This window comes from Loxodonta africana, chromosome X (genome assembly GCF_030014295.1).
Source record: "Loxodonta africana isolate mLoxAfr1 chromosome X, mLoxAfr1.hap2, whole genome shotgun sequence".
In the NCBI taxonomy this organism is placed as follows: domain Eukaryota; kingdom Metazoa; phylum Chordata; class Mammalia; order Proboscidea; family Elephantidae; genus Loxodonta; species Loxodonta africana.
Genome location: NC_087369.1, coordinates 156,775,456 through 156,896,192, shown reverse-complemented (window position 1 = coordinate 156,896,192; position 120,737 = coordinate 156,775,456). Strand labels below are relative to the sequence as shown.

The window sequence follows — 120,737 nt, the reverse complement described above, 5'->3', positions numbered from 1 at the left end:
TGGATTCCCATTCCTCATATCCTTGTCATCTATCCATCTTAGGTTTATTTCTTAGTTCCGTCAGTTGCATATCCACACAACCCCTGTAGAATATAATCCAGATACTGGATCTAAGATTCTACACATATAACCATTTGGAGTGTCTTAGTTATCCAGTGCTGCTATAACAGGAATACCACAAGTGGGTGGCTTTTAACAAACAGAAATTTATTTTCTCATATTTTAGGAGGGTAGAAGTCTGAATTCAGGGTGCTGGATCTAGGGGAATGCTCTCTTTCCCTTTGTTGGCTCTGTGGGAAGGTCCTTGTCTCTTTTCAGCTTCTGTTCCTTGGCTCCTTGGTGATCTTCATGTGGCTTGGCATCTGTATTCCCCCATCTCTGCTTGGTTCTCTATGCCTAATCTGCTCTTTTTATATCTCAAAGGTGACTGGCTTAAAACAAAGGCTACCATAAGGCCTCTTAACATAACAAAGAAAACCATTCCCAAATGGAATTATAACCACAGGTATAGGGGTTAGGGTTTACAACACATATTTTGGGGCAACACAACTCAATCCATAACAAGGCCCATTCCAGCTTATGTTAATGCAAATATTTTATTTTGCACTATTATGCTATTATAAAATGAAAACTCTGGGACAGTGCTAAATTGGTCAGAATGTGTACTAGTCCATGGCCGCACGAGGGCGCCTCACCAAAATCAAAACCAAACCTTTTGCCGTTGAGTTGATTCCGATTCATAGCGACCCTATGTGACAGAGTAGAACTGGCCCATAGGGTTTTTTAGGCTGTAATCTTTACGAAAGCAGATTGCCAGGCATTTCTTCTATGGTGCCACTGGGTGGGTTGGAACCACCAACCTTGAGGTTAGTAGTCAAGTGCAAAGCGTTTGCACTACCCAGAGTGGGTTCGAACCACCAACCTTTCAGTTAGCAGGTGAGTGCTTAACCTTTGCACCACCAGGGTTCCTTATAACATTTAAATCATGATGGTAAAAATCAATGCTGTAAGAACAGTGGCTCGTAATAAGCTTTTTAAGAGCAATTATATTTTAAAAACTAAGGTTTAAAGCTTGTTGTTGTTGTTAGATGCTATTGAGTTCGTTCTGACTCATAGTGACCCTGTGTACAACAGAATGAAACTCCGCCCGGGTCCTTCGCCATCCTCACAATCGTTGCTATGCTTGAGCCCATTGTTGCAGCTACTGTTTCGATCCATCCTGTTGAGAGTCTTCCTCTTTTTCACTGACCTTCTACCTTACCACTGGAAACCTTGGTGGTATAGTGGCTAAGAGCTACAGCTGTTAACCAAAAGGTTGGTAGTTCGAGTCCATCAGCTGAGCTCCTTGGAAATCCTATGGGGCAGTTCTACTCCGTCCTATAAAGTTGCTGTAAGTCAGAATCGACTCGACAGCAGTGGGTTTGGTTTTTTTTTGGTTTGGCTGCCTTACCAAGCATGATGTCCTTCTCCTGGGACTGGTCCCTCCTGATCACATGTCCAAAATATATGGGACGAAGTCTTGCCATCCTTGCTTCCAAGGAGCATTCTGGCTGTACTTCAGCTTAAATAATGCCATGTATGATTATTTCGTTTATGTGAATTTATGCTTAAATTAGTATATTTAAATATGTACATATACTAAACCAAAAATTAAATTAATTCTTTTTTGAAAAGAGAACCTTATTTTTGCCTCACCCAACTTACATGTATGCTCTCAAAAAAGCCTGCTAACTTCCAGGCTTCTGTGCTGCATTTGAGTGCTCCTGCTGTAGATGATTGTAGAAAGATAAGCAAACAAAACAGCAAGAATAATAAGGGTTCTGGCTTCTAAAGAAGCTAAAATCCCTAATGTTATGTCACTTTCTGTGGTGGTTGTCAGAAAGCAGTTACTCTGGTTACCAGTGCAGCCAAGGCTGTGGCTACTTTCTGTTCTGTATTTTGATCTGACATCTCTCTCTCTCTCTTTTTATTTTTCCATTTTTAATATCTAATATGTGCAACAAAACACTTCAACCACTTTTACATGTACAATTCAGTGACGTTAACAACAGTCACCATGTTGTGCAACCATCACCACTTTTCGTTTCCCAAGTTTTTCATCGCCCTTGACAAGAATTCTGTGCGGCTTAAGCAGTACGCAGCCCCGCACCCCCATTTCCCCTTCCCACCTGCCTGAGGTAACTTCTAATGAACTTTGGTCTCTATGCATTTTCCTATTCTGGATAGTTCATATAAGTGGGGTCATACAATATTTGTCCTTTTGTGTCTGACTTACTGACATCTCTCTTTTTAAAGTTACTCTTCCAGGATTAGGCCCCAAATTCAGAATAATACAATTGTGGAGGTATCTCGCACCCAAACCATCTTTGGTGAGCTCCTAGATGGCCACTAGCACCAAAGGCTTGCTTCCTCACTTCCTGACACACAATGTGGCAACACAAGCAAGGAAGTTAGAAATAATTAGGTATGAGAGGCATGCTTTATATGTTTGTTTTCTTCTTTGATGTAAAAATTTACATAATACATTTGTGTTGCATATTCTTAATTAGCTCAACAGTAAACTCTAGTATAGACTCACCATATGTGGGAAGCTGTCAAGTCAAAGAAAGAAGCTCAATTTCCTTTATTTTTAAAAATATTTTATTGAGTTTTTGGTACAAGTTTACACAGCAAATTAGGTTCCCGTTTGACAATTTCTATACAAATTGTTCAGTGACATTAGTTACATTTTTCACAATGTGTCAACACTCTCTTTAATTGTGTTTTGGTTGTTCCATTTCTTGTTATCTAGTTTCCCTGCTCCCTTATCTTCTCATCCTTGCTTGTAAACATTGACCTCTTGGTCTCATATAGATGGTTTTTTAGTACAGCACCATACTTATGGGTAATATCCTTTATTTTGTGTGCCACTCTGTTATTTCAGTAAACAGTGATCTCAGGGGATAGTTTCGGTTCAAGGTTTAGAGTATCTCAGGGACGATAGTCTTAGGGAGTCCTCTGGTCTCAACTGGTCCAGTAAGTCTGGCCTTGTTTAAGAATTTGACTTTTGTTCTACATTTTTCTCCCATTCTATCCAGGACCATCTATTGTAATCAACTGGTCAGAACAGCTGATAGTGGTACCCGGGCACCATCTAGTTCTTCAATTTACTTTAATGTTGTATAGGTAAAGTGATATGCTATGAAACTGTATAGCTTTTTAAACAGGGTAATAACATGTTCATGTTCATGTGTAAGGACTAATAAGGTCACCGTTAACAAACTGACTTCTAAAGATTTAATTGCTAACTTTACAATACTGCTGTTGTTTGGTAGTGATTATAGCACACTTTACAGGACAGATTTAAATACGCTGTAGACTTATCAAGGCCTCCTCTGTTCATCAGGAGCCCTGGTGGGGCATTGGTTAAGTGCTCGTCTGCTAACCGAAAGGTCGGTGGTTCAAATCCACCAGCCGCTCCTTGGGAGAAAGTTGTGGCAGTCTGCTTCTGTAAAGATTACAGCCTTGGAAACCCTATGGGGCAGTTCTACTCTGTCCTATAGGGCCACTATGGGTTGAAATCAACTCGACGGCAATGGGTGGTTTCTCTGTTCATAATACTTTCTTGTCCTCAGGGTAATCACAGACTAAATATATAGTTACAGGTAGGCCCACTCACTTATGTACTATTCCCTAATAGCATATTCCACTTTCCTCCATTCTGATACTTCTGATTACTATAATAAATAAACCAGAAAGACACTTATTGTCTTTCAATAGGTGGTTTCTGCTATAAATTACAGATAGAGCCCTGCCGTCCCATATAGTAGCTACTAGCCACATGTGGCTACTTAAACTTAAGTTTAAATTAATTAAAATTAAATAAAGTTTTAAATTTGGCTCCTCAGTCATCCTGGTCACATTTCAAGTGCTCAATGGCCACTCATGGCTAGTGGCTACAGTATTAGCCAGCGCAGACATGAAACATGTCCATCATTGCAGAAAAGTTCTGTTGGACAGTGCTGAGCTAGAGGGTGAGTCTTCTGGAAGGAACACCAAAGACAAAGAACAGTCTCAGGACCTCAGTCCGAAGGCAGGCTTCTCAGGGTAAGCTGATATGGTGCATAAAACTGACGGACTATTCCAGTGCACCTAAGACTCAGGATTTCCAGGGCTATTTTAGCCCACAGGCAGATGATGTCATGAATGGAGATAACTAAGTGGAAAACAAAATAGGACTGAGTAAAATTGGTAAGAGAAAATTAGTTGTGGCTACTTGTCTTAGAATTTTAGTGGAATTGTTTTTAATTTTCTATTTTTCGGACAGGCATATGACAAAGTTCTCTTTCTTTTTTGCTCCATTTCTAAACCTCAGTTGAGCAGGCTTTATCAGTGTTATCCGGATGAGCACATCGCTCAAAAAATTCATTATCAGTGGACCTCCAAACTAAACCTAAACTTTTAAACCAAAAGCATGATTTTTTTCTTGATTGGTATGCTATTTCAATTATCTTTTCTAAACTCATGGAAATAATAATATTGACTACTTCAGTTCATCCTATTTTAAATGAGCAGGAAACCAAATTCTTCAGAACACTCACCCACATGAACATACATCATTACTATGCAGAAATGCCTACAGTTTTCTGAATGCTACCATTGCGAGTGAAAACCAAAAAAACCAAACCCGTTGCAGTCCAGTCGAGTCCGACTCATAGCGACCCTATAGAACAGAGTAGAACTGCCCCAAAGGGTTTCCAAGGAGTGGCTGGAGGATTCTAACTGCCAACCTTTTGGTTAGCAGCCCAGCTCTTAACCACTGCTCCACTGGGGCTCCAAAAGTGTTCCACAGGAAGTTTTAATAAGGGAAATGAGTACAAACTAATGAATTCTCTGGAGAACTTAAGAACTGAACCTACAAGAAATGGAATTTAGGAGTGCTTTCTAAATGCAGGAAGCTAAAAAAAACTCTGCATTTTGTAAAGAACAGTGCATTATATTTTATTGACTCTAACTATAATGCATCTGTAAAACATCTATAAATGAAAAATAAGTTTCCATAAGAATCAATAATTCTTCCTTACAGGATATAAACGGATAAACCAAATTTGTCACCACAACCAATATCACATTTAAACACAAGTTTCACTTCATTGGTATGTCCAGTCTAACATTAAAGTGTAAAATAAGAGTGTACTTCGTATGTGGACACTGCCTACGAAGTCCTCCTACGAAACTGGTCTGGTATCTGTGAAGCAGGCAGTCATGAGAGGGTTATTGGCCATCCCATAATAGTTGTTTTTCAGAAAAGTCTACTCTTGCTACATTTTTGTTACAACTTTTACAACACTTCACCATGATTGGTTGATTCCCCAGGTTTCCTCTCTTCCCCTGGCAGGAGGTGGAGGCCTAGGTGCACTGACTCAGGAACTATCCCCTATATGACCTTTCTGGGATGGCAGTATTGAGCCATTGCCATTTTTTAGGGCTGAGTGCAATATTTTTAGAGCAGACTACGCAGGCATCACAAGACTAGCCTCTCCTCATTGATCATGTGTATGTATGTCACTCCTTATACAAGGAGCAAATCTGCCATAGTTCAGAGAGCTGGCAGCCTTAGGTTACAAGGCCTTGCCTGCCTCCCAGTTTGCAAACTGTGACTAAGCCTTTCTGTTCTTCCAACCCTGTGTCTGGCTGACTTCAATTTTCTAGTTTGCTGGACAAGAACCTATCAGTTGATGCCTTTATCTGCTCTATGGCTCTACGATAGTAAAGAATGTTACTTCCTAGCAGGCCAAGAACATTGACAAACTTTGGTAATTTTGATAAAAGTGGGATAGCCCTACAGATAAATACCACAGATGAAAACAGGTAAAGGCAAATTAGATGATCTGGTATCAGAGTGGAAACCCTGGTGCTGTAGTGGTTAAGAGCTAAAGCTGCTAACCAAAAGGTTGGCAGATCAAATCCCCCAGGCACTCCTTGGAAACTCTATGGGGCAGTTCTACTCTGTCCTATAGGGTTGCTATGAGTTGGAATGGACTCGAAGGCAATTTTTTTTTATATCAGAGTAGACATGCTGATTGGGCAGTAAAAAAAATTTTTTTTAGCATCCTAGAAGCAATAGAAAAAAATAAGGGCTGTATGAAGTCTTCCAACAGAAGTTAACTCTGGCACCAGTGCTTACTTAATATCTTATGGAACTGAATTTGCTGACCATACAGCAAGGAGGCTTCTGTGTGTTAATCGGTGACTCTGAATGTACCCAGCTAGGTAAGTCAAATAGGCCAAATTAAAACCAGCATGCGAAATATAGAAGCCCAGTGCTTTAGGTGTGGTGCCCTAGAAAGGGCTTTGAGTGCACTTGATTTGTGGAGGGATTGCAGCAGGACAGGGAAGGAGAGACAGCTGAACAAGGATACTGTCTCAGGTAATATCTAGAGTTGCTCTGATCCATAGGGGGAAAACCTGCAGTAGTCCTGCTTTGAAGCAGGGGACTCGGATTTTGTATCCTAGTATCAATGGCTGCCCTGAAGAGGGGAACAGGGGGAGGGCTTCCCAGGCTCCCATCAGGCAAGGATAAGTCACCAGGGAAGGTCACAGGTATAAGGGGCACTGGAAGTGAGACAGGACTAGGCTAGAGCAGGGCTGGTTGCACCCTTAGGCCCCCCTTCGCAAAGAGGCGGGCGGGTGGGGGAAGACAAGCAGGACAAAGAGTGGAGTAAACAACCTGGCCCATCCCCTGAAGATCAGAACAGAACACACAGGCCCCTGTGAGCATAGTGTACCAGCTAAGGGATGGTACGAGCTGAAATGTTGCAAATGAACTGTTATTGTAGCTATTGCAGGACTACACGGGAGCAGAGGGTGTGCAAAAGAAGTCAGAGAAACCACTATTTGTCCTTCCCGTCCCAGCTGAAGGGGGCCATGTGACAAAGAGACCCAGTGCCCCTGCGTCACATCCCATAATGAGTTATGTCAAGGGGAACCCAAGGACTTCCATCTTGAAGAAATCCTGCAAGCTCACCTGTATTTGCATAATCCAACCCCTTCTCAGGAATCTCTCCCTCCAAGAACCTCATGAATAAACATCAAAACCCCGCTTCCCCTCCTTCTTGAAACCCTTAAATACTTGGCTCACAGTCTCTCTGAAGGTTCTAGCCCTTACTGTCTCCTTCTGCTAGCTGCTGGCAGAATAAATTTGCTTGTGTGACTCCAGGCTGCCTCAATAGTCTTGGGTGGCACGAATCCAGTTGGGTTCAACCAAGGAAGGGGCCCTCGGTAACAGAAGCTATTACACCCAGGTTCATCGGATACATGAAATAGTTACCACTGAAAATGGGTTATCATGGGGTGTTGTTTGAAAATGCTCTCCCAATATAGGAAGCCAGTTTAAGGGAATAATAGCAGCATTAATATATAATGCTAGCAATGATTGTGTGTGTACTGTATAAATTAAGACTATGTTTAACTTCCACCATCAATTAGAAATTTTAAAAGCAATCGAGTAGGCAACAAATTCAATTAATGATTTTAGCACATAAATGCTATGAGATTGACTTTCTTTCAACCAAGACAGATCTTTAAAGGTTATCTAAATCAAAAGAAGAAAACAGTAAAGCAACCATTGTTCCAAATCTGATTGGGGACTCATTTTTTTATAATTCACAGACTCCTTCTGATAAAAAATGAACATTTCTGATAAAATGCTTAAGTCATTTTCTGATGAACTTTAATGAGATTAAACATGTTTTCTGGGAAACAAGTTACCCCCTGCCGTGCTGACTTTTAACCAGATTTTTTTTTCTTTTTGTACTCTAGTCTTACAATGATTATCTAACCCCTTCTCTTTTCCTATAAACTGCCCCTACCAGGAGTGAACTGGCTTGCAGAGGTCTTTTTCCTTGTATGCAAGACTGTAGTGTAACTGACAATACAACTATATTGTTTAAAAAGCTTTCTCAGCAATATTAAATGCCTATTTAAAAACCTTTTTTGCCTATTCAAAAGGTATATTGTACAATGAAACGGAGTGAGAAAACACAAAGGAATAGATGATCAAACCCGATTTACATGAATCAGAGATTTTAGCCAGTATCATGTTTTACTAACAATTTCAAGGACACAGGTAATTGTGAGACACAGGGGAAGCAGAAAGAGGTTTGGAACTGTCACTGCAGCCTCCCCTGCCCCCAGATCCTTTTTGGCTGCATTGGTTGCACTCAGGGCCCAGATTAACATAAGAGGTCTCTAAGAGGTGTGTAATCACATCCTTTATTCAGAAGGAGCTGTCTCAGTCATGAGACATTTTCATTTTCTACTCACATAGTTTACGTGACATTTTCCAGGGATCCATGCCCCACAAATCCATGCATTTCAGGCTTATCATAAGCAATGCTAGACCAGGTATATCCTGCTAGCCGCATTCCATAGATAAGGGCTCTTACTGGCAAATACCATTACTCTGTTTACCAGGTCTGCCATAAAGGATTCAACAAGGTCATCTGTCTACTTTCCTGTGCGGCTTCTCCTCTCCAAGTAACTGAGAAAATGGATTGCAAACCAGGGCTTCAAACCCCTGCTGAGAATTTGCATTTCCATCCCAGATATACTGAATCAGAATTTACATTTTAACAAGATGTGATTCTTACGTATTGTAAAATTTGAGAGCCACTGCTCTACTAGTGGTTCCCAGAATTGGTTCCTAACCAGCAGGATTTAGTAGTGCCTGGGAGCTTGTTACCAGTCAGTGAAGGCAACTGGTTACAGGAACTTGTTAGAAATGCAAATTCTCAGCAGGGTTCAAACCTTTCGTTCCAGTTGGAACCCCGGTCCCCTGTTGCAAACCTGATGCTTAATCCTTTTCTTCCCAGCTGGAAAATTACATATAATCTTAACTTTAAAGGGCATAATTTTGATTCCAAGCAAGCAGCTCGATTTCTATACTAAAAATTAAAGTTAAATTTGTGTACCTTTAAGATAATCTTGGGGTTGCAGTTGAAGCGTATCACAATTGAAGTGTGCTTCAATTACAGAAACTGGTATTAGTATTTATAATTTTTAAAGGTAAATCTAGATAACATTCTAAGTTACATGAATATATAGAAATGTTCCTACTTCCTTCTTAGTTCAGTGAAAGATACAAGACCAAATGGGCAATTCCTGCCCAAAAGCAAGACGAGAAGGCAGGAAGGGACAGGAAAACTGGACGAATAGACATGGGGAACCCAGGGTGGAAATGGGGAGAGCGCTGTCACATTGCGGGGATTGGAACCAATGTCACAAAACAATTTGTGCATAAATTTCTGAATGAGAAACTAATTTGCACTGTAAACTTTCATCTAAAGCACAGTGAAATTGAAAAAAATGTTTCTGCATCAACTGTGTGTGGATTTTTAAAGATGTAACATCTGACACATTTTTCTACGATTTAGCAATTGTATTTTATCTTTATTGATTTTTTCTTCTAATATTCTTAAATGTCTCTGAGAAGCTTATATTAGTATAAAACCTGATTAATGAGCATTTGCTTTTACAGAATCTATACTAGAATTGCCTGTAACATATGCCTGTATCTCATATATGAACAGTGATGATATATAAAGTGAATTCTACATTTTGACCCCAAGATGATTTCAAACAAAACCTCAAGATTTTGAATTTGCTCTCTGCCCTCCCCTTCTCCCCGTCCGAATCTGTGGAAATTTGGATAAGTATGTTGTTGTTGTTGTTGTTAGGTGCCGTCAAGTTGATTTAGACTCACAGTGACGCCATGTGACAACGCAGAACTGTCCCACACAGTTTTCTTGGCTGTAATCTTTACAAGAGCAGATCGCCAGGTCTTTTCTCCTGTGGAGCCACAGGTGGTTTCAGCAAACCCTTCAATAGCACCTACCACTGGGAAAATTTCAACACTGTGTTTTTAAAGACAATAAGGAATTATTGTTAAAAATTGGGAGGTTGATAATTATTGAAGCTGGGTAATGTGTTTATGGTAAAAATTTTCTGAATCAATTTTTTTAATTTTAAACAAATGTAAACAAAACTTTGGCTTAGAAATTTATCTTAAGGAAATAATCAGATAAGGCCAGAAAGCTGTATGTACAAGAATGTTCATCTCAGCATTGTTTGTTTTTTTTTTTTTAGGCATTTATTACCCATGCATCCTAAACAAAAAAATGTTACTTCAACAAGATAAAAAAGGAATCCAAGAGAGATGAGAACATGAGATACAAACAAAACAAAACAGCAGCAGCTCACAAGTGAAACAGCTGACAAGTTCAACTTCTTCTATGTTGAATGTACTTCAGTGAAAAAGGTTGGGAATCACCCTGAGTCCTGGGCAGGAAGATAGGTCTCTCTGGCCCAATTGATCCAAATTTCTACAGTTAAATACCCTGATGACTTCCCTGAGGCTGACTCCTGTTCTCAGTTTGCCAACCATGGATTTGGACCTTCTCCAGGCTCCCTTGGGAAGAGCTGCTCTTTCTGCTTGTTATTTTAAAAAATAACTATTTCTAAATTATAGAAAAGTTGCAAGAGCTCCTTTATAGCCTTCACCAAGATTCATCAACATTCAACAACATTCTGCCCCGTTTTTCTCTTTTTACACACACACACACACACACACACATTTTTCCTGAACCAGTTAAATTGCAGACATGATGCCCCTTTATGACTAAGTACTTCAGTATGTATTTTCTAAGAGCAAGGATATTCTCTTATTTAACTACAGTACAATGACTGAAATCAGGAAATAAATGACATAATACTATTACCTAATACTCCATCCTTATTTACATTTAGCCAATAGCAAGATGTCCTTCATGGCAAGAATTCTTTCTTCTTAACTAGGATCTAATTCAGGATCCATCACGCATTATGGTTAAGAGTTTATGGAAGATTTAAATTTTTTTATTTTTATGTAGCTGTATTTTCTATTTTCTGTATAATGAGCATCAATTCATCTGTGAATAGTGAAAAACAATTTTTCTAAACAGACAAGATAACCTCTCTTTTATACCTGAAGGATCACCATGTGGAAAAAAAAAAGGAATAGCAATTACTCTTCTGTTTAAAAAGAAAAAAAAAAGTACTGCTATCTACCATTAACCAGCTACTTTAAGTGATAATCACTTACTTTATCTTATTTAATCCTTAAGACAATGCAGTGATTTCGGGGCTATTACCCCCATTTTGACAGATGGGGCGGGGATAGGGTAGGGCTGAGGCTGATGAAGGAGGAGGGTACCTTGCTCGGTTACTAGTTAACTACTGGCAAAACCAGGATTCAAACCCAGGCCTCTCAGATCATAATCAAAAACCAAACCCATTGCAGTCGATTCTGACTCATAGTGACCCTAGAGGACAGGGCTGAACTGTCCAATAGGGTTTCCAAGGCTATAAATCTTTACGGAAGCAGACTGCCACATCTTTCTCCCATGGAGCGGTTGGTGGGTTTGAACCACCCACCTTTAGGTTGGCGGCAGAGCGCTTAACTACTGTGCCACCACTGCTCCTTTGTGGCTTTCCTAGAGGGCAGAACTAGGACCACCAGGTGGTTGTTTTGAGGCAGCAATTTTTCAAACATCAGAACTGAACCACTGAGATGGGCTGCCCTCTCTATCTCATGTCTGAGTAGAAGGTAGATATTGATCCAGGAGTGGTGGAAGGGGCTCCTGGAGAAGAAAGACCCTTTTGGTCTCAGCACCGTACCTCTGGTGACTTTCATGGGTTTTACATGTAGGTGTATGTTTTAACTTCTATCTTTTCTACTTGACAAGAATTGTATGTGTATGTCTACGTACATAAAGGCATCTCTTCTTTCTAATGTGCTTCAATCTTTGAGTTGTCTTTACCTTCTGCTATTTTTCACAAGCAAGTTGGCTAATCACCTCTTTTACCTCTTGACACCACTGTCCTCAACTTCCCACATCTCTGAACTCTTTTGGGGCCTACAGTTCACCCTCACCCTTACATCTGGGGGTCTTTCTTTTGCCAAGGCAATACCAGATTTTATGTTGATTCCTATCAAATCCCTGCTAATTGGGAAGGGGGCAGGTAGTCCACGTAGAGTCTCAGCTGACTGAAGAACTTTACAGTCCTGGCCCTGTCATTTTAATGTTTTACTCCTATCCTGCAAAAGCAGATTAGCAAAGGACCATGTGACAGTGCTTGGTCAGGGACATCAAATACAGTCAAGAAGTCAAGTAAGATAAGAACTGAAAAACATCCATGGGCTTTAGCAAGTCATTGGTGAATCTTGCTGGGGCAGTTCTAGTGTAGTCAAGAGAAGTGGAATGGTGTGGACAGAACAAGTGCAGTGGATTGAGGAATGAGTAATACAAAATGGACGCAGAGACAAGTGAAGATTCGGCTTTGAAAATTACACAAGGTGAGAAACAGTAAAAGCTAGCAGGGAACACAGGTTCAAAGGACAGTACCGGGGGAAGGGAGAGTCTTGAATATAGTTGTATGATGACGGGGAAGACTAAGTAAAGCAAGAGGGGCTGAAGAGAGAAATGAGAGGGAATTCTGGAGGCAAAAAGATTCAGGGGACAGAGGTCTTGAACAAGCAGAGACTGGAAGTTAAGTGTGCAGATATATGGGGGGCAGGGGCCAAAAACAGAAGCAATTCACATCTGCAGCCTCATTTTCTCTATAAAGCAGCAAGTTCATTATCATATTAACCTTAATCAACTGATTGCTTACTGTATACTAGGCACTGTGCCTTACCTGTGTTCTCCTTTAATCCTCACAAAGTCTATAAATGAAGTACTATTTTTACCTTCATTTTAAAGATAATGTCTGGGACAGAGCGAGAAATAGAAATGTAGAACCAAATTCAAATTCACAAAAAAAGACCAGATTTACTGGTCTGACAGAGACTGGAGGAACCTCGAGACTATGGCCCCCAGACACCCTGCTACCTCAGAACCGAAGCCCACTTTTCAGTCAAAAGATTAGGCAGACTTAGAAAACATACAATAACACAGGTAAGGAATGTGCTTCTTAGTTCAATCAAGTATATGAGACCAAACGGGCAACTCCTACCCGAAGGCAAGATGAGAAGGCAGGAAGTTACAGGAAAACAGGACAAAGGGATACTGGATACGGTGCACCCGAGGTAGAAAGGGAAAGGGGGAGAGTGCTGACACATTGCGGGGATTGCAACAGATGTCGCAAAATAATCTGTGTATAAATTCTTGGATGAGAAACTAATCTGTGCTGTAAACTTTCACCTAACGCACAATTAAAAAAAAAAGGTAATGGAAATGGAGAGAGGTTCAGTAACTTACCCAAGGTTCCATAGGTAATAAATAGTAAAGCTAGAATTTGAACCCAGGACACCAAAACCTGGAGTTCATATGCTTATGTATGGAATAGTTTCTAAGTATAATGGGAAAGGTAAGTAAAAGAACTGAAAAATGATGTGGAGAACCTGAGACTAAACAGAACTCTGTGGTGGCATCAGTCTACAGTGCTGTGATTTCTTGTAGCAGGTCACCTTTCCCAGATGTAAGGGTAGGATGAACTCTTGGCAGAGGGAAGGGAAAAGGGTGGGCGAAAGAGAAGTGGAAAGCTGAGGCCAGTGATGTCAAGAGGTAATGGTGTTGATTATCCATCTTATCCAGATTGAGCAAAAGGTTAAAAACAAACAAACAAGAAGCCAAACTAGTTTCCCAGTAGTAAAAATGGAGAGGGCCGATTCAAAAGACAGTGACAGACTCCAAGGGACTTTGCAAGTGACTGGATGTAAAGAACGAATGAAGTAGACCAACTGTAACCCTACTGACAGTGTCATTAACAAATATCAGGTCATGCAGGCAGTGATGGTTCAGTGGGAGAATTCTTGCCTTTCATGTGAGAGACCTGGGTTCGATTCCTGGTGAATGCACCTCACGTGCAGTCCATCACCCATGTCAGTGAAGACTTGCATGTTGCTATGATGCTGAACAGGTTTTGGGGGAGCTTTCAGACTAAAATGGACTGGAAAGAAAGGTCTGAATATCTAGTTTTGAAACTCAGGCAATGAAAACCCTATGAATCACTACGGTCCGATCCACAATTGATCATGGGGATGGCGCAGGATTGGGCAGCGTTTTGTTCCATTGTGCATGGGGTCACCATGAGTCAGGGGCCTGACTCGACAGCAGCTAACAACAAAAAATCAGGTCAGGACAATTTAGTTTTGGACTTGTGTTTGAGTAGCCAGCAGATCGGGGAGAAACGTCCAGGGGAAAAGCTGAGGCAGCATGAGCTTTAGTGAGTGAAGCAGACTGCAGATTAGTATTGGAATTCATCAGCAGAATACAGAGATGACAGCTAGAGCAGTAGATCATGGTGAGAAGTGAGAATAATACATGTTAAAAACCACAGCATGGTGTGCAACACTTCATGTTAAAGTTCGGGAGAAGAGTCAGAATAGGAGTGGTCTTAGAGGGTTGGTACAGATATGGCAATTAAGCTAATAGAGTTTTGAGGAGGGCATCACAGGAAAAAAAAAAAAAAAACCTTTTCAAGTTTTGCATCATTTTAAGAAGTGTCCTACAAACTGTTTCATGGAATGGAGTGACCCCAGTCATTAAATGTTCCAAAGACCACAGTTAAGGCTGCCTGAGGCCTTGTCTCTCCTGCCCTGCTTCTTCCCTAGGGGAGGAGGAAAATCTGTCAAGCCTTTTTCTTAAGCAACAAGTGTTTTCTTTAACCCTCTCTCCCTACATCCCTCTAGCTGCCAATCCCCAGCATACTGGCAAGTTGCCCTAAGCTGTTTGGGCACATGGGATAGGTTGAAATGCTTAAGAGCAAGTCTTCTAAGTGGTGTCCAGAAAGAATGTTGTATCTGACGGAGGATAATGCCAAAATTCCAGCTCTCTGATCTGCAAACTTTCAGAAACTGCTTATCTTTTTTTTGTGCTTGCTCTCTAACCAAGAACATATGAGATCAGGGTGCAAAGAATTATTGCTTCCTGGTAATACTAAATCAATACCAAATATAGAACATAAGCCTATTGGGCTTAAGGATCAGGAACGTTGTGTTAAACTGTTTGGCTAACCCTTGAAATTAAAGTAACAGCAGTCTCCAGGACCACTGCAGTTCTAAGTTATCAAAAGAGTTCTCTAATGTAATCATCCTATTTTGTTTTTGTTGCCCCTCCTTAAAGACTTCATTATTTAATACGTGTATGAAAAAGAGTGGAAGGGAACACAAAAGTTGGCTTGCTGGTAAAATATTATCGTAACATTTTACAGTGAAACTGTGAGAGCTGGAACTTGACAGGACTGCCTTTTTCTGGGTCTCGCAAGCTGTCCACCTTTGACAGGGTACAGTCACCACTTTTCTATCACTGTCTTATTTAACGGAAAATATTTGCGTTTTCCTTCTCTGACAGGTTTCTTCCTTACACAGGTTCTGGCTTTCGCAGGTTTTACAGTAAATCTGATTTAAATTTTTTAAGTAGTTGCTTGGTTAATGTTATAAATACCTAAAACACTCAAAATATGACACTGAGAATTGGGAAAAACCGAATTTTCATGTGACAGCAATTCATATTGACTACATTCAATTTATTCTGTATTTAGAAACTTCCACACTGACTGACAGCATAACTGAGTATCTGTGTTATTTTTCCCAACAATTTATTTTCAGGCACGCAGGTAAATGTTGCTTGAAATTGCTAAATGAAAACAATCATCTTTTTTTTTTTTGCAGCAAATGAGCAAAAAGCATGATATGTAAATCAAGTCCATTTTTCTGGTTAGTCCTAGGTTTTATCCATACAAGGACAAAACAGCTAGTTGAAAAGGTAAAAGTTCAAATGGTTTTATTTTGTTTTGACATAACTGACCAGTTGTTAGACCCAGTCATAATTTGGGGAACAAGAACCATCACATGACAGATAAAGTTCATAAGAACTCTTCAGCAAAACAGTACACGACTCCATCAAGTGGACTGACCCGAGCCACATATGACCCTGCACACAGAGAAGCAGGTCCATCTGGCAACAATGGGCAGCTATGAGCAATCTGTTACTTTTCAGAAAGCGGGAGGAAGGAAAATGCCTTGCCAATTACTACTGTTCATAATACACAGAAAACAAAACTTTGACTTTGTAGTCTATATGGCCCTGACAACAAAACCAAAACCACTCTTCTAGAGTGGAGGGGGCAGGCACAATCACCGTAGATGGACTTAAATTGGTACATATTTTTGGATGTCAATTTTTAACAAAAGTTTAAGTGTACATACCCTTTACTTAGCAATTCCACTTCTGGAAATTGAGCCTAAAAAATTATTTGCACAAGAACAAGAAGATGGGGCTGAAGAGAAAAATTCCACCTCATCCATACACTGAAATATCATGAAGTTGCTAAAAACGGGAGAAAAATATACTGATACCTTGCAACAGTGTTTAAGAGAAAAAAAGGTTGCAGAACTGTAGTACAGCATAATCCTATTTGTATTAAAAATAGACCTATTATATATGTGCAAAAGCATTTAAGAGGCCTTTAGGATGGTTGAGATGGGGGGATTTTCACATTTTCCTTTATATGTCTTTGGGTATTTTAATTTAGTACAATGACCATATATAGTGAAACCCAAGAAAGCTGGAAACTGTAAGGCGGAAACCCGTCAGAGAAGGAAAACTAAAATATTTTCCACTAAAATGAGAATAGTGGTTAAGACTGCACCCTGTCAAAGGTGGAAAACTTGCAAGGCCTGGAAACACAAGGCAGTGTCGTCAAGTTCAGGCTCTCACAGGTTTCACTGTCTCACCGTTTGAAACTGAGGTAAAATTTACATAAAATCTACGTGTATGATTCAGGTGTTTAGTATATTCACAAGGTTATGCAACCATCACAACTATCTAATCCCAGAGCATATTATCACCCTAAAGAAACCGTATGCCCTTTCGCAGTTACTCCCCATTCCTCCCTTCCCCCAGCCTCTGGCAATCACTAATCTGCTTTCTGTCTCTATTAATTTGCCTACACCGGCTATTCCATGTAAATGGATTCATTCGATTATGTGACCTTTCGTGTCTGGCTACCTAGCATAATGTTTTTGAAGTTTATCCCCACTGTAGCGTGTATCAGTACTTCACTCCTTTTTGTGGCTATATATTACTTTTATTCTAATTTAAAAAAATACTCAATTCACTTTATGAAAACTCAACAATGTGCCTGAATCTGTTGTCCATATTGTTTCCCTGCTCCTGACACTCCCTCGGATATCTGTTCCTCTTGAGTCCCCATTTCAAAAACTACTCCCTCCAACAGTATGTTTTCATATGTGCCTCTTTACACAGCATTTTTTCATTTACGTAACAGACCTAGTGAACTCCTGGCACAGCAGCAGTGTCCCTATCTCTCTGCCACTGCCCCTAACCCACAACATAAAAACATGTGTAGCCAGTGAGAGGTACAGGGAAAGGTATGATCTGGGTATTTGTGGATCTGCTGTCTTTTGACAAGAACCCAGGTCTGGTTGACTTCATTACACTGACCATATGCAGGCTGTGTCTGCTACTGTGTAACACTTTAAAACGCCATCAGTACCTTTCCTAGTAACTAGTATTCTAGAATTTTCATCTTCTGAATAAAAATCAGAAAAAATCTTTTGCCTTACATCCTTAATGTCCAGTTATTTCATTACCTGAACAAGGCAAAAATCTGTAACCCTGATTGATAAAGCAGCCCTTGGCCTCCACAACTGAGGACTCTAATGTATAAACATAATGGGGGGATTGGGTTTTTCCATGAAAAAGATGTGCTGGCTACAGAATTTTCCTAGGAAATTCTACCACGTTTATGAAACCCTGGTGGCATAGTGGTTAAGTGCTACAGCTGCTAACCAAAGGGTCGGCAGTTCGAATCCACCAGGCACTCCTTGGAAACTCTACGGGGCAGTTCTACTCTGCCCTAGGGTTGCTATGAGTCAGAATCAACTCGACGGCACTGTTTTTTTTTTTTTGGTTTTATGCTTTGGGATGACCTTGGCAATAGCTGATGACTACAGCTGAGGAAAAGTAGCTGTCGGTCGTACCAATTAGCTAAAGAAAACCACATTCACTCCCCATCTCTGTATTTTTGCTGTGGTAATTACAATGAGAAGAATAAATTTAACCACACACATGCGCACAGGCACACGCCAGGCACTGCTGGGTAACATCTGCAGAAAAGCACGTCATCCACTAGTTCCACCATTAATCGGAACCTGTTACTTGCTTTTTCCCCTCTTTGAAGCAGAATGCAGGTTAGGAATTGTGGGCATGGAATGATCATATTCTACTAATTAAAACTTTGATTTCTGCCCTGGATACGAACACCTGAATATATGAAGCTGTACTTGAAGTTGCCCATGGTAATGGGGGTAAATTTAAATCTGTAAGGCAGAAGCCATTTATGAAAGGGTTATTAGTCTTGTCCCCCTACTCCCAATCTGATAAATTGTACTAGGCGTTTTGGTTTATTTTCAAAATCACCCTTTAACTAGGCTCCAGGGGATCTGATTTAGGCCATAGGTATTTGGACCATGTAATAAAAGAACCAAGATGTAATACAGTTTATTGCACTTAAAAGATTGCCGTTTCTCTCCATGATAAAACTTTTATTGTGAAACCTTGAACTGAGCTCAAATTCGTATTATATAATAGCTTTCACAAAAAAGACATACAAATATGAAAGTCATAACTCATTTATTGAATGAATAGTATATGCAAGAATACCAATGAAAGGAAACTAATACTACAAACTACAATTTTGAAAATAAAGCCAATATAACAGGAACAAAATATACATAACTTGAGAGGAATGTTTGATTTTGACCCATGATGCATTCCTTATCTTTACAATTAACCTAAATGTCTGGTAGAACAAAACTGTATACCTCAGTCTAACTTTACTGCTTTATAAAAAAGCAACCACACTCCAGGATACTTTTCATTTTGCTTTGAGATATGTAAGATTCACACATTTGTTCAAGTACATAGATTCTGGTTCAACAGTAGATCTACATAGCTTGTTATTGTCTTAATATCTTGTGTAGCATGTACTCCTGAGGAAGCACAATCTGAAATTCTAACTGCTGATCTGTGAAATAAATTTTATTTCAGTCATGGGTTTTTAGTAAATTGAGATGAAAGTAAAATTCGCTCCCCCTCCCACCCTCCCGCCCCAGGAACAAAGAGCTCTTATTAAAGTATAGAAACTCAAGTCTATCTTTCTACTCTAAAGAACATTTCTTACTAACATTTCTGGTAAGGCAATAAATGCTCCAGAATAATCTTCAATATACGCTTGCAAAGATTACACTGTTTAATATCAATAACAAAAACAAAACAAAAAGGAAAGAAGGAAAGACGCTTTAAAATTTCAAGCTAAAATATGCATAAAAGACAGTAATGGCAGTATTTTTTGAAATGATGTAAATGCTATATACTTATCAAATAATGTCATGCTTATTAAAACTACAGTTAAGGACTTAAGAGATGTACAGTAAATACACTGCTGAGGTACAGTTTTCTAAGTATTAACACCACAATGTAACTGCTATCCAGAAGATGATGGTGCTACCTGGCAACAGAAGTACTGTACAAGTTTTACACTGTAAGGCACTTTTACTCAGCATGTGACAAAACGTGACTATAGAATCAAAATATCGGAAGCTTACAACCAAAGACTTCATGTGACTTCAATTTTTTAACAAAAGATTATTAGCCAATCACACCACAGTGAGAGAAATAGGTAGCCAGCCACTTATCTAGCCAACCAAAAGGTAAAGTGCTATTCTGGTTGCTAGTGGCAGAGAAAGGGTTGAAGAAACCCATACGAAGTCATATATTTTACTACATAACAAATTCATTAACTGACAGCTATAGTATTTGAAGTCTGTTATATAATTATTGACTGGCCATTATTACCCCTGACACCTTCCATTTTTCCTCAAAAAAAAAAAAAATCGTTACAGTAGTTGTCCAAAAATGAAGGTGCTTTGTTATTCCATGGGTAAGTCTATGGCACACAATGTAAAAAAGACCTAGACACAGTGATAGAAGATTTAAAATAATGGTTTTCAAGCTGTTATAAGGAAATAAAGTACAGATCCTTTGGGAAAAGTCACATAGCTTGGTAAACAAACATCTAGATCTGTCCTTGCACTTCAAGTCATGGTGAATTTTGAAAATTAATCACATACACGCGCACACAAAAAAACCCGATGGCATATTTAGAGCAAAAAGAGAAAACATACAGGGCAATCCACTACTAAAGCTAGTTTCCTTCTAAAAATAACAATAAAAGATGGTTAAAATAGAGCGATCATTGAGTCCCTTGATAGAAGTAAATGTGTGAATATACACTTGACAAACACAACTTTAAGGGACTAGCAGTTTTAAAAAAACTCAGTCATTAAGCACAGTGTAATTTTCCACCTGTTTCATTTTGAAAATGCTTTCCTATCAGCTGCAGAATATCTTGTTGTATAGTCAAGTTAACACATTGGTTTCTGTGTGCTAATTTACTTTAATGTGGCAGGTTACGTGGTAATTCAGAAATCAAAATCTCTATCCTTGATAGATATTGAGGTGCTATGGTAATATTAGGCAGAGCACAACTAAAGTTTTTGGTTTTGCCATAAAGAAATATATAAATGTGCTTCAGCAGGTAAGTGGAAGAAAATATCACTAGCTAGAAATGCCAGCGCGAAAATCATTTCTAAAAAGCTGGGTTCTTAGGCTTTGATAAACAATTGCGATTATCTATCGGTAAAACAATACCGAGTTCTATCGGAAGAAAAAAGCAGGGCAGAAAAGCCTATTTAGTAGATAATGAAAGCAATGAATGAAAACATTAAAAATATTAAATAAAGTTTCTAAAATAGTGGTCACAAAATTAAAAATAAATACTGTTTTATGCAAAGACTGTTGTTTCTCCTCCCATAACACGAGACCTCCTTACATACTTTGGGCCAATATGTGAAGTGTTTCACACGACAGGGTACTTGAGAGGAACGGGTATCAGACAGGGTGGCTAGAGTTCTTAGTGAGTGGTAACCCTTTAAATCTTAAAGAGGTTTAATTTGCTGCTGCCAAATGTTAAACTTGAAAAGATTCGATCATTTCACCGGAAGCTCTTTGTATGATATGGAAAGAAGTGGTGTATTGTCAAGCGGATTTTGGCATAAGCACTGGGGCTGATAGTTTAGAGCTGCCCAAGTCCATGCTGGTCAGTGAGAACTTTAACAGGAACCAAACCAAAAGCTTTAGCACACTTCTTGGATGAAAATTTTTAGCCTGTGCTGTCAAAGCCAAGAGAAAAAAGAAGGTTCTCTTCATTTCTAGTCATCATTACTGAATGTGAAAAGGTAATTCACAAATTGCTGTGTTGCCACCAGAGGCATGTTTGCATTGTAAAGTAAAATTTGCTTATGCTTTCCCTTGAGTATGAACCCACTAAACAAACTTGAACATTCTAATCAGAAGAACTTTGTTCAGTCCAAATATATAGCTTACTTCGTTTCAATGTCTGCTTGAACTGTTGACACTGTACACAGGGTTAATAGTGTTTCGACTGCTTCCCAGAAACTGCAAACTACAGCTACGTAATATCCACACGTCAAACTCTGCCATCTAGTGAAGGCTCATAGAACAAACAGGACATTTTTAGGCAGTTCAGTAAAGGATCTAAGAGTTGGGCAGTAAAAAGTTACAAACCCTTTTTGATTTTAGAAAACAGTGAAAAAAGAATAGTAGTTATGGATGTCTTATTCATTCCCAGTTTTCTAACTCTGTCCCATGAACCTGTTCAAAAGATAAAAAAGTGTAAAATATGATGCTTGAGGGGAAAAAAACAATAAACATGTTATTGAGGAGTGAGTATATCTTACTAATTTTACTTAAAACTATATTGATAAAGTAGATAGTTTCTTTTTACTGTTATAAAATCAGCTGGTTAAAAAAAAACTATATACGCCTACACAAACCTCTGCATTCTAATAACATGCTCTTAACTAAACATATTAGTATTACAGTTTTAACTGCATACCACTACATCAACATTTATTGATGTATACTGTATCCTGACAACAGGATTTGGTACAATGAACTTCCATACCTAGTTTCCATTAAGTTGCTGCTGAGTCAGTTGTTGCTGGTCAGTTTCTACTTTTCCACGACTTTTACTCTCTCGCTCCTCGTCTTCTTCATCCCTTTCGTCATTTCCACTGTGATTTTTACAGTATAGTCTAAGATGAGGAAAGACAAAAATCTCAAAATGTCATTGTTACTGCTGATGAGAACACATGTATGCCATCATTAGCGGATGATGTGGGTGCCCCTTTCAAATATGGATTTTCTCATCCACACTTAAAACCACTCCACAACTAGTTACCGGTCTACGGTTACGGAAAAGACAGGAAAGAGCCTTATTATTGAGAAAATACAAGTCCATCTGAAATAAAACCTATGGTTTAAGATGACAGTTAAAATGATCACATATGCCCAAATACAAGGCAATTCATTTTGCCCAACAAGACTGAAAGCAAAGTTTTTGGCTAACTTGAAAACATCAACTTCCATGTATACAGACAAAAAATAAGATACACAAATTTTTAAAAAATCACATTTCAGGAAATGATATATAGTCTATATATACTGCTTCTTTCCACTCACATTTCATGAAACAATTTTATTCAAAATCTTCAAATGCCTTTTCATCACCAGTGCCCTAGCAACTCTATTCCTCATCTAACAGTTTTCTAGGCATTCTTTCTTAATCAAGACTGGTCCCTTCAACTTCTCCTTTTCTCCTGACAGTGACTTTTATGCAAAAGATCAGACCCGTTATCTCATCAACTATACTACATTCCGGATTTCTCTGATTGTTTCCTCTTGGGACTGTTTTCTCTTCTCCATGTACTTCCTATAAACTGGAAGCTAGGTCTAAGGGATTGGTTAGCTTCAGGTTCAATTTTCTTTTTTCAGTCAAGGATAGTTGTAGGTGATTCTGCACACTTAAGGACTGTTCCACTATTAGTGAAGCTGTGTTTGATCATTTGGTTAAGGCGGTGATAACTGCACGATTTCTCCGTTGTAATACATTATAGGAAACCCTGGTGGCGTAGTGGTTAAGTGCTATAACTGCTAACCAAAAGGTGAGCGGTTTGAATCCACAGGCGCTCCTTGAAAACGCTATGAAGCACTTCTACTCTGACTTATAGGGCTGCTTGGAGTTGGAATTGGCTCGATGGCACCAGACTAATCAAGCAAACCAATGTGTTGTAGGTTTTCCCCTTTGCAATTAGCAAGTAATCTCTGGAGTGATGCTTTGGCATCATGCTGCTCCAACCACCTTATATTTAGGAACATACTCTGTATATATGAAACTCATTCAGTTCTTAAATGAAAATGATGTAGAGGATTCTGAACAAGGGTTAAGCCACTTAATGTATGCACACCAAGTTTCTATAGTTAAACATTCCCCAGCCCAATCAAAGGAGGATGGGCTGATTAGAGCTCAGTTTTAGGTCATTTACATACAAGATGACAAGGAGAAACAATGCTTAGAAAATGTTCACTGGATGCCCTCTTGTGGTCAGTACTGGATAAAAAAATGATCAAATAGGAATTCACAGAGGCATGTAACAGATGATCTAAAACGGGTTTATTATGAGAAATTTCTAACATTTGAATAGAATAAAAGGCAGGGGAAATCCAGGGGGGTGGTGGCAACAGTAACAAGTGACTAACAAGTGAACCCAGTTCGGTCATCTTTCTTCTTTTTATTATTAAAACATTTTCAGTAACTTTCACAGAACTATGGAGAATTTGTACTTTCAGATGCTGCACATTGGGAGGCACATCTTTTCTTAAAATCATGAGTTGAAATGCTAAGAAGTGAGATTCCACAAATCACCACCTATGAAGCACTCGTCCCAAAAGTATAACCTGAATCTTGCCTTTGAGCCAACTTACAGTTTATAGGAAATGTGTGGAGTAGTGAAACAAGTTAAATGTCACCATCAAAAAACAGACAAATCTTGAATGTGGGACTTCTACAGAACAATTTATTGGGTTCTTCAATGAATAGGGGGAAAAGCCAGGGGACAAGTGGGACTTGTTCCATATTAACAGGGGCTTAAAAGTAAAAGGAGTCTGAGTATGAGATGATACTAAGAAATTATTGTTCATTTTGAAGTGTGATAATTGCACAGTGATTCTGCAAGAAACACCCATTATTTTTAGGAGGTGTATGCTGAAACACATAGGTGAAAAAATGATAAAGAGGTCTAGGATTTTGCTTTAACATACTTCAGGAGTAAAAACAGACGGCTAGAACAGCTGGCAATAACTTGGTAACTCCTGACGTAAGGATTTGTTATACAATTCTATTTTTGTATATATTCAAAAATTTTTATAATAAAAAGTTTTATTTAAAAAGATGAGTCCTTTGTTGGCAGAACAAATTTGAATCTTTTAATGAAATTACTTTTCATTCAAGGAAATGTTTATCACAGGCCCATTATGTGACATTCATCAGTCTAGCCACCAACGTCACAGGTGTCCAGCAAACAAGATCTCTGCTTTCGGAGAACTTAAAAATTTTTACAGTGGTGACAATTAAAATAATACATATTTAAATAGTTTTAAAATACAGTAAAACAGAGTCACTAATCCTCCCTCTCCTTTTTAATATGAAAAAGATCCGGGAGGGCAATTAAGGAAAAAAAGCCCCATTTAGGAAGATAGAGAAACCACTTCATTCAGAAATATTCCTCCTATCCGTCCATTCTTCTCTCCCCAAACTACTTACATATGGATTCTCATTTGACCTCAATGCATTCTATGAGATAGAATCTGGAATCCACATCATAAGCAGATTTTAGAAACAAATGTAAAACATAAAAAGAGCTATTCAAATCATCATGGGTCCTAGTGTAAATATTTTTGTTCAGGGGTTGTTACTGCAACATGGTTTTATAATTGCTAAAAACTTAAAATCTAAATGTCTAAAAAGGGAACTGATTAAATAAGTTGATACACCCGTACAATGGAATGCTGGGTAACCGTTAAAATGGTGATGCAGAACAGTTTACTGTCACAGAAAAATGGTTCAGATATAGTTAAGTGGGGAAAAAAAAGATTACGAAATGGTGGGTGTAAGAGAATTTTGTTTTCATAAATATGCACATATACGCAGTCACACAAAAGTCTAGATGAAAATATCCCAAAAGATTTAAAACTGCTATCTCTAGGTAGCAGAATTAAAGTTGACCTTAAGTTTTTTTCCCTTATTTATATTTTCCTTTTTCCAAAATGAAAATGGGTAACTATTATAGTAAAAATATTTAGAGAGTTAAAATTTAAATAATTCCCCACACAATCTGATGTTAGGTGTTTAAAATGGGCCAGTTACTTTAAAATGCAATTGGCTATTTTAAATAATATTGCTTGTGGAAATATTCAAACAGCATAGAATCATATAAAGGAGAATATAAAATTGGCTTTCCTCCTCCTCTTCCATCCCTATGCCAACTAATGAGCGGTAACCACTGTTGTTTGGTCAATGTACTTCTAGAAAGTTTTCTATATACACAAGAATATATATATACGTGTGTATGCATGTATATATGTACATTTATTTGCTAAAGTAAACTATGCATACTGTACTACAACTTTTTTCTCTTAATATATCATAGAAAGACCCCTCCCCAACTCTACACATGGGTCTACTTCATTCTTTAACTGATACACAGTATTCCACTATATGCATGTATTGAAGTTTATTTATCAAGGCTTAATTTTTTTTTTCTGATGAATATTCAGGCTATTTTTCTTTTTTTGTTATTGTGGGTAAAAAGTTAGCAAAAAACTCTTTTCCCATTCTGCATGAGAATGTTATCTTTGCTGTAGTTCCATTCCCCTGGCAACTTACTAAAAATTGGTACGTCGACTACCTTACTAAGCTATATACCTCTGCTTGGAAAATGATATGGACTGGGAGAATTAAATATATTTTGATAGGAAGCCTTATCTTTGGGTCTCTTACAGTGCAGTGTGACTAACATGTCTCTTGTGGAGAATGTGAAAACTGTCCATGCCTATATAATTATGTTACAAGAGGGACTGACTTCTATGGGGGGTCAGGCTTATAAGCCAGGCTGGATCCCACATTTTATTAGGCCTGAGCTCTGCTACTGCTATACTTGCTGCTGAAAGGACTTCCACAGAAGAGAAGGATCTGATACTCCCCTACCGGCAAGCTGTAGCTCCTGTCCTATATCCTTCTTGGGTGGACTAAGCAGCCTAGAAGGCTTGTAAATCCAAAGTATACCTGAGTCTAAGATGCCCAAGTGGGTATTTATAGTAATGATACTCTAAAGGGTAATAATAGCAGCTATCATTAACAATAATACAATGAAACTTTTTGCATATACATTTTTGTACTGTTTTCTGCTTACTTCCCCTAGATAAATCCCTAGAAGTGGGCCAGTAGCAAAAGATATACACTATTTTAAGGTTTTGATCTCCAATTATAAACTGCTCTCCAAAAAAGCTATACCAATTTACATTCAACATTAACACCGAATAAGAATGTCCGTGTCCCCACAGCCTAGCTAATATTACATAATATGCACCCTATTAATCTTTGTCCATCTAACGGGCAAAAATTGATAGCATTTCCTTCAGTACCAGTAAGGTTAAACATCTCATATGCTTATTATCCACGGCTATTTCTTCCATAAATTGCCTGCTCATATCCTTTGCCAATTTTTTAAATGGGCTGTGTTTTCCTTAATGATTTGGAGTTCTCTTTAGGTAGTCAAATAAAAACTCCAGGTTTCCTATTATGCTTAGAAAGGCCTTTAAGAATATAGGACTATCTCCTCTATTTCCTTATCACACTTATAGTCTTATTTTTTATGTTCAGATTTTTAACTCATGTACAATTTATTTTTCGGTACAGTCTGAGCTAAGGACTCAAGTTATATTTTCTAAATGGGTAGTCAACCATATGTTGTTGTTGTTGTGTGTCGTCGAGTCAATTCTAACTCATAACAACCCCAGAGGATGGAGCAGAATTGCCCCCATAGGGTTTCCAAGGCTGTAATATTTATGGAAGCAGACCGCCACATTTTTCTCCTGCGGAGCTGGTAGGTTCAAGCCACCGACCTTTCAATTAGCAGCCTAGTGCTTAACCACCGCGCTACCAGGGCTTCTTTGTACTTAGTATATCAAAAAGCAAACCAAACCCATGCCGTTGAGTCGATTCCAATTCATAGTGACCCTACAGGACAGAGAAAAACTGCCCCGTAAGGTTTCCAAGGAGTGGCTCGTGAATTTGAACTGTCAAGAGCTGTAGCTCTTAACCACTGCGCCTCCAGAGTTTCTCTACTTAGTATAAAATCCACTGCCGGAGTTTATTCCAACTCACAGTGACCCTATAGGACAGAGTGGAGCTGCCCCATAGAGCTTCCAAGGAGCACCTGGTGGATCTGAACTGCCAACCTTTTGGTTAGCAGCCGTACTACTTAGTACAACCAAAAACCAAACCCGTTGCCGGCAAGTCGATTCTGACTCATAGCGACCCTGCAGGACAATAGGACAGAGTAGAACTGCCTCACAGAGTTTCTAAGGAGCGCCTGGTGGATCTGAGGCACACACCTGGTTAAGAACCCTTGCTCCTTAACATTACATAAGCTATTTGCTGTTTTCTCCTAAATCCTCTGTTAAGATGTTAAGGTAGTGATCAATTCCTAGCTTACCAAAAGCACCCATTATATTCTTCTTTAAAAAAATAAAAAATGGATGTTGAATGTTATCAAATGTCCTTTCACCGTCTATCAGGAAGGTGATAAGATTTTTCCTCTTTGCTCTATTAATTATAACAGATCCCACTATAAAACTCCCTAATTTTGAGCAGTTTTTAAATTCCTAGAATAGAGCTAAATTTGATTTGCTATTATTTTATTTAGGATGTTTGTATATATATTTATAAATGTGAGACTGCTCTATAGTTTTTTTTAAGGCTCTATTTGTCAGGTTTGTCATCATGGTTATACAAACTTTACAGAACAAGCCAAGAAGCTCTTTATCTTTTGCTATGTGCTTGACCTCTTTAAATAACATTGGAATTATCTGTTCTTTAAAGGTTTGATAGCGCTCATCTGAAAAACCTGTGTGTTTATTATTAAACAAAGTCTGGCAATTTTATAACACAGAATCAGCACATTATGCAGTTACAGTGACTTGGTGACCGTATATATAAACAGGGGACTACACAGGACAGCAGACCCTGAAATCACTGGTCTGTGCTAGGCATGTGACAGTAAAAAAGTGCTCTACAACTCTCAGAGGCAAACCAGGAAACCCTATCAATATATTCCATTCGGTTAAACATATGGAACCATTACAGACATACACCAACACCACTAGCCCAAAGCAGCACAGATGAGTAAAAAACCCATAGAAGAAAGGATAACATGTAATTCTCAATCTCCAAACCTAACTTCATCATTCTTCCAAAGTCTTTAGACTTCCATCTTCACAATTACCTCCTATTCTAAGCTACCAACACTTGTCATCTGCACTATCTACAACAGGCTCCTAACTCATCTCCCCATTTCACTCTTGCTTCTGTCCCACCATAGGGTCTTACACATGCTGTTCCCTCTGCCTAGAATTCTTTCCTCCACCCACATTCATCTTCCTCATCCCTTATACCTCAGCTCAAGCACTATTTCCTTAAGGGACTCCCCTAAACACTCCCCCATAACAGACTAGGCCAGCTTCCTCTTATTATATATATACATATATATACACACATCATTGTGTGCCTTCCCATTCATGGTACTTGTATCATTTGTAATTATTATCTCTCTCACTATATGATATATATAAGCTCCATGAGGACAGTCTGGTCCCATTTGTTTTAAATTATTTATTTATTGTTGTTGTTGTTGTTGAGAATATACACAGAATATACACCAATTAAACAGTTTCTACACGGACAATTTAGTGACACTGATTACACACTTTGAGTTGTGCAACAATTCTCACCCTTGCTTTCTGAGTTGTTCTTCCCTCATTAACAAAACTTACTGGACCCCTAAGGTTCCCATCTAATCTTTTGAGTTGCTGTTGTCAATTTTATCCTATATAGATAGATCTTAAAAGAGGACAATGCTCAAAGCAGACATTCTTTACTAATTAAGCTAAAATATTGTTTTAAGAAGACTTCAGGGGATATTTTTGGTTTAAGGTTTAAAGATTATCTCAGGGCAATAGTTTTAGGGGTTCGCCCAGCCTCCATGGCTCCGGAAAGTCTGCAGTCTGTAAGAATTTACAACTCTGCTCTGAATTTTCCCCCTTTTGATCAAAGATTCTTCTATAGAATCTTCGATCAAAATGTTCAGTAATGGTAGCTGGGCACCATCCTGTTCTTCTGGTCTCATGGCAAAGGAGGCAGTTCTTTATGGAAGCAATTAGCCACTTACTCCATTTCCTCTTCCTATTCCCGACTCTCCTTCTTCCTCTGTTGCTTCAGGAAAAGAGAGACCAGTTGTGCCTTAGGTGGCCACTTTCAAACTTTTAAGACCCCCAAAACTATGCAACAAACTAGGAGGTAAAACTGAAGTGTTAAACACGTTATTAGGCCAATTAGCTGGGATGTCCCACAAAACCAGGACCCTAAACCTCCAAACCAAGGAACCAAATCCTATGCGGTGTTTGGCTGTAGATAAGCAGCCTCAGCAGCTTTTTTTTTTTGTCATTGTTATAAATACATCCTATCACACAACTTTTGCAAATCCAACTTTTTACAGGTATCTGTGTTTGTTTTGATCACTATTATATGCCCAACTCCTAGCACAATACCTGACACATAGTAAGCACAATAAATTCTAGTTGAATGAATGCTAATACAGGGGTATGTAATCAGAGGAAAATGCCAATTGCAGAACTCATTCCTTATATAATGTCCACAATCTTGTATACCAACTAAACACCACCTAAGGATAGTGGTCATGTAACCTAATCTCATCTATTTAAGGATGGTTACTTACAGACATATTTAGGAAAACAGACAATTGTTTCTTACTTGTAAATTCCTCGTGACATATTTTCAATGTATTTAGCTTTGTCTTGTACTCCACAGTGGTAATGGTAAGTCTTAACACAGGCTTTTATTTCACATCCAATAGTAGCACCGGGCTGACTGCAAAGTGTACACTTCTGTTTAAGGAGACAGAAAGGAATAATGAGTAGTTTCTCAAAGTTTATGCAATCTTAATTATTCTATTTAGGCATAGTTCAGCCAAACATTCTAGTTAAAAAAAAAAAGCTGTATTTTCTACTGAAAAAAAAAGGGATGCATTGAACTTATATGTAGCATACATATCAAATACTGCAATTTAAATCATACTTTGATAAAATTTCTAATATTAAATCATCCCCTGGCATTTCCACTATTTAACATTTGCTAAACTGCCAGCTTGTCAGAAAAACTGTACTAACCATTAGCGATCTGGCACCTAAACATAGATAAGATACTCACCAATACTGCCAAACACACAAAAAAGAATTACATTCTATATTATAGTGGATGACTGCCCGCTCCCCTGATTAGAGCCTTTCTTATTATGACCATGGCAAAGAATTAGACAGAAGAAAAGCAATCTCCCCGAGAGGAATTGTTACCAAGTAGGCAGAAGTGCAAAGACACTAAAGGGGCTGACATATCTTCTCAAGACTCAATTTGGCCTAGAACCACCTTGCCTTAAATAATGTTGTGTGATTTAAAGGTGCTTGGTGAAAAAAGGAGTTAAGAGTCAAGTGAAATGCTTGATAAAGCAGACTGCTTTATTGCAGAGCTTCTCACGGCCTTTTCTCCAGAAGGGGGTATATTAAGTAGTTCCCAAGATACCTTTTCATTTTGGTGCGGTTGGGGTAGCATCTTGATGGGCTAATTTCCTTTGGAGCATGCTTAAGAAATGCTAGTTAGTGTTTACCTTACCCTTCAACAGTGCCAGAGATAAATAATAACTCAATCAAGAGAAATGAATCAGTATGCTAATCACCTATTTGGACTTTGGCTGTATAATACAACATTGCTCTGCATAATATGATAGAGCAATTTTTCTTTTTTAATACTATAGGGCTGTTATACCAGTATGTGGTTTCATTTCTAAAGAGTAATCAGAAGTATCAATACACTGAACTGTATATGAACATCAACAATTTTCACCCTGCTAGCCTCCCATGTATCTTATTCAAATTCCTACTTTGAACATTATATGCATTTATATTGTTGTAAAGTTATATATAACACATTTGCTAATTCAACATTTTTCATATGTACAATTTAGTGCATTATTTCAATGTTTTTCTTCACCTTCAAAAACGCAGTTCTGCAAAAGGTTACTTCTAATGGATTCAGACAAAGGTCATCAATGTCTGAAACCATTAGATGAAAGACTGAAGGGGAACTTCACAATGGAGGGATGAGATTCATCACCAAATCCAACCATCAGACATTCTGCCTCTGCTGTGACAAATGTGGACATACAGTCCCACCTGTGAAGTACTCTAGCCCCCTCAAAAGTTGCAACTGAATCTAACCAAGCCTTTAGATCTTCACTTCCACTTTAAAAGAAAACACACAAACCAAAATTGTGGGACATTCTATAGAACAATTAACCTATTTTCTTCAATAAATCAATGGCATACAAAAAAACCCAAAACAAAACAAAAAAGGAGACTTCCCTAGATTACTTAAGAGGTATATAACAACCAAATGTAATGTGTGATCCTTGTCCGGATTCTGATTCACACAAGGCATCCTTAAAAAGACAGTTTTGAGACAACTGGGGAAACATGAATATGAACTGGGTATCAAATGACATGAGGAATTATTCTTAATTTATAAGGTGTGATGGCACTGGGGTTAGGTAAGAAATTATCCAAGTTCTTAGAGAAGGGTATTGAAATATGTAGAGGTGAAATGAAGTCTGAAATCTGTTTTAAAGCACACGTCAAGCAACAACGATAAAAGGCATAGATGATCCAAATGCTGCAAAATCTTGAAAACTAATGAATCAAGGTAATGGATATATGAGTGTTACTATGCTCTGAATTTTGATGTTTGAAAACCTTCACAATGAAAAAAAACTGCATTCCACTGACATAACATTCATGAACTATAAAAGAATAAGTGATCAATACACACCGATATTTTTAAAAGTTACTTATTAATAGGAGCCCCGGTCGTGCAGTGGTTAAAGGCTCAGGTGCTAACCAAAAGGTCAGCAGTCGGAACCCACCAGCCGCTCCTTGGAAACCCCATGGGGCAGTTCTACTCTGTCCTCTAGGGTCGCTATGAGTCAGAATAGACTTGATGGCAATGGTATGGGTACTTATTAGTACTTCAGTACTTTTAAAATTTTGGGATTAAGATACATTTTATAAAGGAAACGTTTAAGCTATGATAAACACTTTAAGAGACATAATTATTTATATGTACTTTAACTGAACAGAAACCTCTGGGAAAAAAGAAAAAAAAAATCCTTCCCCTTTATTTAATAACATGGGGAGGTTCTCATTGGTCTATTAGAGTTATGTGTCATATTCACATCTTCATTGATTTTATTAGAAAATGTTCAAATACCTTAAAATATAAATCTTCTCAGTACAATAACTCTCTTAATAAAGTTACATAGAGGAATAAGGGAGTAATATCGTCGTTTTATTATATTTCAAAAAAGTAAAAAATATACTTTGCTTTAACATGAGCTACTTTATATGAAATTTTTAGATGGATAGATTTGAGATGTGTTCTAAATTTAAAGCAGAAAGTGAAAAGTAACATTGCATAACCTAAATATAAAACCACAGACCATTCTTTTTCCTCGCTTAATCTCCTGAAGTACAGTTTTAATATCAAAGTCTCCAAATTCTGCTCTTGATGTTGTTGTGAGCTGGACTGTGCCAGAAGAAAACAGCTAGAGAAGAAAAATGCAGGAACGTTAACATTCAGAATCCTTGCGAGAAAAAGATTAGACAGCATAGTAACGAATGTGTCATATTACTTTAATTTCCTGAGGAAAAGGATTTTTTTTCCTTAACAATTGTGTACCAATTCAAATATTTTTTTTAAAAATTCACATGTATGATTAAAATATAAACCAAAATAAGAAAGAAAGAAAACGAAGACTGGCAATGTGCAACTCAGATTAAATATCTTCTTGCCTCAAACAATGAGGATTTGTAATCCTGTTGTCTCTCAACTGTTGTACATTTCCAAGTTTTTTTTAAAGAGGGTTTTAAATCAGGATATTTCAACCACAGACACAGATCAGAATCATCCGGGTTTTTTTTTTTTTTTTCTCAAAATAGACATGTCCACAGGGAGCCTGGATACATATTTTGGATAAAGTCCCCAAGTAAATGTGATATGAATCTCCGGTTAAGAATCTCTGATAGACATAATTTTTAAAACCTAATCATTCAGGAGACAAGTACTTCAATACAATCTAACTCCAAAACATTTATGCGTGCCTACTATATGTCAGGCCTGGGTCTAAGGATGCAAAGATAAGATATACTTCTTGTTCTTCAGGAATCTAAGGGTCTATTAGAAGAATAGGCTCCTAAGTGAGTAAGTGCAACACAGTGTGTTAACAACAGCGACATTTGCAACAGGTTTATAAAGCTGAAAATCTTACACTTAGGAAAACAGTTACAGATTATCTGCAATATAGTAACTCTAGAATTAGAATTGGGTATCTTGGTGGTATAAATGTTTAATGCACTTGGCTGCTAACTGAAATGTTGGCAGTGCGAGTTTACCTGGAGGCACCTTGGAAGAAAGGCCTGGTACTCTATTTCCAAAAGATCAGCCACTGAAAACCCTGTGGAGCACAGGTCTACTCTGATAGAGGGTTGCCATGAGTTGGAATCAACTCGACAACAACTGGTTATAATTAGGATTCTTCAAATCCTACTAAAGCATACAAAAAAAAAAAAAGGAAAGGAAAAAAACCAAACTCGTTGCTGTTAAGTCGATTCTGATTCATGGCAATCCCACATGTTTCAGAGTAGAACTGCGCTCCACAGGGTTTTCAATGGCTATAATCTTAAGGACATAGATCACCAGGCCCTTCTTCCACGGTGCTGCTGGGTGGGCCAATTGTTTAGTTAGTTGAATGCAAACCATTTGTGCTACCCAGGGATCCCTATGAAAGCATAAAGGCTATATTTTTAAACATCTAAAGTTTCTTTTTAAAGTTTATTAGATTTAGATCATAGGATATGCTATTCATAATTCTTAAACATGGATGCTGAGAGAAGTGTTGTGTTTGGTTACTAGCCCAATGATTTTCAAAATAACAGGGGTTTAGAGAAGCACTTTTCATAAAAAGAACCATACTTACCATGCACTTATAATGTGCAGCTGCCTTTTTGGCATTAAATATATGCAGTTTTCCTCTAGCTTCATTTTCTTCCTCACCTACATGACAAAATCCACATTTAGGCCTGGTGTCACTAGGGCTGCTTCTGTGTGGAGATCTATCTCTCTGCAAATGCAAAAGAAAAAAAAACTCTTAAAAAGATCCGTGAAAATATGTCATCAGTATCTCACGCTTATTTAACATTTCAGATGACAAATATAAACTATAAATAGCTTAAATTAAATACTCGTGATGCTACAAAAAGCATTTTTCTACTTACATAGGAACTACTTTCCATTTCATCTGTTCCATGGGAGGATGTAGACCTGGTATCTTCCGACAGCCCTTTCAAATGAGTTTTTCGTGGCCTTCCTTTGCGACTTTTCTTTTTATTTTTAGGTGATGAGGGCTCCAGTTCATGTTCATTAAAACTTTCTTCTAAATCAGCTGTTTACAAATTAACAAAAGCTTTATATGGACCAATCTTAAAATGTGCAGTAGTTCATGGGTTCTTAGAACTTACAAGTCTCATTCCTCCAGAAATGAGAATACTCTCCAGGAGTGGTCTATAATATTCAACATAGCAACTTAATGTTTCATACAAATTTCACAAAAATCAAACATCAAAAAATATTATATATTATAATTTTAATTATTTTCTTTGAACTCGTAATTCTATCAAATTGAGTTTTGTGGTTTTGCCTATGTATATAATTCAGTCGACATTTTCGAACTCTAAAAATTAATTTTTACAATGAGCTCTTGTATTTCTTTCTTACCATAAGTTTCAAAGAGTTTTACCTAGCGAATAAACTTGCTATATAACTTGGAAAACCAATATTAAAATAAGGTAGGTCATTTGCACTGTCCAATATGGTAGCCACTAGCCACCATGTGGCTTTTAAAATTTTAAGTCAATTATGATTAAATAAAATTAAAACCTCCGTTTTTTAGTTGCACTAACCACATTTCAAGTACATATTAGCCACATGTGGCTAGTGGCGACTGTACTGGACCGCATAGAATGTTCCCATCACTACAGAAAGTTCTATCGGACAGCGCTGGTATAGACAGCTCTTCAAACTATAATGAAAAATGAATGGCCAAATTCAACAAGGAAGTCATCCACACATAAACTACCAACTGATCAAGCAATTAAACAAATATTAAGTACAAAAGGAATTTCCAACCTAAGCAGTACAAAAGCTATATTGTAACTTAGTTGTGAATACTTGAATGGATTAAATAAAATTTGTGTATAAAAACTTTAGAACTGCATTTCTCAACAATTTGAAGAAAATCTCTACCATTAATGGAGGAGGTGTTATCCACTTACCAATATTGCATTTACTGAGGGCCTACTGTGGACAAGACAATGTATTTAGTGTTCAAAAAGGTATAAAAACAAAATAAATGTTCACTTAGCTTAGAGCAAAACTATAAAAATTTTAGGCACGCTGTAATATCTTCATTTTTCCTCCTTTACCAGAAGTTATTGATTACAATTCCAGGAATTAATGAGAAAGCGTATCAATTCCTTATTATCAGATGTTAATATCTTTCCTAATAAAAATTTTAAAGGATTCTTTTTGAAGAAATAAAAGCATATTCATTATGGTAAGAAAATGGTAATTCAATTGGTGTGCTTTAATATATAAACTCAGGCAACTGTAAGCATTAGCTTGTCTGCAAAACAGCTAACAATTCATATGAATGCAAACTTGTATATCTATGATAGGATCTGAGAGATGAAAAATGGGGAAAAGGTGAAAGTTTTTGGAGAGTGTTTTAGAGGCAAAAAGACAAATGCATGTGAATAACTCTTCCTGAGAAGAATAAGTCAATTAAAGATGTTTTCTTCCGATCTTAAATTAACACCATGGGAAATTTTATATCAGAAAACAGTATCTACTTTTAACATTCAAAATGGCAATCACTGCATCATTAAAACATCTATAAATTACTTACAAACTGATTCCACTATTGGGACAACACGCTAATTTTCCACATGACACATTTGTGTATTCTAAATATGCAATCGTTCAGTATAAAATTATAATGGACTTTAACAGCAACAGTAAAAATCACAAAGGGTTCCTAGGCTTTCAAACTTATAAAAATAAGAAAAACGTAATAATTAAAAGGCAAACACTAAATGGAAAAATATCTGCTGTACCTGTGACAAAGGATTAATATCTTTACAATACAATAAACTCATATAAGATTAAGACTCCAACAGAAAAATGGGTCAAGGATATGATCAGACAATTCAGACTATAAACCAAAAAACTAAACCTGTTGCTGTTGAGTCAATTCTGACTCAGAGTGACCCTACAGGACAGAGCAGAAGTGCCCCATAAATCTTTATGGAAGCAGACTGCCACATCTTTCTCCCACAGAGCTGCTGGTGGGTTTGAACCACCAACCTTTTGGTTTGCGGCCAAGCGCTCACACTATGCCACCAGGACTCCTTTCACAGACTTTAAGTGGTTAATAAACATAATTTTAAAAAAAACTTTAACTTCTCTAGAATCAAGGAAGTGTAAATTCAGTGATGTATCATTTTCACTATTAAAAGAGCAGAATTTAAATAGGTATAAAAAGCCACAATAAGCCTCTGATGACGGACAAGCAGTGACTGTGCATGAGGTACACTGGCCAGGAATCAAGCCCACTTCTCTTCATGGAAGAGAACTCTGCCACTGAACCACCACTGCCCTCACTGAGGACTCTGATATCACATAAAAGTGTCTCTAAACGGCTATTTAAAGTACAGAAAATGAACAATTATAGCTATTCTAGCAAAAAAACAAGGGAAAGAAAATACCAAATGAATATTAAAGCAGGCAAAGTCTTTAAATTATAACTTACTTTCAACAAACTTCTATTCTAATACAACTATGGTAATTCTTCCGAGACATAAATTGAGTTATAAGATCTGACGAGCAGTCTATATACATTAGGTCTCAGAACTGCCCACTGGGGAATCCATCAGGTCCCTGAATAAAATCAAAACGAGAGCCTCCGAGGTTAGATACAAAGGATTCCTTCACACTGTCTCGCCAAACTTGAGGCTTTATGGTCACTGTAATTCTAGCACTTATCACTAGTGTTTATTTTTAAGTAATTTCAGACTTACAAAAAAAAGTTGTAAAAACAGTACAGAATTCCTCTACAGTATACTCTTCACCCAGATTCCACAAATGTCAATATTTGACCACACTGGCTAGATCATTCGTTCTCTGTATCCACATATATACACGCACACAATTTTTTTTTCTGAAAAGTTTAAGAGTTACACAATGCTTTAAGAAATAGATATTTTATCTCTAAATACCTCCACTGTATTTTAATCAGTCGGTCACATATCTCTCACTAAATCGTGCCCTCCTCCACCCCCCAAAAGCTGAGATTGTGTTTTATTAATTCATCTTGCTCTACTAACACCTCGCACAAGAGAAACTATGGGTAACTGAAGTAAAACGTAAGTCACAGGTTTGGTTCCTTACAATTTCAAGAACCTAATCTGAGCTGAAATTATGTTTGTGGTCATGACTTATATTTTATAGATCCTTGTTGTAGATAGTTATCACCCAGCGTCTATTCCAGATAACTTTTTTAATCTATCAGATTATTTTGCTCAACATAAATTATTACATACAAAGGCCTTAACGCCTTAATAAAAATGATTTTAAAAGAACCAATATTCGTACTTATTCACAGTCCCTCTCGGATACTCAGATGTTTAACGACAAGCGGTCCTAGCCAATCACTACGACAAAATGGAGACTTCGTCAGTTATGAACTAGAGCTTTTTGCTTTGCCAAGGTTTGCAATTTTTGAAATACTGCTCACAAAAAAAAAAGGAAAGAATATAGCCATTACCCAGATACATAAGCGAAAGGGGAAAAAAACACATAATAAGATGTAGGACTTAATTCTGGCTATTTCCGACTGTAGAAATTCCTTTTAAGAACAGGAAAGTATTACACATCATGGCAATTTTGCTTAATGTTATTCAAAAACTTTTCTCTCATAGGAACTGCTTGAGAGCCCTGTAAAAATTCAGCTTTCACACAGGCCCAGCAACGAAGGCAGTGTGGTACTGTGGAAAGGGGTAAGAATATCTGGGACTGGGTTTAGGGCTTGCCTTTGGGGCTTAGTAGCTGTATGACTTTGAGCAAGTTCCTTAATCACCCTGAACCTCAGTTGTTTTTACCCATTTTTTGCGAAGATAATACAGATAGGTTATAAAGTATACACATACGATTATTATTTCTGGTGGTACTCCAGGCTGTGGGTTATGTAGGCATTTGTCTCAGAAAGGCCTATCAATTATTACTTGTTATACTTGTTATCATACTTGTTATTCAGATCAGTACACTGCAGGGGCTCAATAAATAAGAGCTGTTACTATTATTCACTTTAAATATTTTTTTTTACTTCCAAAATGTTTGTTCAAAATTACATGATTATGTAGGATCACAATATTTTGAAATTCTCTTCTGTATTTGGACCATCTTTTCTAAGCCACTATTTTATTCTTGGGAAGTGGTAAGGCCCCAAATCCTTTTTAAACTCATGGCTCACCTCAGTGTACCAGGAATGGTGAGGATGTGGAGAAATCACAACCGTTACATACTGCTGGTGGGAATCTAAATGGTGCAGCAGCCACTTGGGAAAACAGTCTGGCTACTACTCCAAAAGTGAAAACATAGAATTAACCACGTGATTCAGCAATTCCACTGCTAGGTACATACCCAAGAGAATCAAAAAAGTACATTCACATAGAAACTTGTACACAAATGTTCATAGCAGCATATTCGTAATAGCCAAAAAGTGAAAACAACTCAAATGTCCATTAACTAATAAAAGGATAAACAAAATGTGGTATATACATAAAATGGACTATTGGGGGGCAATAAAAAGGAATGAGATACTAATACACGCCACGACATGGATGAACCTTGAAAACATTATGCTAAGTTGAAGGAAGACAGTAACAAAAGGACAAATATTGTAAGATTCCATTTACATGAAATGTCCAGAACAGGCAAATCCATAGACATGAAATAGATTAGAGATGGGGCGAGTGGAAGGTGAGGGGAAGTTGTGGGAGTAACTGTTAATGGGTATAGGGTTTCTTTTTGGGGTGATGAATTAGATAGCACTGAGTTGTATACTTAAAAAAAATCAGACTAGAAAAAAGAGCAAACAACCTACATAATTGACGATATTTAAATAAATCAGGATACATCCAGTCCATGGAATGCTATGCACAGTGAAAAATGATGCTATAATTAGAATTTTGAACACTTTCTAGATAGTTGGTATTAAGAAATTATTATTTTAGGTATGATAGTGGGTAGGTTTAAAAAGGAATCACTGCCAGAGGTATACACTGAAGTACAGTATTTACAGTACAATGATGTAACATCTGAGATTTGCTTCAAAATAATAGATGGAATTAGATGGTGTATAGACAAAATAACACTGGCTACACGCTGGCAACTGTTGAAATTAGATGACATGTACATGGAGGTTCATTATACTACTCTATTTGTGTATACCTATGAAATTCTCCATAACAGAAAGTTAAAAGAAAAATATATAAGGCTCACCTTCAGGCTTAAGCAAAATTATAATGTTGGCAGTATCTGATCTTGGCATCCTCAAACCTCTTCTGAACACTATTCCATTCCCAGATTCTCTCAGTGGGTCATCATGACCCGGCCTATACTTCCCTACAGAATCGAACATACTTGTTTAAATCCCAACTCTACTCCAGTACTACCAATTGTGTGACTGCCTCTGAACAAGTTATTTAACTTTCTGGGCTTTGGTTTCCTTCTCTATAAAACAGGCACAATGCCCACCTTGCAGATGAAATGAGAATACGTCTCTAGTGCACAATAGGTTCAGCTCTTAACCTCCCCATTCCTCAGCCATTAAATAAAGCTTACAACTGACTGCTCAAATTCCCTTATATCCTCAACTCCCCTCTGAACATTCCCTCCACCTCTTGCCTTAATTGAAACCTGGCAGCTAATTTTGGAGCTTCTACTGTCAGCTTCTCAAGTAGAGACTGCTTATTCCCTCTTACCAAATACAAATGCATGTGTGTGATGCGGTGGTGAGGTGTCACTGTCCTTCCTACTCAGTGCTTCTTTTTTCTGGACCTCAAATATCCAATACAGTAGCCACACGTGGCTATTTAAATTAATTATAATCAAGTAAAATTTTAAATTAAGTTCCTTAGTCACACTAGCCACATTTCAAGTGCTCAATAACCCCACGTGGCTAGTAGCTATCATAGTGGGCAGTGTAAATATAGAACATTTCCATCATCACAACGGAGCACTGCTGAGCCTTGCTTGTAAAAAGTCTGCACCTTTGAGGTCCATTCAATGTGAAATCCCTACCAAAACTTGAATGTGAATGCAAATCACTGGGAGATCTTGTTAAAATGCAGATTCCTGTTTAGTAAGCTCCCAGTTGCGGCCAATTCTCTGGTCCACAGACTACTTTGAATATAAAGGAGCTATGCCACCTTCTTCCCCCTCAATGCTAACAATTAACCAAATTCCAATTATTCTACCTTATGTATCAGACTTTCTTTGGCACGAGCTCACAGTCCTTTTCTCCAACTCCTGCCATCACCCTGGGTGAGTTCAACTGTCCACATGGACAATCGAAGCAATACCTAGCTAATCAGTTCCCTGATCTTCAATGATGCCCTCCATCAACTACCTAATCCCGATAATGACACCCAGATGCCTTACTGAACTCTCTTCCTAGGGATTTTGCTCCAATCACAGAGATTCAATTTTCTATACTTACATAGGACAAACTTATTTCTAGGCAAAGTGTATATTCTAAGAACAAGAACCACATAATCTAGTGTATATTTTAATATATATTTTCATCACAAAAAATGGGGGGGGGACTACATAATCCATTTACTTATCTGTTACCACCACTTGGATAGTTCAGAGTGCACAGGTATCTCAAAATCAACCTTTCAAAACTTCACACACCAGTCTTCCCCCATAAGCACACTCCAATTCTAATATTCTTTAAATAAACGTCACCATCACTTACCCATTTGTTTATGCCAGAAACCTTGGAGTCCCATCCAATACCTCTCTCTCCTTCATCCCTAGGTCATATGAATTCTACCCCCAAAACTCTCAAATCCATCTACTTCTGTTCATCCCCATAGATACAACTCTAGTCCACGCCTTGTATCATCGTCACTCACCAAGACTCCTGCAACAGGCCATTCTTCCTGCTTCAAACTCTCAACCACCTCCTGTCGTTCTCAGAATAATGTTAAAATGCCTTACCGTGATCTGGCCCATGCATTCGTCCTCCACTCTCATCATATGCCATTCTACCCTTTCCTTTCAGAGTTCTCTAACAATTCCTTGGAAGTGTCAACTTCCTTTTTGTCTGTCTTCAAAGATCCTGTTCTTTCTGCACAGAACGCTTCTCCAACCATCTTTAGTCTTTTAAGACGTAATTTAAATGAAACTTCCTTGTGGAAGCCTTCCCTTGTGCCCCGCCAACAGGTAGGTCCCCCAAATGCGCTGTCATAGTACTACCTGCGTTTCTTATCTGTGCCTGTCATCGGAAGTATAACTGATTAACTGTTCAATCATCTGTTCAATGTACATCTTTCAAAATCAAGCTCTTTGGGAGAAAAGATCCATCTAGTTTATCCCTGTATCTCCAGTTACCTAACAGGCCTGGCACAGAGTGGGTAAAGTGGATTTACCAACCTGTGCATAACTCCAGAAGGGACCTATCTTCAGTCAGCTATCACCATCAATAGGGTCGTTGTTTTTATCAGAAGTGCTTTCCTACCCGTTTGGAATCATTTTTATAGGCAGCCTGTAAGGCCATCACCATTAACAAGTGAATACATACAGTTCCTGGGACAGGCAGTCTAATAATCTAGTAACATGGCGACTGCTCAAAATTGCTTCCAGATAGCTAAATACTTTGGGCTATAGAGTAAAAGAAAAAAAAAATTGCTCCTACGAACTCACAGTTCATTCTTTCCTTTCTGAAAGAAAATCTATGGGTTGGACTTTAGGTATTTAGTATACGATAATATTTTACGAAGATGGGAAAATGAAGTTGTTATGTAATTATTCTCAAATTTAATATTTCAAAACACAGTTCACATTGTATCAAACTAACACGACAGGCTGAATTCTACACTATCATTTCAATTTTAGCAAAGTAGGCACTGAGCCACAGGTGGCTAATTATCAAGAAATTGCCACAAGTATCAATTCCTCTTTGCTCTAGGGACTAGTGCAGTGCAACTCTCCAACACATACAGGTCCTGAAATACAATCCTATTGACCCCAATCATAAAACATGATCATAAAGTAGAACATGTATTTCCCATTAGAACAATGAAATAATTGAAAGTCTTCTTTCTAACAAAGAACTCAGCGTCAAATAAATTCAATTCAGATAAATGTGATAATACCCCAAATTCAATAAATATAAACTCTGTAATACTTCTAAATTGTAAAATTATGCTTGAAGGTCTACAGTAAGACTATAAACACATTAGATATACCCATAATGCAAGGGAGCCCTAATGTGCTACAAATTTCAAATCAATTGTATCATAAAATTTAATTGTAATAATCCTGACAGCTACACTAAAAGTCATCTTGAAAAGTATGAATTTAACTCTCTCATGAATAGGAAAAAAAATTTTTTTTTTTTCATGAATAAGTTTCTCAGAGCAAAAAGGTGGTGGAAATTATTCTGATGTTGGCTGCAGTGACTTTTCTTTGCCACTAGATGGTACTATACCTTCAGAAATCTAGGGAATAAAAGAAAGCGTTTGTTTATATTAGGGCTTCAAACTGGTTCGTTCCGGTTTGAACCTCTGTTGAGAACTTGCGTTTCCAAGACAGATATACTGAATCAGAATCTACAGATTAACAAGATCGCCAAGTGATTCTTATGTACAATAAATTTCGAAAACCAGTGCTCTACTAGTGGTTCTCAGAATTGTTCCCAAACCCACAGCATTAGCATCACCTGGGAATTTACTGGAACTGCAACTGGTTCAAAGCCCTGGTTTATTACTAATCAGTGCTGCCATCTTTCTCAAATGATATGGGACAATCAGACATCTCAAATATCCTGCCCTAGTATGCTCATATACTTGTATTTGTCAGATAACAAATGTCAATCTTTGGCTTAACATGTATGGTGGTCACTACAATTTAAAGAGTGTTGAATATACTGTCACAATCTGAAGAAATGCAAGGCGGGGAAAGCCTACTCTTGCCCTTCACAGAAGATTTTTCAATTCAAGAAATAGGGAGAAAAAGTGAAGGAAAGCACTATAAAGGTTAATCAGTTGCACTTCACTTACTGTCTCAAAAACATTGTTATTTTTTATCCAGTCTGTTTACAATACAGACTAGTGTTTGCTGAAGATTGTATTTTTAACCAGCACTTTAAAGTATTAAGACTATCCTGAAGTCCAGAAGTAGAAACAATACTATTTTGTATTATAAAAGCTAAGACCTAGATCAAAAAAATGGCCACAAATTTTAATACGCTATCGCTGACAATTAGGTAAATCATTATAAATGGAACAACTTCCTAAAATGACAGTGATCAAACCATTCTAATTCTAAATGATGTGTTCTCAGAAGCTAACAAAAACCTTAAATATCTCCAATCTTAATGAAAGGACACAACAATTTCAGATTAAATCTAAGCGTTTTTATATTGCTAATCAAAGTTCCAAAATCATCTGCTTGAAAAGATTTGAAACAAGTCAGAATTCAATTTGAGAACTTTACTTTTTGAACACCAGGTACAACTTGGCTAACTATATATAAACATGGCTAAACCAGGTTTCGTGTAAACTTAAGTGGAAACAGACTATAAAATAATTTTTAAAGTTTATATTTTAAAATGATTTCTTATGGACATGTCTGTATTTTTTTAAAAAGGTACTACAATATGAATAGAAATTTAACTGAAAGCCTGGTAATCACAGAACTTACTAATATTCCCAAATTCACATTATCTATAATACCTGAAGAGAGCAAGGATTCCAATTACGACCTCTACGAGTCTACTAGCATATTTAACTGAATACAGAAATTCATCACAACTGCTTCCTCCTGAAGATGAATATATACCTTCAACATATTCTTTACAAGAACTCTGGGATAAAGGATTTGCTTAAAAATTCAAGTCTTTTTAATTAGTTTTATGCTATTGATTTTTAAGTACATTTAATATTAAGACACATCTTATGGTAAAACTTAATGTAATATAATTCACTCATATTCGTATTTCTTCTTGAACCTGAAAAGTGGCTGAATAATGTTTACCTTCAGAGTTATACGCAGTTTTCTTGTGTTTTCGGCAATAAACCCTACAAAAAATAAAGAAATTAAAAATCATCAAGTAAGAAAGTTAAATTAAAATTATTTTTCAAATTAAGGAAATGAGCAGCATACTTCACCCCATTCACAAACTGGATTCCAAAAATATTATTAAACTTCCTACGCCATTTCCCTACACATTAATTCCCTATCAAAAATACCCTTTACAATGATGATGAAGTGCTCTGAAATAAGGAAAACTTTTACAAAAGCTTAAAGAAAGTTACGTCTTAGGAAAAAAAACTTATAAGAGAGGTTATATAATTACATGTAAATCCCTTGGGAAGGTTTCTCTCGTATTTGAGCTTTGTCATGCAATGCACAGTGGTAGTGGTATGTTCTGTGACATGTTTTCACATCACAACCAATTGTTGCTCCAGGACAATGGCACAAAGAACACATCTACAGCAAGACAACAAGATAAGATTATTAGCATATAATTTTGCTGAGGGCATGATATCAGCTTCTAGGCATATCAATCTCTGTCAAGGAAAACAAACTGGTTACCAAAAACTTTCATAATTAATAATGCTATTTTTCTTGTTTTCTCTCCTGGAAATAAGCACTCTGAATAAAAACCTACCAGGGATTTTTCTCCCCATGTTAAACACTGGCAAAGTTAACTGAACATTATTCATGTCTACTGTTTCACTGTGGTCAAGAGAAAATTTGAAATATTGCAAATAAGGAATGTGAGCTGTATGTAACAGAAGAATTAGACCTTCTTGCAATGCAGCTGTTCCTGGATAACTATAAAAGGTATGAGTCGCTGGGGAAAATGTCTCATGCCAGAAAAAAATTTTCCTCTATATTTCTACCTAAGGAGCCCTGGTGGCGCAGTGGTTAAGTGCTCGGCTGCTAACCAAAAGGTCAGTGGTTTGTACCCGCCAGTCTCTCCTTGGGAGAAACATGTGGCAGTCTGCTTCCATAAGATTAACAGCCTTGGAAACCCTCTGAGGCCATTCTACTCTCCTAGCGGGTTGCATCGAGTCGGAATTGACCTGATGTCAATGGGTTGGGGTATGGATCTCTGCTTAATGAGAATCTTCAGGAGAAACCTCACATATTTGGGAACCCTATAAGGTCAATTTGAGGGGATAAGGGAGGATAAAAAAATTAGGTCATTAAGTAGGTTTATTTTCCAGTACCTTGAGATCAAAAAGTATTTTGTGATGTCAAGTTGATCATATTGTGAAAATATGCTCACCCACTTCAATTTAATCTATGTTACTTACCTCTTACATTATGAGTTCACTAAAATAAGGGGGAAAAAAAACAGAGTCTTTGAACAATTTTAATATACCTTGCCTTCTGACTTTATTGGGTAATTCATATTAACTATCTCATGCTCAAGATTTAAAAAAAAAACCTTTAAAAAATTCTAGGCCATGATTGTTAGTGGTTTTGATGAACATACCATTTGTGTACCACTATCTGTACTGAGGAGCCCTGGTGGCACAGTGGTTAAGAGCTCGGCTGCTAAACACAGGGTCAGCAGTTCAAAACCTCCAGCCACTCCTTGGAAATCCTACGGGGCAGTTCTAAGAAGCCTTATGGGGTTGCTATGAGTAGGAATGGGCTCAAGAGAAATGGGTTTGTTTTTTTTTCGGTATTTTTTCTGTATTGAGTGGACTTTTAACGAGGCTATTGCCCAACATGTGGTAACATTGTGAAGAATGGGAATTCCAGAACACTTAATTGTGCTCATGTAAAACCTGTACCTAGACTAATCTGTATATAGACCAAAAGGCTGTCATTCAAACAAAACAAGGGGACACTGCATGGTTTAAAATCAGAAAAGGTGTGTGCCAGGGTTGTATCCTTTCACCATACTTATTCAATCTGTATGCTGAGCAAATAATCTGAGAAGTTGGACTATGCGAAGAAGAACGAGGCATCAAGGATTAGAGTCATTAACAACCTGCGTTATGCAGATGACACAACCTTGCTTGCTGAAAGTGAATAGGACTTGAAGCACTTACCCATGAAGATCAAAGACCACAGCCTTCAGTATGGATTATACCTCAATATAAAGAAAACAAAAATCCTCACAACTCGAGCAATAAGGAACATTATGATAAATGGGGAAAAGATTGAGGTTGTCAAGGATTTCATTTTACTTGGATCCACAATCAACATCCATTGAAGCAGCAGTCAAGAAATCAAAAGACACATTGCATTGGGCAAATTGGCTGCAAGAGATCTCTTTGAAGTGTTAAAAAGCAAAGATGTCGCCTTGAGGAATAAGGTGTGCTTGACCCAGCCCATGGTGTTTTCAATCACCTCATATGCACGTGAAAGCTGGACAATGAATAAGGAAGACCGAAGAAGAATTGATGCCTTTGAACTATGGTGTTGGCAAAGAACACTGAATATACCACTGCCAGAAGAAGGAACAAATCTGTCTTGGAAGAAGTACAACCAGAATGCTCCTGAGAAGAAAGGATGGCAAGACTGCATATTACTTTAAACATGTTGTCAGGAGGGATCAGTCCTTTGCAAAGGACATCATGCTTGGTAAAGTAGAGGGTCAGTGGAAAAGAGGAAGACCCTCAACAAAATGGACTGACACAGTGGCTGCAACAATGGGCTCAGCATAACAACAATTGTGAGCATGGCACAGGAGCAGGCAGTGTTGCATTCTGTAGTACACAGGGTTGCTATGAGTTGGAAGCAACTCAACGGCACCTAAAAACATCTCCTAAGCTATAAATGCCATGCCAAAATAAATTCACAATCATGTAAATTTTAAAAACTGTTCATTTGTTTCTTGGTTTCTAGATACCTCATTCCAAACTGTTTGGACTTCTCGTTCTTAATTTTAACATAAACAACACTTACCATCTTAACTTTTGGATTACTTGAGTCCGCAACAATTTTGATATACCAAGAGGCTAATATAAATTCCAGTAAAACTTTTTACATTTCTCTAAGCAAGCCAAACACTCATTCTTATTCAATCTATCATTTAAAAAAATAGTTATATATAAGTTGGACAGAAACATTGCCAATACAGGTACATCGCAGGAAATATAGGCGTTGGTATAAATGAGCAGGAGGCCAGCGCCCATCACTAATACTTCAGAAATACGTAATTTCCTTAAATAAACAAACTTCAAAGCAGGATTACAGTAAAAAAAGAAGTATTATATCAAATTATCAAGCAGGAAAAGGTGTTATATAATAAAACTTGTGAAAACCAGAACCTGTGTAAGACAGAAACCTGTCAGAGAATGAAAACTCAAATATTTTCTACTAATGGAGAGCAATAGAAAAGTGGTAAGACTACACCCTGTCAAAGCAGGAAAACTTGCAAAGGACTTGGAAAAACAGCTCTCACAGGTTTCACTAAATAATTTGGATGCCTTATAAATTCTTGAGGAGGTAAAACCATTTGTACTGCAGCTTAATTATAAGGTTATATTTTAGGAAATTATATTCATGATCAAAAACATACGGAAATTTTAGAAAACAAAGCGTAAAAAAAAATTTGAATCACTCATATTCACCAGAGATGCCCCATATTTTTACAATGCTTATACCAAAGTTTTTTTTTCTATTTACTTCTGTACATACTATTTCACAACCTGATTATTTTTAAACTTTATAAATTGAGCAGTTCCCTACTTCATTAAAAACCCCACTGCAAGTAGTTTATCTTGAAAGTACATCTAAAACAGGTTTAGATAGGTACATTTTGAAAAAAAAATCACTGAATTGAATTAGCAAGCAATAATGAAAGGGGAAGTGCTTTTAAAATACTGTCTTGGATTCAACACTGGCAAAGATACAATGAGATACATGGCTGGAAATTGGTACACATTCTCTGGAAAGCAATTTGTCATTTTTATCAAAGAGCTTTTAAAAAGTTTATATTCACTGATCCAGTAATTCCACTTCTATAAATCCAGTCTCAGAAAAAAAAAATCAGACTCAAAGATTTACATAAAATCATGTTCACTGCAGAATTATTTAGAGTAGACCAGAATGTAACACAACCTATGGAAAACAACAATTGAAAATTAAGTTGTACTATACCCATGTGAAGGAATATTCTACAACCGCTGTTTTCAAAGAAATTTTAATGGCAAGGAAAAAGGTTTATGCAGAATATCAAGTGAAAAAATGACGCAGGGTACAAAACGCTATGTGTATCATGGTCCCTATTATAACATATATTCAAAGAAAATAGGTTGACGTCAATATAGCAAATATGCATGGCTAGCTTGGGTGGTAGAACTGGAGATGATTTTTATTTTCTTCATAATTTCTGTATTTTCTATACAACGGGAAAAATTCTTTTATATGCAAAAATTATTTTAAAAACACATTGGGAATACTCTAGGCAAATGCTTTCAATACCCATCTCTCAGTTTGGCAAGAATGAGAAGGAAATCAAAAGTCCAAAATATACTGAAATGTTTTTCGGCTGCTTATAAATTCAAATCTTTCCAAAGGAACAGGTTTAAACTGCTATGGTGAAACCTATTTCGTAAATGACCAGGTAACTAATAGCAATTTAAGACATAATATTTTTTTAACTGAGAAAAGCTTACTTTTCAGTCTCTCAAGGAATAAAAGAAAGAGAAAGGTATAACAATAAAAATGTTTTCAGAGTGGAAAATTCTTTTCAGAGTTAGAAGTAGGAATTTTGATCAATTACAGTTTATGTAATCCATTTCTGCAGCATTCATATACAAGCACTCATGTCTAACAAGGTTCTAACAAAGAGAACAGCAAAACTGTCCATAAAAACTAAAATATACGTTTTACATTTGCCTGTGTAGTTATGAATGCAAAGTCCAACCTCTGAAATAATTGTTTTCCCCTGACGCCCCTGGGACTTAAGATATACAGTATTCTTTGTGGCTCTTATCATTTCACTCCCTTATGTGGCTAACTATCTTTACAAATGTATAGATTTTATCAATTCTTGCTAGACTGAACTTCTTAGAAAACTAACACTATGCGTTCCCAAAAAACAAAAAACCAAATCCATTGCCATCGAATTGATTCTGGCTCATAGGGACCCTATAGGACAGAGTAGAATTGCTCCATAGGGTTTCCAGGGAGTGGCTGGTGGATTCAAACTGTCAACATTTTGGTTAGCAGCTGAGCTCTTAACCACCACGCCACCAGGGCTCTGAAGTAATGCTCAATAAATCCGTTAGTTGTAAGCTTATTCTGGTATTGAATGTTTTAACATCTTATGGCATAGTTTTTTCTCAATCATGTTTCTAAGACCTGCGGCTTTAACGTAATTATCTTCAGATACTTGTAAAAATATTTAAACAGTCTGATATTGGATTTGGAAAAGTGAAATTGGGGAAAACAATCCAGTTGAAGGGGCACAGGATGAGCTGAGGCAGGAATAAACAAGGAATAGTCAGGAAGCAAGACTAGATTAGCCCTGCTGGAAACAAGTTTGAGAATCAGGAAGAAATAAAAAGAAAAATTAAAAAAAGTTGAGAAACCAGATAGGTGGCTAGTGCAGTTTAAAAAAAATGTTATGGGAAATAAAACAAAACAAAGAGGACTTCTCTTGAAAAACATGGAATAACTGGAAAATGTAGGACCCCAACGCAAGGTACCAGCTGGTTGGACCTGAGGAATGATATCCTTTATATAAAACATTTGCTCTCCAATTTGCCACAGACCCAACTAGACGCTCAGCAAAATGACTGTCAGCTGCCATTTATCACCAGGCCTGGACTACGTCCTGGCTCTCTCAAATGTGAAAAAAATGGAAGTTAACCTAACAGTAACATGTTTTTCAAGAACAATGGTTAGGTCCTCCACCCCCTCCCCCCAAAAATGACCTGACCCACATATCAAATACTCTGTTGTGGGCTAATTTCCTGACTCCAGTGTACATATAAAATGTTAATTCTCAAGCTTATCCTGCTCATATTTTAATTTCAAGTTCTTGATTTAGGCAGGGTTGAAAAATTCTTTGTTGATAATTTTTCCTGTACTTCCAATCCATGTTTCAACTTGCTACCTAGTAGGCTGAATAAACCTCAGTAACTATAAACCCCCAAACTGGGGAGATTAGAAAAAGAGGCCCCGTCCTATTAGAGATCTTTGCCTGGCATCTCTGTATGTAGTATGGTTAGAAATCATACTGTCTTAAGGTTAAGTTGGAAACCCTGGTGGCGTAGTGCTTAAGTGCTACAGCTGCTAACCAAGAGGTCAGCAGTTCGAATCCGCCAGACGCTCCTTGGAAACTCTATCGGGCAGTTCTACTCTGTCCTATAGGGTCGCTATGAGTCGGAATTGACTTGACAGCAGTGGGTTTGGGTTTTTTTGGAAGGTTAAGTTGAGCCACGTAAGCAGAGTTGTCAGGGAGCTGACCCACAGATGAGAGAGGAACTACATAAGCCATGCATGAGAGGAGACAAAAGGAACTAAAAGGACTATGACTTAGCTGAAGTCTGGTAGAAGCCAGAGGGTGGGACATACCTGTTCCTCAGTCAACTGTAGTAGGCCAGGAGTGAAATTGTTTGTAAAAGGAAGAAGGCTTAAGGAATAAAAGGAAAAATAATGCTTTCTCAGGGGATGCTCAGGGAAAATTAAGCCCAGACCACAGATACAAGTAAAACTAAAATGAGACTGCCGGCTTCTAGGACAGGCAGAAAGAGAAGGCTCCTGCGGAAAAGCTGGAATCTGATGACTAGATATTGTGGAACTGAGGGAGGAAGGGCTAAGACTTACCTTTGTCCACCTTAATTGCTGTACATCTACTCTATGTGTTAGGAACTGATCACTGATATACCAATATAAATTCTCACAGCTGAGCAGTTACACACTCAAAACACCTGCTCCAAGAAAACTTCTACAGATTGTACAGAGAACATAAAGAGGGTCAAAAAGAGGCCATGTTCTTGAATCTGTGGGCAAATAAAAAACGCCAAAAGCACTTGGAGTTGGGATCAAGGTAACCTAGGATATTATCACAGGAACACACGAAACAAAACTATAGTAGGAACAGCTCACCTTACACTGATGGTGTTTGTTCCGTTTTTAATAACAGACAACACTATCTCCGATAAAAACTAGGAAACGGAACAGCGCATTAGGGCAAGTTTTCAAAGTTGCCTTAAAAATGCTCAACTCCAGGTTCGTTGTTTTATTACACAGAGAACAGAGTGGCCTCTGAATTACCTAGTTAACTGATAGTTGTCCAATTTATCTATTACAAACTCCTAAAATGGATGCCGCTGTGTGGCAAGCTGGGACATGAACTCCAAATAGTTTACTGGTTCATCCAACAGTTACTACAGTTTTTTAAAATTACATTTTGAAGGAGGCCTCATAAAAACACAAACTTAACAATACTTATAAACTCCAAATAGAAAGCTAGAAAGCAAAAATAAAATTTGAAAGCCATCCAAGTCATTGAAAAGTGACAAGTTACTTTTAAAGCTTTAAAAAGTTCACATTTCTGTTAAGGGCGATGGTACAATTTGGGAACCAGTAAGGGTGATGGTTGAACAACACAATGAACATAATGGCACTGAACTGTACATGTGCAGACTGGTGAAGCACCAAATGATTTGTTATACACTTACTATATATACAAAAAAGCTCAGTGTGTGCTCATGGCATGCAGATTAATTTTAATGTATGTAGATATTCTGTCTATCATTTATATATTAAAATAACCTTTGCTTCACTTTCAAGGATGTATTTAAGGAGACTGGATATAAGGCCAAAGAGAAACTTAAAGTCTAATGATGGAGAAAATCAGATCTCTCGCTATTAGTGAACATGTTTATTTAAAAAAAAATCACAAATATATTTCTTTGCCTTCATTTAATACTTCTTGTGCTTGGGATACTGTAAGTTTGTGTCATTATATAACTCTTATTTATTTGTGCTAATGGCAGAGAGCCGAAACACGTAAATTTATCTGGCTTTGGGGTACGTCTTGGTACTTATTTGAGCATGGGTATGTATTTGGAATTCTCCACAGAGTAAAAACAAACAAAATGCAAGCAGCACTGCAGTTTAGAATACCATCAGCTGGCAAGACCCCTAAGGGTCTAAACATAAAGATCTGAACTTGGGAAGTGTCTGAATCTTTCAGATACAAAAACAAAACAAACCAAAAAAACTTCAAAAGTTCCCGTAAGAGAATTTCTATTCCTCAATGAGGATTTGCAAAGTAGCTGGATGGAGTTGGAGTATTTGATATTTAGAGCAAGGTCAGGAGATCAGATTAAGTAAGGACTTGAGAAGCTTGGTTCATTTCCCTCCAATTTTTCAAAAAACTTCTGAAATTATGTTTCCAAGTTTCTCTTTGGCCTTACATTTCATTCTCCTTAATCACATCCTCAAAAGTAAAGCAAAGGTCATTTTAATATATACCACGAGCACACAGCGAGTTTTTAAAAATCACATTTATGTGAATACAGTCACACTGTATGTATCCTTAAGTTACAAAGGTGACAACAAGGCCACTGAACAAATCTTCAGAAAAAAATTTTATGTTTTTTCCAACAAAATACCCTAAGACAGGGGTCCAGACTGCCACCTGTTTGTACAAATAAAGTTTTATTGGGACACAGCCATGTTCATTTCTTTGTATATTGTCTAGGTCTGTATCAGAGACCATATGGCTTGCAAAGCCTAAAATATTATCTGGCCCTTTACAGAAAAAGTTTGCTGACCTGTCCTAAGGCAAACGACCCTTAACCAGGAGTGTTCATCAAAAATCATTTGCAAATCTTTGAAAAGTTACCTAGCTGGAAGTCCTCCCCACCCCGCAACTTCTGATTTAGTAGAGCTGGTTAAGAACCAGTGCTCTAAGGACACATCTTTGTAAGCAGAAAGCACAGCGGTAAAATTTTACATATTGTGGGTTCTCATTTGCCCTTACTGAATGCTATATGAGCCACATACTCTATTTTAAATAGCACTATGAGTCGGAATCAACTCCACAGCAGTAGGTTTTTTGGTTTTTAGCATTTAATACTTATTTACTATTTTAGACCACTTCCGTCAACTTTAAACTCTTCCCCTTTTGACTGCTACAGTATTACTCTCCTGGTGGGACACATTCCAAAAGTTACTTCCTATGAAGTCTTCTGTCTTCTCAGGTAGAATTGTGGTCCTCTTTCCCAGGTCTCCGGTGGCATTCTTTACATAATTCTAAGGCTAAACCATATTTATGTTTGTAACCAAAGTGTCTAGCACTGTGCTTGGTACAAAGTAGGCACTAAGTATTTGATAAATGGACAGATACATGAATTCTAGACACCTATATGATATGGAGGACTTGGCCAATATAATACCTAAGAAATAATGTAATTACCACCACACGGGGGAGTGGAGGTTGAAGAAATATGAAAACTCTCCTGTCTGAGGCATCCACTGCTCTCCATCATCCGGAGAAACAACCAACTTAATTTTTCCCATTAGATTTCTATTCTCCCTTTTCAAACTGCTTGAGCTGCCAATAACGATCAAACAACGATTAACCAAAACAGAAGAATTTTACGCTATACTACGAACTAGGGCAGTATATCTAGCTCATCACAAAGGCTTCTCACTATTATCCAATTGAAGCCCTTCTCCTCCTTCAAATTCAACCAATGATTAGGGAGTTTCCACTTAATTATTAGAACACTGAGCACAAATGAGACATCAAGAACCGTACTAAGTGTTTTCCATGCCTTACCCCCACTTAATTCTATGCTAGGCGAAGAGAACACAGTCTCTATTCTCCCAGAGTTCACAATACAGTGGGGAAGAAAGGCATGCATATGTAACAAATACAATGCATACTGTGTTAAATTCTATGGCAGAGGTGAACTCTGAAGTTTGAATTGGATCTCAAAAACCAACCTTTTAAGAGGCGCCAGGATGTAGAGATGAATAACATCAGTACACGCACAGCAGTGGGGACAGGAGAGGATGTTGGGAAGTGGGAGGAGACTGGAGTTGTGGGATGCCCTGGAGTAAGGGAAGGGGGGTGGAGAGGATGAGATAAAGGTGGAAAAGGTGGATTAAGATATAACTTCTGAATGGCAGGCTGAGGCCTTTGGATATTATTATGTGTGTTGTAAGAGAACACTAAAAGTTTTGAGTCAGGAAGTGATATTAGCTTTTAAAAGCAGAGATCGAGAGGATAAGAGAAAGGCTGGATATAAGGTAGCATTAAGAAAGAAAAGGAGGCAGAGGTACCCCAGAAATAGAATCAACATGACTGATGTGGAGGAAGGGAGTTAAAGGTAGGATTCAGAAAGAGAAATACAAAGGTTTCAGGGTGGGGAGATGATGAACATTGGTTTAGACAGATTGAGTTTAAGATGCCTACAGGACATCTACGTAGAGCAGACAAATATGCTACCATCATTATATTTCATTCTCCACGGTGTATACTGTATATCACTTATCTCCTGAAAAATTCTGCCTTGCCCTTATCTATATGCTTCTATCAGAGCTGAAATTTCCTGTCTAACATTTAAAAACCCTCCAATTGCCCTATCTTACCTCAACTCTAATCCACTACTGCCTGTCTGGTGTGGCTAACCTGTTTCCTAGACTCATGCCATTTTTTTAACCTTACCATCACTAAGAAGCAGACTTAACTATCTACACGGACAAGGCTCTTCCCAAACAAAAATAAAAAGGTATATACCATAAATTATATATGCAGGATCATGGCTTGCCCAACACCTAGATCATAAACTCTCAAAATTAGATACCCTGTTTCTCTGGGATACCAAGCGCTCCACTGGTACTGAGTAAATAACAATTGCTATGTAGAATTGCCCTTTTTATTTTCAGAGGGAACAAAAAATATCTTGAGGGTAAAAGAAAATCAGAACATTCACACACAAGATATACACAGGGTTTCTGTACTAGAAATAACAAGATAATACTCTTAACAACATATTAAAAGGAGTCTGATTATGTCCTAAATTCAGTACCGTTTTCATCTTCATTCCAAAACAGTATACTAAGCTCTAATTACATTTTTTAAAATGTGATTTTTGGTTGGGTATTTGAAAGACAGTCTAGTATAAACTAGTAATTAGTTTGTAACACTGGAAACCCTGGTGGCGTAGTGGTTAAGTGCTATGGCTGCTAACCGAAGGGTCGGCAGTTCAAATCCACCACGCGCTCCTTGGAAACTCTATGGGGCAGTTCTATTCTGTCCTATAGGGTTGCTATGAGTCAGAATCAACTCGAAGGCAACAGGTTTGGTTTTGGTTTTGGTTTTATACAAACAGTTGGTTTTAGAGTCAACTGACCCTGGAGTCAAATCTCAGCTATGCCACTTGGTAGCTATATGAACAGTCATGCTATTTAACTTCTCTGAGCCTCAGTTTTCTCATCTGTAAAGTGAGAATGAGTATTTACACACCTCACAGTATCACTGTAAGGGTTAAATAGAATCACGTGATTAAAATACTTATTCCAATATCCAGTACATATTAAGTGTTCAATAAATGTTGACTATTTCTACTATTAGAAAAAGCTGAAAAAATATTCAGAGAATTACATAATAAGACGTGAGTAAAATTACTTGGTTTGAAAAAAGGGAAGTTTAAGAGTGATGTGAGGATAGTCATCAGGTATAGGAAAGATTATTCATTTTAATAACAAAAAAAAAAACCCAAATACTTCCCTTAATGAAAGGAGACAGGCCTAGAATAAAAAGCTTTAAATTAAGAGATATCTGAGTTATACGTAAAGATGAACTTCTCAACTCTGATGAGTGTTACACAATACTGGTCCTGTTTTAGGTTACTTGGGTGGAATCACAATCTCTTGCTATATTTAAAAATAGGGCAAACAAAAATTCTATCTTGGATGGCTTGTAGGGAATCTTGTCTGGGGTAAGGAAGGTAAACTAAGTGGCCTTCTGAACTCCTCATCTTGAAGTCTACGCTACATCCGACACAGACGCCAATTAGAACAGTAACTATCCAGTGCAGGTGCTCTCAATGATCTCACCATCTAGTTTTATCCAGAAAGTATGTTCTTCAAATATACTCCACTCAAATGTCTCCTTAAATCAATTTTAAAAGTGGTGATAACTCGTAGTTTTACCCATAAACTTGAACTTCTTGGCTAAATGGCTGGAGAACAGGAGAAGATGGTACAGATGCAGGATCTCCGTATGGCTTCAACAGGAACTGGAAATCATTCTGGAAAAATACATCAACTGAAAAAACCAGACTTAAAAATTAATAAAAGCCTTCATACACTGGCAAATTCTTCCTGGTCCATCTTGGTACTATATACCTAATGATGAAGTAAAAGAGATGAAAATGTTCATGCAGAATGGGTTTCCTCCCCTGATCCTTGCAGCTGACAAGAAAACCTCAAAAAATTGCCCATGGCAACAAGAACACAGAAGCTATATGCGTGTACCTCCTGGTATACTGAGACCTCCCCATCCTCACAAGACTCTGACCCATCTGGCTACCTACATACTTTTACCTCAAGTGCCAGCCTCTTCTCTCTATACTCTTCTCTGGGGCAAGTGAGCCCCTTTGGAGCCAACACCAGACACAGACTAGAATCTGTCTTGAAAGCACTCAGGGAGCAGCACTTCCATTTTCGATTCTTTTCAATGGGTATTCATGACCTACTTTTCACCTAGAAATCCAGACGAACAGAAGCCAGAGCAAACAGGCACACACGATAAAATGCCTTAAAAAGTCAATTACGGAGGCTGATTATCTAGTTTATATCAAGATTATCAGTTATATAAAGCTCTTCACTTTTTTCTCTCCTCCTATTTGATTTATGGCTCTTTTATTGCTTAGACAGATTTACGCAGGGAAAAGTAAAGAAGCAACTAAAATCTGGAATTTTGATTACTTGATAGCACTTCATGTAAAAATAATATAATGGAAGGAGCAAAACTAAAGGCTAAAAGGAGACATAAATTATTTCGAAGTTGAACATATAAACGCTACCCTCCTATCCCCTATATAAGTGATTTCAATCCTAACATTTTGGGAAAGGAGAAGGAGCAAAAAGTTTAAAAGTTCTGCTGTTCTGCTAGATGTCCACAGTCTCAAAATGGCTTCTGAAACACCTTTTCTAAGGTAACTCATATCTTTTATAGCACTTTTTAGCCATGCAACATCACTGTTTAATAAGTAGTGATAAAGCACTATCTCTCTTACAGTTGGAGAAAAGACAAATAAGTTAGTAACTTGTCCAAGGTTACATAATGTGTCAGTGGCATGGTTATTATATATATAAAAAAAAAGGCCTCATGACTTCCCAGCCCAGCATGCTTTTCATTAGCCTACAATGATTATTAGCAGGATCTTATTTTTACAAAAAAAAAAAGAACAATAATTACAATGGTGGCTACCATTTATCAAGTTCTAACTGTGTGTCAGGTACCAGGCTAAATCCTTTATACTACCTCTTTTAATCCTGGTAAATAACCCTGTGAGGCAAGTACTGTCATTATCCCCTTTTTGTAGGTGAGAAACATGGCTCAGAGAAGTAAATAACTTGCCCAGTAAGTGACAGAGCTGGAATTCAAAACCAAACCCAAGTCTATTCCTATAGCTTATGTTCTTAACCACTCCCTAAATCAGGGAACAAATTTAATTATTTATAATACACTACACTTGGGAAGAAAACTAACTCTCTACACTACGACATTAAAAATTGCTTGAAACATCGAGAAGGGAGAGTACTGACATGCCACGGGGTAGTTAACCAATGTCATAAAACAACATGTATACTGTTTAATGAGAAGCTAGTTTGTTCAGTAAACCTTCATCTGAAGTATAATTAAAAAAAAAAGGGAAAAAAATGCAAATCCTCAGAAGGGGTTGGAACTAGAACAAACCAATTTGAAGTCCTGCTTGAAATCCACCATCCAGGGACTTTTACCTCCTATTCACCAAATGCAGTAGCTATTTTTATTTATTATCTTACCATGATTCCTAGTCTACCTGTATGACCATTACTTTTCTTTTCCTCTTCCTCATCTAATTCATAAATACCGACATTCTCCAAGATTCAATTACCAAGTTGCTGTCATTCTCTTTTCTTTGAAATCCCATGCATTTAAAATTATCATCACTATTTAGGAAGATTATTCCCCAGTTTTTATTCCAGTAATCACTTAACTGCAAAGTATCATTTAAAAAAATTACCTGAAACAATTTATAGTAGTGAAACTTTATACAAAGTTCTGATGGCTTCTTCACAAACAGGTTTAAATAAGTTAAATTTCCACTGAATTTAGCAATGCTGCCAGACGTATGCTATTGCTTCATTTGAAACCAGGCACTGCATTTTTTAATAATGTCTTAAAATTAGGGATCAAAACTGCTCCTGTTCTGACCAGAGCAGCACGCCAAGTGACCAAAAATGCTAACAAGTCACGATGTAGAAGCATTTTCCAGGAATATCCACAATGCCAAAGGATAAATACTAGGGTAACAAGGTTTACAACACAACCAGTTTCAAGCAAATAGTATTCTTTCTTTCTATTTGAACTTGTTTTTAAGGACTAGCAAATAAAAACGTGCTGTTCTGGTTCTGATAAAAACCAGCAAGCCATAGTAATACGAAGAAAATGAAAACTACCAAATAAAAATGACTTTTTTGGGAAAAAAAAAGGCACTTCCTATTGCTAGCTACAGTTTTGGGGGCAGGGAAGATAAGCATTTTCACAGTTCTCACTACAACAAAAAAGTCTGACCTCTGAATTCCCATTTATAACAATACAGATGCTAGTTAAGGTATGGCACTGTTTCTTAACCTACAGCAAATCTCAAATGTTCTCTTTGAATTTGTGTTTCTTCATACTGCTTTTTTCTAGTACTAGAGGACTGCTTTTTGAAATATATTATTCCTGATTATCAAAATGACAGTCCCTGTCTTTCCATCACCATTTCATCCAGAACTTAATTATGTAATCATTTATGTATTTATGTAATACCCACCATCTTAGAGTTTTGGTGAAATACGAGATTACTCAGCGCCTAAGAACATGAATATATGTTCTACCAAATCCACCTTTAAAATAACAGAACACTTAAGAGTGAAGTTACTGAAGGTACATTTACGGATGTCATTACAATAAAGAACTCAAATGAGAAAAATGAAAATAAATCTTTCAGTTAATTAAGTGTTCCAAAATAAACCATAATGTGTTGTGAGTGCCAACTGAGATGACACTATTTTTCCAATAGAGCAATATAATATCTTGCCAATCTGGTTTCTGGTAGTGAAGAAAACAACAGGAACATTAGTATAGCTTCAGAAAAACTCCTGTGAAATTCACTGAAAAATACCCAAAGTCATAAGTGCTGTTACATAGCTGGTCCACATAAAATACTTTGTTCAGCAAATGCTAACATTTTCCTCCTGAAATGGTACTATCATTTTCATTTGTAATGACATTAATTACTTTACGATGCAAGATGAAAACAAATTAGAACTTAATTATGTAATATACTCAAATGAAGACTTTAACACACAATACCCTCAAATTAAGCAAACAGCAAGTAAACACAGTCTCCAAAAAGTAATTCTTTCTGGAAACAAAAAACTGAATACTATGACCATTGATTCACTCCTTTTTAGGTGAACACTAAATAAGTTAAATTCAGCTTTCAATTTTGCTGGTTCAGAAAAAAAAGAGTGCAATTTAAAATTATACTCAGTTAATAAAGCAATACACTCTAAAATAAGCAATTTCCTCCTTAATGAGCTTAATAATTTTTATCCTCAAGAGGCAGAAATACCAACTTACCAGTTTTGTGCCTCTTTTTATTTCCTTTTGGACATCTTCAATAGAAAATCCACCAAGACTCTCATTATCAGAGTGTGATGATACCAAAGCAGATGAAAAGAGCTATAAATTACATTTAAAAAAAAAAATTGAGGTTCACACATAAAGAAATTGCAACAAAACAATGAATAAGATGGGTAAATTTAAAAGGACATTTTCTAGTTAAAACAGCATAGAATTAGTGATAAATTATTTCTTAAAAATTTAAATGAGTTTTTTTTAGTATTCAGGAATACTCATTCGCTTTTACGATTTTAGTAAATCGGGTCTTTTGGTTGCTGCCAGTATACTTACCATACATTTATGGTGTGCTGCCACCTTCTGGTTTTCAGATATTAGTAACTGTCCACATTCCTTGTCTCTATTTGACTTACAAAAGCCACATTTGCGCTGTCTTGTAGGCCCCTTTTTCTGTTCAACTGAGCTTGACATGATTTAAAAATGGCCTTTAGAATGCCACTTTAAGTATCAAAAAACGCTACAGAGAATAAGAAGGGCAACAAAATAGTTAATTTCATTTTAAAACCAGTTTATACATGTTCACGTAAGTTGTTTAATATTTATTTGACCTACGTTTTAATATATACATTTTAAAATGGCTATTTGTTACAGACAAATTAATATTAAAACCTAAGATGCCTTCAGAGGGAAAAACATACGAAGATGACTAAATGAAGTTTAAAGTAACTGAGAAAATTAATTGCTCCCAAATTAGGGAAATGTGAAATAATTAGAACTATTTTTGTGTGGCTAAATGAAAAAGGTACAAGGTATGATATTAAATTGTCATCTGCTGATATAATGCAAAATATTTTTCACGTATAGTTAGGTGCCCCTTCAAGTAGACAAAGAAATATGTATCTAACAAGAGAGCAAGAACGACTTAAAACACTATACAATACCCAGAGTGGACAGAATTCTGTAACTGCACAATTTCTTCAAGTTCACATACTGATAAACCAACAAAAGTGAAATATATTTACTTTTCTTTAATCATGACTTTGTAATTTTAAATTTAATTTTGTTTAAAAATATGTATTTATCTTTAATAATCTTTGCTATTCCATTTCTTTTCCAAGTAAAGAAAAAATTAAGCTTGTAACAATAATCTATTCAAAAACAGACCCAAGTATTTATAAAGAACTATAATAGCTGACTCTGAGATTTACTCCAAAAGTCTGCTGTAATTAATTAAAGTTGCAAACTGACAGTGGTCTTCTAAATGCAGTAACTTCCATGCTTAAATTAGGAATATTGTGTAAATAAAGGAAATCTTTTCTGAATGAGCCTTAAATTTAGTAAAATCATAATTACAGGTAGTATATCGTCAAACAAAGGGAAGAAAAGCTGTAACATGGAAGATTTCAGATTTAGATCACCAATCTCGATATAAATTTTTCAGAAGAGTACTAAACACACTTAAAATCGGTTATTTGATTTGTGTACTTATCCCAAATCAGCAGGACTAAGCAGTTTAGGACCCACAACACACATCACAACAAACAAAAGCTCAAATATCTGTCTTAAAATTAATTAATTAAATTCTTGCATTTTTCTACATATTTAAGCATTTTCATAATACTATGTTGAAAAAATTGACTTACTAACACGACATTGCAGCTTTCTGAAAAGCACTTGTTCACCAACAGGAACAGCAGTGGCTGGGTGCCAGCAAGGTAATATTTACAAACCATTCAGCATTCAATATAAAAATTGACATATTTAATATTTAAAGTGAAGTCACAAATAATCTTATCATCAATTACACGTAAGTTTTTCGTTTTCACTTAAAACATCAAAGGCCCTGACAGTCTCTGCTTTGATGAGTTTTATAAACTCTAAATGCTATCTACAATTTTAAATACCTCAGTCTCTCAAAAGGCATAGGATACTTTACGGTATTCACAGCACTGGCTATAAACCCTGAAACTGATTGAAAACAGGCAGCAAATACTTTTAGGATGAAAGAAAAAAAGGACATAACAGAAACAAAAGAAACAAAAGGGGAAGTGTGTTTGCATTTGCTCGGGCAAGTATGTGTTCAGCAGCTTTATCAAGAGTAGAGTCACCAAAATCTTTACAATCAACTATGCAAAATATGAAAATTCAGAAATAGCATGAAAACTTGTTATCTGAAATCTAAATGAGTTTTCTTTATGACTATGCAATAAATAGCAGTCACTCCAAACTCACTGTAACACATTCAGCATTTCTCCTAGTCATCCTGGCCAGTTGAAAGGATGGCCCGTTAGAAATCTCATCTGTGCATGCGTCCTTAATGTGTGATTTCTACATCATCCCAGCACTGGCTATGAAAGTGGTGTTAAGATAAAGAAAATTCATAGAGAAGAACATAATTTTTTATTCTTAAAAATAATTCTGAAAATATTATCTCAAAAATCCTATCCACATTGAATTCTGCCTCTTTCAACTTATAAACAGGTAAATTTCCTCATCCTAATTTTGAGAACCTGCCAAAACCCCCAAAATCTAGAAAAGAAGTATACTTTATTTTGCATTCAACAATATTTTGGTGCATATTTTCTATAATCACTTTAAATTTAATGTATAAATTGAATACAGCCACACAAAAAAGTGCACCAAACCAATTAAAAACTTTCCCCAATGTGCAATGACTAAATGGATTTTTCCACTAAAATTAAAATAATGCATCTGTGCATATCTTGCTAAAATTTTTTTTTTACAGCCTCCTTGTAAAATGAAGCGGAGAACATCATGGAAACAATGACTCCTTGCAAACACGTCTTTATCATAAAATACAGATTTTTATCTAATGCTGTCAAATTTGTGGTCTCTTAAACAGCATTAAGGGCGTGCCAAGGACCAATATTAAGGGGTTCAAAATAATCCACAGCTATATGTCATCTTAATTTCGGTCTAAAAGGTTTTTCAGGGCATGGAGAGATCAAAGTTTGATGCTTTCACCTAACAATGAAGTCTTCTCCTTAAAAGAAACACAACATCCATAATATCAACAAGCAGCAATTAAAAGGCAAAGATAACAGCGTGAAAAATACAGTTTAAATGTCTCGGGGTGGGGGGGGGCCAGATTAGTTAGGCTGAAGCAATCAATTCGTTCCTGATTTTCCAAGATGCTGCGAAGCACCGAGGTAGAAATAACCTGAAACATTAAGAAGAGCAGTCAAAGACCAACTCAAGAGCTCACTGAACCCCTGGTAACTGAAAGATCATTTTTACGGAAAAAGAAAACAAACAACCCCGGCCCCTGCAGTCCCGGAAATTAAAAAAAAATTCACACACCAGCAAATTGACACATACGGATCAAAATAAATAAAGGTGATCTCCAAAAGAAGTCGTATTTCCATCAGGAAAGTTACAGTGAGGAGAAAGAAACGAATGAGATGTACCGGAAGGGCACCTGAATTTGGTTGCACGATATTATTACATGCTTCGCACCGCTTTTTGCGGTTATTCAAAAGGAAACTGAAGGAATTTTCCAGTTGTTTCAAGCCCCAGGGCAGAGAAAGAATTTGAATGGTAGGGATAAGACAATATTAACATAGTAAGCCCACGAAAATAAAAGATTTCCCAAAGTAGATGCGTAATCAACTTACACGCAGAATATCGAAACGAACAGAAATCTCAAAAGACTACGAAGACTACCTTGCTGTTCGCCCACATAATAAAGGATGGTACACAGAACGTACCGAACTCTCTCCGTTATTTATTCCTCAATACGCACCAAACACCAAGATCTCCTTTTAATCAAGTGCTAGATAAACCCGCAAAACTACCTCCCTCCAAAACACTTTCGTAGGTTCCTTTCAGTCCCAAAGTCAGGGTCATCTAACCGTCCTCTTCCAATTCCTCCCGAATTCGGGGAAATATCCTAGCACTTTCTCTTTTTTCTCTTCTTCCCTCAGGGGCTCGCCCTCAAATAGGCTTCGTTCTCAGCTTCGCCTGATACCTCAGTTGCACCCCTAACTCCCCCCACCTCGGAGTTTTTCCTCATTCCGTCAGGCTAACCCCTTTTGCCATACAAACAGTTTTTCCCCACTAGGACTCTCCCTCCTTCCCAAATACGTCTTAAGCAAACGCAAAGACTAAAAAAATTCTCCGTTTTTTTTTTCCTTCTCAAAAAATGTTGCGCCCCCTCCCCCGAAGTCCAGGCTCACAGCTGACTCTCTCCCTCAGCGCCTCCAAAGCACTTTCTCACCATCTCTTCCCCAGTGCCTTCAAAGAGCCACGGAGCGGCGCTTCTGGGGTCCCTGACAATAAAGCGAGACCACCAAGAGTCCCCCTTAACAACGGGCAGGGGCGGCGGCCTGGCCACCGCCATCCTCCTTGTCTTCTCCCGCCGGGCAGAGAATGCGGGGGGTGGGGGTCTCAGGGTTCTGTGGGGACTCACCAGCGGGGCCCAGAGGCGGACGGCACGAGAGAAGCGCCAATGAGGGGAAAGAGAAAGAAGTCGGTCCCGGTTCTCCGGCAGCGCCTGAGAGCGGGGCTCTGTCGCCGGAGGTTGTTTCCTTTCATTCGAGGAGACGGGCTCGCGGAGCGCCCTTACGTCGCCCCCCTTGCACGCACACGTCCCACAAAGCGTTGGTACGTTCCGAGGGCGCCGCGGGACCTGATTGGCAGTAGAGACGGGGCAGTTGAGGCTGCGGCGCCAGGGCGCATGAGCGGATACCGCCCCCTGCACGGATGGGGCGGCAGGCCCCGCCTCCGGCTCGCGCGCGTACCTTCTATTCTCTGGTCTGCCGCTCAGCCAAGTGTTTGGGGGCAGGATCTGCGAAGGGAGAGAAAGCGATTCAAAGATATCGCTGTGGGTTGGGCGGAGGAGGGGCAGGGACTGGAACGGTTGGACTGGGGCCCTGGGTGACCGGTTTTCAGCAGTGGTTCGGGTGGCTAGGCCTGATCCCTTGCACTTGTTCACCGAGGCCTTTCCACATCCATTATTTCATTGTACTCGCGTGGCATCCCCTGGAGCTCAGAAGACCTCTCCGTTTTCATTTTACTGCCAGGAAAGACTGAAAGGCTCGCAGTGGAGTCCGACTGCCTAGATTTAAATTCTTGGGGGAATCATTTTAACCTTTGTACCTTATTTTCGTATTTAAAATGGGGATAAAAATAGTACCTCAGGGGCTAATTGCGAGGAAGAAATAAGATAATACAAGCAAAGCATGTACGGGTGTCCCTGGGATGTAACAGGCCCTCTATATAAATGCTGGGATTATCCAGAAAAGACAAGTGATTTGCCTTTATAACCCACACAGGTAAACCTGATACTTAAACGAGCGCTTACCCCTTTGGTGTATCGAGCCAGACTGCTTGGGTTTGAATTCCAGCTCCCCCACTCCCTAGCTCTATGACCTTGAGCACACTGCTTTACGTCTTTGTGCCTCAGTTTCATCCAAAACGGAGATTATACTAGTATCGATCTCATAGGGTTGTTGTGAGAAACAAATGAGTTATATGTATCTGTAAATCCTACAGAATAATGCCTGGCACATAGTATGCCATATGTACGGGTCATGGAGCCCTGGTGGCACAGTGGTTAAAGCACTCGACTGCTAACGAAATATCGGCTTTCGGGGAGAAAGATGTGGGGGTTGGTTTCCTAAGATTTACAGCCTTGGAAACCCTATGGGGTCGCTATGAGTTGGAATGGAGTCAACGGGCAGTGGGTTTGGGTTTTTTTTTTTTTAACGTAAGGGTCAGCCTGTGTTATTTTCTACTGGGCTCACAGGCTGCAAGCCAGTGTTTTTATGTTTAAACACATAAAAAATAAAAAAGCCCTAACAAACCAAGGAAAACTTACAGATACTCTTCAAATAGCTGTTTTTTCCAGGAGTGGGGGTGGGTTTCCACCGTTTTGATCCAATGCTGTTTTTATACTGTTTCATCATTCTTTTTTATTTTTCCCTGCAATGTCAACCTTGAATTGTAATTCCCTCCAGGAACACAGTGACCATGTTAGCGTAAAACTGCATTTCATTCAAATAGGTACCTGATAAAAGTAGACAAATCAGTCATTTAGCCGCACAGGGCCCTTAGGCCTTTTTACCAAGGCCCTGTGCTGCCAAATGGAACGGCGAGAGATTTACATAAGAAGATCCAGAAACATTTACAGTGTGTTTGAAAACAGATCCCAGACATGGGTGCCCCAGCATTATTTTTCCACCGGCTTTACAACCTGACACCTAAACTTTACATACTCGCTGATGTCTGATGGGACTGATGGTGTGTAAGTGACAAAATGCAGTGCCTGTGCTGTGTGTCATCTTTTAAGGACCTTCCCCAACACCCACATTTTGATAGCTTTTATTCATTCTTTCACCCATGTATTCATTTCAACAAAACTTGATTCAATAAACATTTGCAAACCTACTAAGTTCTAAACAATAGGAGACATAGATCAATATAACTCAATGTCTAAAGAGGAGACAGACAAGCAAACAAATACACTATGATGTGACAAATGCTATATTAGGTTTTTCCTGGTCTGCCTGGTGCAGACATTCCCTGCCTGTAATCTACAAAGTACTATGCTAAGGTACAACACAACAGTCAATAACACATAGCACCTGCCCTCAACTGTTTACAATCTAGTGAGGAAAAGGCAAATAGCTATGATAGCTGTGGAAAGAAGTACAGAGAGAGTTCAACAAAGGGAGAGATTGGTGACTCCAGATAGTTTCAGGCCCCAGGTCTGGTCCAAACACATCAAACCTGCTGCTGTCGAGTTGATTCCGACTCATAGCAATTCTTTAGGACAGAGTAGAACTGCCCCATAGGTTTTCCAAGGCTGTAATCTTTTAGAAGCAGACCACCACATCTTTCTCCAGCAGAGCAGCTGGTGGGTTTGAACTGCCAAGCTTTCAGTTAGCAGTTGAGCGCTTAACCACTGCACCACCAGGGTTCCTTCCAGGGCTGGTAGTCAGTCCAATTAGCATGACTGATAAATGCAGCCTGTTATTTCTAGGGCTGCAAAAAGGAATCAAGATTGAGATAACAAGCTCTTAACAATACCTGAGGATGTAGCCTGTGATCTACTAATCTCTTAATGATCACCAGGACTCCCCACCAACGCTTTTCCAATCTTTTTCTTCAGGCTCCAGATCCCCCTTTGTGTACCTCATTCTCAGCAAAGGCCTTTACTTCCTGACTTACTGAGAAAAGGACTATCTGAGCTAAACTATCTTGTGCAGTCATCCTTCAACACTCAGAGAGAGAGTTGTCCTTTCTGCTCTCTAAAAGCTAAACCTGTGCTTTGAATCACACCCCTTCCAAGCTCTGGAGGAACTGACTCTCTACTTATTCCCCCCTCCAGCAGCATCAGTTGCCATGAAATTCAACGTTGGCCTTCAAATGTATAGGATTTATCTGCCCTCCCTGCCAGACTGTGCTGTCTACCTCCAATTGCTCTCCAATTCCTCACTCAGCAGATACGTACACAGATTTTCTGTATGCCAGGTATTATGCCAGACACTGGGGATTTAAAAAGGAGTTAAGACACAACTCCTGCCTTCAAGGAATCCTCAGTCGAATGAGGAAGAAAAACAAACAATTTTAGTACAATCAATTAACTACTAAAATAGATACATACCAGGCTTGAGGATTCTACCCAACAGAGTCAAGAAAAACATCACTTGGTGGGGGGGTGGAGTAGGGGGGCAATGTTTTGAGTTGGGTCTTGAAGGACAGGTTGGGGCCCAGAAAAATCTGGATTCTGTCTTCTTGACATTACTAAAAACATGCTCAAAGGCCACACAGGATCTTTTTAGCATATTCAATGACTTTTCTCCACCTTCATTCTTGACATCTCCCTTACTTTTGACACTGTTGGTCGGTCATCTGCTTGCTCCTAACAACAGTGCTCTAACTCTGACTGCTGCTATTTCTGTCTCTTGTGGAGGTTTCCCTTCTTTATAATGCAGACTTTTTTTCTAAACTGAGTCTCAACCCCTCTGCCAGTCTTTTGCTCTTACAGTCTGTCAGTTCTTAAACTTTGCAAGTGAGAATTACCCGGGGGGGCTTATTAAAAATTCAGATTTTTGACGCCACCCACTGGAGATTCCGAAGGTCTGAGTACTGGAATCGACCTTCTTCAACTCCCCAGGAGATTCTGATGAAGATCTGTTGAGGACGACCTGTAAAGAAATTGCCCTAGGTTCTTTTTTTTTTTTTCTTTTTTTGATAATTGATACAATTTCCTGACTTCCACTACCCTGAAAACAGCTGCTTAGCAACTGTATCTGCTTTGCTTAGATCAACCCTGCCCTTGACCTCAAATCGCCAAGTTCAGAACAAATTCATCTTCTTCAGAACTAAAAAACCAACTTCCTTTCCTATCTGAAATGTTTCTGTATAAAATACCACTAGCATTTCTGCTCCTGCCTAAATCAAACGCTGAATTCGCCTGTCTGCCTATGACCTCCTTTCTGGCTATAATCATCATCAGTGGATCATTCATTTAGTCATCAAATACATATTGTTCACCTACAATGTTTTAGATAAAAATGGACACGATCCGTTTTGATGTAGCGGTACAGACAGGCCTTAATCACATAAACAAATGTAAAATTGCAACCATGACAAGTGCAAAAAGAAGTAAATGTCACTCAATATGGAACTGAAGTCTATTGATATTTCGTATATTGAGTATATTTTATATTTTTTATTCTTTGTTTTTAAAATGGATGAAGCATTTTTTCACTTTATTGTTTTTTTCATTTATTGTGGTAAAATATATATAACATAAAGTTTGCCATTTTAACTATTTTTAAGTGTATACTGTGGTGACATTAATTACATTCACCATTCACCACATTATGCTAGGAGCCCTGGTGGTGCAGTGGTTAGGTGTTCGGCTGCTAACCAGAAGTTCAACAGTTTGAATCCACCAGCCGCTCCTTGGAAACCCTATTGAACAGAGTAGAACTGTCCTATAGGGTCGCTATGAGTCGGAATCCACTTGACAGCAACGGGTTTGGGTTTTGGTTTAATGTTTTGCTACCATCACCACTATCTGTTTCCAAAAGTTTTACATCTCCCCAAACAGAGACTCAGTAACCCCTCGACATTAATTCCCATTCTCCCCTCCCACCACCCTCTGGTAACCACCAATTAACTTCTGCCTCTACGTATTTGTCTATTCTAGATATTTTGTTAAAGTGGGTAGATTAAGCATTTGTAATGTTTCTGTGGCAAAAAAAAAGTGGTATTTATTTGTATGGGATGTAGCATAAGAGTCAAAAGCCTTGGGTTTCAATCCCTAGCTTGCCACTAACAGAGTAACCTTGGGCTGTTCATTTGACTTCTCTGAACCTTAGTTTAGACATGAGTAAAATGAGAATCGTAGTATTTGCAACGTTGTTGTGGGGCACAAGGACAGATAAAGATATTTGTGAATGTTATCGCCCCAACATATATGAAAGACAGCTATTTTTCTGTGTATCCTTTGACTGTCAGCTAATCTCTGATTGATCTACCCATTGGTGTTGGTTTCCAGCATTCGGGCTCTGTGCTGTTCTACTTAGTTTTTGCTGTTTGCTTTTTAACTTCCTCTTGGTGTATTGGTAAGACTTTACAACATTCTTAACTCTGCCCAGTTATTCAGGTTCATCATGGAGGAGTTGGGGGCCTTGGTGGACTTTGTTGTTGATAGCTCTTCCTTGTTTAGCAATTTGAGGCTGGGTATGATAAAGGGGCCCTGACGGCTCAGTGGTTAACAGCTACGGCTGCTAACCAAAAGGTCGGCAGTTTGAATCCACCAGCTGCTCTTTGGAAACCCTATGGGGCAGTTCTACTCTACTATAGGATCGCTATGAGTCAGAAACGACTCCACAGCAACGGGTGTTTTTTTTTTTTTATGATATAGAAACTGCCCAGTTAACTAGCAACTGGGGCAGGGGAAGTGCTTTAGAGGCATTATTAGCTGAACCTAATATAACATATGGATGGTAATATCGGAGAAGTAACTGAACTTCAAAGTCCTGGTGCCTGCAAAATAGTAAAAATTAACATTGTCTGCCTATTAACGGTTAACATTGACTGCATATTAACAGTAACATTGGCTGCATATTAACAATTAACATTGACTACATATTAACAGTTAACATTGACTACATAACAGTTGACATTGACTGCATGCAATTTTTTTTTAATGCATCAGACACCGTGCTAAGTACTGTATGTACATTATCTTATTAGATCCTTGCAGCAACCCTAAGAAGCTGTTCTGTATGTTTCTATAATGTTCTCAAATCCCATAAGATATAAATCACTATTATGCTTTCAAAATACATGTGTATAATCACTCATAATATGAATTTAGAAATAGAAGTATGTCTACCTTCATGAGGCTCTCTAACATTAACTATAAGCCATGAGAAAGTTATTTAGAAAATTTCTGAATTTGGACATAGATACATAGAAGCGCGTGAAGTATGTAAAGAATGTAAACAACCTTTAAGTTGACTTTGACCTGACATGCTGTGATAAAGAAGATATAGTTAACCTTTGTAAACTGTCCTTGAGACATAAATCTAAACAACCTCCCTAATCTCTAACCCTGAAGAAAAAATGTGACATTCTGGTAATCTTTAACCCTGAAGAAATGACATAACATACTAGTCTTTGACATCACACTGACCCTTGTTGTGTGAGGCCAAGGTGAGAATTTGACATAAAAACCCTGGATTTCTGCTCACTCCCTGAGAGAAAAAAAAACTAAGGCCGAGGCAAATCCTCAGAGCCTCTTGAGACTCTGCCCACTGCTGCTGACCTTGGACCCTAGCTACAAGGGACCTCTGCCCAGATAGAGCCATAGTTAAACCTTCCTCCCAAGAGTTCTTGTTTAAGGTAAAAGCCTGAAGTCTATCTAAAGAGTTGGACTCTAACCATTGAACTAACATTGTAATTGATAATTCTGATTCTCCAGTTCTAAATGCATGTTGTGAAGTCTTACTTGCATGCCTTGCCATGACAACCTTGCAATAAGCTAAATGAGTTAATGCATGATAAACCTGTGTATCTCTCTATTAATTTCCTAAGATAAAATGCTACCCAACAATTGGTGAAGTCAGTAGTTATTATCTATCATTATTAGCTATTGGTTGTTGATTGCTAATTATTGATTTTAAAATCATTAAAATTAATGAAATACAGACTTGCACACATGGTAACACCTAGACTAACTACATTTGAACAAAACTGGGTCTGTTCAGTGTGGAAAAGAGCTATTGGTCAGTCATATTTACAAACTGAACCTAAGTGGGCACGAGACGGAAAATTAAAAGCAATACTGAAGGGCATGGAGAATCAGAAAAGCTAAAGTTTATTATTTAAATTACTAACAAAATGAATAAGCTCAGGCAAATATTCCTCTAGGGTCAAGAGAAAGAATCATGTACCCCCAAATGACAATTCTAGGAGGTTTACAGGTGATTTGGTAAGGGACAAACTTAAAATAAATGATACCCCTGATGTCGGCCTGATCAATTGACTACAGGAGATATAGCCTAAAACTAAAAGGGCTAAAAAGAAAGAGGTACCCACTCTATTGTTAAGAGCCCTCAATAATATAAAGAAAAAAAGGGAATATCCTGACTAGGAGGATAGTGTAAAAAGGACCTATCTCAAATTCTGATTCATTTGCTCCATTAAATAATGATCCACTACCTGGAAATGAGCCTTGGTGGTGCAGTGATTAAAGAGCTCAGCTGCTGACCAAAAAGGTCAGCAGTTCAAATCCACCAGGCACTCCTTGGAAACTCTATGGGGCAGTTCTACTCTGTCCTATAGGGTGGCTAGGAGTCAGAATCAACTCGATGGCAACTGGTTTCGTTTTTTTTGGTTTATCTGGAATTGATGATTATCCAGATAACCCATAAAAAAAATCTCATAATTGGTTTTCATGCCCCATGACAATTGATAAAATTACTAAAAATAAAAATGATGAGAACCCTATCAAAGAGCATTTTCAAGATAGAAGACGACTAAGATGAGACAAGAATTCCAACAAACAGACACCTCCACCAAAACACAGTGGCTTTTAAAACTCTGGTCAAAAGTTGGAAGAAGCTCAAACCTCACTGGTGATGACATAATACAACTAGGTGCAATCACCAATGATGCTAAGACTGAATCAAGAATTAAGGGCTCTAAACTCTTCAGACATGGATTGGACTAGACAATGGGTTGGTGAGGGATGCTGGTGAGGACTGAGCTTCTCAGATCAGGTGGACATTTTGAGACTATGTTGGCATCTCCTGCCTGGAGGGGAGATGAGAGGGTGGAGGGGGTTAGAAGCTGGTGAAATGGACACGAAAAGAGAGAGTGGAGGGAGAAAGCAGGCTGTCTCATTGGGGGAGAGTAATTGGGAGTGTGTAGAAAGCTGGGTGGGTAGCAAGGTGTATATGGGTTTTTGTGTGAGAGACTGACTTGATTTGTAAACTTTCACTTAAAGCACAATAAAAATTATTAAAACAAACAAACAAAAAAAAAGAATTAAGAGCTCTAGGGGAAAACCAAACAGATACAGAGAAGTCAAGGTCATTGTTTGACTGGGTGGCAAAAGCCTGGAAAAGCAGATGGCCACTCCCAAATTTAGTGGCCATAAAGACAGGAGAGTGGACAACTGCAGATGAAGCCACAGCTATCCTAATGAAGTTAGGCTTACAATGATCTAGGATGGAAGGGCCAACAAACCAGTAGAAGCTGAAGCTACAGACCAAATTAAAAACATAATTCTTAGGTCAGCACCCCCATAAGACAGAAATGCTCTATTTATCACACAGGCAGGAACAAACACTATAGGCAACCTAATAGATTTATTTAGGGCAGCTGAGAAGTTAAGTCAAGACAAATATTATGCCTTTCAAGCCAATTTTAAATTTATATTCAACAATAAGTTTAATTCCAATTTTAGACCCAACCAACCTCCACCTTTTAAATCCAAATTGGAAGCAACCCAGACTGGCACACCAGAAAGAAGAGCGAACAATAGAGAAGGTAGCCGGGAAGAATTGAGGGTTACGAATATAGAAGAAGTGAATTTAGTAGATTTAACCCAAATTCGTAAACCCTGGTGGCATAGTGGTTAAGAGCTACAGCCGCTAACCAAAAGGTCTGCAGTTAGAATCCACCAGGTGCTCCTTGGAAACCCTATGGGGCAGTTCTACTCTGCCCTATAGGGTCCCTATGAGTAGGAATTGACTCGACGGCAATAGGTTTGGTTTTTTTGGTTTTAACCTAAATTCAGATGAGTTCAGAAAGGAAAGTATTTACAAAAACCCAAACGGAATTCAAGAGGAGCAATAATGAACAAATCCCATGTAGAAATCTTAGAAGGAAACAAGACAGCCAAAATAGGGAATGTATTAGTAGACATGTAGAATACAGACCAAATACCACCAGAGCAGAAGGAGGCTCGAGCAAGGAGACTTAATCACACTATAGGGACTTGGCAATCTCCGTTTACTGGCCAAAGCTGGAGACAATCACCCATATGTGACTATGGCCATTTCCAGAGATAAATGTAAAAATGAGAATGTACTTATGCTTGTAGATACAGGATCCCAAATTATCATGGTTCATGGAAGCCTTTTGAAGATGCGATTGATAACAATAAAGGTCATATAAAAGGGTGAAGTGGTAAACTAGGTGAAGGAACCTGGGTGCATAGGTTTGTTTCAATTGATGATAATCCTCCCATGAAAATTAATTGTTTAATGTGACCTATGCTAGAAAATATTTTAGGTATGGACATTATACTTCCATACTTATCTAATACAGAAAAGGAGTCTATTTATATTACTAATTTAGCTATAGCTAAATGGACTCCTGTAGTATTACCAGCTGTTAAAAGAATTGTTAATACCCTGCAATATGATCTTAAAGGAAGATTTAAAGATATCTCCGATAAAATTAAAAACCTTTTAGATAAAGGAGTAATTGTTCCAACCATCTCCCTGTATAATAATCCAATTTGGCCCATTAAAAAACCAGATAGGTCATATAGATTTACTGTTGATTATAGAAACCTAAATAGAGTTTCCCCTAAAATAGAGGACACACTTCCTGATGTATTATTTGATTAATAATATCACAACAGAAAAAAGGAACTTGGCATACAATTCCAGACTTCAGTGATATGTTCTTTGTCATTCTACCAGTTAGAAAGCCAACCCATGACTGCCTTTACATGGGAAGGTAAACAATTTGTTTATGATATTGCCTAAAGGTTATATACAGGCCCCATCATAGAGCATAACTTAGTGAATCAAGATTTACACACATTTTCCAGCACATGCCCACGTAGTGACACAATCATGCCTTACATAGGTGACATCATAATAACAGGACAAAATAAGGTTGGCCAAGAGAAAATGAAATTAGAACTCATTTCTTATAGAAAGACGATGGGCAATTAAGCCTAGTAAGGTACAAGGAAGGAGCCCTGGTGGCACAATGATTAAGAATTGGCTGTTAACTGAAAGGTTGGAGATTTGAACCAAACCCTATAGACAGTTCTACTCTGTCACATGGGGTCCCTTTGAGTCAAAGTAACTCGATGGCAACTAACATTAGCAACAACAAGGTGCAAGGACCAGACACAACAGTGAAGTTTTTAGTAATTAATTGGTCATCTGAAGGAAGAAAAATTCCAAATCCTGTAACAAACAAGTTATTACAGATATTACCCACCCCCCCAATACCAAAGAAGAAACACAAAAACTAATAGGTTTATTTGGATAGTGGTGACAACACATACCACACCTGGGAATAATTCTCAAACCATTCACTTGGGGGCTTACACAGGAACATGCTCTAACACCTTTAAAAGAAGGAATACAAACATATCAAACTCTTCTCTGCAGACTGAATCAAAACTTGGATTGGATTGCTTATATATTCACAAGATTTTGCCATATGGTCCTTATGGAATAAAAGCCCCACAGACTCTAAACTTAACCCTACTGACTTTTGGTCTAAAAAGTTTCCCTGAAAAGAGAAATTGACAGTTCCACAATAATAGTAGGAGACTTCAATACATCACTTTCGTAAAGGAGAGAACATCTAGAAAGAAACTCAACAAAGATACTGAAGAGCTAATGAGCATAACCAGCCAATTTGACCTCATGGACATATATAGAACACTCCATCAAACAGCTACAAAGTACCCATTCTTTTCCAATGCACATGGAACGTTCTCCAGAATAGACCACATTTTAGGCCACAGAGCAATGCCCAACAATTCTGACCATAATGCCATCAAAGTAGAAATTAACAACAGGAAGAGTAAGGAAAAAAAATTACATGGAAACTGTATAACACCCTGCTTAAAAACCACTGGGTAACAGAAGAAATCAGAAGTGGAATAAAAAATTTCCTAGAATCAAATGTGAATGAAAACACATCTTACCAAAACCTTTGGGATGCAGCAAAGGCAGTCCTCAGAGGTCGATTTACAGCAATAGATGCACACATCAAAAAAGAAGGGACAAAATCAAAACATTAGCTACACAACTTGAACAATTAGAAAGAGAACAGCAAAAGAAACCTGCAGCCACCAGAAGAAAGGAAATAATAAAGATCAGAGCAGAAATAATGAAATAGAGAATAGAAAAACAATAGAAAGAATCAGCAAAACCAAAAGTCAGTTCTTCGAAAGGATCAACAAAATTGACAAACCGTTGGCCAAACTGACAAAAGAAAAACAGGAGAGGATGCAAATAACCCAAATAAGATTTGAAATGGGGGACATTACAATCGACCCAACTGAAATAAAAAATATCATAATAGAGTACTATGAAAAACTATAGTCCAACAAATTTGAAAACCTAGAGGAAATGGATAAATTTCTAGAAACACACCACCTGCCTCAACTAACACAAACTGAGATTGAAAATCTGAACAGATCCATAACAACAGAAGAGATTGAAAGAACTCCCCCCCCCCAAAAAAAAAGAGCCCTGGCCCAGATGACTTCACTGGAGAATTCTACGAAACATTCAAAGAAGAGCTTGCACCAGTACTACTCAAACTATTTCAGAACACAGAAAAGGAAGGGATACTTCCAAATTCATTTCATGAAGCCAGGATAACCCTGATACCAAAACTAGGCAAAGACACCACACAAAACAAGCAAGTTACAGACCAATATCACTCATAAATGTAGATACAAAAATTGTCAACAAAATTCTAACCAATAGTATCAGCATCATATCAAAAAAAAATAATACACCATGACCAAGTAGGATTCATACCAGATATTCAAGGTTGGTTCAACACTGGAAAATCAATCAATGTAACCCACCACATAAAAAAAAGAAAGAAAAGAATCACATGATCATCTCAAGTGATGCAGAAAAGGCATTTGACAAAGTCCAACATCCATTCCTGATAAAAACTCTCAATAAAATAGGTATAGAAGGGAAATTTCTCAACAAAATGAAGGGCATCTATACAAATCCAACAGCTAACATCATTCTTAATGGAGAGAGGCTGAAAACATTCCCCTTGAGAACAGGATCAAGACAAGGATGCCCTCTATCACCACTCCTATTTAACATTGTGTTGGAAGTCCTAGCTGGAGCAATAAGGCAAGAAACAGAAATAAAGGGCATCCAAATTGGTAACAAAGAAGTTAAACTCTCCCTATTTGCAGGTGGTATGATACTATACATAGAAAACCCAAAAGACTCCACGAAAAAACTACTGGAACTAATAGAAAGATTCGGCAGACTAGCAGGATACAAGATAAACATACAAAAATCCTATACATCAATAAAGAGAGTGATGAAAAGGAAATCAGGAAAACAATACCATTTATAATAGCCCCTAAAAAAATAAAATACGTGGGAATAAATCTAACCATGGATGTAAAAGACCTATACAAAGAAAACTACAAAACGCTACTGCAAGAAACCAAAAGGGTTGTACATAAATGGAAAAACATACCATGTTCATGGATAGGTAGACTCAACATTGTGAAAAATCTCAATTCTACCCAAAGCGATTTACAAATACAATGCAATCCCAATCCAAACACCAACAACATTCTTTAAAGAGATGGAAAAACTTATCATTAACTTTATATGGAAAGGGATGAAGCCCCAGATAAGTAAAGCACTATTGAAGAAGAAGAATAAAGTAGGAGGACACCCACTACCTCGCCTCAGAACCTACTATACAGCTACGGTAGTCAAAACAGCCTGGTACTGGTACAACAAAAGATACATTGATCAATGGAACATAATTGAGAACCCAGATGTAAATCTATCCACCTATGGTCACCTGATTTTCAACAAGGGCCCAATGTCCACCAAATGGGGAATAGACAGTCTTTTTAACAAATGGTGCTGGCAAAACTGGCTGTCCATCTGCAAAAAAATGAAACAGGATGCATACCTCACACCGAATACACGGTGTTAACAAGATACAAACCACAACCAACAACACACAAGCTCCAGAGGATAAGCCAGATAACTGGGATCTTCTAAAAGTAAACACTTAAACTCATCAAAAGACTTCACCAAAAGAGAACTTACAGACTGGGAAAAAATTTGGGGCTATTACAAATCTGACGAAGGTCTAATCTCTAAAATCTACAAGAAAATCCAGCACCTCTACAACAAAAAGATAAATAATCCAATTTAAAAAATGGGCAAAGGAAATGAACAGACACTTCACCAAAGAAGACATTCAAGTGCCCAACAGACACGTGAGGAAATGCTCACAGTCTCTAGCCATTGGAGAAATGCAAATCAAAACCACAATGAGATACCATCTCACTCCAGGATTACTGGCACGAATCAATAAAACAGAAAATAAGAAATGTTGGAGAGGCTGCGGGGAGATCGGAACTCTTATGCACTGCTTGTGAGAATGCAAAATAACACAACCATTCTGGAAAACGATATGGCGCTTCCTTAGAAAGCTAGAAATAGAAATACCATATGATCCAGCAATCCCACTCCTAGGAATATATCCTAGAGAAATAAGCGTTGTCACACAAATAGACATATGCATACCCATGTTCACTGCAGCATTGTTCACAATAGCAAAAAGATGGAAACAACCTAGATGCCCATCAACAGATGAATGGATAAACAAACTGTGCTACTTACACACAATGGAGTATTACGCAGCGATAAAGAACAAGGTTGAATCTGTGAAGCATCTCATAACATGGATGAATCTGGAGGGCATTACACTGAGTGAAATAAGTTAATCAAAAAGGGATAAATATTGTATGAGACCACTACTGTAAAAACTCATGAAAAGGTTTACATACAAAAAAGAAACAATCTTTGATAGTTACAAGGGAGAGGAGGGGTGGGGATGGAAAAACACTTAATAGGCAATAGGGTAAGACAGTACACAATACCAGGGAAGCCAGCACAACCTGTACAAGACAAGGTCGTGGTAGCTCCACAGACACATCCAAACTCCCTGAGGGACCGAATTGCTGGCCTGAGGGCTGTGGAGACCATGGCCTCAGGGAACATCTAGCTCAATTGGCATAATATAGTTTATAAAGAAAGTGTTCTACATTCTACTTTGGTGAGTAGCATCTGGGGTCTTAAAAGCCTGCGAGCTAAGATACTATCTAAGATACTCTACTGGTCTCACACCTTTGGGAACAAGGGAGGATGAAGGAAACTAAAGATGAAAGGGAAATATTAGTCTAAAGGATTAATGGACCACACCTACCATGGCCTCCACCAGACTGAGTCCAGAACAACTAGATGGTGCCCGACTACCACCACTGACAGCTTTGACATGGATCACAATAGAGGGTCCTGGACAGATCTGGAGAAAAATGTAGAACAAAATTCTAAATCAAAAAGAAAGACTAGACTTGCTGGCTTGATAGAAACTGGAGAAACCCTGAGAGAGTATGGCCCCCAGACACCCTTTCAGCTCAATAACGAGGTCACTCCTGGGATTCACCCTTCTGCCAAAGATTGAACAGGCCCATAGAACAAAACAAGGCTAAAGGGGTACACTAGCCCTGGGGCAGGGACTGGAAGGCAGGAAGTAACAGGAAAGCTGGTGATAGGGAGCCCAGGGTTGAGAAGGGAGAGTGTTGACATGTCGTGGGGTTGTTAACCAATGGCATAGAACAATGTGTATACTATCTGTTTGATGAGAAACTAGTTTGTTCTGTAAACCTTCATCTAAAGTACAATAAAAAATTTTTTTTTCCCTTGAACAGAGCACAAATATTCCTCCATGGAAAAACTTACATGGGCTTTGTAGGAAGCGCTACAACACACAGAGCCACTAACTGTAAAAAAGATGTATTCATCTTTGTATACCTCAACCAATCCTGGCATGGGTCCAAAAGACACCTGACAAACAAAAACATGTAACATGTGACTAGAGAGTTCTCAGTTGGAAATGGTATATTTCCAAGCGGGTCATACAAGTGGATGGTCGACCCTCTGTGTTAACTGAGGAAATATCGCCCTGATCCGTGGGGCTTACCAATGCATGGTTTACGAATTGTGGAGCCACCGTGACCCCATCTGGAGGAAGCTGGAAGGCTGTGGCCTTGAGAACCTCAGATGGAATGACCCTAACCAAGGACAATATAGGAAAATTGGCACAATATGCAGAATCGGTGGCTGTGGACTTAGCAATCAGACAAACCCCAGTGGAAGGACAGAAAATGATGTATTTATATACCTAATCATGGGCAGTTGCTAATGGCTTGACCGTATGGTCTGGTACTTGGCAACAAAATGATCGGAAAATTGGCAATCGAGAAATTTGGGGAAAAGACATTTGGCAAGACGTTACAAACGCTAATCTTAAAGTTTATGTTACACACATTTCTGCACATCAGTCAGATAATAGCAAAAAAAAGAGTAATACGACAACGCAGTAAACTAAGTTCAATGCATCTGTCAAAATGGTACCCACTAGTCAGAAAATATCTAAAAACAAGTGGGGGAAAAAAACCCTGATGCTGGCTGGCAAATAGCTCTCCGTCACTACCTTTAGAAAATGTATATGTAAATAGCACATGAACAAAGTGAACATGCAGGATTTCATATCACCAAAAATCGAGCAATTAAACAGAAATTGCCCATATCACAGAAAACTTTACAATATGTAGTTATACACTGTGAGCCTTGTAGAACAGCTAAGGCACAGAGATACCCTAAGGAATACTGACAAGATGTAGCCTGACAGATCTTTTCAAATTATTCAAATAGACTACATTGGTCCATTGCCTACCTCTGAAAATAAGAAAGATCTATGCATCATAGGAGACACATGGTCTGTCTTAGGATTACCATATCCTTGTAAAACTTGTAACCAGTGCTCCATCATAAAAGCATTAGAGAGATGGATATCTTGCTTTGGCATACCTCATATTATAGAATCAGATCAAGGCACACATTTCACTGGACATCAAGGGCAAAAATGGGCTGAAGATGAAGGAATCTCATGGAACTTCCATTTACCTAATAACCCTACAACATCTTGAAGTTGTAGAAGACATGTTTATTTCAACAGAAATTAAGACTCCTTGCCAATAACCAGAAATGTAGAGGATGGTCTAAACAATTATGGACAGCAGCTAAATCTCTTAACCATGAAGTATTAACACCCCTACCCCATAGGTAGAATGATTACTCTCTCTAATGATACTAAAATAATTAATACCATAAATAATAAACAACATCATAATTTTTCTAGTAAAGTCCTTATAAAATATAAAAATAATTTGTTTATTAAAGGGAAAATTATTGCCCCAGCCACTAGCAAGATATACTAGGTAACTACAGGGAACTCTTAAGATCCCACAGATTAAAGACACTTCTCTAATTCTTATTTAATCATTTTAAAATGTGTCACCTAAAGCTACACTGTGTTCTTGGAACACTGTTGTTTGAATTTGCTGCTCTCAGCATTTGTTTTGTCTTAACAGTCAATTCATAAGGTTTTTACTGGCTAATTTTTTCAGAAGTAGACCTCCAGGTCCTTCTTCCTAGTCTGTCTTAGTCTGGAAGCTCACCTGAAACCTGTCTACCATGGGTGACCCTGCTGGTATTTGAAATATCAGTGGCATATCTTCCAGCATCACAGCAACACACACAAGCCACCACAGTACGACAAACTGACAGCCTAACTCGTTATGGATCATAAGCCAACGACATGGGTTTCTCCATTTCCTTCACTGTGTGCACCATTCGGCACCAAATTGCCAACTCCCTCTACCTCAACTATACTGCCCACTTTGGCTAGGCCATCAGCTCCTCTGCTAAGCCTGTCTGGACCATCATCATTTCACTATTCTATCTATCAAAGAACAGAGAGATGTTCTTCTTTGTGAAATATAAGCTCTCTCAACTTTTATAGACATGAATGTGGTACCAAACGATCATGAGTACGTCTCAGGATTCACGACAGCATCGAGGGAACAAACCAGCCAACCCCAGATACTATGCCGCTGGTTTTTCTGGAGCAATTTCTCATACAAGTAGGAGAGTCGTTTGCTATCCTTCAGGATATGTGTGAGGATTTACCTGACTATATACCTGATTTGTTGGCAGGAATAGCTCATTTTGTAGACTAGGCAGTTGACAAATACAGCAGTTGGGCTCTGTAAATTTCACTTCCAGTGGACCCTCCCGGTGAAGCATCCCTAAATCTGTCCAGAAAGTTACTTGCTACCAGGGTTGGGCCCATCTAGGCAAACTGAAGATTCACCCTTTTGGTAGAACTTATAATTGTAAGCTCAGAGTGTATACCCAAACACTTATAATTTCTCCATTATTACTTTTTGGCAAACATAAGAGCACCTACTTCCTCTGAACATTCTATTAAATCTTATGCTCCAACTTTGGATACTATGCCAATATGAAACTCATTAAAACTAAGAAAACCCTCACAATTTTAGCCAGTCTCCTAGGAGACCTGATAAAAGACTTGACTATCACAATTTCAGATTACTGATTTGACAGTTAGATTTTCAGAAATAATAACAACACTTTAATTCTCAGGCTATGGGAGCTTTGTCACATTTAGGCACACAAATCACAGATATTTCTTAGATAATTGATAAGATTAATGAGCCTAATGCTAGAACAAATGATGCTAGGAATATCTTAAACAAAGCTGTTGACCAGGAACACATAAATAATCAGATGATTAAGCAACAACTTGAGAATCTATAAATTAAGACAAAATGTGGTATCTGGCGAACTAAATTAACTGCATTGTGTAATACTTTAAGACAAACTGTCTTACATACCTACCAGTGATAACAAGTAGTTATTGAAGCCCTGCTATAACGGACAATCCTATCAAGTCTAAACTGATGTAATAGTTACAGGGGCATGACAAATTAAAATCTTAGATCTAAAAGACAATGTTGTGAAATCAGCTATCACACCATGGTGATACCCCAATTTCAAAAGGGAGAATGGATGCTTAGAGCTGAACAAGCCGTTTGTACATAGAAGGCATACATGTCCTACATGATCAGTTATTAAGATAGAATCATGATACAACCGGTTGTCTATAATTTGGGAAACGGGACCTTTATAGCATCCTCCAAAATTTTCATAAATCTAACTTATTGAACAAATGACAATAATGCAGAATTTCCCCTTCAAGTTTGCATTAAATTAATTAACACTCTGAATATTACTCTTGGAGAAAAAAACGTACTAGTCCCAGTCCATACAGGACAAAGACATAATAAAATCACTAATGAAATTTATCACAAAACCAAACCAAGTATGTCTCTGATTGATGTAAAATCAACCCTGGATAAATCCGACAGGTGAGCAATCATTTAAGCAGGAAATGAAGCATATGCAATCCATGATTCAAAAGGTAAATAAAGAACAGATTTTCAAAAATAATGACAGCCTTAAACACAGTATATATGGCCTTTGCACCTGCCTTAGAACATGCTATTAATGCTTGTACCCCTTAAGTATAGTAAAAATGATGTTTGCCTAAACAAAGGATTATCAACAAAGTTTGTTTGAATGGTCAAATAAGCTAAGCTTTAGGAATCTGGGGAATTGGATGTGCTTATTAGGAATTTGGGGAATTGGATTTTAAGCCATGTAAATGAAGCTTTTGTTTTTACTACACCAATTGTGTTGGGAATATTTCTGTTAAAACTTGCTTTAAAAAGATTGTGTGCTAAGACTTGAAACCTAAAACGTGATTTGAGATCAAGGGGTGGATTGTTCTGTATGTTTCTATAATGCTTTCAAATCCCATAAGATATGTCACCATTATGCTTCAAAATACATATGTATAATCACTCAGAATATGAATTTAGAAATAGAAACATGTCTACCTTTGTAAGGCTCTCTGATATTAACTATAAGCCATGAGAAAGTTATTTAAAAATTTTCTGAACTTAGGCATAGAAATATAGAAGCATGTGAAATACGTAAAAAATGTAAAAAACCTTTAAGCTGACTTTGACATAGCATGCTGTGATAAAGAGGATATAACATAGTTAACTTTTGTAAACTATCCTTGAGACGTAAATCTAAACAACTCCCTAATCTCTAACCTTGAAGAAAAAATGTGACATTCAGGTAATTTCTAACCCTGAAGAAATGACATAACATACTAGTCTTTGACATCACACTGCCCCTTGTTGTGTGAGGCCAAGGTGAGAATTTGACATAAAAACCCTGATTTCTGCTCACTCCCTGAGAGAAGGCCAAGGCAAACACCAAGAGTCTGCTGAGACTCTGTCCTCTGCCGCTCGATCTTGGACCCTAGCTACGAGGGACTTCTGCTGAGTTCTAGCCGTGGTTAAGCCTTCCTTCTAAGACCTCTCCTTAAAGATAAAAACCTGAAGTCTAAAAATTTGGACTCTAACCATTGAACTAACATTGTAATTGCAATTGTTAATTCTGATTCTCTGGTTCTAAACCCATGTTGTGAGGTCTTACTTGCATGCTTTGCCATGACTACCTTGCAATAAACCAAATGAGTTTTATGCTTGATAAACTTGTGTAACTCTGTATTAATTTTCTAAGATAAAATCCTACATAACAGAAGCAGGGAATATTGTTAGTCCCATTTTACAGAAGAAGAAACTTTTGAGCATTTAAGTAACTTGCCTAAGGTCATACAGCTAGGAAGAGGAAGAACCAGGTTTCAAGCCTACCTTTGTTTTGAATCCAGAGCCCAAGCTCTTAATCACTGCATCTGATTTGTTAATGTAAAAAAAAAAAATTTTTTTTAAATCTGTCTCCCAAGGAAAATGAAGCTCCATGAGGGCAAGGACTTTCTTTTGTCACCTTCATTACTTTATCTCCAGCCCACAGAAGTCTCTGCCAGCTCATAGTAGACACTCAATAAATATTTAATAAAGAGAGGGCATGGAGGATGGGGAATGGAAAAGGGAGAGGAAAGAGTACAATGGGAGTAGAATGAAATTACCTTAGCAATTTGTTCATCATAGAGCAGCCCAAACCCTACCCAGTGATTCTGGCCTAGATGTGAAATGGGGCCCAGCAACTACATTTTTAACAAACTTCCCAGGTAAGACTGTGATGTACATAAAGGTGTGAGAACTACTGGCCTATAACCAGCCAAGATGGAAGAAAATAACTTGTAGCTTGGACATGTTATCAGTTACATTCGAATGTCCAAGAGCCATTGTTCTGATCAATACCATTCTTAGACATATATTTTCATGGGGACACACATAAATACCTTTCCCATTGTGTCCTAGGTGATTTTGAGTATCTCTGTTCCTTTTGGCCTTATTTTGGCTGTTGGTTAAGTGTCATGGTCAGATAGATCTACACCAATCTTAAGTATTATAATAATAAGTCTAGAAGCTGCAAGAATTGCATATAGATAATATTTATGTGGAGAGTCCCTGGGTAGTGCAAACAGTTAAAACACCTGGCTGCTAACAAAAGGGTTGGAGGTTCGAGTCCACCCAGAGGTGTCTCTGAAGAAAGGCTTGGCAATCTACTTCTGGGGAAAATAGCCAGCCACTGAAAACCCTATGGAGCCCCATTGTTCTCTGAGACACGTGGGGTTGCTAGGAGTCAGAATTGACTTGATGGCAATTGCTTTAATATTCCCAGTGAGACTTGATCTACACTGCAAGGCAAAGGACCAAATGCCTGGACACAAATTCTGGTTTCATGTAACTTCTCAGCCTTAATTTCCTCATCTGTAAACTGAGGATGATGGGAGTTCCCATCTCAAGGGTTTTTAAGGTGTTTGAGCGAGACAGTCCACATAATCACCTAGAACGATATCATTAATATCACACGGAAGTAAAATTTTGCTGAAGATCATTCAAAAGCAGCTGCAGCAGTATATCAAAAGGGAACCGCCAGGAATTCAAGCCAGGTTCAGAAGAGGATGTGGAACCAGGGATATCATTGCCGATGCCAGATGGATCCTGGCTTAAAGCGAAAATACCAGAAAGATGTTCACCTGTGTTTTATTGACTATGCAAAGGCATTCAACTATGTGGATCATAACAAATTGTGAAGAATGGGAATTCCAGGACTCTTGTGCTCATGAGGAACCTGTACATAGATCAAGAGGCAGTTGTTTGAACAGAACAAGGGGATACTGTGTGGTTTAAAGTCAGAAAAGGTGTGCGTCCGGGTTGTATCCTTTCACTACACTTATTCAATATGCTTGCTGTGCAAATAATCCGAGAAGCTGGACTATATGAAGAAGAACAGGGCATAACAATTGGAGGAAGACTCATTTACAACCCGCGTTATGCAGATTGACACAACCTTGCTTGTTGAAAATGAAGAGGGCTTGAAGCACTTGCTGATGAAGATCAAAGACTTCGGTATGGATTACACCTCAACACAAAGAAAACAAAAATCCTCACAACTGGACCAGTAAGCAACATCATGATAAACAGAGAAAAGATTGAAGTTGTCAAGGATTTCATTTTACTTGGATCCACAATCAACACCCATGGAAGCGGCAGTCAAGAAATCAAAGGGCCCATTGCGTTGGGCAAATCTGCTGGAAAGGACCTCTTTAAAGTGTTGGAAAGCAAAGATGTCACCTTGAAGGCTAAGGTGCACCTAACCGAAGCCATGGTGTTTTCAGTTGCCTCCTATGCATGTAAAAGCTGGACGATGAATGAAGAAGACCAAAGAATTGATGCCTTTGAATTGTGGTGTTGGAGAAGAATATTGAATATACCATGGACTGCCAAAAGAACAAATGAACCTGTCCTGGAAGAAGTACAACCAGAATGTTCCTTAGAAGCAAGGATGGCGAGACTACGTCTCACATACTTTGGGCATGTTATCAGGAGGGATCAGTCCCTGGAGAAGGACATCATGCTTGGTAAAGTAGAGAGCGAAAAAGAGGAAGACCCTCAATGAGATGGATTGACACAGTGGCTGCAACAATGGGCTCAAGCAAAGCAACCATTGTGAGCATGGCGCAGAATCGGGAAATGTTTCATTCCATTGTACATAGGGTCGCTATGAGTCGGAACCAACTCAACAGCACCTAACAACAACAATACAACAGTTCCTGGCCTATAAAAAACAACAACTCATTGCTGTCTCTACTGATGGTGACTCCATGTGTTACAGAGTAGAACTGCTCCATAGGGTTTTCTTGGCTGTAATCTTTACAGAAACAGATCACCAGGCCTTTCTTCCATGGTGCTACAGGGTGGGTTTTAACCACCAACCTTTAGTTTAGTAGTCGAGCACAAAGCATTTGCTCTACCCAGGGACCTAAGAACCTAGTACAAATCAAAAAACCAAACCTGTTGCCGTCAAGTTGATTCCGCCTCATAGCAACCCTCTAGGACAAGGTAGAACTGCCCTATAGACTATCAAAGGAGAGGCTGGTGGACTCCAACTGCCTACCTTTTAGTTAGCAGCCAAGCTCTTAATCACTGCATCACCAGGGCTCCATAACCTAGCACCAAACCAAACCAAAACCGAACCCATTGCTATTGAGTTGATTCTGACTCAATGTGACCCTAAAGGAGAGAATAGAACTGCCCCATAGGGTTTCCAAGGGGTACTTGGTGGATTCAAACTGCCGACCTTTTGGCTAGTAGCTGTAGCTTTTAACTACTGCGCCACCAGTGTTTCCAAACCTACTATAATGCCTGCGAAGTAACAAAACCAGTTGTCATTGAGTTGATTCTGACTCATGGCGACACCTCGTGTGTCAGAGTAGAACTATGCTCCATAGGGTTTTCAATGGCTGATCTTTTGGAAGTAGAACAAAAGACCTTTCTTCTGAGGTGGACTCGATCTTCTAACCTTTTGGTTAGCAGTCAAGCATTAACTGTTCACATCACCCTGAGACTCTTGCCAAATAAGCCAAAAACCAAACCACGGCCATAGAGCTGTTTCCAACTGATGGTGACCCTATGGGACAGAGTAGAACTGTCCCACAGGGTTTCCAAGGCTGTAATCTTTACAGAAGAAGAGTGCTACATCTTTCTCCTCTGGAGCAGCTCGTGGGTTAGAAGCCAAGTACTTAACCTCTGTGCTACCAGGACTCCTTTCATCTAGCACTCAAATAAAAAAAAACAAACCCATTGCCGTCAAGTTGATTCGGACTCATAGCAACCTGACAAAACAGAGTAGAACTGCCCCTAGGATTTCCAAGGAGCAGCTGGTGAATTGGAATTGCTGACCTTCTGTTTTGCAGCCAAATGCTTAGCCACTGCGTCACCGGGGTCCCTAGCACAGTGCCTGCCAAATTAACAAAACCAATTGTCTTTGAGTTGATTCCGACTCATGGCGACCCCACGTGTTTCAGAGAAAAAAATGTGCCGATCTTTTGGAAGTGTATCAACGGACCGTTCTTCCAAGGTGCCTCTTGGTGGACTCAAACCTCTAATCTTTTGGTTAGCAGCCAAGTGTTAACTGTTGCACCACCCAGGGACTCCTGCCAAATAATAAACCAAAAAATCAAACCTATTGCCAACGAGTTGATTCCAACTCACAGGGACCTTATAGGACAGAGTAGAACTGCCCCATAGGGTTTCCAAGGAGCAACTGGTGGATTCAAACTGCCAACCTTCTGGTTAAAACCAAAAAACCAAACCCACTGCCATCGAGTTGATTCCGACTCATAGTGACCCTATAGGACAGAGTAGAACTGCCCCATAGAGTTTCCAAGGAACGCCTGGCGGATTTGAACTGCCGACCTCTTGTTTAGCAGCTGTAGCACTTAACCACTACACCACCAGGGTTTCCTCAACTGGTTAACAGCCCTAAATCTCAACCACAGCACCACCAAGGCTCTCGCCAACTAACAGTTCCCACTAAACGTTTGGTGAACTTTCTCACATGAACATGTGAGGAAGCTGATGATTTACTACTGTTGGAAGACGTTGTACTAAGATTTTTGTCTTGTACTCCAGGCCTGAGGGAGCCCTGGTGGCACAGTGGTTAAACGCTCAGCTGCTAACCAAAGGGTCAGTAGTTCAAATCTACCAGGCTGCTCTTTGGGAGAAAAATGAGGCAGTTTGCTTCCATAAAGATTTACAGCTTCGGAAAATCTATGGGGCAATTTTACTCTGTCCTGTAGGGTCGCTGTGAGTAGGAATCGACTCCACAGCAATGGGTTTATACCTGATTTTATTCTCTAATTGCTTCATATGCTAATCCACTACTTATTTCCTCCCCCCACAGGCACGAAAAGAAGAAATTATTATAAATTGAGAGTGGCTGATCCAGTTGTAAGCCACATCTACCTATCAGCCTGCCCAGCTTATTGAATGCCTCACACTTGGAATGCTATTATAAGTCACCAGAAGTGAACGCACGTGAAAAAGTAGCACGATTTATCATGAGTGCCTGGAACAGTACCTTCACATAGTAGGCACTCAATAAGTATTTGTTGAATGAATAGATAATTTCGTGAAAAAGAATAGTGAACTTCATTAGGCTAGACAGCAGGACTCCTGGATTCTAGTCAGAGCTCTATTATTTCATTTTGACCTTGGAAAGTCACTTCATCTTTCTGGCCCCACTTTTATGTTCTACAAAACATGAAGGAACCAGTCTAGATGATACTTTAGGTCTCTTCCAATTTTAATGTATAGTTCTTCCTCCTAATAGTTTGAAAATTCCTCAAGGGTAAGCAAAAACCAAGAAATCAAACCTGTTGCTGTAAAGTCCAACTCATAGCAACCCTATAGGATAGGGTAGAACTGCCCCATACGGTTTCCAAGGAGCAGCTGGGGGATTCAAACTGCTGACCTTTTGGTTAACAGCCAAGCTCTTAACCACTGCACCACCAGGGCTTCAAGGGTAAACAAGGTATATCTCTTATCTTCTCCTTAGCATATAGCCCAGTACTGAGTGCACAGAAGACTTGAGAATACTTCAAATGTCAGAAGCATCATCTTCCATAGTCATCTTTCATTAAAATAGTAATAAACAATGGACATCAAACTCTGCCTTGAAACATCCCTCATCTTTAAAAATGGGCTCGAAAGGAAAAGTAGGGGAAAATCAGGAAGTCCCTTCTGATTCCTGGATTTCAAAATCTTTTAAAACCTTTGTGATTTAAAATCCAAGCTCAGGCTCTTGTTTACAACCAAATAATTTCTTTAATCCAAGTGAAAATTGAATGCATGCAGAGTACAATTGCAGTTTGATTTTCAGGCACTCTCCTTTTTCTTCCTCGGTAATCATCTACACCCATCACTTTAATTACCACCCACTGGGGCTGATAACACACTCATTTATCGCTCTAGCCAACAACTCTCTAGTCAACGTCTCTCCTCTGAATTTTAGACCCGTATATCCAACTGCGGAGCCCTGGTGGCAGAGTGGTTAAGAGCTTAGCTACTAACCAAAAGGTTGGCAGTTTGAGTCCACCAGCTGCTCCTTGGAAACCTTATGGGGCAGTTCTACTCTTTCCTACAGGGTTGCTATGAGTCGGAACCGACTTGATGGCAACGTTTTTTTTTTTTAACCCATCTCTTAAAAAAAAAAAAAAGAAACCAAACCCGTTGTTGTCATTAGGACAATTTTGCCTCGTCAGTATGTCCACCATCTCTACCGTTTCTAATTTGGACTAGTCCACTAGCTTATTGACTGGCCTACCCCAATTTAATTTTGCCCTCCTCCAGTTTCTTCTCCACATTCCCGCCAGTGTCATGAATTCATTTATTCATCATCAAATATTTTTTTACTGTAGGCAAAGCAGAGGGCACAGCAGTTTAAACAAAACAGGCAAAAATCCCTACTATCATGAAGATTACATTTTAGTGAGAGAGACACACACTAAAAATAATATATAGAATACACAGTATTAGAGACTCACTTCTGGCCTGATGAAGTAAGGTGGTAAACAAATCCTCGCTCCAAAATGGAGCTCTAAAGCTGGACCAAACTGTGAAACACAATCATTTCAGTGCTGTAGAATGTAACCAAAGGCATAACTGAGGGACTGATCACCCTGATTTTCTTGGGACTGTCCCAGTTTTTGCCATGAAAGTGTTGCACCCCAGGAAACTCCTCCTCAGGATGTAAACCCCCACCCACTGCCATCCAGTTGATTCCGACTCATAGCGACCCTATAGGACAGAGTAGAACTGCCCCACAGAGTTTCCAAGGAGCACCTGGTGGATTTGACCTGCCGGCCTTTTGGTTAACAGCTGTAGCACTTAACCACTATTCTGTGAAGAATTCTGTTTTTCAGCAATGTTTGCTTAAGTTGCAGGGGAAGTACCAAACCTAGACAGTGGGCTCCAAAATAGGGCCTGAAAATAACACAGTTTTTAGTGTCAGATGAATATGGCATAGGCTATCCCCTTCCTGTTGTTGTCTCGTTTGGAGCCTGGCCACTGAAGTTGACAACCATGATTTGCAGTTCACAATAATGGATCATCCATTGTCACATCACTCCCAGGAATAAAACTTAAGTGTGCAACTTAAGTACACTGCAGTCACAAGCTACATTTCGTCTTTGACTTTGCCTGTGAGTTGTCTCTTGTAGTTTGTATGGAGATAGATCTAGCTTAAATTTTTAATAGGCATATTTAATAATTATTATACGGCCATTTCATGAAGAGATTATAACAATCATAAATGTGTATGCTTCTCATAACAAGTTTCAAATTATTTAACTCAAACAGTGAGAAATGGGCAGAAAAAAAAGACAAATGCACCATTATAATGAAAGATTTCAAAAATTCTTTCAGTAATCAATACAGGGGTTTAGACAGAAAATCAGAACAGATATAGAAGGTTTGGACAACACCGTCAACCAACATGACCAAACTGACTTTTAGAGAATGTTTCACCTAACAACAGCAGAATACACTTTCTTTTAAATTACACAAAGCACATTAACGATCTAGTTTAATTTTTACCATTATGAATATTATTGCCATGTTTTCTAAGTGTTCAGATAAGGAAAATAGAACGATTATAATTTCAACCCCAGCATGAACCAGAAATCACCAAAAAGACAGGCTAAATGACTTCGTTATTTTAATGACAATAGAACGGCATAGCCAATTGAATTAGGAAAGTAAACAACCAAAACACAGCATACTGGGCAATAAGCAGAAAAGAACTTGGGCTTGGGCGTGGTAGAGACAAGGATGTGAAAGCACAATGAAGACTAAATCTCACCAGCCCAGGACGAGACTGGTAAGTACTTATACCCAATCAAAACGTTCTCTGTTTTCCAAATACTCGGTGGAAATTGGTGGCCCAGGCACACCTCTTGAACAGTTAAAGTTACATTTCCTGATTCAGAGGTTACAACTAAAATGTCCTGTGGGTAAACAAAAGGAGAAATTTTGGCAAGAGATATGTTGGCGCATTACAGTGTAGAACTGATTCTGTGTTCAAGTGTTACAGGTTTAATTGTGTCCCGCAAAAATATGTGTTGTAAATCCTAAACTACTGCAGTGGTTAAGAGTTCGGCTGCTAACCAAAAGGTCAGCAGTTCAAATCCACCAGCCATTCCAGGGAAACCCTATGGGGCAGTTCTACTCTGTCCTACAGGGTTGCTATGTGTCAGAATCAACAGCAGTGTGTTTCATTTGGTTTGGTATAATGGTATGGACCGGGCAGTGTTTTGTTCTGTTGTACGTAGGGTCACTATGAGTTGGAACCAACTCGATAGCAACTAACAGCAATGACAACATAAAAAAAAAACCCATTGCTGTCGAGTTGACTCTGATTCATTGTGACCCTATGTACAACAGAACAAAACACTGCCTGGTCCTGCACCATCCTCACAATTGTTGCTATGCTTGAGCCCTTTGTTGCAGCCACCATGTCAATCCATCTCATTGAGGGTCTTCCTCTTTTTCACTTTTTCTACTTTACCAAGCATGATGTCCTTCTCCAGGGACTGATTCTCCTGATAATATGTCCAAAGTATGTGAGACAAAGTCTTGTCATCCTCGCTTCCAAGGGGTACTCTGGCTGCACCTCCTCCAAGACAGACTTGTTAGTTCTTCTGGCAGTCCATGGTTTATTCAACATTCTTCTACAACACCATAATTTAAAGGCATCAATTCTTCTTCAATCTTCCTTATTCACTGTCCGGCTTTTGTATGCACATGAGGCGATTGAAAATACCACAGCTTGGGTCAGGCGCACCTTAACCCTCAGAGTGACATCTTTTCAACACTTTAAAGAGGTCTTTTGCACCATATTTGCCCAATGCAATACATCATTTGATTTCTTGAACGCTGCTTCCATGTGTATTGATTGTGGATCCAAGTAAAATGAAATTCTGGACAACTTCAGTGGAGTTTCAGATCATCTTTTTTACTTTTATGAAAATGATAGCAGTACAGAAATCATAAAACATTGTGGATACCTTGTCTAAATAAAAACTGAACTTTGCTCATCTCTCTGAATATTCAGCAGACAGTCCAAATGTAGATTTTGGAAATCAGACAGCTTCAGAACACAAAATAAAATGTCACCAGGAAAGGGCAGTAAAATTAAACAGACTTCCTCAATTCCTTTATTAAAATTTTAACTTATGTGGAATCCAATTTTGATCTCACAATTTCAAATTGCCTCTGTGTTTTAAAACCATTTTCCCTGAAAAAGAGCATTTAACTTATAATGACATCCAATGTGATTCATACTGTTTAAAAATGATGGACGTTTTAGACATGGATAGCCTATATGATGAATTTTTAGATGCAAAAGACCCAATTGACAAACAGCTGGTCTACCAAAACTAGCCTGAAGATAACAATAGTGGATGGACATTTTTGGAGAGCTGTCAATTAATTCCTACAAGTCTAAAAGCATGCTGTTGTTACTTATTAAAATCTAAGTATTTCATGCTCAACACTTACACTGAGAGCATATTTAGCTTGATGTTATCACTTTGGACTAACACCAGAAATCACTGTAATGTGGAATTGATAAGAACAGAGCTACCAGTCAAAGCAAATTTTATGTTTGCCTCTATTCAGTTTTAGGATACATAAAAGAAAAGAAAGATTTCCTAAAGGCTGCAGGCAGGGCAAAGAAGTATTATTAGAAAAAGAAACAGAAAGAGTAAAAAATATCCTGTATCATGGGACACAAACATGTTATTGCTACTGTTTAAAATACAGGTAGTCCCTGACTTAGACAGGGTTCTGTTTTGATGACTCCGTCATAAATTGGTTCTGATGTAAGCCAGATACCTCATTCTTTTTTTTTAGTTTTTATTATTATTGCCTTTTATTATCAGCATCTTCATATTCGATCTTCATTTGTCTTTGGGGGTGGGAAACATTACATGTAAATTTACAAATATATTTAATATAGACATACATAGATAAAAACACACAAATCATTTAAAAATGGATGGTTGTAAGTGCGGTTTACTGTAACTTGAATATGTTGTAAGTTGGTCTTCGTCATCTAGTGCTGCTATAACAGAAATACCCACAAGTGGATGGCTTTAACGAACAGAAATTTATTCTTTCACAGTTTGTTGTTGTTGTTAGGTGCCGTTGAGTAAGTTCCAACTCATAGCAACCCTATGTACAACAGAACGCCGGTCCTGCACCATCCTCACAATTGTTGCTATGCTTGAGCCCATTGTTGCAGCCACTGTATCAGTCCATCTCGTTGAGGATCGTAGTCTTTTTCGCTGATCCTCTACTTTACCAAGCATGATGTCCTGCTACAGGGCCTGGTCCCTCCTGATAACATGTCCAAAGTATGTGGTGGTAGCTGGGCACCATCTAGTTCTTCCAGTCTCAGGCTGATGGAGTCTCTGGTTTATTTTGCCCTTTCTGTCTCTTGGGGTAATATTTTGTTTGTGTCTTTGGTGTTCTTCATTCTCCTTTGCCTCAGGTGGGTTGGGACCAATTGTTGTACCTTAGATGGCTGCTCCCTATACTGTGTGCAGTTTTTATTATTGAGTAACACAGATCATGCATTATCATGCATTTATGATACCCTGTTTCTTACATAAATAATAAAAAGAATTTAGTGCCTTATGCAGGTACTTAGATCGTGTCACATATTGACACACATTCTGGGAAGTCAGAACTAAAATGTCAAAATATTTTAAATTATAACGTTTGCTGTAACTCTTTCCATGGGGGAAGTTCAGCATAAGACATATCTATTTTGGACCTTTAATCAGGATGGTTTAGTTACTGATGGAGCAATAGGTTGTCACTGCAAGGCTGCATGTCTCCTTTAGGGGATAAAGGACGGCAGCTGTGGGCCAGTAAAAGGTCCAGACTTACGTTTGAGTCCTAGAAGTGCCTTTTCTCATTGTGAGACCTTGGGCAAATCACTTAACTTCTTTAAATAGCAGTTTGCTCATCTGTAAGTTCTGCATAATATTGTCTATTCACAGGATTGTTGTGAGGCTCAAATGAGAAGGGGTGTGATAACACTTTTATAAACAGTGGTGCTACACAAGCATATCAGATGGTATCATATGTTTGGTGGCACAAACCTCAAAGACAACAGGGGAAAATGATTCTAGTGTACTTTGACTTGGTTTTATCAGCTATAATTTTGTTACTCACTGAATGCCAATAGCGTTCTCTGTAGCTATTCAAAAATAGATTTATAAAAGATAACAACTTGGTTTATGAACTGGAGAGTGCTTTTCCACCTACTACGGTATGTGCCCTTTGTTTAACCTTTCCCGTGTCGGGATGTTGAAAATGAATTCTCTTTTAGTAAGAAAATAATTACTGTGAGAAAAAAAAATTCACAAACAAAACTTACTAAGATTTTTGTCTATCAGTTGGAAAGCAATTTACCTACAAATAAAAAGTTTAATCAAACCACTATACATGTTTTTCAGGCTTCAGAATTATTATACCATCCATTAGTGTCTAATCCAGAAATGGGATTACGGTCTATATTGCCGGATTACATTTCAAATTTTTCTTTGTATTTTTAAGGCAATATTCCACAGTGCCAAGACATCTGGCTGTAAAATTTCAAAATGTACTTCATCGACCTCTTTTTTTGTGTACATGAGGCTATTACATGTCAGAAAATAAATAAATAAATAAATAGCCTGGTTATTTATGTATTTTGTGAATATAGGCTAGCTGGGCCCTCTAAAGGACATAGCCTAGTTATAATTTATTCATTTATTTAGTAGATTTACATAGTGCCTTTGTCCTCTATGTAAAAAATCCCTATTGTTTTTTGAAAGTGGTAAAAATAAAGTATATATTTTTATATGAAAGCTTCCTTTTTGGTTCATTCTGTTTCACATTGTAATTCAAACAATCAAAAAAACAAAAAAGAGGATATTTGGGCCACTTACTAAGCCAAACTTCCCTGACTTCAGTTTTCTCATGATGGTATTACAATCTATGAATTCTTAAGCACTACTCTATAAAAAAGAAACCCTGGTGGCATAGTAGTTAAGTGCTACACCTGCTAACCCAAGGGTTGGCAGTTAAAATCCGCCAGGCGCTCCTTGGAAACTCTACGGGACAGTTCTACTCTGTCCTATAGGGTCGCTATGAGTCGGAACCGACTCGACAATGCTGGGTTTTTGGGTTTAGTCTATAAAAATAAAAACAACTGAATTGTTCACTCTAAACTCTTTAGAAAATGCTACCAAACAGTATAGTTGTTCTCAGATGCCACTCCTGAATCTATGGTTGAATTTTCAAAGTTTGTATCTTTATTTTCCCCAAAATGACACTTGTTTTAAGAAGCACTTAGGAATATTTCAATTTTTTCTTTAATCATTCATCGAATTTCCCTCAGTCTTTGTATCCCAGGAAGCTTGGGCTCAGTAATTATATAGAGAAGTTGGGGTGGGCATTGGAGGTTCTGCGGGATATGGTTGCAAAAGAGTCACTTGTCAACTAAATAGCCAAAAAAGAAACAACTTTCCCAGTTGACCTGCATTTGACTTCAATTTATTCTGTCTATGTCCAAATGTGGTTTGATGAAGAAGATGCAAATAGGTACAAGGTGTATAACAACAACAACAAACAAAACCTTTTGCTGTCCAGTGAAATCTGATTCATGGTTGCTCCATGTGTTACAGAATAGAGTTGCTTCATAGGGTTTTCTTTGCTATAATCTTTACAGAAATCGATTGCAGGCCTTTCTCCTGTGGAGCTGCTGGGTGGGTTCAAACCACCAACCTTTAGGTTAGTAGTCAAGCGCAAACCATTTGTGCCACCCAGAGACCCAGATGTATAAAACCCATTGCCGTCGAGTTGATTCCAACTCACAGCAACCCTATAGGACAGAGTTGAACTGCCCCATAGGGTTTTTAAGGCTGTAATCTTTACGGAAGCAGATGCCACCTCTTTTGTCTGCAGAGTGGCTGGTGAGATCAAACTGCCAACCTTTCAGTTAGCAGCCAAGGGATTAACCAGTGTACCACCAGGGCTCTTCAGAAGGTGTGTAAAAACCAAAACCAAACCAGTTGTTGTTGAGTCAATTCCGACTCATAGCAACCCTATAGGACAGAGTAGAACTGCACCATAGAGTTTCCAGGGAGCACCTGGAGGATCTGAACTGTCGACCCTTTGAATAGTAGCCATAGCACTTAACCACTACGCCACCAGGGTTTCCAGAATGTGCATAGGCCTTATATGATCTCTCAGGCAAGAAAGAACAAAAGCATTTTTATATCATCATAAACTCCGAGTCCAGAAGGATTAAAAAATCTTAAAGGTCATCTACTCAAATCACTGTGATGCTAGGATCTCCTTTACAAAACCCTCATCAAATATTTGTCTAGCTTCTGCTTGGTTACCGGCAATGGCAGTTAATTCACTATCTCAGAAGGCAGCCTACTCCATTTTTCTTATATTGTTCTTAAATCTGTAGCTTCCACTCATTGGTTCCAGTTCTGATCCTTTAGGCCAATCCCCAAAAGTCTAATGCCTCTTCCATACGACAGTCTGCAAATATTTGAAGACAGCTCTCATATCCCCCACGTTACGGTGTCGCTAGGCTGAACATTCCTAGTTTCTTCAACTGTTCCTCATATGACAGTGAAGGTGCTTAATAAATATTTGTGGGATGAATGCATGAGTAGTTGCTTTCTTTGAATATAATCCAATTTGCCTACATTATTTTAAAAATTAATATTTATAGAGTACTTACTGTGTGTTACTTCATTTAATCTTCACAACTACCCTATTATTAGCCCTATTTTACTATTCAGGAAACAGAGACATAGAGAGGTTAAGTAACTTGCCCCAAGGTCACAGAGTTAAAAGTAACTAATCTGGAACTTTAACTTGGGCACTGTGACAGCCCATATTCTTAGCCATTACACTATTCTGCATTCTTTTTTTTTAATAAATTTTATTGTGCTTTAAGTGAAAGTTTACAAATCAAGTCAGTCTTTCACATAAAAACTTATATACACCTTGCTACACACTCCCAATTACTGTCCCGCTAATGAGACAGCCCTCTCCCTCCCTCCACTCTCTCTTTTCGTGTCCATTTCGCCAGTTTCTAACCCCCTCTACCCTCTCACCTCACCTCCAGGCAGGAGATGCCAACATAGTCTCAAGTGTCCACCTGATCCAAGAAGCTCAATCCTCACCAGCATCCCTCTCCAACCCATTGTCCAGTCCAATCCATGTCTGAAGAGTTTAGAGCCCTTAATTCTTGATTCAGTCTTAGCATCATTGGTGATTGCACCCAGTTGTATTATGTCATCACCAGTGAGGTTTGAGCTTCTTCCAACTTTTGACCAGAGTTTTAAAAGCCTCTCCAACATTTATTATTTTGTGTCTTTTGGATTAATGCCAGCCTCGTTGGAGTGAGATGAAATCTCATTGTAGTTTTGATCTGCATTTCTCTAATGGCTAATGATCGTGAACATTTCCTCATGTATCTGTTAGCTACCTGAATGTCTTCTTTAGTGAAGTGTCTATTCATATCTTTTGCCCATTTTTTAATTGGGTTATTATCTTTTTGCAGTTGAGTTTTGCAGTATCATGTACATTTTAGAGATTAGACGCTGATCAGAAATGTCATAGCTAAAAACTTTTTCCCAGTCTGTAGGTAGTCTTTTTACTCTTTTGGTGAAGTCTTTGGATGAGCATAGGTGTTTGATTTTTAGGCGCTCCCAGCTATCTAGTTTTTCCTCTGCATTCTTAATAATGTTTTGTATACTGTTTATGCCATGTATTAGGGCTCCTAACGTTGTCCCTATTTTTTCTTCCATGATCTTTATCGTTTTAGATTTTATATTTAGGTCTTTGATCCATTTTGAGTTTGTTTTTGTGCTTGGAGAGAGATATGGGTCTTGTTTCATTTTTTTGCAGATGGATATCCAGTTATGCCAGCACCATTTGTTAAAAAGACAGTCTTTTCCCTATTTAACTGCTTTGGGGCCTTTGTCAAGTATCAACTGCTCATATGTGGATGGATTTATGTCTGGATTCTCAATTCTGTTCCATTGGTCTATGTATCTGTTGTTGTAACAGTACCAGGCTGTTTTGACTACTATGGCAGTAAAATGTAGTGTTCTATAAATGTCCATTAGACCAAGGTGGTTGGTTCATAGTGTTGTCCAAGCCTTCTATGTCCTTACAGGTTTTTGGGTACTTGGTCTATCAATTTCTGAGAGAGGGATTTTAAAGCTTCCTATTATGCTCCACAAACAGAAGGAATTCAGCACCGTAGAGTAAGAGGAAGAAAGAAAATGTCAGCACCACAAAAAAATAAAAAGCACTACAAAATGTCAGCAATAAACTCACACCCGTTGATAATCACACTGAATGTAAATGGCTTAAATGCACCCATACAGAGACAGAAAGTGACAGAATGGATTAAAAGACAGGACCTATCAATATGCTGTCTAAAAGAGACACACCTTAGAAACAAAGACATAAATATATTAAAAGTCTAACAATGGAAAAAAATACAAGGAAATATCTACCAAAAAAGAGCAGGCGTGGCAAAGCTAATCTCAAATAAAATTGACTTTAAAACAAAATCCACCATAAAAGACAAGGAAGGACATTATACAATGATTAAAGGGACAATCCACCATGAAGACATAAGCGTAATAAATATCTATGCACCCAATGATAGGGCTCCAAAACACTTAAAACAAACTTTAGCAGCACTGAAAAGAGAAATTGACTGTTCCACAATAATAGTAGGAGACTTCAACACACCACTCTCAGTAAAGCACATAACACCTAGAAAAAAACTCAGCAAAGATACAGACGATACAAAGGTCATAATCAAACAACTTGACCTCATAGACACGTATAGAACAGTTTACCCAATAGCAGCAGAGTACACATTCTTTTCTAACACGCATGGAGTGCTCTCCAGAATAGACCACATCTTAGGCCACAAAGCAACCCTCAACAAAATCCAAAACATTGAGATAATACAAAGCATCTTCTCTGATCACAACACCATCAAAGTAGAAATTAATAATAGGAAGAGCAAGGAAAAAAAATCAAATACATGGTAACTGAAGAACACCTTGCTTAAAAGCCACTGGGTAATAGAAGAAATCAAAGGTGGAATAAAAAAATTCCTAGAATCAAATGAGAATGAAAACACATCATACCAAAACCTTTGGGACACAGCAAAGGCAGTGCTCAGAGGTCAATTTATAGCAATAGATGCACACATCAAAAAAGAAGAAAGGGACAAAATCAAAACATTAGCTACCCAATTGGAACAAATAGCAAGAGAACAGCAAAAGAAGCCCACAGCCACCAGAAGAAAGGAAATAATAAAGATCAGAGCAGATATAAATTAAATAAAGAATAGAAAAACAATAGAAAGAATCAATAAAACCAGAAGTCAGTTCTTTGAAAGGATCAACAAAATCAGCAAACCATTGGCCAAATTTACAAAAGAAAAACAAGAGAGGATGTGAATAACCCAAATAAGAAACAAAATGGGGGACATTACAACAGACCCAATTGAAATAAAAGGATCATAACAGAGTATTATGAAAAACTGTACTCCAACAAATTTGAAAACCTAGAGGAAATGGATAAATTTCTAGAAATACACTACCTACCTAAAATAACACAAACTGAGGTTGAAAATCAGAACAGATCCATAACAAGAGAAGAGATTGAAAAGGTAATTAAAAAAAAAACCTCCACCCCCCCCCCACCCCACACCAAGAGCCCTGACCCAGATGACTTCACTGGAGAATCCTACCAAACATTCAGAGAAGGGCTTGCACCAGTACTACTCAAACTATTTCAGAACATAGAAAAGGAAAGTATACTTCTGAATTCATTCGATGAAGCCAGGGTATCCCTGATACCAAAACCAGGCAAAGACACCACAAAATGAAAATTACAGACCATTATCTGTCATGGATATAGGTGCAAAAATACTCAACAAAATTCTAGCCAATATCATAGGCATCATATCAAAATAATAATACACCACAAGTAAGTGGGATTCATACTAGGTATGCAAAGATGGTTCAACATTAGAAAATCAATCAACATAATACACCACATAAATAAAACTAAAGAAACACATGATCACCTCAATCGATGTAGAAAAGGCATTCAATAAAGTCCAACATCCATTCCTGATAAAAACTCACAATAAAATAGGCATAGAAGGGAAATTCCTCCACATAATAAGGGGCATCTGTACAAAACTGACAGCCAACATCATTCTTAAATGCAGAGAGGCTGGAAACATTCCCCTGAGAATAGGAACAAGACAAAGATGCTCTTTATCACTCCTATTTAACATTGTGCTGGAAGTCCTAGCTGGAGCAATAAGGCGAGAAAAAGAAATAAAGAGCATTCAAATTGGTAAGGAAAAAGTAAAACTGCCCCTATTTGTGAATAATATAATACTACATATAGAGAGCTTAAAAGACTCCACAAGAAAACTACTGGAACTAATAGAAAAATTTAACAGAGTAGGAGGATACAAGATAAACATAGAAAAATCAGTTGGATTCCTATACACCAATAAAGAGAACTATGAAAAGGAAATCAGGAAAGCAATAACATTTATAAAAAAAAAAAAAATTTTTTTTTTTTACATTTATAGTAGCCCCTAAAAAATAAAATACTTAGGAATAAAACTAACCAGGGATGTAAAAGACCTATAAAAAGAAAACAATAAAACATTACTGCAGAGACCTACATAAATGGAAAAACACACCATGCTCATGGATATGTAGACTGAACATTGTGAAAATGTCAATACTACACAAAGCAATCTACAAATACAATGCAATCCTGACCCAAATACCAACAGTACTCTTTAATGAGATGGAAAAACTAATCATTAACTTTATATGGAAAAGAAAGAGTCCCCAGATAAGTAAAGCAATATTAAAAAAGAAGAATAAAGTAGGAGGACTCACAGTACCTGACCACAGAACCTACTATACAGCTATAGTAGTCAAAACAGCCTGGTGTTGCCGAGCCCTAGAAGGTGGGTTCTGTCAGGCACAATCAGACCTGCCAATAATCTGGACATGAGAAAGAGAAAGTAACTTTATTGCAATGCGCAGAGTAAGGAGCTGGGAGGGAGTTCCTCAGATCCGACTCCCCGAGCTATGGAGAAGCAAGGCTTATATGTGATTTGGATAGCAAGATGGCAGCCACACAGACATACTGGGGAGGGAAAATTCTAGAAGGAATACTTAGGAAAGACATTGCAGGAATTATGGCAGTCAGGAAACAGGAGGTGACATGGTTCTTGTCAGATATCTTGCTTCAGTATGGGGTCTGGGTAATAATTTTCCTTCTGATTTGTTCCACCTGTTGCTGTGTCCTCTGCTGAGGTCAACTAATGGTCATAGCTGGCCATTCTGCACATGTGGGGCCGGCCAAATCTGGCTTGGGCTATTTTAAGGGCAGTCTTTTCTGACTAATAAAAATTTACTGGAATTCCTAGGGTCGGGTTACACTGCTACTGGTACAATGACAGACACATTGGCCAATGGAACATAATCGAGAACCCAGATGTAAATCCAACCGCCTACCGTCACCTGATCTTCAACAAAGGCCCAAAGTCCATTAAAATGGGGAAAATACAGTCTTTTTAACAAATGGTGCTGGCAAAACACGATGTCCATCTGTAAAAAAATGAAACAGGACCCATAGCACACACCATACATGAAACTAATTCAAAATGGATCAAAGATATAAATATAAAACCAAACACTGTAAAGATCATAGAAGAAAAAATAGGGTCAATGCTAGAGGTCCTAATACACAGCACAAATAGGATAAAAACAATAACTAACAATACACAAACACCAGAAGATAAGCTAGATAACAAACTCTTCTAAAATTAAACACTTATGCTCATCAAAAGACTTTGCCAAAAGAGTAAAAAGAGAACCTATAGACTGGGAAAATTTTTTGGCTATGACAAATTCGACAAAGGCCTAGTCTCTAAAATCTACAGGAAAATCCAACGCCTCTACAACAACAACAACAAAACCAAATAATTCAATTAAAAAATGGGCCAAGGATGAACAGGCACTTCACCAAAGAAGACATTCAGGCAGCTAACAGACACATGAGGAAATGCTAAAAATCACTAGCCATTAAAAAAAAAAAAGCCATTAGAGAAATGCAAATCAAAACCATAATGAGATACCATCTCACCCTGACATTACTGGCATGAATCAAAAGCACAGAAAATAACGGTTGTTGGAGAGGCTTCCAGGATACTGGAACTCTTTTGCACTGCTGGTGGGAATGCAAAATGGTACACCCATTTTGGAAAACAATATGGCATTTCCTCAAAAAGCTAGAAATAGAAATACCATACAACCCAGCTATCCCACTCCTAGGAATACATCCTAGAGAAATATCAAATGAATAGACATATGCACACCGATGTTCACGGCAGCATTATTCACAATAGCAAAAAGATGGAAACTACCTAAGTGCCCATCAACAGATGAATGGATAAACAGTGTACATACACACAATGGAATGCTATGAACAATAAAGAACAATGATGAATCTATGAAACATCTCACAACATGGATGAACCTGGAGGGCATTATGCTGAGTGAAATAAGTCAATCACAAAAGGACAAATAGTGTATGAGACCACTATTATAAAAACTCATGAAAACGTCTACACACAGGAAGAAACGATGGTTACTAGGGAGGGGAGGGGTGGGAAGGGAAAAACACTAAACAGACAACAGATAAGTAGTAACTTTGGTTAAGAGTAAGTCAATACACAATACTGGGGAAGTCAGCACAATTTGACCAAGGCAAGGTCGTGGAAGTTTCACAGACACATCCACAAACACAGGAAAAAAAATTATTTGATGGTTATGAGGATAGGGAGCAAGGGAGAGAGGTTTTCACTAATTAGATAGTAGACAAGAACTATTTTAGGTGAAGGGAAAGAGAACATACAATACAGGGGAGGTCAGCACAACTAGACTAAACCAAAAGCTAAGATGTTTCCTGAATACAACCAAATGCTTCGAAGGCCACAGTAGTAGGGACGGGGGTCTGGGGACCATGGTTACAGGTGACATCTAGATCAATTGGAATAATAAAATGTACTAAGAAAATATTCTGCTTCCCACTTTGGTGAATGGTGTCTGGGGTCTTAAAAGCTAGCAAGCGGCCATCTAAGATGCATCAATTGGTCTCAACCCACCTGGAGCAAAGGAGAATGAAGAACACCAAAGACACAAGGTAAATACGAGCCCAAGAGAGAGAAAGGGCCACATAACCAGAGACTACATCATCCTGAGACCAGAAGAACTGGATGGTGCCCACCTACCACTGATGACTGCCCTAACAGGGAATGTAACAGAGAATCCCTGATGGATCAGGAGGGCAGTGGGATGCAGACCTCAAATTCTCGTAAAAGAACAGTCTTAATGGCCTGACTGAGACTAGAGGGACCCCAGAGATCGTGGTCCCTGGGCCCTCTGTTAGCCCAAGACTGGAACCATTCCCAAAGCCAACTCTTCAGACAGGGATTGGACTGGACTATAAGACAGAAAATGATACTAGTGAGGAGTGACCTTCTTGGCTTAAGTAGACGCATGAGACTATGCGGGCAGCTCCTGTCTGAAGGGGAGATGAGAAGGCAGAGGGGGACAGGAGCTGGTTGAAGGGACATGAGGAAGACAGAGTGGAGAGGAGGAGTGTGCTGTCTCATTAGAAGAAGGCCAGCTAGGAGTACATAGCAAGGTGTGTATAAGTTTTTGTATGAGAGACTGACTTGATTTGTAAACTTTCACTTAAAGCACACACACACACAAGCTTGTGAGTGGCCATCTAAGATACTCCACTTGTCCCACCCCATCTGGAGCAAGGGAGAATGAAGAAAACCTAAGACACAGGGAGAGATTATCCAAAGAATTAAAGGACCACAACTGTTGTTAGGTGCCCTTGAGTCGGTTCCGACTCGTAGGAACCCCATGTACAACAGAAGGAAACACTGCTCGGTCCTGCGCCATGCTCACAATCGTTGTTATACTTGAGCGCATTGTTGCAGCCGCTGTGTCAATCCATCTCTTTGAGGATGTTTTTTTTTTTTTCTGCTGACCCTGTACTCTGCCAAGCATGATGTCCTTCTCCAGGGATTGATCCCTCCTGACAACATGTCCAAAGTATATAAGATGCAGTCAAGCTATCCTTGCTTCTTGGGAACATTTTGGTTGTAGTTATTTCAAGACAGATTTGTTCTTTTGGCAGTTTATGGTATATTCAATATTCTTCGCCAACACCACAATTCAAAGGGGTCAATTCTTCGGTCTTCCTTATTCATTGTCCAGCTTTAGAATGCGTATGAGGCAACTGAAAACATCATGGTTTGGGTCAGGTGCACCTTAGTCTTCAAGGTGACATCTTTGCTTTCGACACTTTAAAGAGGTACTTTGTAGCAGATTTGCCCAATGCAATGTATCTTTTGATTTCTTTTTTTTTCCTCACTTTTTTTTTTTATTGTACTCTAGATGAAAGTCTACAGAACAAACTAGTTTCTCATCAAATAGTACACACATTGTTGTATGACATTGGCTAACAACCCCACGACATGTCAACACTCTCCCTTCTCAGCCTTGGGTTCCCTATTACCAGCTTTCCTGTCCCCTCCTGCCTTCCAGCCCCTGCCCCAGGGCTGGTACGCCCCTTTAGTCTTGTTTTGTTTTACAGGCCTGTCCGATCTTTGGCTGAAGGGTGAACCTCAGGAGTGACCTCGTTACTGAGCTGAAAGGGTGTCCGGGGCCGTACTCTCAGGGTTTCTTCAGTCTCTGTCAGGCCAGCAAGTCTAGTCTTTCTTTTTGAGTTGGAACTCTGTTCTACATTTTTCTCCAGCTCTATCTGGGACTCTCTATTTTGATTTCTGTCAGAGCGGTCAGTGGTAGTAGCCAGGCACCATCTAGTTGTACTGGACTCAGTCTGGTGGAGGCCATGGTAGACGTCCATTAGTCCTTTGGATTAATCTTTCCCTTGTGTCTTTAGTTTCCTTTATTCTTTCTTGCTCCAGAAGGGGTGAGACCAGTGGAGTATCCTATACGGCCACTCAGAAGCTTTTAAGACCCCAGACGCTACTCACCAAAGTAGAAAGTAGAATATTTTCTTTGTAAACTACGTTATGCCAATTGAGCTAGATGTTCCCCCAAGACCATGGTCCCCACAGCCCGCAGCCCAGCAATTCGGTCCTTCAGGGAGTTTGGATGTGTCTATGGAGCTACCATGACCTTGATTTGAACAGGTTGTGCTGGCTTCCCCAGTATTGTGTACTGTCTTACCCTTCACCAAAGTTACCACTTATCTATCTTTTGATTTCTTGACTGCTGCTTCCATGGGTGTTGATTGTGGATCCAAAGAAAATTAAATCCTTCACAACTTTAATCTTTTCTCCATTTATGATGTTGCTTATTGGTCCAGTTGTGAGGATTTTTGTTTTCTTTATGCTGAGGTGTAATCCATACAGAAGGCTGTGGTCTTTGATCATCATCAGTAAGTGCTTCAAGTTCTCTTCACTTTCAGCAAGCAAAAGGACCACAACTACAAAAAAAAAAAAAACCCAAAACCGAACCTGCTGCCATCCAGTCGATTCCAACTCATAGCGACCCTATAGAGCAGAGTAGAACTGCCCCATAGGGTTTCCAAGGAGCCACTGGTAGATTTGAACTGCCAACCTTTTTGGTTAGTAGCCATAGCTCTTAACCACTACGCCACCAGGGTTTCCACAACTACCACAGCCTCCACCAAACTGAGTCCAGCACAACTAGATGGTGCCCGGCTACCACCAGCTACTGCTCTGACAGGAATCAAAATAGAGGGTCCCGGACAGAGTTGGAGAAAAACGTAGAACAAAATTCTAACTCACAAAAAAAGACCAGAGTTACTGATCTTACAGAGACTGGAGAAACCCCGAGAGTAAGGCGCCTGAACATTCTTTTAACTCAGTACTGAAGTCACTCCTGAGATTCACCCATCAGCCAAAGATTAGACAGGCCCGTAAAGCAAAATGAGAACAAAGGGGCACACCAGTCCAGAGGTGAGGACTAGAAGGCAGGAGGGGACAGGAAAGCTGGTAATAGGAAACCCAAGGTTGAGAAGAGGAGAGTGTTGACGTGTTTGGCGTTGGCAACCAATGTCACAAAACAATACGTGTATTAATTTTTTAATAAGAAACTAATTTGCCCTGTAAACCTTCACCTAAAGAAAGCACAATAAAAAAAGAAAGAAAACAGTCTCTGGATTAGAGACTCAAGGTAAAAAAAAAACAAAAAACTTCCTATTACGCACCAAAAGCATGAACATTTAGAACAAGATAGTGACAAGGGTTATAAAACATAAAGATTATAATAAATTTCACTGAATGATACATGTAAAAATTGTTGAATTGGCAAATGTTTTATTATGTATATTTTTACCACAAAGAAAAACAAAAACGACTTCCTACTATGATTATGGAATTTTCTATTTCCCAGTTTAATTCTGTCATGTTTGTTTCATATACTTTGAGACTGTATGTTTTCTCGAATTCCTTTTATAATTATGGAACGTCATTTTATCTCTGTAAATGCTCCTTGCTTTTAGTTCTATTTTATCTGATATGAAAATGGCCACTTGAGACTTCTTATGTTTATAGTTTGCATGGCATGTCTTTTTCCATTCATTGAATTTCAATCTATCTGTGTTCTTATATTTATATTGTATCATTTGTACAATCTTATTTTTATTTATTTTTCTTTCTTATTGTACTTTAGATGAAGGTTTACAGAGCAAATTAGTTTTTCATTAAACAATTAATACACATTATTTTGTAACAGTGGTTGCCAACTCCAGACATGTCAACACTCTCCCCTTCTTGACCTTGGGTTCCCTGTTACCAGCTTTCCTGTCCTTTATTGCCTTCTTGTCCCTGCCCCTGAGGTGGTGTGCCCGGTTAGTCTCATTTTGTTTTATGGACCTGTTGAATCTTTGGCTGAAGGGTGAACCTCAGGAGTGACTTCAGTACTGAGTTAAAAGGGTGTCCTGGGGCCATACTCTCAGGGTTTCTTCAGCCTCTGTCAGACCAGTAACTCTGGTCTTTTTTTGTGAGTTAGAATTTTGTTCTACGTTTTTCTCCAGCTCTGTCCGGGACCCTCTATTGTGATTCCTGTCAGAGCAGTCAGTGGTGGTAGCCAGGTACCATCTGGTTGTCCTGGACTCAGCTTGGTGGAGGTTATGGTAGTTGTGGTCCATTAGTCCTTTGGACTAATCTTTCCCTTGTGTCTTTGGTTTTGTTCATTTTCCCTTGCTCCAGATGGGGTAGGAGAAGTGGAATATCTTAGGTGGCCACTCACAAGCTTTTAAGACCTCAGGATCTACTCACCAAAGTAAGATGTAGAACATTTCCTTTATAAACTATGTTATGCCATTTGAGTATGATGTCCCCCAAGACCATGGTCTCCAGCCCTTGGCGCAGTAACTCAGTCCCTCAGAGAGTTTGGATATGTCTATGAAGCTTCCATGACCTTGCCTTGGTCAAGTTGTGCTCACTTCCCCAGAATCGTGAAGTGTTTTATCCTTCTCCAAAATTACCACTTTATCTATTGTCTAGTTAGTGTTTTTCCCTCCTCGCTGCTCCCCTCCCTAGTAAGCATCAAACATTATTCTTTCTGTATGTAAACTTTTTCATGAGTTTTTATAATAGTGATCTCATACAGTATTTGTCCTTTTGTGATTGACATTTCACTCAGCATCATACCCTCCAGATTCATCCATGTTGTGAGATGTTTTGCAGATTCATCGTTTTTCTTTATTGTTGTGTAGTATTCCATTGTGTGTTCTTAATTTTGTTCCATTCATCTATCTGTTCTTACGCCAGTACCACACTGTCTTGATTACTGTAACTTTGCAGTAAATTTTGAAATTGGGATGTGTGAGTCCTCCAATTTTGTTCTTCCATTTCAGGATTGTTTTGTGTATCCTGGGTCCCTTATATTTCCATATAAATTTTAGAATCAGCTTGTAAATTCCTTCAAAATTTTCAGCTGAGATTTTAATAAGAATGACATTAAATTTATAGATTTGTGTGGAGAGAATTGACATCTTAATTAAGTGTTTCAATCCATGAACATGGAATGTCTCTCAAATTTATTTAGGTCCTGTTTCATTTCTCTTAGCATTGTTTTGTACTTTTCAGTGTACAGGTCTTGCACTTTTCTTAAATTTATTCCTAAATGTTTTAATCTTTTTGATTCTATTATGAGTACATCTGTTTTATTAATGTTATTTTTAGATTATTTGTTGCTAGTATGTAAAATTGATTTTTGTATATTAATCTTGTATGCTTCAATTTTGTTCAACTTGTTTATTATTTTATTATTTCTAGTATTTTTGTGTGTGTGTGTTTGTGTTTGTATGGATTCCTTTGCATTTTCTACATACAGGATCATGCCATCTGTGAAGAGAGATAATTTGACTTCTTTATTTCCAATCTCAATGCCTTCCATTTCTTTTTCTTGCCTGATTGCCCTGCCTAGTATCTCCAGCACAATGTTAAATAAAAGTGATGAGCTTAGACTAGACATCTGTGGTGAGTTCAAGGATTTGGGGGCTGATCAAGTGAAAGGCAAGACCACAAGATGGCAGGATTGCACAACGAGCTGTTTTTGGGCAGCAGTAGGACAGTGTTGCATGAAAGGGGAAGCCTCTCCCAGCAGGAGACCTTCCATAGACTGGGATGTGGGGGCCAACACCCAGAAGGGGAAGAGGACAAGGCAACTCCTGTGGGACAGGGGCAATTGGTGAGGAGGCTTATGTATCTAAGTGATGTTGCTAAGCAGTCAGGGAGTCTCAGGGTCAGCGTGCTCCAAAGGGCAGCAGTGATTTGGGGTCTTTTATTCTTTTTTTATAGCTACAGGGTTTGTCTTATCTATGGCTACAGATGTTGGGTACAGTTTCACGTGGTATGCAAAGCAGACATGATCTAAATGGCTAAAAGTATGCTTATTTGGACTATATTTAAAGCAGTTGGATGTGCGAGAAATTGAATTTCACACTGGCAGGCTTTGGACTAGCTGCTCTAGCCTGCTGCGAAGAAGTAAATAACATGAGGGTCCTTTTAAGTTAATATACAAGGGCCAACTTTGGCCCATTTATATAACATCCTTGGCTTGTTCCAGATCTTAAGACGAAAGCATTGAGTCCTTCACCATTAAGTATGATGTTACCTGTAGGCTCTTCGTAGCTGGTTTTTATCAGGTTGAGGTGTTCCCTCCCATTGCTAGTTTGTTAAATATTTTTATCATAAAAGGGTGTTGAATTTTGTCAAAATTTTTTTCTGTGTCTATTGAGATAATCATGTGGTTTTTGTCCCTTATTCTATTAATATGACGTATTCCATTAATTGAATTTCTATGTTGGAGCAACTTTGAATTCCTGGAATAAACTCCACTTGGTCATGGTATATAAACCTTTTTCTGTATTTGGTATTGTCATAGATTGAATTATGTCCCCCGAAAAATGTGTGTATCAACTTGGCTAGGCCATGATTCCCAGTATTGTGTGGTTGTCCTCCATTTTGTGATTGTAATTTTATGTTGAGAGGATTAGGGTGGGATTGTGACACCACCCTTACTCAGGTCACCTCCCTGATCCATTGTAAAGGGAGTTTCCCTAGGGTGTGGCCTGTACCACCTTTTCTCTCTCAAGAGATAAAAGGAAAGGGAAGCAAACAGAGAGTTGGGGACCTCATGCCATCAAGAAAGCAGTGCCGGGAGTGCGTGCTTTGGACCTGGGGTCCCTATGCCTGAGAAACTCCTCGACCATGGGAAGATTGAGGACAAGGACCTTCCTCCAGAGCCGACAGAGAGAGAGAGAGAGCCTTCTCCTGGAGCCAATGCCTGGAATTTGGACTTGCAACCTACTAGACTGTGAGAAAATAAATTTCTCTTTGTTAAAGCCATGCAGTTGTGGTATTTCTGTTATAGCAGCACTAGATAACTAAGACAGGTATGATAATATTTTGTTCAGTATTTTTGTGTCTATACTCGTGAGGGAAGAAACCCTGGTGGCGTAGTGGTTAAATGCTACAGCTGCTAACCAAAGGGTTGGCAGTTCAAATCTGCCAGGTGCTCCTTGGAAAGTCTATGAGGCAGTTCTACTCTGTCCTATAGGGTCGCTATGAGTCGGAATTGACTCGACAGCACTGGGTTTGGTTTGGTTTTGGTTTATTCATGAGGGATATTGGTTTGTAGTTTTCTTTTCTCATCATATAAAGCCTTCCTGAATTTGGCATCAGGGTAATATTGGTTTCATAGAATAAGCTGGGAAGTGTTTCCTTTATTTTCTGGAAGGTTTTATGGAATATTAATAATGTTTCTTCTTTAAATGTTTGGTAAACTTTGTAGCCATCTGGGGCTGATTTTTTTCTTTGTAGGATGATTTTTTACTATTCAAGCTCTTTACTTGTTATAGATCTGTTTAGATTTTCTATTTCTTCTTGAGTCAATGTTAGTAATTTTCTTATTAGGAATTGATCCATTTCATCTAAGTTATCTAATTTTTTTTTTACACAAAGTAATTCTTATTATTTCCTCATAATCTTTTTAATTTCTGTAAGGGCATTAGCGAAGTCCTCACTTTAGTTCCTGGTTTTAGTCATTTATATCTTCTTTCTTATTTATTCTGTCCATCTAGCTGAATGTTCGTCTATTTTGTTCATCTTCTCTAAGAACTAACTTTTGGTTTCATTGATTTTTTTGTGTGTGTGTTTTCAATTCATTTATAAATTCCTTCCTTCTGTTTGTTTTGGGTTTAGTTTTCTTTTTCCAATTTCTTAGTTGAAAGCTTAGTTATTGATTTGAAATCTTTCTTCCTTTAGAATATAAGTCTTTGTAGGTATAGCATTTTCTCAAAGCACTGCTTATTGGGTCATTCCATACATTTTGTTATGTTGTGTTTGCACTTCCATTCAACTCAAAATAATATCTAGTTTTCTTTGTGATTTCTTCTTTGACCCATGGGTTATTTAAAGTGTATTCTTTGATTTCCAAATAATGTTTTCAATGTTCATACATGTTGTAGGATGTATCAAAACTTCATTACTCTTTATGGCTGAATAATACTCTATTGTATGTATGTATGTGTCACATTTTGTTTATCCATTCATCTGGTGATGGATATTTAGGTCGTTTCTACCTTTGGGCTACTGTGAATAATGCTGCAATGAGCATTAGTGTACAAGTATCTGTCTGCATCCCGGCTTTCAAGCCTTTTGGGTATATACCTAGAAATGGAATTGCTGAGTCATATGGCAATTATTATGTTTTACTTTTTGAGGGACTGTTGAACTGTTTTCACAGTGGCTGCACCATTTTACTATCCTACCAACAATTAATGAGGGTTCCAGTTTCTCCACATTCCCCCCGAAACTTCTTGTTTTCTGTTTTTCTGATAGTAAACATCTTAGTGCAAGTGAAATGATATCTTATTGTGGTTTTGATTTGCATTTCTTTTATGACTAATGATGTTCAGCATCTTCCAGGTGCTTGTTGGCCATTTGTATATCTTCTTTGATGAAATGTCTATTCTAGTGCTTTTTCATTTTTTTAATTGGATTTGTCTTTTTGTAGTTATTACTACCTCTACTTTTAAGATACGTTGAAAAAAAACAAGAACACGTCTAAAATTTAGATAGACTAAATGTTGCAAATAATGATTTAGTTTGTCTACTGTATACGCACCAGTACTGAATAAACTGCATACATGTGACAACACTTATAAACTGAAAGTGTTTTCTAAATATAAATATTCTGGCTTAGAGCCCTTCTTTTCTCTCTCCTCCTCCACAAACCCAGTGGATTATAATGCTTGAATTTTTAGAGGATGATCTTTCTTATGAATTTCAACACAAAATGTATAAAATGTATTGGTTTACTAACTCTACTTTTGTCACACACTGGCATCCTCTTTAACATCAGCAAAGTAAAACAAAATGCAGTGAACATAGTGGACAATGGTTAAATCTTGCCTTAGTATAAACACACTAGCATAGAGCCCTCTACACTTCCTTCTCCTCCCTCTGACCCTGTCGTAGTCATCTAGTGCTGCTATAACAGAAATACTGCAAGTGGGTGGCTTTAACAAACAGAAGTTTATTCTCTCACAGTCTAGGCTACAAATCCAAATTCAGGTCGTCAGCTCCAAGGGAAGGCTTTCTCTCTCTATTGGCACTGGAGGAAGGTCCTTGTTAGCAATCTTTCCCTGGACTAGGACCTTCTCTACACAGGAGCCTTGGGTCTAAAGGACGCAATCAGCTCCTGGTGCTGCTTTCTTGGCAGTATGAGGTTCCCATAATAGGCGAGTCTCCATTTTCAGAGAGAAATCAGAAACTTCTCTATTCTAGTAAGTGCATACTTATTTTTTTCCCATTAAGCCCTGCATATTACCAAGCATAGCTTTTATTATTGTTATTACTTAAGAGGGGAACAGGTCAAGAACTTTTTTTTCTCTGCCCAGGACACCCTTGAGGTCAGTTGATAATTTATAGATAGAATAAAATCTTTTGCCAGAGCCCTAATGTGGTGACTCAGAAAAGTTTAAGTGCACTCACCTGCCAGTCCAAATCATGATCCTAAATCTGTTTCAGCTGTATACTCAAATTCTGATGTTCATGAGGATACCTGTGTTGCCAATGAAAAATGCAGAATACCGAGTCCTACCCCAAAATTTACTAAATTAGAGTCTTTGGCTAGAGTCGAGACAGCTCTCTTTAATAAGCTCCTTGATACTGGGACTTATGCTTTGGAAAGGTATTTGGTTTGTTAAAGTTGTTCGTTCATTCATTCATTTAGTAAATATTTATAAAATACCTACTATGTGTACTTTTCTAGATGCTCAGTATACAACAATGAAGAAAGTAGAAAAAGGACCTCTGCCCTTAAGGGCATACATTTTATCAGGAGAGACAGACAATAAGCAAAGAGTATAATAATCATTATGTACTAGCATGGATGGTGTCTTAGGCTGGCTTCTCTAGAGAAGCAAAACCAGTAAAGCATATAAAAATATATATGGGGAGAGATTTATATCAAGGAAATGGCTCACACGGTTGTAGAGGCTGCAACATCCCTAGTCCGTGGGCCAGGATAGACGCCTCTCCTGATTTACATAGCCACAGGGGCTGGTGAACCCCAAATCAGCAGGTCAGAGAGCAGGGCTTTTGCTCACAGGCTGCGAAGATCGATCGACGAATCCCATGATCGGCAGGCAAGACCACAAGTAAGCTCCTGGCTCAAGACCCAAGAACTGGAGGTCAAACTAACAGGAGCCAGCTGCAAGATCCAGAGTGCACAAAAAGCTCCTGAGCCCCGCCAGAATGTCTGCTTATATTCAATGCAGGCCACATGCCCAAAGAAACTTCCTTTCAATTGATTGGCTACTCACAGCAGATTCCCTCATGTAGGTGATCATGTCAAATCTCAACAGGGAAGTGATCACAACATTATACGTCTGCCAAAACACTGAGAATTATGGCCCAGCCAAGTTGACACACGATCTTAACCATCACAGCCCCCAACCCAGTACACAAACACAATGTGCACCGCTCAAAGAGGTGGTTTCGTTTTTTCATTTCTAAAAGACAATATTTTATAAGAGTTTCAACAAAAAGATATTTTCAAGATGTGCCAATTACTACCTTTATTTTATTTTATTTTTTTAAATATAATTTTTATTTGATTACACAACTACATGAATACACTCTCTTTATAAAAAAAATTAAACATTTCACATATTGCTGAAGCCCCTTTGAAGTCCATTTCCAATCTCATCTCCTTCCCATGGGTAACTTCCATTATCAGTATGATGTGTAATCTTCCACACATTTCACTAGGCATTTAAAGACCCGAATGCATATATACCCATAGTAAAAATATATTATTGTTTAGTGTGCTTGGGTGTTTTTATATACACCAGTGTGTGTCATTCTGGAACTTGATTTTTGTTCACTCAAAAAGAAACTTTGGAAATATTTTCTTGTCAGTACATGTAGTACCTCTAGGAAAAAAAAAACTGCTTTATATATATGTGTGGTATGGGTGAACCGTAGTTGCTTTAGCCAGTCCCCGTTTGAGGATCATTTAAATCACTTCCTAGTTTTTTTTTTAAATAATTTTTATTGAGCTTTAAGTGAACGTTTAAAAATCAAGTCAAACTGTCACATATAAGCTTATATACAACTTACTCCATACTCCCACTTACTCTCCCCCTAATGAGTCAGCCCTTCCAGTCTCTCCTTTCGTGACAATTTTGCCAGTTTCTAACCCTCTCTATCCTCCTATCTCCCCTCCAGACAAGAGATGCCAACACAGTCTCAAGTGTCCACCTGATACAAGTAGCTCACTCTTCATCAGCATCTCTCTCCAACCCATTGTCCAGTCCCTTCCATGTCTGATGTTACTACCTTTACCTTTAATGCCCATCAGGTACTTCGGAACATCTAGAAAGACTAGAAATTACAAAGAAAATACTTAACGTTGTCAACTATATATACATTGTTCTGTGTGTGTAATAAAGTACACACACAGAACAATGGTTAGAATATGAAAATATCTTCTACATATGACCAGTCTGGCACAGAACTCCTTTTTCCTTCTTCTTCATGGCTTTCTGTTCTATCTCCTTTAACCCACTGTGCAAATGTTGACATGTGTCACTCCTGGTATCCTTTCTAGAGGTAGTCTAACAAAACCATTTCCCAGAGTCATTTCCAGGAGCCATTTCTTTCCTATGATTTTTTTTTTTAACAAAGAGGCATTTAAAAGACGTGTAATTTTCTAACTGTATCATACTTTTGTGACTTCTTTACATCTAGAAGGCCTAGATGTTGCAATGTTCGTCATGTTTGCATTAACTTTCTATTGCTGCATAACAAATTGCCACACACTTTTCAGCTTAAAACAACATCCATTTATTATCTGACAGTTCCCTAGGTCAGAAAACCAGTCTGGCTCAACTGGTGAACTTGCTTTGAGGCTCACAAGACTCAAATGAAGGCTTGGACTCTTTCTGGAGAAATCTAGAATTGGGGAAGAATCCACTTCCAGGCTTATCAAAGTTGTTGGCAGAATTCAGTTCTGTCTTGTGACTGAGGTTTCGAATTCCTTCCTGGTTGTTGGCAGGGTGTAGTTCTCAGCTTTTAGACTCTCGTTCCCCTGCCATCTAACATAAAACGTGTTGATAGTAAGTAGTTAAACTTATATGCCAGTTTTTAATTCACAGGACATCAAAGGGGGAGTTGACCAACCTAGAAAAGAGGTGAACACCACTCAAAGATGGATAAAGGAATTTTATAACCTATTCTGGGTAAGGGTTCACGTGTATTTGCTTGAACAAGGGTTTGAATCATGTTAGGAAGAAGCATGATTTTGTTATAGTCTTTATTTGGACATAAATTATAGTTAAATGAGGTGTATATACTTGAAGGAGTCCCTGGGTACTGCAAACAGTTAATGTGCTTGGCTGCTAACTGAACAGCTGGAGGATCAAGTCCACTCAGAGGCACCTCAGAAGAAAGGCCTGATGATCTAACTTCTGAAAAATCAGCCATTGAAAACCCTGTAGAGCACAGTTCTACTCTGATACACATGTGGTCACCATAAGTCAACTCAACAGCAACTGGATTTTAATAACCTAGTTATAACATTTCTAGGTTGGATCATGCTTGTTTTTAGTCTAGTTTTTTTTTTTTGCTTGTCTGATTTTTTTCATTTTTTACAGTTAATGTGTATTAATTTTGTAATACTAAAAAAAGGTCATATTAATAAAAAATAATGTGATATGGGGGAGGAGCACATCATTAGGAAAATGAATAGGCAAGCCACAGAGTGGGAGAAAATATTCAAGAATCATATATCTGACAAAGGACTTGTATTCAGAATGTATAAATAATCCTTACGACTCAACAAACAACCCAAGTAAAAAATGGGCAAAAGATGTGAACAGATATTTCACAGAGAATGAGATATGAATTGCCAATAAGCAGAGGAAAAAGTACTCAACATTACTAGTCATCAGGAGAATGCAAAGTAAAACCACTACACACCCATTAGAATGGCTAAAATTTTAATTAAAACATTTTAACAGAAAATTATTTTAAAATTGTAGACTCATCATTGTGAAAATGTCAATTCTATCCAAAGCAACCTACAAACACAAAGCAATCCCAATCCGAATACCAAAAGCGTTCTTTAAAGAGAAGGAAAAACTAATCATTAACCTTATATGGAAAGGGAAGGGGCCCCAGATAAGTAAAGCACTACTGCAGAGGAAGAATAAAGAAGGAGGACTTGCACTACCTGACCTCGGAACCTCCTATACAGCTACGGTAGTCAAAACAGCCTGGTACTGGTACAACGACAGACACATTGACCAATGGAATAGAATTGAGAACCCAGATGCCAATCCTTCCACCCATGGTCACTTGGTCTTCGACAAGGGCCCAAAGTCCATCGAATGGGGAAAAGACACTCTTTTTAACAAGTGGTGCTGGCAAGACTGGATATCCATCTGCAAAAAAATGAAACAGGACCCATACCTCACATCATACATGAAAACTAATTCAGGATGGATCAAAAACCTAAATATAAAACCCAAAACTATAAAGATCATAGAAGAAAAAATAGGATCAACGCTAGAGGCCCTAATACACAGCATTAACAGGCCACAAACTGTAACTAACACACAAACTCCAGAAAATAAGCTAGATAACTAAGATCTTCTAAAAATTAAAAAAAAACTTATGCTCATCAAAAGACTTCACTAAAAAAGTAAAAAGAGAACCTACAGACTGGGAAAATTTTTTGGCTATTACAAATCAGACAAAGGTCTAATCTCTAAAATCTACAGGAAAATCTAACACCTTTACAACAAAAAGCCAAATAACCCAATTAAAAAATGGCCCAAGGTTATGAACAGACACTTCACCAAAGAAGACATTCAGGCAGCTAACAGACACAGGAGGAAATGCTTGAGATCACTAAAACCATTAGAGAAATGCAAATCAAAACCACAATGAGATATCATCTCACCCCTACATTGCTGGAATGAATCTATAAAACAGGAAATAACAAATGTTGGAGAGGCTGTGGGGAAACTGGAACTCTTACGCATTGCTGGTGGGAATGCAAAATGATACAACCATTCTGGAAAACCATATGGTACTTCCTTAGAAAGCTAGAAATAGAAATACCATATTATCCAGCAATCTCACTCTTAGGAATATATCCTAGAGAAGTAGGAGACATCACACTAATAGACATATGCACGCCCATGTTCATTGCACCATTGTTCACAATAGCAAAAGGATGGAAACAACCTAAGTGCCCATCAACAGATGAATGGATAAACAAACTATGGTACATACACACAATGGAGTACTGTGCAACAATAAAGAACAATGATGAATCTGGGAAACATCTCACAATATGAATGAATCTGGAGGGCGTTATGCTGAGTGAAATAAGTCAGTCACAAAAGGACAAATATTGTATGAGACCACTACTGCAAAAACTCCTGAAAAGTTTACACACAAAAAGAAGCCATCTTTGATGGTTACGAGAGAGGGGAAGGGTAGGGATGGAAAAACGCTAAATAGACTATAGATAACGTGGTAGCTTTGGTGAAGGGTAAGACAGTACACAATGCTGGGGAAGCCAGCACAACTTGATAAAAGAGAAAAAAAATTAAAATTTGAATTCCATATCCAGTCAAACTATCGCAAACAAATAGAAGTTAGAATATTTTTTTACACCCACAAATTTCCTATGCACTTTTTCTCTAGCAGGAGGATTTGCTTTTTCACAGCTAAAGAGTAAATAAGAGAGGAAGACATGGGACTCAGGATAGGAAATGTTTGTGTTTGTGTGGTGAAAATACACACAACAAAACATATGCCAATTCGACAATTTCTACATGTACAAGTCAGTGACATTGATTACATTCTTCAAGTTGTGCAACCATTCTTGCTATCCTTTTCCAACTCATTCCACCACCATTAACATAAACTCAATGCCCCCTAAGCAAAAACCCCTCCTTTTCCCCTCCCTCCCACCCCTGGGAACCACTAATAAGTTTTGGTTTCTATACATTTGCTTATTTCCTATGGGTAAGGTCATAAAGTATTTATTCAGGATAGGAAATTTAACAGAGAATAGAGACAAGGGGATTTCCAGAAGGACAGAGGAAGGAAATCTCAAGACTACAGCTATAAGCAGACTTAGTATGAATCCAATCCAGAATGGAACCATGGAAAATATGTATATAATTATAATAATATAAATACTGAATGTTGGCTTTGTAAAAAATTGGGATATGAATACGGGTGGGATGAGAAAATCCAGGCAAGGGTGATAAAAGTGAGTTATGTCCTCAACTATTACAATGGAAAGTGAATAGACAATGTCTCAAATGGACAAATTAGGAAATACAATATGTAGATAATATTATTTTAAAATATTGAGGTAAATACAGCCAAGGAGAGTTGAATTGCTTTGAAAGTGGTTAACTTTTGGAAAAGAAAGCAGTTCCTATAATCACATATTTTGTTAAAAAATAAATAAAAAGACCCCAATCCTGAACAAACATTTATAAGCCTTTACAGATATTCAATATTATACTTCAGTTGGTTCTTCTGAACCAATACTGTGACTCCTCTTGTTTTAAAAAAATATATATTTGAGTCTTCTGTTAAATGTGTATTTTGCCTGGTTTCTATTACTCTTTCTGTTTTGAAACTGTATGTGACTTTTCAAATATATATTACCAGCCTTTTGAAGCTTGTTTACTTGCAAGTGCCAGGGCCTACCTTTCCTAAGGATCTCAGAACTACTCTGAAAAGGTTATGGGGGAAACCGGACGAAAGCGAAAGCTAAGACACGTCCAAACACTTTGAGGGACAGAGTAGCTGGGGCTGGGGCCTCGGAACCACAGCTTCAGGGAACATCCAGGTCAACTGGCATAACAAAGTTTATTAAGAAAAAGTTCTACATTCCACTTTGGTGAGTGGTGCCTGGGGTCTTAAAAGCTTGTGAGTGGCCCTCTAAAATACATCAATTGGCCCCATCCCACCTGGAGCACAGAAGAATTAAGAAAATCAAAGACAAGGAAAATATTAGCTCAAAAGACTAAAGGACCACATAAACCAGAGACTCCACCAGTCTGAGC

The 120,737-nt window shown here is 38.2% G+C and overlaps 1 protein-coding gene across 3 annotated transcripts; it reads right to left on the bottom strand.

Annotated features, from left to right (window-relative positions):
• Window positions 1-626: 626 nt before the first annotated feature.
• PHF6 (PHD finger protein 6) lies at window positions 627-65,196 on the bottom strand. Of its 3 annotated transcripts, XM_064277599.1 has the most exons (12): window positions 65,043-65,196; window positions 62,257-62,313; window positions 60,947-61,130; window positions 60,614-60,715; window positions 45,131-45,264; window positions 44,809-44,852; window positions 34,704-34,870; window positions 34,406-34,549; window positions 32,870-32,974; window positions 30,076-30,209; window positions 22,093-22,222; window positions 19,274-21,779 (listed from the first exon to the last, which is right to left on the bottom strand). In XM_064277599.1, exons 3-11 carry the CDS (start codon window positions 61,082-61,084, stop codon window positions 22,093-22,095), a joined length of 1,098 nt encoding a protein of 365 aa, XP_064133669.1. In that variant the 5' UTR covers window positions 61,085-61,130; window positions 62,257-62,313; window positions 65,043-65,196; the 3' UTR covers window positions 19,274-21,779. The 3 variants fall into 3 exon arrangements, with proteins under 3 accessions (XP_064133670.1, XP_064133669.1, XP_064133668.1); XM_064277600.1 differs by lacking the exons at window positions 19,274-21,779; window positions 62,257-62,313 and adding an exon at window positions 627-9,893; XM_064277598.1 differs by lacking the exon at window positions 62,257-62,313.
• Window positions 65,197-120,737: the final 55,541 nt, after the last annotated feature.

Bases quoted from the DNA above. Each gene is read 5' to 3' on its own strand.
- PHF6 (XM_064277600.1), bottom strand. From the start codon at position 61,084: ATGTCAAGCTCAGTTGAACAGAAAAAGGGGCCTACAAGACAGCGCAAA. The intron at 34,871-44,808 runs GTAAACATTATT...ATTTGTAAACAG, and splicing joins AACTGCGTATAACTCTGAAG to CTGATTTAGAAGAAAGTTTT. The intron at 32,975-34,405 runs GTAAGTATGGTT...TTTCTTCTCTAG, and splicing joins CTGCACATTATAAGTGCATG to CTGTTTTCTTCTGGCACAGT.